This window comes from Bactrocera neohumeralis, unplaced genomic scaffold, assembly GCF_024586455.1.
Source record: "Bactrocera neohumeralis isolate Rockhampton unplaced genomic scaffold, APGP_CSIRO_Bneo_wtdbg2-racon-allhic-juicebox.fasta_v2 ctg370, whole genome shotgun sequence".
NCBI lineage: Eukaryota > Metazoa > Arthropoda > Insecta > Diptera > Tephritidae > Bactrocera > Bactrocera neohumeralis.
Window position 1 is genome coordinate 11,509 of NW_026090925.1, and position 121,896 is coordinate 133,404.

Below are 121,896 nucleotides of genomic sequence, written 5' to 3' on the forward strand. Positions count from 1 at the left end.
CGATTACTTTGGTGGTCGGATAAAAAGCACGAATTTCGGTATAAGTGGAGTTTCTGCTGATAGGGAAGCTTCTCCAGATAATGAATATGCAAAAATAATGTTGCATACATTTACTCTTTTTAAAATATGCTCGATTAAAAATTCAAAAATTTGTATCAATAACAGGCACAATTCCGATTTCTTTGGCGCCGCGATTTGAAGGTCCCGTTGGAAAGAGGAAGACCTGATTAAAAAATATTTAGGGTTATAGCTACCGCAAACGCTTAGTTTACGAGATATTAGACCTTAAAGTTAAAAAATTTCCAAAATTCGAATATCAAGAAGCTATTCCACCACATTGGCACAATTCCGATTTCTTTGGCGCCGCGATTTGAAGGTACCGTTGGAAAGAGGAAAACCTGATTAAAAAATATTTAGGGTTATAGCTACCGCAAACGCTTAGTTCACGAGATATTCGACCTTAAAGTTCAAAAATTCCCAAAATTCGAACATTTCAACAAGCTATTTTACCATATTAAACACACTTTACTCACATGTTTCACTTCAAATTAATTAAATTTAACTATAAACTTTTAAATAAATCCACATTTTACACTTTTAACAGTTTTTTTTACCGAAGAAATCTTTATTTTACATTTTACACTCGTAGTGAACACCATGTGTGCTAAAATTGACGACGAAATGGAGCGCTGCCATGTGATAATAAGGAAATTCGCTGAAATGCCATCTTTCCCAAAAATTCCTCTATCCATTCATGTGGATATGTTCTTTATTTAATTTAATAAACAAATAAGTAATATTATATAGTAATATTATTAATATTATTATTGTCACCTAATACACAAAACAACGTATTATTAAATATAAATGGAAAGCGCTGACAGATATAATAACCAAAATTTAACCATTTTATAACGAAAACTCAAATTTTGTTTCAATATGATAACCAAAAAATATAACCACTTTATAACGAAACTCAAATATATTTTTTTATTTTAACGCAGAAAGGAGTACTTCGCGAAAGTACTTCAGTCACATATTACACATATACATATGTATGTGGAAAGTATTTTTTTTATAGTTAGTAATAGAAAAAAGAATCATGCGATAAAACAAACAAAGAAAAATTGTTAAAAATCCCACATATTTGCTGTTTAAGATGTGGCATGGCTCGTTTTCCTCATAAATGTAAACAATCTAACCTTTTCAACGATGAGTGTGCTAAATGATTTTAAATTAATAAATTTAGGTAAAATATGGTAAACTAAAAGTGAAATGTGAACTTGTTTCAAGGTTTAGAGTGTATATTTAAATATACAGAGTGAAAAAGGTGAAAAAATTTAGTGAAACATAGAGATATACCATGTGTTATTAGTGCAAATTTGTAAACTTTAATCGTGAATATTTTAAAAAATAAAAGTTACTTTTATATTATTTTTGGATATTTCTTCTGTGGAGAAGCTCCCCTATCCGCACATACACAATTTATACGGAAATTCGGTTTTTTTTACCCCTCCGCCAAAGTAATCGGAATCGTGCCATCACATTAAACACGTTTTACTCACATTTTTCACTTAAAATTAATTAAATTAAACTATAAATTTTTAATCCTGGTCGAGACCAACCGTCTGATACACTTAGTCGAGATCAATGGTGCTTGGCTAGGCCAAGTGGTGTTTTTACGCTCAAATATGTACAATATAGATACATTTTTGAAATTTCTTACCTCTCGATTTGGTTGAAATCAAATTGACTGCCTTGTTCACGCTTGGCGTGGCAATAGCGTTCACAAAAAATGTAACATTTTGAGAAAAATTATATTTTTTCTTAACCTTTTAAAACGCTCTAGCGGCTAAAGTATTTGACCTAGGTAGGTCAATTGCACCGGTTAGGTAATTTAAAGAGCCTTCAGGAAATGTATAATTCGCCCCACCGGCCCCATCGCGGGCGTGGCAATAGGCGAAAATGGGTTTTCACCATATCCCCCCTTTTGTTTCACTACAGTTGGGGGGTATGGGGCCGGGGGGATCAAAACCATTTTGCGAGTTAGTTCACCCCTGGGGCTTTCAGGAAAGCCCTCAACCTTTTTTCTATCCCTACCAGGGGCGTGGCAATAGCGTTCACAAAAAATGTAACATTACATTTTTCTTAACCTTTATAACGCTCTAGCGGGTAAAGTATTTGACCTAGATAAACATAGAAACCAATTTGGACATGTAACGAACATGAAAACAGATAAATCAACCGTGCGAAGTGATAGAAACATACCAAAGTTCATATATTTTCATACTAAATATATGGGGTCTAGCCAAGCATCATTGGTGCACTAAGGTGTAATATTATAATATCCTTTTTTCGTCCTTTTCTATACGATATCCTCGAATTTTTTTTTTCTGAATTAGACATAGAATATAGACAATAAAATTCTAGGAAGCTACCTGGAAGCGCAAGTCGTTTGCTACACTCTAAATATATTTAAATAACATTTAAAAACAAAATATGCTTGGCCAGACCCGAGGGTCTCGATGAGGGTTAAATAAATCCACATTTTACACTTTTAGCAGATTTTTTACCTAAGAAAAATTACATTTTACACTCGTAGAGAATATCAATCGTGTGCTAAAAATGACGACGAAATGGAGTGCTGCCATGTGATAATAAGAAAATTTGCTGAAATTCCTTTTATCCCAAAAATTCCTCTATCCATTCATAGGGATATGTTCTTTATTTAATTTAATAAATATTATATAATAATATTATATATACGAGTATTGTCACCTAAAATACAAAACGTATTATCAAAAATAAATGGAAATCGCTGACAGATATAATAACAAAAATTTAACCATTTTATAACGAAAACTCAAATTTTGTTTCAATATGATAACCAAAAAATATAACCACTTTATAATCAAAACTCAACGCACAAAGGAGCACTACGCGAAAGTACTTCAGTCACCCCGGGATTTTTACTTATTTGTGTTTATTACATATATATCACATATTATACATATACATATGTAGATGGAAAAAGTGTTCACAACTCAATTATAACTTGAAAAATGTTGGAAAGTATTTTTTATTATAGTCAATATAGAAAAAGAATCACGCGAAAAAACTTTTTGCCGCCCTAGGCAGTTACAATTTTGCCGCCCCAGACAGCAGCCTAATTTTTGCCATTTCAGTTATTGATGCACTGACCTCGAGTTTTTTGAATGCGTTCATGAATTTGTACATTAGAAAAATATGTACAATTAAAAAAGTTGGGAGTGATGAATTAGGATATGTCAATTCTATCATTTTTCATAATATTTATTGACAGTTGTACATAATGCTTTTGTAGCTCAGTCCGTTTGTCTATTGCCTAAATGGTAGTCGGTTCATGTTCACATATTCTTACGTCGTGCTTTACGAATCGCAAAATCACGAATCTATGTCACGTAAAATTTCCGCTTCTAAAGTCAACAAAGCCAAAGAATTCAAGCGATTTTGTCCGATAGTTGATCTAAAATAATTTTTAACTCGTTTCAAACAAGAAAACGATCTCTCACCGCTGCAGTTTGTGGCAGCTAAGGAAAGGAAAATTCTGTAAGCAATGCCAACATTTGGAAAAACTGCGTTAAGATCTTCACTTCTGAAAAACTTGAAAGTTTCAATAGGCTTGATTGTTTTCAAATTCTGATCACATTCAAGATATGCTTTGAAATGAATCAATTCATCATCTAATGAACTCTCCAAATCTTCATTAAATGCTTTTTGCAAAATTTTTGCTTTTTCCCGGATGTCAGCATTATTCAAGTTCCCCAAACCAATCAAAACAGAGAATTTTTCGTTAATTCCTTCATATTTTCGGCACCTTTCCCGTAATTCAAGTAATATATTAACTGAAGTCATCTTTCCCAAGCAATGTTACCTTCTCTGTTTTCGTTTCATCGTGATAAATTTTCCGACGCTTTACCCTACCCTGAATTGTTTTGTATTCTTGGTTGACTGACAAATCGAATGCTCTACCCTCAAAAAAGTCAAAATCTTCACGTGCATCATCCACAACTTTTATAAGACTTTGATACAATTGAACTACTTCATTCAGGTTAGTCTGCGTTGATTGTAATTTTTTACTTACAGCATTGAATTTGAAAGTAAAAAACTCCACAAAGATTGCATAAAAGCTGTTTCTAGTAATTCAAAACGTTTTCGAATACCTTTGGCTTCACTTTGTGTGACAGCTTTTTGTGAAAGATCGTGTTCTATGCAATACAAAAATTATAGTATTTCAGTGTAATACTGATCAAGAGTGCAAACGGCATCGTTGCGAGCGGACCAGCGTGTTAGTGAAAGGGATTTTACAGTAATTTTCTCAGATTTCTTGCAGTAAGATTGTAGAATATCCCAACGACTCGTAGATGCTGAGAAAAAGTTATACAAACTTTGAAGATCATTAAAAAAAGCAGCAGCTGTCGAACTGCTTTCAACTGCGTGATTTCCTACTAAATTGAGAGAATGAGCTGCACAAGGCACGTATTCAGCGTATTCATTACGATTTTTAATCAACTGTTGCAGTCCTGCATAAATCCCTGACATATTTCGTGCAGTGTCGTACGACTGACCTCGACAATTTTTAATGTCAACTTGTAAATCACCTAAGGTAGAAACTACAACGTTATCCATTTCTACAGCCTTGTGGCCTGCATTTGGTAGAAATTTCACAAAACGCTCTACCGGCATACCGTCTTTCTTCACGTATCGCAGTAAAAAACACAGCTGATCTACATGTGAAATGTCAGGTGTGGAATCAACAATGATAGAATATTTTGTACTTTTGACTTCTTGAATAATAACCTGTAATACTTTATCAGCTAGTATTTGAATAAACTCTTCGCAAATCGTTTTTGACAGATAACTGGTACTACCGATACCTTTATTTCCGAATTTCGAAATATGCTCAGCTAAAAATGGATCAAATTCAGATATCAATTCAAAAAGCATCAAATAGTTTCCGTTGTGAAGAGAACCAACTTTTCATCATGCCTTCTAAAAGGCAGTCCACGTGAAGCTAAACTCTTAATGACAGCGACGACTCGTTTTAAAACATTTTTCCAGTAAACTACTTCTTTGTCATATTCAGCGAGCAAAGTTTTGTCGATTCGACCAAAAGCACTGGCTCTATCTTTTAGAAGTTTCAAGCAACTTTGATGCTTTTCAGAATTTTCATGCTGATTTATTCTTATTGCCGCATTTTTCCAATCACTATAGCCATCTTTTTTAGAAAAAGTAGAATCGCCGCCAAAAAGAAGGCATGGAGCACAACATATCGATCCTTTGCTCAGAGAATATACTAACCAATCACGGGGAGTTTTTTCACCATTTAAAAGTCTTCTTTCGAACGTAGATGAATTCAAATACCGGCTTGAATTTTGGCTGCGAAAAATCAAGATGGTCATTTCTTTTATAATTATGTTTAGCGATATAATCACGTAATGCGTCATTTATGAGCCATTCCGCAGGGTCGTCACTGAATGTGAAATTGAAGTTGTCGGATATGTTTGACTATATTTGTTTCGTAGATTCTGTAAAAAAATTGTATACCTGAATTTCATATTCTTGTAAATATGTGTACAAATTTTCGAAACAAAAAATATAGAAAAATAGAAATAGTAGGTTAGAAAAAAACGAAAATACATGAAATTCAGTCTTTACTTGCGAAGTCTATTGTTTCTCTAGAAATTTCGCTTTTTTCGGTAACTGATGGATTACCCGTGTCACTTTGATTTCCTTGAAGCACAAAATAAGAAGAGAGTTTTTTTGTTTTTGCCATAACCTCGTCATCTTTGATTTTTCTCTTCGCAGCTTGCTTGCGATATTCAGAACCGCTCAATCGATTCCGCCCGTCACTCATTTTATTGAAAAAATGACGCTCCAGTTAATGTATATAAATCTTCCAGTTAGAATACTTTAATACTCAAAATAAATCTTCAGTACATTGTCAACAATTCATCAACTCCAATCGCGGTGGCAGCCATGTATCGAATCAACGTTTCGAGAGTTATCGATTTTATAGTAACTGCGGTTGCCCGATTGTGGTAGCCCTGCATGTATTCGAATTTGAACTGCGCATTTGTGAGAATACAATAAAGAGGCTAAATTTCATTTGACAAGATTGTTAGAAAAGTAAATTCAACAATATGGTAGACTTGTACACTTTTGGGTGAAAAATCTTATGGTTTTCATTTGAAAGTAGCATTTTATCTAGTGTAAACGGTCAGAATTTGCCGCCCCTAAAAATTTGCCGCCCTAGGCAGCTGCCTATGTTGCCTGTTCGGTAAATCCGCCCCTGGTGAAATGTTAACTTATTTCAATGTTTAGAGTACATATTTAAATATACAGAGTGAAAAACGTGAACAAATTTAGTGAAACATAGAGAAATACCATGTGTTATTAGTGCAAATTTTTGAACATTTAAACGTGAATATTTAAAAAAATATAAGTTATTTTTATATTATTTTTGGATATTCCTCCTCTGGATAAGTTCCCCTATACGCACATACCCCATTTATACGGAAATTCGGTTTTTTTACCCCTCCGCCAAAGTAATCGGAATCATGGCCAATAACACATAATATTTCACAATGTTTCACTAAACTTTTTACATTTTTCAATTTGTATTTTTAAATATACACTCTAAAGATAAAAATAAGTTCATATTTAACTTTTATTTTGTTATTTTTTAGCTAACTTCAATAATTTAAAAATCACTTAGCACACTCATCTTTGAAAAAGTAAGATTGCTTACAATTATGAGGAAAACGAGAATTGCCATATCTTAAACACCAATTATGAAGGATTAAACGATAGCGTTTTCTTTTTTTACATTTTCGCGTGATTTTTTTTCTTTATTAACTACAAACAAATTCTTTCCAACATTTTTTCAGCTTCAACTGGGTAGGTAAAGTACTCCTTTCAGCGTTGGCGGCCTTCGGTCTTGCTCTAACAAAATAACCCTTTTCGAGCCAATACCCTGTGTGACTGAAATACTTTCGCGTAGTACTTCTTTCTGTGTTGGCAGCCTTCGGCCGCGCTTTAAAAAAATAACCCTAGTAGAGCCAATAAAGATTGTTTATACTCATTTTAATTTGAAATATAATTGAGCGAATTGCTCATATTTGCTTATTATCATATGGAAGCGCTTCATTTCCTCATAATTGTTAGCACATAAATGATATTCTGTACGAGTGTAAAATTTAATTTTTAATCTATATATTTTTTTACTTATAAGACCTGCAAAAAGTGTAAACTGTGAATTTGTTTAAATGTTTACAGTTTAAGTAAATTCATTTGACGTGAAAAATTTGCATAAAGTGTGTTAAATCAGAGAACATAAAACATAGAGAAGGTGCAAATTGAATTCTGTATGATGTTCGATTGGACGGCTAACAGAGCTTATAAGATTGAAGTAAGGAATTCACCATTCTCGCTGCTATTTAGCAGATATGAGCACGTTCAATGGCGGAAATAATTGTAAAACGACTGAATTCTTGCGAGAATGAGTAAAGAGAAATGCTTTGAAGAAAAATATACAAGCTCACACAAAGAATGTAAAAAAACATTCTCTGAGTAACATATGCATGTATTATATGAACCATTGTCACATAAGTATGCGTGATTATTTTGTGTTATAAGAACCATTGTTTTCCGAAAAATGGTAAAAATTTTATGTTATAAAATTTAACAAAAAATAGTTTTCTATAAATTGTTATTTCAAAAATGATATTAATGTCGACTATTATAAAATGAACTTAAATGTGCTCATATAAACACTTTATTCCTTTCATTACTTCAAAAAGATTAATGACCTTCATGAAATATGTATGCATATTCGCATTAATTCGTTATCATTTCCATGTTTGTACCAAATAGAATTTCTATGAGACATGCATATGTACATATGTATGTATATTATTTCTTTGGCACATTTGTCTGTATGTTTACGAAATCAAATGCGAGCCACATACATACATACATATGTACATATGTACATTCATAATAACAAGTGTCGCACGCATCTTTCGCATCTTCGTTGTCACGGTCAACCAATGGCCGAAACTGGCGTTTTGTCAAAGAGTCAAGTGCTGAACACATTAAGCGCGAATACACACGTTCTTATGGACACAGTTATATAGTTCTTAGGGACACAGTTATTGAGGCAGCTTCACAACTACATAACTGTGTCCCTGAGAACGTGTGTATTCTAATATTTTACAAATGTCGCTCGCAGTCTGTTGCACTCATTGTGTTCAGCACTTGTGTGATGATAGAAAATCCAAGCTGTGCCGAAAAAAATAAACGAATGGCCGCCAATAGTCACCGCTTCCCTTGCCGCTATACAGCTCCGCCTACAAACCAGAGTAAATATGTATGAAGATGTATGAGCGTGCATACATATCGACGCAGATTTTGCGAGTCACGGAAAAATATTTTAGACAAATAATATGAAAATCGATAACGGCTATGTTGCCACTTTTGTCACTTCTTTCTGTGAAGAAGCATCAGAAAGTTGTTCAATTTATGATTTTTAGCTTTTGCCATCGTCGCGAAAAGACGCTTGTAGGCGAAGGCATGCTCGGGGAGATGTTACGGCGTCTGTTTTTATGAATAAAGCGAGGTCGCTGGTGGAATTTGCGCCTGCGTTTATGAATGAAATCGTTTTTGTTGTAAAATTTACTACATTTGAGCTTCGCCAATTTGGCTGCCATATTGACTTGTGGTGCTTATGCTATTTAGGCAATTGTTGTTTTTGTAGAACAATGCTTCAATTTTTTGTTGGTGACATATTCACATGTGTACGCATATGTATGTTTGTATGCTTATGCATTAGTTGTTCGGAAGTGTATACAAATATATGTACATATGAATATATATGAATGCATGAACATGCAAATTAATGCGCGCGCATGTAATATACATATGTATGTATTGATAAGTGATAAAATCATGATTTGAATTTCTGAATGCGCACATGCGTATACATACATACATGCAATCATATGGGTAGATAATAAGATTAATATGATAGACGATATGTTTATATATTGTGATAAATTCAATTTCTATTACTAAGAAACATAATACAAAAATATTTATTAGTATAGTATATTATGTAAAAATCAAATAAAATTATTGAATATACAAGTCTAAATAGTACTATGCATGCATTCATACAAAACTATACTCATATCATAATTATTACATGCCAATATGGAAATGCCGACGGCAAAACGCAAAAGCATACATACATATTTGCATACATTGCGAAAGCAAAAATTGAAGCATGGAAATATCACAACGCTGTTGTAGGGAGTATCATAAGGAGCATGCATACATATGTATATTTATGTCTCTTCATATTCATGAGTATGTGAGAGAGCTGTATTTGTACACATTTTTCGCTGTTAAAAATGGAATATCAAAGAACTTATTTTTCTTCGATATTCCCTGATTGCGCATATGTATATGCTATGGCATCATAAGCCGTACGTATATTATTTCTCTTCATATTCTCTGTTTGAGTACGTGGAAAACTGTTAAAAATGTTAACATTTCACATCGTGAATTCTGAAGTTGTGAGGTGAATTCCTTACTCCAATCTTACTTGCACCTTCTCTATGTTTTATGTTCTCTGGTTAAATGTAGTGAAATAGCTTGTTGAAATGTTCGAATTTTGGGAATTTTTGAACTTTAAAATCGAATATCTCGTACACTAAGCGTTTGCGGTACCTATAACCCTATATAATTTTTAATCAGGAGGACTTCCTCTTTGTAACGGTAGCTTCTGATCACGGCGCCAAAGAAATCGGAATTGTGCCAAATGTTGTATGTATAATACTAACCAATCATAAACCACATTCCTTAAATCGCAATGAAAATATTTATAAACTTACACGTATATTTTCTTTGTTTATTTTCTCTTGCTCTTCTAATGTATATACATCATTCACAATGCGTAACCTGCTGTCAAAATTTCTAGACTACAGCTCAAGAAATAAGGAATTTTTTTTCTTGAGCATGTACTTGAGTGCTGGAAACTAACATTTATATACAAATATCTCGAAAACTATAGGTCTGAGGTGAGTACATGCGCATACATTTTTTAATCCTCATATATTCTTCTTTCTAACCATAGATTGAAATAATTGAAACCGTTTTCAATACGTTTTCGATGCAGCTGAATTTACTTGCCGACTAGATAAAATACATTCCGTGGCTAATAGATGGCGCTACTTTCGAAATCATTGAATCACAAAATCGAAAATATTTTTCGAAATCTATCCGCATCTATCGAGCATTTGTAAGTATTTATGTACAAAAAGAGCTGAGGACGCATTATATTATGTTTAAAATGTGTGATTTAGCGGAAATAAATGCTTTTTGAGAAGACACTTTAGAAAACTTGAGCGCTCAAATGTCAAAGACAAGACTGGATCGAAAAAGGTATAAAAAACATTACGCATTTATAGTACTAGTTAAAAGGAAAATGGTTGAAACTACAAAGCAAATTTCTGGAACAGGAGGTGGGCCCTTCAACCAAGTAAATTTAAGTTCCCTCGAAAAGGAGGTAAGTGCTATACTTTCCTCTAATACATCAGTAGAGGGATTGAAAGGTATACAAAGTCTTGGAACATCAACACACATTTGAAATGACATCCCTGGTACAAGTAAGAAGACACCAATCGACGACATTTCTTCCCAGCCCCAAATGCAAAATGAAATCAAATTTGTCGTCTGACCAGCTGTACACCGCACAAGAAACAGAAAATAAACAAAATAGGTCTACTTGAGGAGAAAATAAATATCCAAAAAAATATGCAGGACAATGTATCAAAAGTTCTAAACACGCTTATGAAGCAACTAGCGAACATGCACAAGAACAGTCTGAAACAAAAAGATGGATTAGAAAACTCTATGAAATTGCAAAAGATAAATTTAAGGAAATGAAGCGACATAATGCTGTGAGGGAAAAAATATCCATTGATAAATTAGAAACCAAAAAAAAATTAGAACTTGAATTATTTTTTTATTGTAACGTAACAAAGATATACAGACATGTAGTAACAATATCATAGTAAAGGTATCATATTATTCTGTATACTGCGTTGGTGACCCACATGACAATGTAGTAAACTCAAATACTAGCTTTGTTTCATAGGCATTAAATATTTCTAAAAAATTTTAAACAATAAATATGTTGTGTGTTATGGAGAAAATAAGTTCAATTATTTAAAATACTCTAAAGTTAATCTATTTTCAAGGCAAAAAAGCGATTTGGTTAAGTTTCTCTAGAATCCTAACATAAAATGAGGCATTTCCTGCTTTTCCGGAAGAAAAATTGTGAAAAATGTTTTGTTTTCCATTTCTTTAATTAAATTTTTAAGCCATTTTGACAGAATATTTCGAAGATCTTTTGTGTAAAAGCTTTTAGCAAAGTTTGTTATCTGTACTAGGGTAAACCTCCTACAACGCGTTTTCGCTCCAACGCAGTTCCCAAATGCGGACATTTTTTTACAACGCGATTTTTACGAAAAAATTTTCAAATATTTACTAATTTAATTTGAAAAAGGTTTTCTTGCCCAAATAAAATTCTTTGCATTTTGTCCATACTTTGATTCCGTTGAAATTGTTGATGCGTCACTTAAAGTTATTCGTCTTTCAACACTAAAAGCTTGCTGAAAAGCACTATAACCGGAAAAAGACGTTCAGGGCACTGTTTCAACACCAATAGAAGATGAATATAGGAACATAGTGAAATTGGCGCATGCAGTAGAAGGTGATGGATTTGATAAAATAACAATGGCTGATATTCAAGAATTAATTGCGGACGACGAAATAAACAACGCAGATTTAGTGACAATGACAAATGAAGAATCAGTTGGAGGTAGCTCTGGCGATCTTTAGGATGTTGAAAATAAAAACTTTTTGCCAAAAAATATCGAGAAAGTTTCAAATATGGCAAAGCAGTTGGAAGAATACATTTTGGAGAACGACCCTTTAAGTGACAGAGCAGAAATATTTAAACGAAATTTTCAAAACAATTTAGCTCCCTATCAAAAAATTTATAAAGATTTGCGAAATAAGAGCAAAAAAACTTTAATGCACGATTTTGTCAAATCAATAATAGTCGAAAATCTAATTGTGGATCAAGCTCAGATTTTGAACTAGTACGAACAAAACGTTCGAAACAAATCATACTAAGTGATGAGAAGGAGTAGAAAGTTATCGTTCTATTTTGGCTCTAATTTATTAAATCTTTTAACTTGAATATTTTACGTAGAATTGAAATTTAATTTTATTTTGTTTTGTTTTTGTTTAAGTAAATGGAATGTTATTAAATTACATAATATGTATGTTCTTATGACTCACCAAATAAATACACAAAATTATATTATATTTGCTATACAAATTCCAATATTTTATTGAAATTTTTTTTCCTTTGGAACCAAACTCTGATTTTTGTATGGAGTTAGAGTCTCCTATAACGCGGAGTTTTTCAGGAACCTATTCACCGCGTTGTAGGAGGTTTACCTGTATTTGGTGACACACACTACTACATGTCTGTCTCGGGTATTAAGGTACACTCAGTCCTTTTTTTACGCGATTTTCGGTTCTGCCACTAATCGCGTAAAAAAAAATCGTGTAAAAATGGTTAGTTTTCCAATATTAAATGATGAATTGGATCCGAATATAAAAAATATTGCCTATAACAAAATATACGCGCAAAAAAATATTCAAAAACAATACAATAAGTTTCAGATTTCAGACTTATGATTTATTCATTCATAACAAAATAAAAAATACAAAACAAAAACCATATATAAAAGAGAAGAAAATAGAAAATAGGTGGATTTATTGAAAAAACCGTTGAATGCTGTTTAATCACTGTCATTATCCGTAGTTTAAATTATTTTTAGCCGCTTATTTTGATGGCCGGCACTGATATCACTAGAATTTGTATCAGAATCAATAGTAAGAACTATGGAATGATGTTCTGATTGACTTAGCGTCTCCGACTGAGTTTGCACCATAAATTCAGTTAATTTTGTTTGAATGCTTCTTTTTGGACCCAATAAATTCTGATGTAGTTCTTAACATGCAGACACTCAATTCTTTTTCAAAAATTCGTGCACGTTCGGCATCAGTATCACTTGCTACAAAATAATTTTCCAAGTCTGCTGCAAGTTTAAGACCAAGCAAAAAACGAAAAAAAGCAATCGCGTTAAAGTGAGAAATTCGCGTAAAAAAAGGAATTTGCGATGCAAAAATAACCGCGTTAAAGTGAAATAGCGTAAAAAGAGGTCGCGTAAAAAAAGGACTGAGTGTACAACAATAAAAGCTCCATTAACAAACTTTTTTCAAAAGCTAAACTTTGTTTTAAGAAATAATACTAAAATAATTTTTATTTGCTTAGAGGGTCATGAAACGTTCTTTTCAATCTGCACCTGCTATTTCTAGTTTCTCCTAGTTGTCGGGCTTCAGCATTTACGTGATTTTGTAACCTTGTCCCATGTTCCGATGCTGTTTCGCGAATGATTTCCTGAACCATTTTTATGTGAAGATCATGATGTAGATCTGAATTTCGTATGTACCACGGGCATTTACAATTTCTCGCAGAATTTTATTTTGGAATCTTTGCACCGCTTCGATGTACAACGGTGCAGCGCATCCCCATAGTTGGATTCCGTGTTTCCAAATTTGCTTTAACGTTTGATTGTAGACTAGGATTTTATTTGAGGTTGTTAGGGATGATTTATTGCCGATTAACCAGTTTATTTTGTTGTATTTTAGTTTTAGTTCTGCAAATTTTCTTTGTATTTGCTTCTTCCACTTTAACTTTGCATCCAACGTCAAACCAAGATATTTCGCCGAGGTGGAGTACGGGATTACTTCATTCCCAATATTTAAGGGTATATACATAGCACTTTTGTTAGTGAAGTTTATATGTATAGATTTCAACTCCTTTAGAGTAATGTTCCATTTTTGTGTCCATTCTATAATTAGGCTGATTGAAGACTGTAGGCATATCGCTAGTAAATAAAATGTATAAGAGTGGTCCCGGGACACTTCCTTGGGGTACACCTGTTTTCATTGGCTGCAACGTAGTATATGATTGTCCCTGCTTGATCCTGAAGTAACGGTTGCTCAGGGAAGAGGCAAGTAGTTCAGTTAGATGCTGTGGAAAGAGAAGTCTTAATTTATGAAGTAAGCCATCCCCTGCATAGGGTTGTGCGCTGGGTTTGGGATCTCCAATGAAAAAGCAACAACAGCCTCGGATGAGAAACCCCCCTTTTGATGATTAGTAACCTATGTGCAGAGCATACTAAAATTATGGAGGGAACACTTCTCCAGCATGCTAAATGCGAAGTGAAAGCTTAACGCCAGGAGAAGGCGTACCCGATTTCCCAATCGATGACGATGGAGCAGACGTTCCATTGCCCGACCATGAAGAAATTCGAATAGCAATAACCCACCTGATTACCGGCCGAGCTATTCAAACACGGCAGCGAAGAACTGATAAGGAGCATGCATTAGCTTCTTTGTAAAATATGGTCGGACGAAATCATGTCCAATGATTGGAATTTAAGTGTGCTATGCCCAATCCATAAAAAAGGAGACCCCCCAATCTGCGCCAACTACCGTGGGATTAGCCTCCTCAACATCGCATATAAGGTTCTATCGAGCGTATTGTGTAAAATATTAAAGCCCACCGTCAACAAACTGATTGGACCTTATCAGTGTGGTTTTAGACCTGGAAAATCAACAACCGACCAGATATTCACCATGCGCCAAATCTTGGAAAAGACCCGTGAAAGAAGAATCGACACACACCACCTCTTTGTCGATTTCAAAGCTGCTTTCGACAGCACGAAAAGGAGCTGCCTTTATGCCGCGATGTCTGAATTTAGTATCCCCGCAAAACTAATTCGGCGAGGTTTCAGACAAGGTGATTCCCTATCGTGCGATTTCTTCAACCTGCTTCTGGAGAAAACAGTTCGAGCTGCAGAACTAAATAGAGAAGGTACCATCTTCTATAAGAGTGTACAGCTGCTGGCATATGCCGATGATATTGATATCATCGGCCTCAACACCCGCGCCGTTAGTTCTGCTTTCGCCAGGCTGGACAAAGAAGCACAGAAAATGGGTCTGGCAGTGAACAAGGGCAAGACGAAATATTTCCTGTCATCAAACAAACTGTCGTCGCACTCGCGACTTGGCTCTCATGTCACTGTTGACAGTCATAACTTTGAAGTTGTAGATAATTTCGTCTATTTAGGAACCAGTATTAACACCACCAACAATGTCAGCCTGAAAATCCAACGCAGGATAACTCTGTCTGCCTACGTCAATTCAGAAGAAGAAGAAGAAGCCATGGTGCCATACTCTATCGAACGCTTGGGATAAGTCAAGAAACAGCTGTGCAATTTTGCTTTTTTCCATCGCATCTTCTATTATATCTGTTGTTCGATGAACTTGATCGATTGTTGAATGATGCAATCTTCCCGGGTTTTTGTGCCATAATGATATTAGATACCTTCCATGGCAATGGGACGTATCTGAAATTTAAGCAAGTGTTTATTATCGATGTATGTTTTTCTAATGCTTTTCGCGATAGTTTTTTTAGCAATCTACTTTTAATGATATTTTCCACTTCTTTAATTGTTGCTGGTTGGATTTCTTCTACGTATTGCGATTCTTCCAGCTGTGGTAAAGTTCCAGGGAACACAAAGTGGCTAAACGGTTTAGTTAGTTCCTCTGAAAAAACTTCCGCTTTTTCTTCGTCGCTTTTGGCTTTCTGAGGGGTGCATTCGACAATATTGGTTTCCTAGCATTTTTTATAGCTTTCCAAAGGGAATAATCCGTATGTTTGTTCGGCGTTAATTTCTCAATAAAATTATAAATATTTTGATTTGTAAATAACTTTATTTTTGTGCTGAGAATCTTAGTTAAATTGTTTAGTTTTGTTTTATATTGAGGAAATTGCGTGATTTGCCTTTTTTACGTAGTTTTCTCTTTTTCTTTATGAAATCTAAAAAGTCTGGAACAGGAGTACTTTCCCAAGCCGATTCTTGAATAGTTTTCGTAAATGTATGAACTTCAAATTCTGACATATCTTGAGTAGTTATATTTACTTTAAAATCTATATTTTTGTCGAACATAACTTTGAAATACTTCCAATCCGTATGTCTATTAGAAAGATAAGGCGATATATCGATTTTTTTTAGATGACCATTTAAGATAAGATATGCTGGCGAGTGGCCGAATTTAATCCCAATCCATTTTCCATGGTAATAAAGGTCTTGGATATTTGTCGAGTGATGAAAAAGTCAATCAAGTCAGGTAATTTCTTGTGTCGGAAGGCCAGTAAGTCGGCTTGCCAGTAGACATGAAGTCGCATTCAGTGACCAAACCAGCTTTAAATAGCTCTCTCCCCTTCGGTGTCGTAACTCTTGAACCCCATTGGGAGTGTTTTGCGTTAAAATCACCACCCATGATGAATTTCCCAAATCTCTGATAATTATGGCATTCCCCCCTTTCGCATTGTTATTTGGGTGGTTCGAGCAATACGTCTTGTAGTTTTTGTAAAATGAGTTTCTGATATAAGACAAATATCAATTTTTTCAACATGGAGTAATGTCTCTAATTCTTTATTAAGTTTGAGCATTTGCATTCCAGGTCATAATTTTTATCGGTTTCATTTTTGCGCCTTTCGTTTTAAGACGTTCGTGGGTAAGTGGTATTTTGCTCTTCTAGCTTATTAAGCTTGTTGAGGATTAACGAAACATTACCGGTAATATCACCAATGTCATTCGTATTTGTTGCCTTTAGTTATGCTGGCAAATGAGGGCTTTCCAGATGATTTACATTAGTGTCTTCCTTCTGAGGATCAGTGGAATGGTTTTGGTTCATACTTATGCTCTTTATTTTTCTCAGTCGCGTTTTTGATTTTTTGAAGTTGCTTTGCCACTTCGCATCCCCTGTAGTTTGCAGGGCGATTTTGACTACATTTTGGCGGTAGTTCGGCAGGTTTTGTGCAGCTTAGAGTTGTATGATTTCCGGCGCACTTCACACACCTCGGCGGTTTACAACAATAGTTGCTAGTGTGTCCGAACGCTTGACAGGATTTACACTGCGGCACAAGATTCGATGGCTTGATGGGCTCGAGTTTAACAACAGAATTTAAAATATGCTTGATTTCGTAGATTTTCTTAATGTTCTGTGTAGATTCGAAGCAAACAATAAACATATTTATCGGATTTTTTATTTTATATTAAAGTTTGCTTAAGACCTTCGTAACTTTAAAACCTTGCTTTTGAAGGTCTGTGACAATACTTTCAGGCTCACATGAGTGATGAAGGTTACGCGTATATCACGCGAATGCTTGTCCTCGAACGAGTACCAAGGAATTTTCGATTCATTTAATTTTCTTGCAAGTACTCTATCTGAAAGATTTATTTTACAAGAACTTGGGCCAGTGAGTTTGAGTGTGTAAGATTTTTTTAAATCTGCGTTTATTAAGGAACGCATCAAGGGTTGGTTAAAATTTTCCGATATTATAATTGGCGGAGGGCGATGACTTGCTTTTGTAGCGTTTCACTTGTAGCGATTTCTTAAAGTTTTCATTTTGAAGTTTAAGTGTCGCATTTTAATTTTTCAATTCACTGTTCAGTGTTTCTATTTTTCTTAATGCGTACATCCGATATTATTATTTGATAAAAATATACGTGCAGATAATTTCCGAAAATGTTTATTTTTGAAAATCAATTGAGTTTTTTTTTAATTTGGTATTATTTTTTGTTATTGTTTAAAATTTCCGAATGTTTATGTGATAAATTATTTATGTTTTTAAAATATTATTGTGGATAATTTCGAATATATTGATATACCTCGTGGTGCCAACGATGTTCAGGTGCTCCGGTAAATCTGCTTACGAATTTCCACAGCCTGAATTTCAAGTACATACATATATTAAAAGAAATTAAGGAGCACACTTGACAGTTGACCAAACACCCGAACATGTCACTATCTTTACTTGAACTGCAACATATAAAAAAGCCATAAGTTTTTATTTTAAATTTCTAATAATTCGTTTAATAAATGTTTATGTTTGTTAAAATAATTTTAATATTAATACATATTATGAACTTATATTAAAATCAAGTCTAAAAAACTATCTTTGATTCTACATATTTGTTTCGTCGGTAGGCATATCATTTATATCATTATCATCTTTGTTGGAATATGCATTTTCAGTTGTAACAAGGTTTAACTCATTTATGTTTTCATTTGAATTAAAATGCAAATAAATATTATGCAATGCCCAGCATAAATTAACAATTATATGGTGCAGTATGTAGGGGTCGTTCACTACACGAAATACCGATTTTAATAAACCTATTGTTTTCTCAATAACAATTCGGCTTTTAGCATGATATGTGTGGAATCTCCTTTTTCAGACGCTTGTTATTGGTTCCCTAAACGGAGTTATGAGCCACGCATTTTTAGAAAATTATTCTAATCTAGTATTAACAGCCCTATTCTCATGCCCTCACAAAAGTCACCAACCTCACTACAGTGGTGTTTCTCACTATAGTGAGGGTTACCTTTTTCTGGCGAAAATTCAAAAGCTCAAATGCTCACTATTATCACAAATATCTGTGACGTGTGAAAGCAGCCATCATAATAGAAAACATCTGTGTTTGTTTTGTTTTACATCAATATTTGACATTTTTTAATAAATAGTTATAACTAGCATGTAGGAACAGTTCTTTGTGTATGCGGCAATTGTTGAGGAGGAGAAATCGGGGAGAAAATTTTAGGTTTAGGAAAATTTTACTATGCAAGACACAACATTTATAAGTACATTTCGATTCCTAAAATCGCTATGTAAAGTACTTATAGGTGAATTGGTGCCGCATGATCTGCAGAAGTCGAGTCTTTTGATCTGCGTTTCCTGGCGTGTTTGTGTTTTCACGGGCATGGCTCTTACAAAAAATGCGTTGGTAATAGTTATATTCTTTGGGATCAAGGGCACAATCGGCGCAATCGATTGTACCCATATTGGGATTGTTTCACCCTCAAGCACAGACGCCACTACTCCTCTCTCACTTTTCATGAACCGGAAAGGATTTTATAAGTTAATGAGAAGTTAATTAGAACAGCGTGTGAAATATAATATCAAACTCTGCCTAATTAAAGCAAAAATATTTAAATTTTAGAAAGCATTTTCAAATCTACTGCATCTGGTAATTGAACAAATATTAAATGAAATATTTCATTAGGCACCAGAGTTCAATTTTATGATTTTCTACTATCGCTTATATTGTTTGCAACAATTATTTCCATCTATTTTTATGAATGCATAAACAAATATTGGATTTATTTTTGATTTATTGGTTATCAGCGATATGCATATGTAGATGATAAGCAATGTACGTAGTAGGTGGATTTTTCTTTGCTTATTTTTATTAAAACAGCTGTTTGACAGCGAAAAGCTTTTAACCTCACGTGGTGACTTTTTTAAGCTTTTTTCTTATGAGGTTTGAGCAAGCACAGCCTCACAAGAAATCTCTCACATTTTTCCTCTCAACTCAGTTGAGAGGTTTTTTCAGAATAGTACTGTAAATATGCTTGTTCTCTTTGATAATTTGATGCGCTAATGATTTTCAAATGACTCACATCCCATATGAGATCAGACTACTACTTGGATACTTAGCACAAACGTGTCGTATTTGCATATTGTGGTCGCACGTCTACTGAGTGAAAAGTTAATTTTGAAAAAAGCCTAACCACCATAACATTCAGACTTGAGAATCCTTTGCGGTTAAAATAAACATGTTTGTCTCTTGACGGCGACATCTTTTGCGTGAGTTCCATCAGCTGCCATTGCCATACAAGGAATTTTTGATTTGCCAAAAAAATAGCTTTTTGCTTCCAATTTCTCGCTGGCAGTCATGTCAACGGAAATCCACCTTGAACTCCTAGTCTGTACTCAAGAATGTTGAGTACTTCATCTAATACAATATATAATGTCGATTGGGCCAAATTTATATTGAAGTCCTTTCCAATACAATGTTGATAACTGCCTGTGGCTAAGAAGCGTAGACATACAGCAAGTTTAATTTTGAAGAAAGATAACCTTGTCTTTTGGCATTTCCAATTTCATTTTCGCATTCCCCTCTAAATGTATATATTATTTTTTGTTGATCCAAAAAATTTTGATGAAACTGCGTATATATGTACATACATACATATGTAAATAATTTTTTTTTTGTTTTTAGCTTAAATAGTTCAACTCACTTACAGTCATCCATTTCCAAAACGTCTTTTGAAATATTCCTCAAATTTCTGCGCTCACGACGAATGTTTACACTATTTTCATCATCACTATCATTTAAATATAATGCAATTGTATCCATTTTAAATATTTGTAAAAACGAACTAAACAGCTAATACTATGTTCGGACCGACATTGAAAACATCTTTTTTTTAGTAGGAGAAAGCATCGAAAGCCGGAGTGTGGGACATTAATCCGCTAAACCTAACCTACTCCCAACTCAAAACTATACAAATGCAGCTGTCACTTGATATTCTAATATTAGGGGCATTCCCCTGCTCTTGCAAAACCTTGCACGGTGCAGAAATTGCAGCATTTTCTTCTTGGTGCAACTGCACAACAACAAACACACGCAGAAAATTATTTGCAATGGCTATAAATATGTCAGACCAAAACCCACGTTTATTTTCGTGCCGTCATATATCACTAGATTCTGCAACGTGTGCACTCTTGGCCTTACATATTTCGGTATAGGATTTTTGCATTTTGTGTCATCGTGCAATCTTGCAAGAGCAAGAGAATGCCGCTATTGATAGTTGTCATTGAAAACTCATCGAAAACACACATTGTCGGTCCGAACGACTTAGATTCCACAACATACAAATTTGTTTTCAAAATGTTTTCAATGTCAGTCCGAACATGGTATAACACAATTTACTTATGGTATGGTAAAGCAGGTTATCGACGGTATCAATGATCGCATGAACATTTTCGATCGAATTCTTTCCGCAACGAAGTCGATATGTGAGAATCATTACTTCTGTCAGGATACTTAGCACAAACGTATAGTTTTTTTGCATCTTGTGGTCGCAAGCCTACAAATGAAAAACATATATGTGTATGTATAGAATACCGAGTGAAAAGTTAATTTCGAAAAAGCCTAACCACCATAACATTCAGGTCACGATTCCGATTACTTTGGCGGAGGGGTAAAAAAAACCGAATTTCCGTATAAATGGGGTATTTACGGATAGGGGAGCTTCTCCAGAGCAGGAATATCCAAAAATAATGTATATATAACTAATATTTTTTAAAATACTCACGTTTCAAAATTCCAAAATTTGCACTAAGAAAACATGTTATTTCTGTATGTTTCACTAAATTTTTTCACATTTTTTACTCTGTATATTTAAAAACACACTCTAAGCTTTGAAATAAGCTCACATTTCACATTTATTTTGCAGTTTTTCAGCTAAATTTAGTAATTTAAAAATCACATGTCAAATTCATGGCTGAAAAGTTTAGAGTGTTTATATTTACGAGGGCATGATTCCGATTACTTTGGCGGAGGGGTAAAAAAAACGAATTTCCGTATAAATGGGGTATCTACGGATAGGGGAGCTCCTCCAGAGGAGGAATATCCAAAAATAATTTAAAAATTACTAATATTTTTTAAAATATTCACGATTAAAAGTTCAAAAATTTGCACTAAGAAAACATAATATTACTCTATGTTTCACTAAATTTTTTCACATTTTTTACTTTGTATATTTAAATACACACTCTAAGCTTTGAAATAAGCTCACATTTCACATTTATTTTTCAATTTTTAAGCTAAATTTTGTTATTTAAAAATCACTTAGCACACTCATCGTTGAAAAGGTCAGATTGTTTACAATTATGAGGAAAACGAGCCTTGCCACATCTTAAACAGTAAATATGTAGGATTTTTAACAATTTTTCTTTGTTTGTTTTATCGCGTGATTCTTTTTTCCATATTAACCATAAAAAAATACTTTCTACCTATGTATATGTGTAATACGTAATTTATGTGACTGAAGTACTTTCGCGAAGTACTCCTTTATGCATTGGCGGCCTTCGGCCGCGCTTTAAAAAAATATCCCTGGTCGAGCGAATACCCGGGGTGACTGAAGTACTTTCACGTAGTACTCCTTTCTGCGTTGGCGGCCTTCGGCCGCGCTCTAAAAAAATAACCCTGGCCGAGCGAATACCCGGGGTGACTGAAGTACTATCGCGTAGTACTCCTTTCTGCGTTGGCGGCCTTCGGCCGCGCTCTTAAAAAATAACCCTGGCCGAGCGAATACCCGGGGTGACTGTAGTACTTCTTTCTGCGTTAAAAATAAAAAACATATTAACTTTTTGCTGACAGATATAATAACCAAAAAATATAACCACTTTATATCCGAAACTCATATTTTAAATATAATATATATATCGTCACCTAAAATACAAACCAATGTATCATAAAAAATAAATGGAAATCGCTAACAGATATAATAACCAAAATATATAACTACTTTATATCCAAAACTCAAATTTTGTTTCAATATGAGTGCATGATAACCGAAAAATATAACCACTTTATATCCAATATTCAAACAAAATTTAAGTTTTCGTTATAAAATTGATACATTTTGGTTATTATATCTGTCAGCGATTTCGATTTATTTTTTATGATACACTGGTTTGTATTTTAAGTGACGATATATATATTATTATATTTAAAATATGAGTTTCGGATATAAAGTGGTTATATTTTTCGGTTATCATGCACTCATATTGAAACAAAATTTGAGTTTTCGTACTATACTGTACACCTTACACTTTATTACGTAATATTATTATATAATATTACTTATACAAATGTATATAATATTATTATATAATATTACTAATACATGTATATAATATTACTTATTTGCTTAATAAATTTAAAAAAGAAAATATCCATATGCATGAATAGAGGAATTTCAGCGAATTGCCTTGTCATCACATGGCAGCGCTCCATTTCTTCGTAATTTTTGGTAAACAAATGAGGTTCAAAAGAGTGTAAAATGTAATTTTTAAAATAAAGATTTTTTATATAAAAAACCTGCTAAAAGTGTAAAATGTAGATTTATTTAAAAGATTATAGTGTAATTTAATTAATTTGAAGAGAAAAATGTGAATAAAGGGTGTTTAACGTGGTGAAATAGCTTCTTGAAATGTTCGAATTTTGCGAATTTTTGAACTTTAAGGTCGAATATCTCCTAAACTAAGCGTTTGCGGTACCTATATTTTTTATCAGGAGGACTTCCTCTTTCCAACGGTACCTTCGGCGCCAAAGAAATCGGAATTGTGCCTTTACGAGGAAAATCAGCTTTTCCACACCTTAAAAACCAAAAGCGAAGGATTTTCAGCATTTTCTTTGTTTGTACTTTCGAGGGATTCTTTTTTCTTTATTAACTATAAAAAACTATAAAGAAGATTTTTCAAGCTAAAATTGAATATGTGAACACTTTTCCATATACATATGTACATACATATACTGAAATAATTGAGTCAAATAAATGTCCCGTCGAAAGACTAAGGACAACGCTAAGATCCGTTTTTTTAATAAATTAAATACAAATGTTTAAAATGTTTTATTATTTATTAAAATTGTACGCGACGAAAGAAAGGTTTCGTGTGTGTCAATTGGATTTCAGCTTAAGACTAATTTACAAAGAGAATGAAAATCTTGGTTTTGGCTATTGGCTATTGTTTACATTAAAATGAGTGTGCAGTTGGTCGCTTGATTCATTGGATGAGAGCTTATAGATTATTTGGTTTGTATAAGCGAAGACGCTTAAGGCGCGATCGCCACTGAATATCGGTCATTTGTTTACATTAAATTCTCTGCACAGCAAAAATGATGCGCAGCTCTTGTTATTTGTTTACTTGACTTTAATGGATGGGTGTGAGAATGAATATGTCACCAAAATACTGATGCTGCAGTAATTGGATATTAGTAGATGGATGTGAGAGTGAATATGTCACTATATACATATGTATAATAAGTAATTTATGATTAATTAGCACAGATAAGTAAAATCGTGTGATAATATTATAATATTATATATGTATATGATAATACAATATAATATAATATAACATTTTTATATACATATTATTATTGGTTTCACATTTTTAAGACTTTTCTATTTCTATTATTAGCAAAATAGGCATATTATAATGTAGTATCATATATTACACTATCACCTAGAACTTATTATGAAATTGGCGGCCTTTGGTCTCTCTCTAAAAAAATAACTCTGGCCGAGCGAATACCCGGGGTGACTGTAGTATTTAATAAGTAATATTATATACATGTATTAGTAATATTATATAATAATATTATATCTACATATGTATAAGTAATTTTATATAATAATATTACGTAATTAAGTGTAAAGTATACAGTACAGGACGAAAATTCAAATTTTGTTTCAATATGAGTGCATGATAACCGAAAAATAACCACTTTATACACAAAACTCATATTTTAAATATAATAATATATATATCGTCACTAAAATACAGTCATATACGTAATATATAAGTATATTAATATAAATAATAAAGTGTAAAGTATACAGTACAGTTTTGTCTTTTTCATTGGTACTGATTTTTACGTGGCGGGTCCCAAACCCAGCGCACAACCCTATGTAAGGGATGTTTCGCCTTCACACTTTAGCTCGCCTTCGAACGGATGTTCTTAGGCTACCCAGAGGATACTTGGTCAAAGACCGGAAGTAGTGAGCTGCTTGAGTCATGTGTAAAAGAATCGTTTCTGGCCATCAGAGAACTTTCCTCACTTGCGGGAACTTCTACCTATGACTCCATCCTCCAGCATGCATCAGCTTCTTTGTAAAATATGGTCAGACGAAAGCATGACCAACGATTGGAATTTAAGTGTGCTATGCCCAATCCATAAAAAAGGTGACCCCACAATCTGCGCCAACTACCGTGGGAATAGCCTCCTCAACATCGCATATAAGGTTCTATTGAGTGTATTGTGTGAAAAATTAAAGCCCACCGTCAACAAACTGATTGGACCTTATCAGTGTGGCTTCCGACCTGGAAAATCAACAACCGACCAGATATTCACCATGCGCCAAATCTTGGAAAAGATCCGTGAAAGAAGAATCGACACACACCACCTCTTTGTCGATTTCAAAGCTGCTTTCGACAGCACGAAAAGGAGCTGCCTTTATGCCGCGATGTCTGAATTTGGTATCCCCGCAAAATGAATACGGCTGTGTAAACTGATGTTGAGTAACACCAAAAGCTCCGTCAGGATCGGGAAGGACCTCTCCGAGCCGTTCGATACCAAACGAGGTTTCAGACAAGGCGACTCCCTATCGTGCGACTTCTTCAACCTGCTTCTGGAGAAAATAGTTCGAGCTGCAGAACTAAATAGAGAAGGTACCATCTTCTATAAGAGTGTACAGTCTGTCGTATGCCGATGATATTGATATCATCGGCCTCAACACCCGCGCCGTTAGTTCTGCTTTCTGGACAAGGAAGCACAGAAAATGGCTCTGGCAGTGAACAAGGGCAAAACGAAATACCTCCTGTCATCAAACAAACAGTCGTCGCACTCGCGACTTGGCTCTCATGTCACTGTTGACAGTCATAACTTTGAAGTTGTAGATAATTTCGTCTATTTAGGAACCAGTATTAACACCATCAACAATGTCAGCATGGAAATCCAACGCAGGATTGCTCTTGCCAACAGGTGCTACTTCGGACTGAGCAGGCAATTGAAAAGTAAAATCCTTTCTCGACGAACAAAAGCTAAACTCTATAAGTCGCTCATAATTCCCGTCCTGCTATATGGTGCAGAGGCTTGGGCGATGACAACAACGGATGAGTCGACGTTACGAGTTTTCGACAGAAAACTTCTGCGAAAGATTTATGGTCCTTTGCTCATTGACCACGGCGAATATCGCATTCGATGGAACGATGAGCTGTACGAGATATACGACGACATTGACATAGTTCAGCGAATTAAAAGACAGCGGCTACACTGGCTAGGTCATGTTGTCCGGATGGATGAAAACACTCCAGTTCTGAAAGTATTCGACGCAGTACCCGCTGGGGGAAGCAGAGGAAGAGGAAGACCTCCACTCCGTTGGAAGGACCAAGTGGAGAAGGACCTGGATTCGCTTGGAATATCCAATTGGCGCCACGTAGCGCCACGTGGCGCGCTGTTGTTAACTCGGCTATAATCGCGTAAGCGGTGTCTACGCCAATTAAGAAGAAGATGCAGTACAGTAAGAAAACTCAAATTTTGTTTCAATATGAGTGCATGATAACCAAATAATATAACCACATTATATCCAATATTGAAACAAAATTTAAGTTTTCGTTACAAAATGGATAAATTTTGGTTGTTATATCTGTCAGCGATTTCCATTTATTTTTTATGATACATTGGTTTGTATTTTAGGTGACGATATATATATTATTATATTTAAAATATGAGTTTTGGATATAAAGGAGTTATATTTTTTGGTTATTATGCACTCAAACTCATACTTTAAATATAATATATGTATATATGTATATTGTCACCTAAAATGCAAACCAATGTTTCATAAAAAATAAATGGAAATCGCTGACAGATATAATGATCAAAATTTATTAATTTTATAACGAAAACTTAAATTTTGTTTGAATATTAGTGCATAATAACCAAAAAATATAACCACTTTAACTACTTTATAGCAAAAAGTCAATATATTTTTTTAGTTTTAACGCAGAAAAGAGTACTACGCGAAAGTACTACAGTCACCCCGGGTATTCGCTTGGCCAGAGTTATTTTTTTAGAGCGCGGCCGAAGACCGCTAACGCAGAAAAGAGTACAACGCGAAAGTACTTCAGTCACCCCGGATATTTGCTCGGCCAGGGTTATTTGTTTAGAGCGCGGTCGAAGGCCGCTAACGCAGAAAGGAGTACTACACGAAAGTACTTCAGTCATCCCGGGTATTTGCTCGGCCAGAGTAATTTGTTTAGAGCGCGGCCGAAGGAGTTTTTTTACTCGACCGCCAAAGTAATCGGAATCATGCCGTACAACTGTATTCATTTTAAATATTTCAAAAACGAACCAAGAAGCTAGGACAAGTTGTTTAACTTTTTAAACTTGTAAAATTTGTTGATCAATGATCGCTTGAACATTTTCGATCGAAAATTCTTTCCGCAACGAATTCGATTTCGATGTGGATTTAATAATTTGATCCACTATTAGGCGATTATTTTGCCTTATCCGAAGGTAATACCATGTTCAGACCGACACTTAATCACACGATTTCGGCTGTTGAGTTGTTTATCCCACTAATCTTATAAATTTATCAAGATTATCAAGATTTTGCCATACTAAATCTCTCTGTGTGACCCTGATTTAGCGCCACCTACTTGGCAGCATTGGAAATCTATTAGATTATCACAGCTGATTTAGACACTACAAAAAGGAAAAAATGTAAACAAACAAATTTTTATTAGAGCAATGAATCTAATTTCTGCTGAAAATCGACTTCCCAAATGAAAAAATTTGTCCATTATTTCCATTTTATGGAATATATTTAAAAGAATACGGCTTTTATTACAAAACACTATATGACAATGTTTTCTTTTGATAAATATTGAGCGATGTAAATTCTTGAATGGCAAAAACAGATGTTTTTAATGTTTTCAACGGTAGTGAGAACACTGTTGGGTTATGAAATGCTTAAATGTAATCTAATCTTTTAAATTTTCGGTCTGAACATGGTAGAAGGTATTCTTTTTGGTTATGTATTAAAAATGATTTTACTACCCTTTAGTTCTGGGCACTAGCTCGATGCTTGTGAAACGACCTTACTGTACCAGGCCCTAGTTCGAAGCTGGTGAAATAAAAGCTTACTAGGGATCACCTCTACTTACTTTACTACCCCAAAGCAATGAATTTTTTCATTCCATTTATGAAATATCCGCAAATAGAGTCAATCGCCTCCACTTCCTTTAGCCGGTAAATGATGAGATAGTATATCATATTAGGGTTTCTAATATAATTTTAGGGTCGCTAAAAAGAGTACTTACATAAGAACCCATGTAAGAGTTGGTAAATGGGATAAGGGCAATTTTGGACGAGAAATCACGAATCATAAATTAAATAATAATAACCGTTCAATCATTTTGTGCTTTAATTTAAATGTTTTATTGTTGTTTCTAATTTATTCCCAAACATTTTTTCGCGATCTATTTCGATTTCCTTGTAGCTGCAATTTTGAAGTAGCACTTCTTCTGGAGCTGCGCTTTTCTTTTCCTCAGAGGGTTCAATTCCAAGGACTAAATTTATAGCATTTGGGAATACGAAAGATTAGAAAAGTTCTATCAGTTTAAAATTAATGATCTTGATGAAAATATGTGCATTTGAATTTCAGTTAAATTCATTACACTTACTACTGACCAATCGATTAAAATAATATATATTTTATGTATTAATGCTGTATAAGGAATTTGAGCAACATGCTAGTACACTCGAGTGGACCAAGAAGGTGCTGAGCGAGGACGATAGGGCAGGACCGGAAGCTAGCAGAACAGAACCGGCGGTCAAGCGGCAGAGGTCGTACGAGGGAGAAACATCTCTTGGTAAGAAACCGGAAACGCGAAGGGCGCCAAGCTTTAGCGAAATCGCTAAAGGCGCTGGTGCTATGGTACTTGGGGTGCTCGATCACATTAGGGAGGACAGTGCCATCTCCTATGATGAATGGAAGAGGGTAGCGGCGGCTATCTCGTCGGTCTTCCTGGGGGTGGTCAAGGAAAACCCTGGGCCACCCCCAAAATGTGTGAATGCCGGTTGGCACCAGGGGCTGCACAAGCTCACAAGTTGTGCTGACGAGAGATCGGCCATCTTATATTAGAAGGCAGTAACTCAGGTGGGGGAGGTTTGGAAGGGAGCCAGACCTGAGGTCGTGGCCAAAGCGGATCTCCTCTTCGACCTCACTTCCAACGCAGGATTGGAGAGTGTTAAGGCTAGAGAGAATCGATGAACCATATCGGCAAGCGCTGATAATGCTAAGCGCAGAATACACCGGTCCTCTCAGCAAAACAAGGGAGCCATAAGCTGTGGTTTTGAAATGGTGGTGCTGAAAGTACTTCCATCAGACGCCAGAGCTGATGGCACCCAAGCTGCGGCTGCGGTGGATGTGACAGAGGGCACTGACGGTAAAACGACCGTGGAAATCGACCCGAATCTCTCGGACGTGGCAAGTACTGGGGGCGGTTCGTCGATCGGCGACTCCGTCTTCAGCCTCGAACAACTGTTTGAGGAGGTGCGGGTCGATCACGACTTGGGCGCTGAACTAGCACTCCTGGAGAAGAGTCTGAAGGTTGAAATCCAGATTAACCTCCAGCATGCGAAGGCGGCCTCCGCCAACCTATTGCTTCGTCTGGAACAAGACGGAGCTGATGTCTTCCTGATCCAGGAACCGTGGCTGACTGGCAACGGGATATCTGGATTGAGGACAAAGAGCCATAGGCTCCTGACGGCCAAGGCTGCAGGTAGGAACAGAGCCTATATGTTGGTAAGGAATGAATTAACGGTATTTCTTTTAACCTTACGTAGTGACGGCGAAACTGGAGTGTGACACCGGAGATTTCTGGCTTATCTCCGCGTACATGCCACACGATGATGTGGTGGAGCCACTTCCCTTACTGCTAAGGAGGACCTTAGCCGAAGCGTCTAAGAATGGTACCGGCGTCATCATCGAGTCCGACGCTAACTCGCGACACCAAATCTGGGGTAGCTCGGATACCAATAATAGAGGTGAGTCGGTTTTTGATTTTATTGTTAGCGAAAATCTTCGCATCTGTAACAGAGGAAACTTTGTGACCGCAGGCAAGGAGGAGGTTCTTGACCTCACCCCAACCTCACAAGTGATTGCCCCGGTGATCTCGAACTGGAGGATCCTCGACGATTACTCCTTTTCAGATCACAGGGTTTAGCGGAGAAGGTCCGCCTAGGAAATCTTTCAGAAACCCTAGGAACATGGATTGGGAAGGTTACCGCAGGAGGCTTCGGCAAACTCTCCCACGCGCAACGGGGGTGGACTCGTTTGCCACTACCGATGCGGTGGAGGAGTGTGTAGAAGTCTTCAGATCGACGTGCAATGCTGCGCTGGAGAGGTCCTGTCCACTGAAAACACCGAAGGGCAAAGGGAAACCTCTATGGTGGAATACGGAGCTCTCAGATATCAGGGCGTCATGTAGACGTTTATTCAACAGCGCCCGCAAAAGTGGGTTATCTGATGACTGGGCTTTATATAAAACAGGACTTTCAATATACAAGTCCGAGTTAAGAAAGGCTGAGAGGATCTCGTGGAAGAGCTTCTGGGAAAAAGTGGAAGGCTGTCACGAGTCCTTTAGATTCAGGCGTATTCTCGCAAAAAATCCAGTGTCCCTTGGGTATCCCAAGGGCGCTAATGGGAAGTGGGCCCTCAGCAGTGAAGAAACACTTCAGATGCTTCTCGACGCTCACTTCCCGAGTAACACGTCCTCTGTAAGGGGAACTCTCGGGGCGCTGCATGACGATTATGCGGCCCTTGTCGGCATTCTGGATGAGTGACACTTGCCGTGGGCGATTAATTCGTTCAAACCGTTCGAGTCCCCGGGACCAAACGACATCATGCCAGCGCAGATGTAACAGGCTGTTAAGGTATCATGCAGCTGGGTGGCGCATATCTATGCGAACTGCATCAGATTATTCTACATCGCGGGGGCCTGGAGACGAGTCAAGGTTACGTTCATGCCGAAGGCTGGCAGGGGCTCCCATGTCACGGCCAAGGATTTCAGGCCAAACAGCCTCTCCTCCTTTCTGCTAAAAACTCTAGAGAGGCTGATGGACTGGTATATAAGGAGGCGCATTCCGAGAGACTATCTGTCAGGAGCAAAACATGCTTATCGTAAAGGCAGGTCAGAGAATACTGCCTTGCATACTATCGTGTCATGGCTTGAGTAAGCCATTGAAGCCAAGGACTTCGCTGTTGGGACCTTCCTTGATATCGAGGGAGCTTTCAAAAATGTCCTGCCTGAGGCAGTAGCAACTGCTCTTGACGGTCTTGGGGTTGAATCGAACCTCACACACCTCATTCTCAATCTTCTGTGCAACAGAGTGATCTGAACAGAATGGGGCAGCGCGCGTGCGAAGCGTTAGTAGGGGAACACCACAAGGTGGGGTTCTCTCTCCTCTTCTATGGATCCTAGTCGTTAACGAATTGCTCAAAAAACTAAAGGATCGCGACTGTCTGGTGATTGCCTATGCAGACGATGTAGCACTTATGGTCAAAGGAAAGTTCCTTAGCACCGTGTACGAGTTTACGCAGGGATATCTCAGCGAGGTAACGAAATGGGCGGTCGGAAGTGGACTCGCCAATAATCCAAATAAAACGGAAATGGTTTTATTCAGCAGAAAATATAAGATCCCGTTGGCACCGTTGCCGCAAATGGGAGGTATTTGCCTGCAACCGGCGGACATAGTGAAATATTTAGAGCTCATCCTGGATAAGAAGCTTTCATGGAAGCCGAATATCGAGGAGACAGCAAAAAAGGCATCTATTGCCTTATGCTGCTGTAGAGGAGCTATTGGCAAAAGATGGGGCCTCTCACCGAAAGTGGTCCTCTGGCTCTATGACTCCATAGTCAAGCCCATCTTGTTCTATGGTGTCTTTATGTGGTGGAAGGCTTTAGGGAAGACCACACTTGCCAAGAAACTCGAAACCGTTCAACGGGCTGCGCTAATTAGCATATGCGGTGCATTAAGATCCACCCCAACCATGGCACTTAATGCAATTTTGAACATAACGGGCAAAGCTTGGAGGGAAGGTCGGTGGAGGGGTCTACTGTCGGGAGCTCTCCATAAATTCCTGTTTCAGGCTTCCCGACTACAGCAGTGTATTCCAGGCTGAGGTCGCAGCCATCAAGGTAGCAGCAGATTTGCTGCTACGGAGTGCATCCACCTTCAGAGAGTGACCATTCACTCTGATAGCACAGCGGCAATACTAGCCTTGAACTTATTCACAGTGCGTTCAGGGTTGGTCGAAGAATGTCTAACGTCTCTATCTCTAGTAGCTACAGTTTTTGTGATTAGACTGGTATGGGTGCCGGGCCACAGCGGAATTGCAGGTAACTGCAAAGCTGATGAGTAAACAAGAAAGGGCACCCTAGAATCATTATCGGTAGAATGGGAATGGATCGGTGCTCCTGTATCCTCTTGTGTTCTACTATTAAATAGCTTGGCCACGAGGATGCTTGTCCAACGCTGGGCTTGTGCGGTTGCAAAAGCCTTTTGGCCCAAGATAGATCGCAGGAGATCTAGTGATCTCTTAGCCCTCAGTAAGGCTAACTTCTCATTAGTGGTGGGACTCTTGACAGGCCACTGTCCTATTGGCATACATGCGGTAAGAATGGGTATCTTACCGGATGCCGACTGTAGAAGCTGTTGGAAGAAGATGCGATAGAAACAACACTTGGGGGCGCATACCTTCGGACATCAACCCGAACTGGCTGGTGTTGAAGTTAAGCGTCTGTGTAATTATGCATTAGCTAAAAGGCGCTTCGCCAATCTGTAAGTCCAAACACGGGAGTTCTTTTCAATGGCATCACAAAGGACTACATTATTAATCTACGTGTGATCTCTGATCAGCCATCTAACCTAACCTATATAATTATTTAAGTATGGAAATTTAAATTCCCTACACTTCAATTAATTGCTTTAGAAATTAATCATTCGATTAAAATAATATATATTTATTTATGTAAGAAGTCCAACAAAAAAACAAAAACATTTTTTTTTTTTTAATTTTTTAAGGCAGCTTTCCCTTGAACCCCATCGATATTATACGTTTATATGATTATATTTTCTATTGCATCGATCTGTGAAGAAAATAAATAAGAATTTTAATTAAAGGAAACATTGCTACATTCGACTGGTAACTGGCGAATGACACGTGTGATGCTTTGCCCCAAAGCCTGAATGGAAGCGGGATTGTCCGTATAGGCTTTAGACTGTACATATTCCCACACGAAAAAGTTTAACGGTGATCTTGGTGGCCAATCGACCGGCCAAAAAGGTAAAATTATCTACAGACCGAAATGGTTTCTCAATAAATCCATTGATTAATGCCATGTGTGGGAACTGGCGCCGTTTCACCGAGATCACGAGCTTCAATTTCAGGCATCAAATAGTTGGTTATCATGGCGATATAACAGTCGTCATTGACGATAACGTTCTTACCTGCATCATTTTTGTAGAAATATGGACCGACGATTCAACAGTTCACAAACCACACCAAACTTTTTTTTTTAGATGAAATGGTAGTCAATGAATCTCCTCAACCTGCTCTTCGTCTAAAATGCGGCAAATTTTGCTTGTTTACGTACACGTTGAGCTAGAAATGTGCCTCATCGCTGACCCAAATTTGGCTCGAAATTGTGGGATCTTCTTGGAACTTTTCAAGAGCCCATAGAGCGAAGCGATGTCGCTTGAAGACGTCAGGCGGCGCTAGTCCTTTCACAAGCTGTATTTTGAACGCTTTCAATTTAATATTTCGACGTAAAATATGCCAAATCGTTCCTTACGTTAGTCCGAGTTGTTGCGAACGGCGCTGAATCGACTCTCAACTGCGTACAAGGTGTGTTCCGAATAGTACGCTTAGTAGGTAGGCTGTGTTGACTATGAGTTGAGCGAAGCGCTCGAAACACATTCTTTACAGAAAGTGAATTTTCGTAATAAACTGAATAATTTGTAAACGTATAAAACTGAACAAAAATAACGTGAGGGCAATAAAAAAACATAAAAAAAGGCTATTAAAAAAATTACCTCTACTTGGATCACCCGTTATGAATTAATAAATTTAAACGAAAGTTATATATTGAATTCAAGTTAGTTTTACACTATTTTATACCACCAAATGAATAAATAAACTTTTTTAATAAGTTGTTTCCCACAAATGTATAGAAAGGTGAAAATTTGTTTGGCTCGTGGACAAAAATGTCGAAATTGGAAGAGGCAAGCTACAACTTGGAAACAGTAAAAAGAAACTATGGAAGTGTTTCGAACAAAAAATACAGTACTCATTGCCTGGTAATGAAATTACATTTAAATTAATTAATTTAATTTAAATTCACTAGACTTACCTGGAATGCCACCACTATAATTCTGCTTCGAAATTTAAATGCCCCTGAAATTTTGTAATGGCACGAGATTAGTTCTAAAAAAATCATGGGCAACATTCTTGAAGCCACTATTTTGAGTGGAAAATTTCAAGGTGAAGTTGGATACCAATGATTCCTTCAGATTCACCTATACCATTCAAACGTTTAACATTCAACTATGCCTATAGTGGGGGCCAAACTATGACAATTTGTGGCTTTGATTTAGAAAATCCGTGTTTCTCTCACGGTCAATTATATCTTGCATGTTTGTTTACACGCCTCAAGGATTAACTAAAAATATTGGACATAAAATGGCATTACGATAAACTAAATTTATGTAAATTATAAAATCTATATGTTATAATATTATATAAAATAGTGTGAGTGTAAGTTTCTTCACCTTTAATAAAAACGACTTCAAAGTTTTACTAAACACAGCTTTTATTATATATTTCATATTTTATTTTATATTTCATTTCACTCATACAGTATACACATGACAGATATATGTACATTATACTACATTGCAATAACTTTTTAATAATAAATTTTATCAAAACGGTCCAGATTGTTACAGCTTATTGAAATTCGGATTAAAGAAGTGTGTACAAGACAACGTCTGTCGGGTCCGCTAGTACATATAGTATGTATATATGTATGTATATATGTATGTGCCCAAAAAAATATATACTTGTTAAAGCTTAGATTTGTCGAAGATATCTAATCGGCTATTGCTTGACGAAAAATTTTTTTGAATAACGGTTTCGTGCATATTAAAACTAACTATTCGATGCAGATTATTTGCCATACATTTTAGTTGATTGCTGGAGTAGTTTAGTGTATTTGATGGACTATTCTGTTCGGAGGGGTACAGATCGTCACCTTATTAAAAAACTATTATTATTAATAATGAATTTTTGAATAAAAAATTTCTCACCGGGCAGGACTCCAATCATAGCATCTGAACATTTATAATAAAACGGTGCAAGTAGTTCTTTTCCTTGTCTGCTACGATAACTAGCGTAATTTGTTAAGTTTTGCAGCTGTGTAAATTTGGAAAGCCGTGAAAGTTCATACATTTGGGGAGGTGGCAACCATATTTTTTGGTATTTGTGAAGATCCAAATATTCTGAAGCAGTTTTCCACTACGAAATGAAAATAACATCATATTAATAGAAATATAATGTGGTATTGTTAAATAAGTGGGATAAATTTTAAAATAAAGTCCCCAGAATTGGGGGTTAAAAGGATATCCATATTAAGAAAATATGTATATATATACAGTGCTTGTCCGAAAAGTAATAAGACTGATTTTCTTTCGGTGCGACTGTACTTCGGAGCGTGCGCGTACCGACTGGATTCGGTAGAGGGAGTTCCTAGCTAACGAACAAGCGACTGGTCAGTTATTTCCGAGCACCTGAAGAGTCAGTCCTCAAGAGACTCAAACGAAGAGTCAATCGAGTCCGACAAGACATCGCAGCCGATTGGAAGTTGCCCCACGACAACGCCCCGGCTCACACCGCCTTTCTTGTGAACAGCTCCCTAACTAAGGCCGGCATCGCAGCGCTTCCGCAGCCGCCCTACAGCCCAGATGTGGCCCCGGACTTTTTTTGTTTCCTTGCCTGAAAAGGCTGATGAAATGCAAGCATTTTGAGACGACAGAAAGGATCCAAGCAGCATGCATCTCGGCTCTCAAGGCCAAGAATGCCTTCCGTGATGCCTTTAATGCTTTTTTTTAAAGATTTGTAACGAATTTTTAAATCGACTCAGTCCTATTACTTTCCAGACAAACCCTGTATATAGTTGAGCTATCTACTCTTAAAGTCCAAATTTTCAACTATTTAAAGAGCGTGTTTCTTTGATTTATAATGAATTTTACACTTATAATGGGTATATTCGTCGAAAAAGTTTTTTCGTATTTCTAATCAAACTTCAACTTATTTTTTTTTTTCGACAGAAGAGCGCATCTATGGTAGCTGCCCCCGCCATGGTGCCAAAATCGCGCTTGGTGACTTTATCCCCAGGGTAGGAAAAGAAGGTATCTTTGGCATAACGGTCGGTAAGTTCAGGCTTCATGATAAAACATCCCCAAAATGGGTTGAGACTGGAGCCTCCAACCTCCAGAAGTGCTCTCGTGACTGATGCCCAGAGGATACTAAAATTGTGAAAAGAACACTTCTCAAAAATGCTAAATGGCAGTATAAACCTAACACCAGAAGATGGTGAACCCGATTCCCCAGTCGATGACGATGGAGCAGACGTTCCATTACCCGACCTTGAAGAAGTTCGAATAGCAATTACCCGTCTGAAAAACTACAAATGAGCAGGTCCGATTGCTTGCCGGCTGTGCTTTTCAAATACGGCAGCGAAGAATTGATAAGGAGCATTCATCAACTTCCTTGTAGAATATGGTCGGACGAGAGCATAGCTGACGATTGGAATTTAAGTGTGCTCTGTGAAAAGGGAATCGAGACACACCACCCCGTCGTCAATTTCGAAGCAGTTTTTGATATCACGAAAAGGAGCTGTCTTTATACCGCGATGTTTGATTTTGCAAAAACTAATTCGGCTGTGTAAACTGACGTTGAGCAATACCAAAAGCTTCATCAGGATCGGGAAGGACCTCTCCGAGCAGTTCGATACCAAATGAGGTTTCAGACAAGGCGACTCTCTATCATGCGACTTCTGTAATCTACTTCTGGAGAAAATAATTCGAGCTACATAACTAAATAGAGAAGATTCCATTTTCTATAAGAGTGTAAATCTGCTGGCGCACGCCCATGATATTGACACCCGCCAGTTCGATGAGATGACTGAAGGTGTGCGTACCCAAGTATTTAAGTCTTGACTTCCACCATGAATTTGTTTCTCCTGGACAAACCGTCAACGCCAAGTTGAAACCCTCAGGAGGCTAAAACAAAGGGTCAATCAGGTCCGACAAGATATCGCAGTCAATTGGAAGTTACACCACGACAACGCACCGGCTCACACAACCTTTCCTGTGAACACATACCTAACCAAGGCCGGCATCCCAAAACTTCCGCAGCCGCCCTACAGCTCAGTTGTGGCCGCCGGACTTTGAAAAGCCGATAAAAGGCAAGCATTTTGAGGCGACAGAGGGGATCCAAGCAAAATAAGCCTTTTTTGAAAGTTTTTAAAGAATTCTAACGATTAGTTTAATAAACTTTTTAAATCGTCTCAGTCCTACTACTTTCCGTACAAACCCTGTAATGGGCTTGACTATAGTGTCATAGAGCTAGAGAACCACTTTCGGAGAGAGACCCCATTTTTTGCCAATGGCTTCTTCGACGAATTTATTAAAATTGACTACCTAAATTCGGAGTCAGTGGCCTCAACTTTAAGAGCGCTACGTCCAAATTATGGTCGTCATAATCGTCCTGTGAGATAAACAATTGAGCGTATAGTAGAAAAATTTGAATTCACAGGCACAGTACAAATAGCGCATAAATTGAGGAAGATCCAAATCGGTCTGTCACACGTCGTTCTCAAACGTTGGGCATATCTATCATGTCGTTGTGGCGCATTTTGCCAATAGATCTTGGACTACATCCTGCAAACTGACGCAAGAACTGACGCCACTTGATCACCAGAATCGTCATATGTTCTTTAATTGGGCTGAGCAACAACTTGAAAATGATTCGGATTTTCATCGGAAAATCATCTTCAGGGATCAGGCTCATTTCTGGCTGAATGGCTTCGTCAATAAGCAAAATATGAGTTATTGGTCAGTCAGCAATCCACATGTACTCCATGAGTCACCATTGCATCCCGAAAAACCTACAGTTTGGTGCGGTTTATGTTCCGCAAACGTGCCCGTAGTGGCCATGCAAAAGAAGTCGAGTTCCATACATAATGTCCATAATAATCCAAACCGTTCTTGTTTTATTAAAACAAATTTTTGTGGCGCTCTTATTAAAAAAATAAAAAAAATATCGCTTACTTCGAGAAGAACAAATAAAAGTCAAATTTTAACACTTTTGACACATTTGCATAGTCCTCAAAAAATCAAAAATTTCTATAAAATATGTATATCAGACCCTTCCTTCACAGTGATATTTTTAGGCAAATATTATGCATAACTTTTATTTTCTGTCCTTGGTAAAAAAGGATGGAGTCATGTGTAGAAGTTCACGAAAGTGAGGAAAGTTCTATCATTGCCACTCACATGGGAGTGCCACAAACGATTCATTTACATATGGCTCAAGCCGCTCACGACTTCCGGTTTCAGACCAAATATCCTCTGAGTAGCCACAAAACATCCGTTTGAAGGCAAGCTAAAGCAAGAAGGCGAAACATTCCCTCCACAGGGTTGTGCGATTCCTTACTTGGGAAGGTGTCGCTACCCAGCTGCTTGATGTCCTCACTAAAGTAAAGGCTGACATCACCTCCGTCCAAGAAATGCGATAGACGGGCCAGGACTGAGGCGAGTAGGCGTTTACTACATTGGCCATATAAAGATGCGCGAATTCGGTGTGACACTCGTGGTGCTCAATCCGCATCAAAGCGAAGTTCTTCTACATAGCGCTGATTTGCGCCCACGCCCCGACGGAAGAGAAGGACCATGGGACTAAAGATGGCTTCTATGAGCGTTTGGAGCCTATCTATGGGAGCTGCCCCCGCCACGATGTCAAAATCGTGCTTGGCGACTTTAACGCCAAGATGGGTAAAGAAACTATCTTTGGCAAAATTCACCAAGCTACCTGGCTGTCTCCGGATTGAAAGACCACAACTAGATCGAACATGTTGTGATAGACGGACAGCTCCAGTGCTTTAGACGTGTATTCGCTTCGAGGTCCTAACATCGACTCGAACCACGTCAACAAACACAAGGAAGGTTCGACGTCGAGAAGCTGCAATCATAACAGACAGCCGAACGATTTTATACTCGACTTGAGCTCCTGTGGGACGGTATTTCAAGCTCCTTACGTACAGCTGCAACCAAAAATTCGGAAAATGCAAAAGAACATCTGGTACCATGAGGAGTGCCGCGTCGCAGTGGAGAGAACCTCAATCAACCAAATGCTCAAAAATTCTGCAAAAAAATGCTGTGACTAACAGTAGGTTTCAAGACCAGAGCATACTAAAATTATGGAGGGCAAACTTCTCCAGCCTGCTGAATGGCAGTGAAAGTATAACGCCAAGAGAATACGAACCGGATTCCTCAATCGATTACGATGGAGCAGACATTCCATTGTCCGACCATTTAGAAATTCGAATAGCAATTACCTGTCTGAAGAACAACAAAGAGACCGGCCGAGCTCTTCAAACACGGCGGTGAAGAACTGATAAAGAGTATGCATCAGCTTCTTTGTTAAATATTTTCAGATGAAAGTATGCCCAACGATTGGAATTTAAGTGTGCTCTGCCTAATCCACAAAAATGAAAACCCCACAATCTGCGCCCACTTCCGTGGGATAAGTCTCCTCAACATCGCATATAAGGTTCTATCGAGCGTATTGTGTAAAAGATTAAAGCCCACCGTCAACAAACTGATTGGACCTTATCAGTGAGGCTTTAGATCTGGAAAATCTACAACCGACTAGATATTCACCATGCGCCAAATCTTGGAAAAGACCCGTGAAAAGAGAGTCTACACTAGGGTGCTTCAAAAAAATTTTTTGAATTTTTTTTTTTTTTCAACTCTTACCCACTTAAATGTTAGTGATTGACAAACAAAAAAAATTGTCCCTCAAGCCGGGCACTGTAGCTTAACTCTAAGGGGACGCTATTTTTTTTTAGGTTCGCATACATTTAACATAGGAATTTTCGTTTTTTCATTCAAACTAAAATTTTACCAACAAATTTTCGTTTCTCAAAAATAACCATCACACACACAAGACACATTCTTCATATTGATTTATACTTCACCGAAAGAAACCTTGTATTAACAGTTATTGATAAATTTTCAAAGTATGTTCAGACTAAAATTTTAAAATCCAGAGCAATAGAAAATGTAAAGGAACCTCTTCGTAACCTTTAATCCAATTTGACGTCCTAGAAGCAATAGTTATCAACAGTAAAACAAGTCTCAATTCCGCATCATTTAGCTTCATACTCGAAGATATTCTTAGTACTCAAAAATTAAAATTAAGCTCCGTTAACGGACCAATCGAACGATTCCATTCCACATTGACATAAATAATACTCTACCTAAAAGCCGAATGTAGCCTATTATCATTCCCTGAAATCCTAGACAGATCAGTTTACGAACATAATTTTACGATACACTTAACAACAGGTAGGGAAACGATAGAAGTATTTTTGGAAAAATGTTAGTACAGACCCCAGTCAATTTGAACAAGCTAGACAAGGAAATATTGACAAATTGAAAGAAAACAAAAATAAAGACATAATCCAATATATGTAATAAAAAACACACAGCTCTGAGGACATATGCAAATACCAGGAGATGTTGTATTTATAAAAATTAGTGAACGTTTAGGTTCAAAGATATCACCAAAATACTCGTATAAAAAAGAAATAGTTCAAGAAAATAGAAACACAACAATTCTGACAGTATTCGGTAAAATAGTTGGTTTTTCAATCATATAATTCAGCAACTCCTTAAAGGATGTTACCCATATCCCATCCTCAGACACGAAACCAACCATAAAAATAATAAAGAATAACAACAAAAATGTCATAAAAGACTTGCAAAGAAAAATAAGTAAAATTAAAAACAAATTTTTAACGCTATATAAAAAGGAAGGTAAAATAGCTTTAGAGAAAAGAAATAAAGTAAAAAAATTATTATTATTTAAATGGTAAAAATTCCACCAACAACTAATGTAACACTTAAGAAAATATTATTGTCACCAATTAGTAAGAAAACACCATTGTAATAAATATTGAATTTAATGAAACTTTTAAAATAAATAATTTAATATAGGAAATCCGAAAATCTGATGAGTCGACGTTGCGAGTTTTCGAGAGAAAAGTTCTGCGAAAGATTTATGGTCCTTTACGCATTGGCCACGGCGAATATCGCATTGACATAGTTCAGCGAATTAAGAGACAGCGGCTACGCTGGCTAGGTCATGTCATCCGAATGGACGAAAACACTCCACCTCTGAAAGTATTCGACGCAGAACCCGCCGGTGGTGAAGAACCTGGCCCAATTGGAATATCCAATTGGCGACACGTAGCGAAAGAGACTGGCGCGCTGTTGTTAACTCGGCTATAATCGCGTAAGCTGTGTCCACGCCAATAAAGAAGAAGAAATTCGAAAATCACATAACAAGTAATAAGGAATCTATATGTAATATAAATAATTTGATAGACCAATGGGAAGATAAATGCACAACCAGATTAATAAATAGTTTAAATCCAAGTCGTCCGATGACGACAGGTCACAACATATCCAACATACAAGGAATAAAACCATGAGTAACCTTCTTTAATAACCAAAAATTTTACGGTGCAATGCAAAGCCATACCTCCAGTTTAGCAGTTAAAGCTTAGTACGCAGCTCTCAAGAAATGTAAAAACTTCATATAAAAAAACGCTTAAGAAACGGTCAAGAAACTTTCCTGCGATAAATTTACTTGTGCTAGTACGCAGCTCTCAAGAAATCTAGTACTAATTTTTGATACTTTTTTTCAGTAAAATGTGAATATGGCAAACCTGGTTTTGCGAAGAAACATCAAATCAACAATTGTTTCTTGAAGGAAATTCGAAGTAATCGTCAAATTCATCCTAAATTAGTTGAAATCATTAGTATGAAGTATATTCCATTTTGAAATGTTGTATAAAACCTACCAATCATCAACAACATTTCTTAAATCTCAATGAAAATATTTATGTTACCATACACATACACACATACATATTACGCACAAAGTTTGTTTTCTTTGTTTATTCTCTCTTGCTCTTCTAATGTAGATCATTCACAATGCGTAACCAGCTGTCAAAATTACTTGAGAAATAATGTATTTTTTTTCTTGAGCAATTACTTGAGAGCTGCGTACCAACCTTAAATTCAGAAGGAGAAACACGGAACTATATGTCGATCAATCAGGGTTATGAGGTTAATACGGATCATTCTCCAATCTATTCAACCTATAGCGAAACAGTCTCCTTTAAAGAAAAACAACGGCCTTGTGCAATAATCTAAATTTTGTCCTACCGTGTTTTTGGATTTTGCAAAATCGTTCGCTTAAGTTTGTTACATACGACTGCTTACGAAATTGAAACTGATTTTACCGAAACAGCATTATGATATCATAAAATCATATTTATCATGTCGCTACTTCCGCGTTAAACAAGGAGACATGTATTCTATTCTTAGGGAAAAATAAGCAGGAGTTCCACAAGGTAGTGTTTTGGGCCCTCTTTTATTCGCGGTCATGCGTTAGTAGACTGCAATTATAAGAAAGCCACATTTGTAGACGATACCGCGTTGCTTGCGGTTGGTATTGGTGAACACGGGTCAACTATTAATTTCTAAAAGGCTGTAGTTAAAGTTCTACAAAAGTTCATGTAGAAAACAAATGGAAACAGCAAGACATTCGATTAAAAAATATTTATTGGTTAATTGGTAACAAATACTCCGACCGATATGGAGCTGTGGTGACCAACTCTAAGGATGTTCTAACGCAAATAACACAGTACAACAGCTAATCTGGGGGGTGAGAAATTCCAAGTCAGGGTGATGGTACTAGGTCAGCATAGTAAAACCCTCAAAGGGTTTGGCGTTCGTATGTGTCAGTTTTTTTTATGACCTTTTAAATTTCACAGTACAACAGCTAATCTGGGGGATGAGAAATTCCAAGTCAGGGTGATGGTACTAGGTCAGTATAGTAAAACCCTCAAAGGGTTTGGCGTTCGTATTTGTCAGTTTTTTTTATGACCATCACCCTGACTAGGAATTTCTCACCCCCCAGACAATAATCCCAAAAATGTTCCACAGGGTAATAAGAAAGTCATTCAACAATTTCAAAACAAAGTACTAAGACAAACTGTTAAAGCGCCTTGGTATTGTAGATCTGCTGATATAGAGCATGTTGTAGGCTTAAGCTCGGTTAACGCTGTATATTATTGTATATAAAGTAATAATAATTATTAAAAATTCCTTTTGCTCAATATCTCAAAATTGTATTTATTCCAAACTACCAAAATGGCGGCTATGTGGAATAAAATAATTAGGCAACCAACACACAAAAAAGAGAACATATCCTGTTCATAAAGATATGAACATGAAAGTTTTGTAACCTTAAGATAGAATTATATATACAAAATTATATTTTTGACACAACTACATTAATAAATAAAAATATACATGTAAACAATAAATTAAATAAAAAGTATATACAGTCCACTAAATGTCAAGTGCAATGGTAAGCAACAAAATTGTAATATGAGACTTGCTCATAAAAATGTGAAAATCATTGCACATAAAAGAAAACTCATAAATTAGAGTATACATAATACTAATATTAAAATACAAAATATACATACTCGAAATATTAATGCACACATGCAACAGATAAGAAAGTATCAAGCGTGTGTACGTATGTGTATAAGTGCGTTAGATGCACTAATCTAAAAAACTATAAAATACCAATGCGTTGGTATCTCAAAAATGCAATAAAAATATAATACATATTTACACATGTGTATGCACACTAAGCATACACACATATACATATATACATAGTTAAGAAATTAGAATTAAGAAATGTATTGAGGGAAGAAATTTTAATAAAGAAAACCAGAGTCAAAAGTGAACTCTCACAGTACAGACTTAAGCAAATACTGTCTTAATCTGTACATTTGGTCCTTCGATCCTCTTTTTGAAAAAGAATCGAGCAAGTGCAAGTACTAGAAGCCTCTTAAAAGAAAAAGAGCATTACTTAGCCAAGTAAAAATAAATGTAAGACGGAATAGCAAAGACTACCCGCATTTATAAAAATTACTTTTAGTAAAAGTTAAAAAAAAAATTTTTTTAAAGCGTCCTTGTGGCTATAACAACAAGAACAGTGCAAAAAAAAAAAAAATATATATATATATATACAAAACCATCTATAAAGAAGCAAATATGAAGAATTTGCTAACACGACAGAAGGAGTTGGGAGATCTAGCTGGGTTGGAGGAGCAGAAAATCCTGAGCGGAAAAATAAGAAAGGCTTCATGTCTGGAATATATGGATCATATTCAGACTGTTATGAAAGAGTTTAATGCAAATCATAATAAAATAATGGCTAAGAAGAGTCAAGAAGCTGAGGAATACATTGCGAAGAACTACTTCGAGCATGTAATGCAAACAATGGAGAATTCTATTCAGAATTTAAGAATTCAAAGTACTGCCGAAGGTGTTTCAGCAGTAAGCAGCATGTGGCAAATAGAATCTACGCCACAAACTATTCAGGTCGCACCACCTGAAGCCGCGTCTGGCGTTGAAAGAAAATATCAACGTCGAGCAAAAATGCTCAAAAGCACGATGGATGAAATACGAAGAAATGCATTGGATTCTCTCGAGCAAATGAGAGAATTCAAAACCAAGCTTCAAATACAATTTGAAAATGTTGAAGAATCATATTTTGAAACTCAAAATATCAAATTAGTTGAAACAACTAAAGAATCTATTGAGGAACAAATAGATGTATTTCGTCAAGAATACAAAATCATCATCGAAAGGATAACGGAGAAATTAAATAATTATAATTCACCAAAAACAATGTATTCCAATATAAAACTGCAGGAAATTAAAATTCCGATGTTTTACGGTGAAATGAAACAATGGTCGTCATTCCACGATCTTTTTAAAAGTTTGGTGCATGATTCGAAGCACTTTACAGAAGTGGAAAAGATGTTCCGATTGAAGACATCATTAGGTAGAGAAGCTGGTAGATTAATTCAACATCTATCAGTAACAGCAACAAATTATGAAGCTGCTTGGCAAATTCTCAAGGAAAGGTATGAGAATAGAAGGCTACAATTTACAGCACAAGTAGACAGACTACTTGATCAACCGACAGCAAATGGAGAAAGTGCACAAAGCATGAAGCAGCTGTTAGATACCACCAAAGAATGCATTTATGCTTTAAAAGGGCTAAATCTAAATTTAAATGACGAACAAGCCATCATAGCTCGGATAGTGGTTCGAAAACTAGACAAAGAAAGTCTACGTTTATACGAGCAAAACGTAAAAAAAAGTAGGGATATACAAAGCCTAGATGACGTCTTCAGTTTTCTGGAACAGCAATATCAAGCTCTAGAAGCAATACGCGACAGAAAACCAACTAAATGGAACAATTAAAAGCAGCCACAGCGAACACCTACATTTTATACAGCGGCACAAAATAATTGTGTATACTGCAAGGTTCCTGGGCATCAAATTGGTGAATGCAGAAAGTTTCAGACATTGACTACGATGAATCGAAGAAGATTCATAACAAACAACAAGTTATGCTACATTTGCCTTGATCACGTATATGAAGGAAAATGTAATAATAAAAAGAAGTGCAATAAGTGTGAAAGAAATCATCATAATTTATTGCACTTCAATGAATTCCAAAAAGGAAAAGGAGGAAGTGAAGAAAATGTCACAAAAACATCTTCCACAATGATGACGAAACATTCGGAAATGGCGATACTCCTAGCAACAGCACAGATAAGGGTGAAGGCAGCAAATGGAGAGTATGTGACATTGCGAGTTCTAATCGATCAAGGATCCCAAAAAACTACTATTTCCGAAGAAGCATCTCAAATACTTCATTTACCAAGAAGAAGAGAAGTAACTGAACTGCAAGGTTTAGGAAATACCACAGTGGGAGTGTCCAAATTTAAAATCAACATTAAAATCAAGCCGAGATTCCTAAGCAACGAGGCGTACAATGTCGAAGCACTAATTTTGCCGAAATTAGCGAGTGCTCAACCAGACAAAACGTTTAAATGGGATATAGAACAATTGAAAAACTACAGTTTAGCTGATCCCAATTTCAACAAATCAGATCGAATCGATATTGTCATTGGAAGTGACATATATGCCGACATACTAGAAGAAGGTATATTTAAAAAGGATCGAATACTAGGTCAAGCTACGAAATTGGGCTGGATATTGTCGGGAGTTTTACAACAACCGAGAAAAAACAATACAATTTTAGCAGCGGTTACTACAACATTGGAGAAGTTTTGGGAAATAGAAGACGCTACAACTCCAGCAGATACAGCAGATGATGATGAATGCCTAAGAATTTTTGAAAAAACAACAGTAAGAAATGGAAATAATCGATTTGTCGTCAATCTACCTTTTAAGCAAAAAAAGAATTAGGCGATTCTCGCAAACAAGCTATGGCGAGGTTTCTTAATCTTGAGAAAAGGTTCGCTACAAATAACGAGTTAAAACAACAATATGTGCAATTTATGAAAGAATATTCAGAAATGGGCCACATGGAAAAAGCAAGTGAAAATAAATGCGGAAAATACTATTTGCCACATCAAGCAGTGATTCGAGAAGACAGTAGAACGACTAAACTACGAGTAGTTTTCGATGCGTCTGCAAAAACTACAAATGGAAGTAGTTTAAATGACATCCTCTTCATAGGACCGAGACTTCAAAGAGATATATTTGACATTATAATCAAATGGAGACTTTGGCAATATGTATTAACTAGTGATATTGAAAAGATGTTTCGACAAATTAAAATAACAGATAGTGATCAAGATTACCAACGTATATTGTGGAGAGAAACAAAAGGAGAGCCGATAGAAGAATACAAACTACAAACAGTTATATATGGGACAGCATCAGCTCCTTTTTTGGCAACGAGAACTTTACAAGAAATTGCCAAACTATGCGAGCCCCACAACTATTTGCTTTCAAACATCATTCAAAACGACTTCTACATGGACGATTTAATGACAGGAGCAGATTCAATAGATGAATGTAAGGCCATTCAGTATGAAATATCGAAACAACTACAAAAATATGGGTTTCACTTAAGGAAGTGGATGTCAAACAACAGTGAAATCATAGCAACAATTCCGGTAAATAACGCGAATGAAGTAATAAAAATAGCAGAAGACGAAACAATAAAGACATTGGGTATTCAATGGGATCCTACCAAATACATGTTTGGATTTAATACGAATCTTTCAACGCAAAAGCTGGTTACAAAAAGACAAGCTTTGTTTGATTTAGCGCGAATTTTCGACCCAATGGGATGGCTTTCACCAACAACCGTTATAGCAAAGTTATTTATACAGAAACTTTGGTTGATGAAACTCAACTGGGACGAGTTACTTGACGAGAATTTAACAAAAGAATGGCAAGAGTTTATGCAGCATATACCAGAGATAAAACGAATAAAAATTCCTAGATGGTTTGAAACTAAAAACAACTTTAAATTTGAACTACATGGATTCGCAGATGCTTCAGAGAAAGCTTATGCAGCAGTTGTATATACTAAAGTTGGATCAGTTATAACAATTGTTGCTGGTAAAACTAAAGTGAATCCAATTAAAAATAAGAAAACGTTACCAAAACTGGAACTATGCGCGGCTCACCTACTTGCTAAATTGCTGCAAAGGATAAAAACAGTCATCAACAGAGAAATGAAAATATTTGCTTGGAGCGATTCAACTATAACGTTAGCATGGATAAATAATTGCCAAAGTAAAGACAGATTTATTAGAACACGAATAGAAGAAATCAAATTACTTGTTTCCAATGCGAAATGGCAACACGTTGGAACAAAGGACAATCCAGCTGATGTAGCAACCAGAGGGGTACTGGCGAACAAACTAATAGAACACGATCTATGGTGGAAGGGACCAAAATGGTTGCGAGAAGAGGAACATCATTGGCCAATAAAGAAGATTATTCAAATCGATGCAACGTATGTGACAACCTCAGAGGAATTACATTTCTTGGATAAGGTAATACTTAAATATTCTAGTTTAAGCAAATTAATAAGGGTAGTAGCTTATATTTTGCGATTTGTAAAAAGAATAAGAGGGAAAAAATGCCCTGAATACTTAGTTAAATCTGAAATGAAGGAAGCTGAAGAAATGTTAATAAGATATCAGCAAAAATTACAATTTAGAGAGGAAATTCAGAGTTTAGAAATAAAAAAAGAAATTAATCATAAAAGTAGCATTGCAAGCTTAAATCCAATTTTGGATAATAAGGGAATCCTTCGTGTAGGAGGTAGATTGGGTAATTCAAATCTTCACTTTAATCAAAAGCACCCAATAATATTAAATAAGTCACATTTGTCATCATTGATAATTGAAAATATTCATAAAATAACTTTACATGGAGGAAACAAGTTAATGGAATCAATGATTAGAAGGAATTACTGGATTGTTGGATTGAAGAATTCTATAAAAAAAGACAATTCGAACTTGTAGTAGATGCGTACGTTACCGCAAAGAAGTAGCAAAACAATTAATGGGAAATCTTCCAGAATTCCGAGTATCTATGTCAATTCCATTAACACACGTTGGTATAGACTATGCAGGACCGATTCATATGAAATGTTCAAAAGGACGAGGACAAAAAACATTTAAAGGATATATAGCTGTATTTGTTTGTATGGCAACAAAAGCTATTCATTTAGAAGCAGTAAGTGATTTAACAACCGAAGCGTTCCTAGCTGCTTTGAAAAGATTTTTTGCTAGAAGAGGTAAAAGTCAACATATATATTCGGACAATGGAACAAATTTTGTCGGAGCTTGTAGAAGATTAGACCGAGATTTTAAAATGGCAATCAAAAATAATTCAGCCGTAGCTCCCATATTAGAAGCAGATAAAATTCAATGGCATTTCCGGCCCCCGGCAGCTCCTCACTTCGGAGGAATTTGGGAGGCAGGAGTGAAGTCGGTGAAATATCATTTAAAAAGAGTGATAGGCGCAACTAAATTGACATTTGAAGAAATGATTACTTTGCTATCACAGATTGAAGCAATACTGAATTCACGACCTTTATGTGCGATAGATAGTGAAAGCGATATAGACGTTTTAACGCCTGGCCATTTTTCAATAGGATGTCCAATAATAGATTGTCCTGAAGCAATTAATGATAACCAAATAGGTTCATTAGATAGATGGAAATTAATACAAAAACTTAAAAAAGACTTTTGGAAACGATGGGAAAGCGAATATGTTGTAATGTTGCAACAACGCATGAATTGGAAAATCAAACAAGCTAATCTAGTACAAGGACAAATAGTTATTATCAAAGATGAAGAAACTCATCCAGCCAAATGGCCATTAGGAAAAATTATTGAAACTCATCCGGGAACGGATGGAAATATAAGAGTTGTAACTCTAAAATTACAAAATGGCATACTTAAACGGCCCGTTCACAAATTATGCCCACTGGAGGTAACAAACAGCAGTAGAGCAGAGGAAGCAAATCATGTGACAAGTTTGCTGACTTCGAGAATAACAAAAAATACTGCGACCTCAGAACGACCGAGTAAATGAAGCAAATTGATGATGTGGTTCTTAACGATACTCATGCTAGCAACACAAACTAAGTCATTATACATTAATGATACATCTAAATCAGGAGCTTCAGTGACTAAACTAAAAAATAATACAGCAATATATTTGGAACCGATTAGTAAAATGGACATAATAAATTCAAAATGGAATTTAATAGTCTATTACGAATTAGGTACTTATTATGATCGGATGCATAAAATACAAGAATTTATTAACAGACTTGAAAATCAATGCAAAATATTGACCTATTACGAAGATGCCTGCATAATGATTACTGCAACTTTAAATGACAAATATAATAGTCTTAAAGCAAATAATGAATTGTTTATGAAAAAACAAAATAGAAAAAAGCGAGCACCATTCGAATTCGTTGGTTCAATTTACCATATATTATTCGGAATTATGGATGCTGATGACCGAGAAAATATGGAATCAAATATTAGAAATATTTTCGACAACCAAAAAGATATAGCAAAATTGTTTAAAAGGCAGACATCGGTAGTTGATTCTACCATAAATATATTAAAAAAGACAACAGATGAAGTTAACCGTAATTTTGAGAAAATGAATCAACAACTTAATAAATTTTATAACGAACTAATAAAAGATCAAAATGCTGAACGAATGACCTTGATGTTTCAAATATTAACCATTTCAATAGGAATAGTTATGGACGAATGTGAAGAAATCCAAACTTCAATAATTAATCTTCTAATTGACATAAATCATGGTCGCATAAATCCAAAACTATTAAAGCCTTCGCAACTTAATAAAGAAATTGAATTTATTAGAAACAAACTACCACACAAATTAATACTACCTGGAAGACAATCGGGTAACGAATTAAAAGAAATTTATAAATCGATGACTGCTAAAGGTTTAATTGTTGATTCACGGCTAGTCATAAACCTAGAAATTCCCTTAATGTCGTATGAACCGTCAAACGTATATAAATTAAATCCACTTCCAATAAATTACAAAGGGAATATGATTATTCCAGAAATAAAGGCAGAATATTTAATATACAAGTTTGATTTGAATCAATATTCACTTATAAACCAAGTAGATCTAGATAAATGTTCTACTAACTCAGAGAATCATTACCAATGTCCTGGAAATTTAGCTTGGAAATCAGCAACGGATAATTCATGTGAAGTAGCAGCTTTAAAACAATTAGAAAATGAAGCATGTGATTTCAAACCTTCTACAAATGAAAACGTTTGGATAAAATTATCTTCTCAAAATCGGTGGCTTTACAAATTATTTAGCAAAGCAATGATATATCTATAATGTGATAATAATCAACAAATGCATATAGAAATCCCTAGTCAAGGCATTATGACAATAAGAGAGGATGCACAGTCCGGCATGAAGGAGTAACTGTAACAGCATCTCATCACATACAATCTGAAATTAAAAAAGAATTGCTATCCTCTTCTTGGGTTAAAGATATTGAAGATATTCCAGAACTACAAATAAAACCTTTTGATTCAACATTAATAAACAATACCAAAGATATCGCACATCTTAAACAACAAATATAACTCCTCAAAACAGAAAATATAAAATTAAAAGGTATAAATTTTCATCACGTAAGTGGTCACGTTTCGCTAACATTAGTTTTGATAATAGCATTAATCATTACTATTTTATATATAAGATCCAAATGTGTAACAAGAACTGTGACTGTTCCATTTGAACTTCCAGTTAGACATAATTAAAAAATATTAATAATAAAACATAATATACAAGTAAAGTTAAGATACAACTTTGGCCCCTGGCAGAATGTTCATAAAGATATGAACATGAAAGTTTTGTAACCTTAAGATAGAATTATATATACAAAATTATATTTTTGACACAACTACATTAATACATAAAAATATACATGTAAACAATAAATTAAATAAAAAGTATATACAGCCCACTAAATGTCAAGTGCAATGGTAAGCAACAAAATTGTAATATGAGACTTGCTCATAAAAATGTGAAAATCATTGCACATAAAAGAAAACTCATAAATTAGAGTATACATAATACTAATATTAAAATACAAAATATACATACTCGAAATATTAATGCACACAAGCAACAGATAAGAAAGTATCAAGCGTGTGTACGTATGTGTATAAGTGCGTTAGATGCACTAATCTAAAAAACTATAAAATATCAATGCGTTGGTATCTCAAAAATGCAATAAAAATATAATACATATTTACACATGTGTATGCACACTAAGCATACACACATATACATATATACATAGTTAAGAAATTAGAATTAAGAAATGTATTGAGGGAAGAAATTTTAATAAAGAAAACCAGAGTCAAAAGTGAACTCCCATAAGTAAGGAAGGGCTAAGTTCGGGTGTAACCAAACCATTTTATACTCTTACGACATGCAAGAATCAAATCAAAAATTCCTTCAGGTGCTTACGAAACTCTTAAAACTTGCAACACTCTTAGAACGTCAACCAGAAGATCGAGATCCAAGCATTTTTATATACACATATGCTTACACTATATACAAATAACTTATACATTAACGGCGTGTTCTACTCTAGAATTTTGAAAAATTCGTTTTTTTTCATATATTTAAAGTTTAGACCCTTAAGAACATAGCATCCAAAAGATTTTTAAAAATTAAAATTACTTTTCAGGAGCTACAGTTACTTTAGTGACGCAGTACCCAGCCGTTTCGGCCGTATCGAATTTTTTTAACGCGTTTTTCTCGAAACTACTTTTTTCCACACGGTACCGGCATTATCTCAAGTTCTATTCAACCGATTTACTTGAAACTTTGTGTAAACCTTCTTTATATAATCCTTTATCGTTCCTACCAGCATCGTGTCAAAATTTTTGTTTTTAACATTTTAAAAAAATTCAGGAATTTCAAAAAAAAAGCGTAAAAATGATTTTTATTTTCAGGCAGTCGCCATTTTTCAAAAAAAAAAAATTCGTGTTCCCTGAAATAGGGACTATAACAGCATCCTTACTGATTAAGAATTTCTTTTGATTTTTTTTTCAGACCACCAGCTGAGTCAGGATCAATGTCACCAGGGTGCGCCAGTTTTTTTACACCTGTCTCTCAGACCACCCCCCCCTCCCTCTAATTTTTTTAATTTTTAATATTATTTTGTAAAATTTTTTTTCTGTGTTCTTAAGATATCAATAAAAACACCATACAAAAATTGATAGTAAAAATATGAATTGCCTTTTTTTACGACACTTCACAAATTACTTAAAAGACACATAAAAGTTTGTTAGAAAAACGAAAATCATTATATGCCGTATATGGGAGTTTGGGTAGAACCGACCCGAATCCATTTATTTTTCCCAATACCACATACTATTAACGTGTCGCATACTAAACAACCAATGAAATACATAGAAAGAAAATAAAGTCAGCCGGAAGTTGGAAAATCCTAATATTAGTTATATAGGGGACAGGTCAAGTTTTCGCTCAAATTTATCTGTTTTAGGGACAAAGATACACTGTTATGAGTTAAATACGATCTTTCATTTTCATTGAGATAACTCACATATTCGCCGATATATGAGGTACAAAGTTACTCGGAAGTTCCAAAATCTTTATATTAGGTGTATGGGGGCCGATTCAACCCATTTTTGACATACAGACATACCATTGTTAAAGGATTATCCCCGAATTAAATTATATACATATATCACACATTAACCGATATTTTCGATCAAAAGTTAGCTAAGTATGTACTAGGGTCCAAATATTCGGTACTTAGGGGCTTGAACATTTTTTTTTTGTATTTGAACAATTTTTGTTCATAAGGTGGCATATACTACACGCATTATTCGTGCAAAGTTTTATCCATATATATTAAGGGGTTACATGGGTTTGTATTGTCCTAAAGTTCGAAGTTGATCTGAGTAATAGTTTTGTAGATACTGCCTTGAGAACTTTACATGAACCGCTCACCTAACGAACTTTGACAGTTGACTAGTTTGGGTAGGTTTTGACGTTTTGCAATTGGAATGACTGGAACGGCCAGATTGAAATTATACCAAAAATATATGTGAACGGAGGAATTTGTTTCCGCCTTTCAAGATCACTAATAAAAAATGTGAAACAATGAATATCATAAAAATGCGAAATTTACATATATTTCACGAAATGTTTTGCAATTTGATGCATAGTAGCATTAATTTTCAGTTGCCAATGATTAAAAATATTTAATAATTGAGAACTAACAGGCTTAATTCACCTTATTAAGTATTGAAAGATCAAAAGTCAGTTGTTTTTATATACTATAAAAGCATAAAACAGGACTTAAGTAGTTTCGCCATATATTAAAAAAACCGCATATAATAATTTCGTTTTTTAGGAAAAAAAATGTAGTTTTTTTTAATGCAAAATTGACAATTTTCAACCAATCAAAAAGATCGTAGACCATTGTATAGCAAATGTATTCAACTATACCCAGTTTTAATTTGAAGTCGATCGGTCAATTTCTCGTTGAGTTATGATGTCAGCAATTTTGAAAAATTTCGTTTCGAGAAAAAGCAAAAAGAAAAAATTTTTTTTTGAAAGTGTCACACTGGTATGTCCCCTTAAACGCGAGTTATAATAATGCTTAAATCAAACACGATTTTATATTTTACCAATATATATGTATATGTAGGTATATTATTACAAAATTGATTGACACTGTTTAAATTTAGGTCTTCCTCCTTTCAAGATCGAAACAAGAATGAGAATATGAGTAATGAATAAGAATGGAAATATATAACCGTAAATAAATTAAAAATGAGAGTACTTAATTCTAAATGACTTGAAAGGAGAGATAAAAGTAAGGAACAAAAAGTAATGTAAAAAATAATAGGGTGAATATTACAATATGTAACTTCTCCATCGCTAGAATTGAAGATATATCTTAAATTCTAATAGAATTTTAAAATTTCAGTTTTCTCTTAATATTAGAATTATGAATATTTTCCAAATTAGAATATTTATATTTCGGTTGTTCTTTGTCTTAAAGATTTATAATTTTTAATGTATCCATTACACCTTTGTTCTTTGTAAAATTCTCTCTTTTCATTTCTTTTATTTATACAATTATTTTTTCTTATTAAAAGGTTTTCATAAATTTTTCTTTTATTAGAATTTCTTGTTCAATATTTATAGGTTTTTCTTTCGCAACTGAATGATAAGAATTGTTATAATATTCTATTGCTTTGTTAATTTTTTCTTTTATACTAAGAGATTTTGGTTCAATTATTAAAACTCAAATTTTTTCAGAAATAGTGTTATGCAATCTCTCAATATCGGCATTGCCAGTGTGGTTGTTAGGCTTCACTAGATGAAGACTTATATTTTCGGTTTTTAAATAATCTTTAATGTTTACACTTTTGAATTCATTATCGCAAATTAATTTATTAAAACGTGCCTTTTGAGATTTATAAAGTCTAAGTTTTTCTATTATAGTTTGATTGGTTATGTCTTCAAGATCATAAGCAACAGCAAATTTTGAAAAGCGATCAATAAATGTAAGAAAATTTTATTTTGTATATGTGTATACATCCATATGTATTATTTGTTTTATGTCTGTTGGAGTTTCAGTTAAATGGAATTTGGCTTTAATTGGATTTCTATCAAATTTAGATTTAGTACAAGTGGAGCAATTATTAATGTATTTTTGGATTAGAAATTTCAAATTAGGAATATAAATTATCTTTTTTAGACCAAAGTAATTTTCGTCAATACCGGTATGACCAGTTTAATTTTTATGGTAATTATTGATTAGTTTAAAAGCTTCTTCTTCTGTTTCAACATCTTTTGCATGATATGAACAACGAACGAATGATATTTCTAAATCCTAAAAATAATTCTATTAATTTATTTTGTAAAATATTATATTGATTGTCATCTAACTCTGTACATATTCCAACTTTTTCTTTTGTTAAATGGTCTTTTAGAATTGGTTCTCGAAAAGGTTAATATCAATCTTTTTATTCTTATGTTTTAATTCCATATCCTTAGTTTTATGTTGTGTTAAAATAATTTGAGTTTTAAACCTATTTACAACGGTTTCCAAAATTAGAATGTGGTCATGAAAATCTTCAGACTGTGAGTGAACGGTATCTAAATCGTCTGATACATTATTATATAAAGAACCAGTAGATGCATTTATCATGTTAATTTCGTTAGTGTCTGCATTAATTCTGCTAAGAAAGTCCGCTACTGAGTTGTCTTTATCTTTAATGTAGGAAATATTTATGTTGAATTCGCTTAACTTGATTAACCAACGATGTAACCTTGGACTCATTTTCCCCTGCGATTTAATGAAAAGCCATTTTAAGAACTGATGATCTGATAGAATATCAAATTTGACATCGTACAAGTATGGTGTAAAATAATTAGTAACCCAAACAATAGCAAGCAGTTCTCGCTCAGTAACCAAATAATTTTTTTCGTGATCGTTTAACGTTCTACCCGCATAACATAGTGGATGATTATCCTGTTGCAAAACAGCGTCGAGAGCATCTGAACTTGCATCTGTGACGAGCTGAAACTGTTTTTCAAAATCTGGGTACTTAAGTACCGGGACTCGGTTATTACTCTCTTAAGCTTTTCAAATGAATTAACATAATTTGTGTCATTTACGTTTAATTTAACACCTCAAGTATCTAATCATTGGGTAAGCTACTTTTGAAAAATCTGTTATAAATTTTCGGTAATAACCAGTAACACTATGAAACGACTTAATCTGTTTCCCAGATTATCTCAATTCCAATTTCAAAATTTTAACGATTTTACTAGTATTTGGCCTAACTCCTTCAGGGGTTAATATATGACCTAAGAACAAAATTTCTTTTGAAAAGAACTTGCATTTATTTATTTGGATCTTTAAATTTGCCTCACGAAGTTACGTTAGAACTCGGTTTATATCATTAAATATCAAAATATCGTCTAAATAGTCTACACATATTTTATTAATAAAATCTTTCAGTAGTTTGTTGATAAATCTTTGAAATGTGGCAGGCGCATTTTTTAGTCCAAATGGCATTCGGTTGAACTCGAAATGTCCATATAGAGTAGAAAAGGCAGTTTTCGACCGGTCTCCTTGTCTAACAAGAATTTGGTGAAACACTTTTGCCAAATCAATTGTAGTGAAATATTGCGCTCGACCTAGTTTATCCCAAATATTTTCAATATTTGGTATGGGGAATTTATCAATGATTGTAATATTGTTTAATGCCCTGTAGTCGACAACAAGCCTTCACCATCTTTTCACCTAAGCTGTCTAATTTCCTAGGAACGACCCATAAGGGACTATTGTATGGTGAATTACTTTCTCGGATTATACCTTGTTTAAGCATGTCGTCAATTTGCCTACATATTTCTTGTTCGTGTATCTGGGGATAACGATATAGTTTCAAATATACCGGCCTGTCTGATACAGTTTTAATTTCATGATTTATTTAGTATTTGTTAGAGTCTGTCCTTCTATGTAAATTAGGTCTCTAAACTTATTTAGAATTTTTTTAAAACTGATTTTTCTTGTTTGTGTAAGCCGCGAAATAAATTGTCAAGAACTTGCTTATCTACATTGATTTCTTCTAAGGTATGAATTTCACTAAAAATTAATGGTTGAAAAAAATTTATTTTATTACCATTCAATGTAATGGTTCGATTGTACGTATCAATAACACTAAGCATTGGAGTCAGTATATTCTGTCCAATAATTGCATTGAAATATTTAACCTTAAAATCGAATAGTTTCCAAGTCATAGTTGCGTTTTCACTAAATGCATAAGGAACATTTGTGATTATTTCCTCTGTAATATAAGTACTATTATTCAATGAATTAAGGCAAATGTTTTGCATAAGTTGTATTCTTTTATATTTGAAAGGGTTTTTTAAGATATTCGGACACTTTAATGTTCACAGGATGGCATTTTATTTAAATGTATATTAAAAATGAGTAATTATAATGACACAGAGTTTAGTTAAACAAATCATATTGTAACGCACGGGAGGCTGCGTTCACTTTGGCGGTTGAAAATCGAGTGTTGCTTTTGATGTGCCGGTGATGCCACACAGATGATAATTAATATCTTGCATAGGGTTACCTTACAGTCGGCTATCCTGGCAATATATAGCGCCCTCGCTATGCTCGTCGCTTTCGTCATCGGCTTCATCGCTGTTTGTCTTCAAAACTGGGAGGAAGTTGACACCATGTCTTCATCTTATCGGATGCGTAAATTGAAGTATAGTGACGTGACGTTCGGTCTGCTCCTGGCAAGTCTTCAAGTAAATAACGATCTTTACCAAGCACTTGCTTAATTATGAAGGGGCCTTTGTAACGTGGCTTCAATTTTCTCGACGTTCCAGTACTAGAAGGTTCATTTTCGACTAGCACTAAGACATTAACGTGAAATTCTGTTGGTTTTGAATGATGATCATCGTATCGTTTCTTAGCTTGTTGTCGTTTCTGGTTTATTGCTTCACAAGTTGCTTCTCGTAGATTTTGTAGATCTTCTTCGCTTGTTATTGTCGTGATTATTGTCGTGTAATGCCGTAGTTTTGTTTTTCATCGTGTTCATTTAAGTTGTTTGCAAAAATATTTCTAGTGTCGTTTATAATTTTCATTAACGTTGTTTTTACAGATTTATCATTTATTTCACATATAATTTCGTTTTCGCTAACGTAACGTTTTATTTCTTCAACTTCTTGTTCGTGTACGCCTTCGCGTTCGCGTTCGCGTTCGCGTTCTATTTTTATTTTTCCGTATTGAATATTTAACCGCACATTGTTTATAAAGTTTTCTTGACCTAATAAAATGTCACTAGGTAATAATTGATCGTCTACCAAATACAAGGTAACTGGTATGGTAATGCCATCGATTGTTAAAATTGCTTTCACTGATTCTTTCGCATGTCGACTACCACCACATAGACCTCTGATTTGTATATCACACTTTATGTATTTGCAATTAAGCTTCTCACATAACGATTTCCGAATCATGCTACACTGAGCACCCGTATCAATAAATGCTTTTAATTTCTGACCGTTTAATAATGCGTCAACTTTAAAAAGTTCATCGTTTACACAAAATGTATTTCGTATTTTAGCTTACAACAAAGTTGCTAAGGAGAGTATTATAGTTTTGTTCACATAACGGTTGTTTGTAAGTCCTAAAACTAAAAGAGTCAGATATAGGGTTATATACACCAAAGTGATCAGGGTGACGAGTAGAGTTGAAATCCGGATGTCTGTCTGTCCGTCCGTCCGTGCAAGCTGTAACTTGAGTAAAAATTGAGATATCATGATGAAACTTGGTACACCTATTTCTTGGCTCCATAAGAAGGTTAAGATGGGCAAAATCGGCCCACTGCCACGCCCACAAAATGGCGGAAACCGAAAACCTATAAAGTGTCATAACTAAGCCATAAATAAAGATATTAAAGTAAAATTTGGCACAAAGAATCGCATTAGGGAGGGGCATATTTGGACGTAATTTTTTTGGAAAAGTGGGAGTGGCCCCGCCTCCTACTAAGTTTTTTGTACATATCTCGGAAACTACTATAGTTATGTCAACCAAACTCTATAGAGTCGTTTCCTTCAGGCATTTCCATATACAATGGAAGAAATCGGATAATAACCACGCCCACCTCCCATTTAAAGGTTATGTTGAAAATCACTAAAAGGGCGTTAACCGACTAACAAAAAACGTCAGAAACATTAAATTTTACGGAAGAAATGGCAGAAGGAAGCTGCACCCAGGCTTTATTTAAAAATTGAAAATGGGCGTGGCGTCGCCCAGTTATGGACCAAAAACCATATCTCAGGAACTACTTTACCGATTTCAATGAAATTCGGTATATAATATTTTCTTAACACCCTGATGACATGTACGAAATATGGGTGAAATCGGTTAACAACCACGCCTTCTTCCAATATAACGCTATTTTGAATTCCATCTGATGCCTTCTCTGTATAATATATAGTACATTAGGAACCAATGATGACAGCGGAATAAAACTTTACACAAATACGGTATTTGAGCTGAGGTATCCCTTGTGGAAAAATTGTCGTGATCGGACTATAGCTTTTCAAGGTCCCTGATATCGAACACGAAGAATTCAGTGCCTAACATAACCTAACCTAATTTTTCACCGAAAATATCGTTAAATCTGTCAGATATTTTCATGTAATTCAGAGGGCATCATTTTTATATTCTCGCAATAAAGTTGCTAATAACGGTATCTCGATTATCACTTTATCATGCGAGAGTATGAAATGTTCGGTGACACCCGAACTTAGCACTTCCTTACTTGTTCATTTTGTCTACGTACGGCACTTTGCATTTCGAAATGTATTTCTGCTTCATCGGGATAGTTACCAAATTCATTTTTTAAGTCTTTCGCGAAATCGTTCCAATTGGAATGCAGTCTTTCTGTCGCATCGAGCTACAACCTTGCTGCTCCTTTCATTTTACTATACACGGCAAGCAATAAACACTTTTCGTCCCATTCATACGCACGGATAACACTATTTACTCGTTCAACGAACTGTTCTGATGACAACGTACTGTCATTTGTTGGATCAAAGTCTGGTATTGTTTCTGCTATTTCACGCACCGAATAATTGTTTCGCGTTACAGTTGCATTCGAATTTGCAAAAGGGGAAATATTTTTGACGTTTCTATTTTCAATGTTGCTTGTATTTTCAATTGGCACACTTCGAGGTTGGGAATTATTTTGCATATATGACAACACATTTTCTAAAATTCCGCGCATTTCGTCCATTTGTCTTTGTAACGATTTTTGTGTTCCGTCATCACACTCTTCACTATCATCACCGGTAACTTGTTCGTTTTCGTCCTTCGATTTCATCCGACCCGATCGTTTCACTCAAACGACTTATGAGTGTTGCCTTCGTACCTGACTTTGAGCAATTTCGATCTGACAACTGCCGTTTTAGTTGCACTACACTCAATGATGCAGTAGCTCTCATTTTTATAAACTCAACAATTATGTACTTCGTTATATATTATATATTTCGTTTTTGCATATACACACGCGCCGTTAAATCGAATGTTCAAGATGATGCACCGTTATGTCGAATGATCGGGATGATGCTCACTTTTACACGTTTAAATTGTAGGTTAAGTTATATCTTAAAATTTGATTTTTTTTTTGTAATACACTTTAGGTTTATGAAATCTGCAGGTTAACGTTTTGCAGTATTCCATACGTATGTAAGTATGCAAATGCGTTTCACTAAGAACCGTGTGTTCTTTTCGTTATACAAGTATGGTAGAAATAATGTCGTTTGAAAATGTACAGTTTAACGTTTAGCACATTTTCCGTTTATTAATTTCCACACATACATATTTGATCACTATATCATCGCGAAACCGTTTTCAAAATTGTGTACAGGTAAACGTATTAGTAAACATTTTGACGTTTTGTACGCGTGAAGTAATCCTACTTCTGATTTGAAAGGGTATTTTAAGATATTCGGACACTTTAATGTTTACAAGATGGTATTTTATTTAAATGTATATTAAAAAAGAGTAATTATAATGACACAGAGTTTAGTTAAAAAAATCATATTGTATCGCACGGGAGGCTGCGTTTACCTTGGCGGTTGAAAATCGAGTGTTGCTTTTGATGTGCCGGTTATGCCACACAGATGATAATTAATGTCTTGCATAGAGTTACCTTACATATTTTACTAATTTATTTGTATCAAGTAGCGATGTTGTTGCACCAGTATCTATCAATGCTAAAATTTTTTCGTTGTCAATAGTTAATTCTACTAACGGTAATGATTTCTTGAGGCTGTTGTAAAAAATTCAAATTGTCATCATTATCGGGAACCCAAGATCCACACTGAGCATCTGCTTGTAAATAATCTACTTCCATAGGTGACATGTTATTCACGTCATTGCTTCTGTTGTGAAATTGAGCGGAGAGAAATTGTGCATTATTATTCCGAAAATTAGCATTATTTCTCGTTTGAGAGGGTTTGTTTAAAAAAGCATTATTGTTGTGAGAGTTAGAAAATCTTCGAAAATTTTTATACCTATTCGAATTTTGATTATTAAATGATTGAGAAGGTTGTTTATAACAAACCTGATTTTGTGTTGGAAAATTGCAAGGAAACATTGAAATAGGATATTGCAAATTTTGATTAGAATTAAACTTATCAGAATTTTTTAATTTAGTTTTACTTTCAGTACGAATTAAATCATTTTCTTCTAATATCTGAAAACCATCCCTATTATTTGTAACTTTAGAATTAATTATAAACGAAGCTAAGTTTATATCAATATTATTTAAGGGGGTATTCTCATGTAATCTTTTCCAAAAATCGATTTTTTTTATGTATATTTTGACAGTAAAACCTATTGAAAACATGCTGTGAAAAATTCAGACCGAAATTCATAGTATTTGAGAAGTTACAGCTCATAGTCGCCGACGTGTCGTAAGAGACTGTCTACCAGGCGCCATGACAAGTCTGCAGCTGCCACGTTTCTAAACGCATTTTTCTCGAATCGTCATTTTGTGAAACTGTTATGGTCCTAAAAAAAAGTATTCAACCGATTGCTTTAAAATTTACATATGTTCTTCTACTCATTTATAGTTATCGTCCCTACCAGAATTGTTTATTTTCGAAAATAATTACATATTTTTTTTAAACGATTTTTAACGAAAAAACAAAATTTTCATGACTTTTTTTTTAAGTTCGACATTTTTTTTAAATGAAATTGATAATATTTAGTAGGGACGATAGCTGCGGAACTACTGAATAATAATCCATTCGATTTTTTTATTTCAGACAACATGAACAGCCGCTATCACCATGACCAGCGAACAACTGTTTTTGTTGTTTTTATTATTATTAAAAACGAAAAAAAAAAAAATTTTTTTCTACATTTCAAACTACAAATAAAAATATATTAAAAAATTAAAATGATTGAATTTTGTTTTCGCATAAAAAAAATGTTCCTAAAAAGTGGTAAAATGTATGCGTTCACATGAGAGTACCCCCTTAAAAAAGTTCGTAAAATAAACTTATCAATACGTTGTGGTTCATACTCCACTGGCTTCTCATCGTCAAATTCAAATTTTTCGTTGATTTTACAACAAATATTACAAAGCTGTGTATAATAACTTACAATATTGTTGTTGATAATTGTATGTGCACATTTAAATGGCTCGTCATATGTCTCCTTCACTCCAAAGTTTTTTATTAGCGCTCGTTTCACACACTCCCACGTAGGCGATTCACCCAGCGTTCGTAAAATGTGAAGAGCCAGGACCTTGTAATTTATTGAGAATTACACGTTCATATATGTACGTTTGGAGAGTAGGTTGCTCTCTCACTAGAGTTTGTATTGACTCCACTTCTCTTATAAATGATAATAGTTTTGTTTGTAAGTCCTAAAACTAAAAGAGTCAGATGTAGAGTTATATATACCAAAGTGATCAGGGTGACGAGTAGAGTTGAAATCCGGAAGTCTGTCTGTCCGCCCGTCCGTGCAAGCTGTAACTTGAGTAAAAATTGAGATATCATGATGAAACTTGGTACACGTATTTCTTGGCTCCATAAGAAGGTTAAGTTCGAAGATGGGCAAAATCGGCCAACTGCCACGCCCACAAAATGCGAAAACCGATTCTTTATCGACTTCGACTACTGAAGATCGATTCCGAAAAATCGATTATTTCACGAGAAAACTCGATTCTCGAGTAGAATCGGAATCGAGTTTACCATCCCTACTGGCAGCCATCGCGTGCACATATAATAACCTCCGCACAATAACCACCACAAAAAAAAATTATTTTTTTTTTCATGTTATTTATACGGAAAACCGAAAATTTGAAACAGGCACCTCTTAATATTAATATTAAGAGCTCATCTTTTGAGTGACTTTCTTTTTCACATTTTCGAAAATTTTTGGCCTGTTTTTCAGTTGAAAAAAAGGTTGACTCAGAATGACACACCCTAATATACATATATATACTTACTTATGCCACAAAACTGTACAATAGTTTTTTATTTCAATTTAACTTTGGTTCAATTATTTACTAATGTCGAATTTTAGTTAGTTGAGTTAATTTACTTTTGAATACACATAGGTTCTTTTTTAAGAGGCTGCGCCAGTTACAATAATGTTTAAATCAAACACGATTTTAGATTTTACCAATATACTATATGTAAATATATACCTACATATTAAGAATTTACAAAATTGATTGACACTGTTCAAATTTAGGTCTTCCTCCTTCCAAGATCGAAACAAGAATGAGAATATGAGTAATGAATAAGAATAGAAATATATAACCGTAAATAAATTAAAAATGAGAGTACTTAATTCTAGAGGTCATTTTAAAGTTAAGCTTAGTACGCAGCTCTCAAGAAGCGTAAAAACTTCATATAAAAAACGTTTAAGAAACGGTCAAGAAACTTTCCTGCGATAAATTTACTTGTGATGGTACGCAGCTCTCAAGAAATCTAGTACTAATTTTTAATACTTTTTTCAGTAAAATGTGAATATGGCAAACCTGATTTTGCGAAGAAACATCAAATCAACAATTGTTTCTTGAAGGAAATTCGAAGTAATCGTCAAATTCATCCTAAATTAGTTGAAATCATTATTATGAAGTATATTCCATTTTGAAATGTTGTATAAAACCTACCAATCATCAACAACATTTCTTAAATCTCAATGAAAATATTTATGTTACCATACACATACACACATACATATTACGCACAAAGTTTGTTTTCTTTGTTTATTCTCTCTTGCTCTTCTAATGTAGATCATTCACAATGCGTAACCAGCTGTCAAAATTACTTGAGAAATAATGTTTTTTTTTTTTCTTGAGCAATTACTTGAGAGCTGCGTACCAACCTTTACATATATTAAAGAAAAGGATGACTTGAAAGGAGAGATAAAAGTAAGGTACAAAAAGAAATGTAAAAAATAATAGGGTGAATATTACAATATGTAACTCGCGTTTTTTTTCGAAAATATGTTTTTGAAGTCGGTTGGCAAGATTTCCCGAGAGCTACTCAACCGATCTTTATGAAATTTTACACAGGTCTTTGAGATACAATTCTCGAAGACTTGGATTGTTGGATTTTTTCTTTGCTTTTCAGTTATTTTTGCGTCGCAATGGGCGAGTTTAAACTATTTTTTTCCAACAATTTCAGAATTTCTTTGCTAATAAATAGTGTATGTTTGTAACAAAAACAAAATTTCTAATAAAATATTTAATTTTTTTATGAGAAAAACATTGCTGAAAATGTAACCCCATAACCTAATGTAGTTTAGCATTTTATATTAATTATAATAACTTGATATGTACATATATATTATATGTAAGCCTCCATATCGCCTATATAATCTATATATTATTCTAAGACAAGGCGCTTATTTCCAGAGATCTACAAAACGTACAGTGACAAATAATACATCAAATTAAAGTGTGCGATCTGAAACTTTGCACAAATTTTACAGATTTTAAATTCATTGAACCACTTTTGATATATTTGCGTTTAAAGTTCTTCAATTTTTACATTAAGCTAATATAAGCAGCGCTTCTACAGAAAAGAGCATATATGTAAGAGAATGAATAATTACAAATGTTTCTGTAATTTGCTTTCGTTACATAGATACCCACATACGCGAAGGCGCAAGTGCTCGGTAGCAAAATGACAATAAGCATAGATAACTTGATACGAGACTCTCTGGTTCGAGAGAGCTGTCAAAACTCGCATTTTTTATAACATTTGCCAATGATGCCACTGCTGAAAAATATTAACTTGGGTATTTAATAAATTATAGAAAACACTAAATTAAACACTTTGAAAATGCATACATACATATATATGTAAATGCTAAAATGCAAAATCATTAATTAATTTACATAAACATTTATTTTGCCAAAATATGTTCGCACAGTTTCATTTCACACTAATTTCGTCAAGTAATTATAGCGCTGCTTTTCTGGCATCCCGCCTTTTTCACTAACTGCTGGTTGACGGCACCCTGATTGTGTTTTGTTGCCAGCTCAGAAAACAGATCAGCTGCAAGCGAGAGAGCAAGAAAAGAGATTCTAATCAAGTTATCTATGACAATAAAAGAATGACGAATATTACACATTACAAATGTTTGCTTTGGCATGTGCACTGGTACATACATACATATGCATGCGCTAAGGCGCTATCTACGATTTGACATGCGCTCTCTTCTATGTTGCACGAATATGTATGTACGAGCTAAGACATGCGCACTCTACTTTGTTTTATATTCACACATACATACTTACAAACATATGTATGTATATACATATGTATGGGCGAAGACGCAAGTGCAAAATCTAACAGAAATATTGTTGTCGGCGTTATTTTGATTAGAAGTGTTATTGCGTTAGGTAAGCTTTGAGTCAGTTCAGTTTTCTTCCAAAAGTCAAGGCGGCTATTACCAGCGAATACATACATACTACATCGAATTTCAGTTCAGATTCACATTAATTATTAAAAATAAAATGCCAACCCAAAGGCGAATTAGACGAAAAAGGAGTTTAACAGGTCGAAGAGAAGAGGTGAATGTTATAGATAAAAAGGAATTTTTAATTGTTAATGTATGTATGTATATGAATTGACCTGTTTTATTAGAGCCGTAGTCATGCAGGATCTATGGCAAGTTATTTCAAAGCTGCCCTAAACTCCGTAGTTCTTCCGGAGTATAGTTCGCTTGGGGGTTTGACTAATATATGTTTACACTGTAAAGCAAAACATTTCGGAAGTGAAAAGGTACCTGTACTTTTAATTGTTTTATAGTCATAATATATGTATATTAGGGTGGTTCAAAAATTTTTTTTTTTTTTTTTCAATTGGTACTCGCAAAAATAGGTTCCTAGACACCTCTAAGAAAGCCTCTCCAAATATGAGTTTTTAATTGTAACGGGAAGGTCCTTCGCCTAACGGTTTTCTATTTTTTCTTATTATCAGATAGAAAAATTTATATCTCGCTTCCAACTACTTGAAAAAATATCTTGTTAATTAGGTTTTGTAGGAAATTGAATGCTCTAAAATATGGTCTCTTATGATTTTTTCGTAAACCCAACCGTTTAAAAGATATTAACAGTTAAAGTTTGATTATTTTTGAGAAAATTTTTTATTTCTTATTAATTTTATAACTCAATAAAAAAAAATTATTATGAATAGATTTTTGGAGAGGTATTCTTAGAGGTGTCTAGGAACCTATTTTTCAGAGTATCAAACGAAAAAAAAAATTTTTTTTTTTTGATCCACCTTAATATGCATTGATGTTTGACGATGAATATCTCGTAAACGCTTAACTTAATCGAAAAATCATAGTAGACCATTTTTATAGAGCAGTAAATTTCCTACAAAACTATGTGTTTTATCATTCATAATAATTTTTTTTCATTGAGTTATAAAATTAATAAGAAATAAAGAATTTTTCCAAAAATAGTCAAATTTCAACCGTTAATATCTTTTAAACGGTTGGGTTTACGAAAAAATTATGAGAGACCATATTTTAGAGCATTCAATTTCCTACAAAACCTAATTAACAAGATATTTTTTCAAGTAGTTGGAAGCGAGATATAAATTTTTCTATCTGATAATAAGAAAAAATAGAAAACCGTTAGGCGGAGAACCTTCCCGTTACAATTAAAAACTCATATTTGGAGAGGCTTTCTTAGAGGTGTCTAGGAACCTATAATCACCCTAATGTATATACATACTTATTGTCTAAATATTTGGTTGAAATTGTTACTAGGTAAGAAATGGCTTTACGACATGTTGTCATGGCGGAAAAGTTAAACTTCAAGAATTACGTGTACCTGAGTTTTTGAAAGCTGTGTTAGAAAATGATTTGAGCTCTTGGCGGGGACACTATTTGGAGAATATTCGGCAGCTAAACAGTTCGTTTGCTTTTGCACCATTCAAAGCGAAAATTGCGGAGCGTACAGGGCGCGAACCATATTGCTTCCGAATACATGGATCAATATATCATAGGGTAGGTCCATTGCATGCAGATCATCCTTCGGAATCCTCCTACGCCCAGCTGTTTATTGTTGACACGGATCAAGCAACTGATACAAGGGCACAACATAATTCAAACTGCGATAGGTATCTGCTGAGAGAAATCCACGAAATGCTTTCAAATATTAACCCCTTGGCAAATGAGTATAAGCATATGGCGCAGGTTGAACGCGAAGAGGAACAGAGGGCCAGAGAAGAAAATCGCAATGCTCGCCGAATTAGCATGCTTCTTTTTAACAGCACTGATCGACGTTATAATTTGCCAAACTGCTCAGAAATTGAGGCCGTTTTCACAACAGAGGATGGTGAACCACCTGGAAATCGAAATTTGCGAATATTTTCACGGAAATCTAATATGCAGAATTTATTATTTGTCTCAATAATACGCTTTCAAACGTTAACGGCTATCCTCAATATCGCCGCCGCAATGATGGAAATAAAATAGTTGTTCGTGCCAATAAACATTTAATTGAAATAGACATCCGATGGATAGCCCCATACAACAAATATCTGACCAAAAAATACAGTGCCCATATTAATGTCGAAATATGTTCATCGATAAAAAGCGTTAAATACCTCCACAAATATATTTACAAAGGATATGATTGCGCAACAGTTCAAATTATTGAACACCCAATTGATCGCGTGGATAATCATGATGAAATATCTACATTTATAGACGCTCGATATGTTAGTGCGCCTGAAGCCTGTTGGAGGCTTTTGGAATTTTCAATGCAAGAAAAATCGCACATGGTAAAAGCTCTAGCCGTTCACCTTCCAGACTCACAAACTATTTATTTTCGTGATGATAATGCTGCGATTTCTGATACCCTTGCTCGATGCCGCGATACCACTTTAACCGCATATTTTAAATTGAATGCGATAGATCCATTTGCGAATACTTTGTTGTATTATCAAATTCCTGAGTACTATACTTGGCAATATGCGTCGCGCTCATGGCAAAGAAGAAAACGACCGAGTAATGCAATTGGTAGAATGTAGACGGTCGATCCAAAAAATCGGGAACTCTTTGCTTTACGTTTATTACTTACTTCGTTAAAAGGACCGAGGTCGTATTCAGATATATTAACCGTGAACAGGGAACATCTCTCTTCTTATTGGGAATCAGCAGTAAAGAGAAAGTTGCTAGCGGATGACACAGAGTGGACCGCTGCACTTGAAGAAGCATCTGTCTTTAAAATGCCTGTGCAACTGAGACGTATGTTTGCAATGATTTGCATATTTGGAGAACCAACCTCACCAATAGAGCTCTGGAGAAAATTTAAATTGCATCTTTGTGAAGATTTTTTAAGAAATTATTCAGAAAACACCAGCGAGCTTTTAGCATTGAGAAATATTTGTCACATTTTCCAATCACATAACACATCTTTAAAAGACTTCGGGTTACCTGCAAATGATCTTACCACTGAAGACACAGGAATTGAGAATTATAATATAGATGATGAAGTATTATACGCGCAAACACTAAAGAACAGCTTAATCATGAGCAAAATATTATATTCGACCAAATAACCCATGCAATTTCCAGCAGCAACGATGTCGTAAAGGCATTCTTTGTTGATGGTCCTGGCGGCTCTAGCAAAACTTTTTTTATAAGAGTATTATTCACCATATTCGTAGCCTCAGACAAAAGGTGATATCCGTGGCTTGGACAGGGATTGCCTCTATTTTGCTTCCTGGCGGAAGAACGGCACATAATATATTCAAATTTCCAATACCTTTGACTGAATCTCTTTTCTCTAATTAAGCCAGATAGCACCCTCGGAAAAGCAATCAAATGTTCTACAGCAATAATATGGGACGAAGCTAGCATGGTTCCTGGGACTGCATTACTATGCTTAGATCGATTATTACGTGATATTCACCAAAATGAAATACCTTTTGGTTGAAAGGTTATTTTATTAGGTGGTGATTTCAGGCAAGTTCTTCCTGTGGTGCCCAATAGCTCACGCGCCGCTATAGTTGGTAATTGTTTGAAACGGTGCTCACTTTGGAAATTTTTAGGTGTCTCAAACTCTCAACGGATATGCGTTCTAAAGAATCCTTATACAACAGTTTTCTTTTGCGTGTTGGAGAAGGTCGAGAGCTCTCTCCAGAGTCGAAAATCAATATACCAGAAGAGATAATTTTGCTAAATGAAAATTTAGTGGATTGGGTATTTCAGCCTCAGTCTGGTGTTATTAGTCAAAACCATTTGAAGGATCGGGCAATTTTGTGTCCAAAAAATGATCACTGTACGATAATAAATAGCGAAATAGTAAATATGTTGCCCGGTGAAGAAAGGGTATCTTATAGCGTGGATACTGTCGTTTCTGAAGATCCTCAAGAGCATGTCAGATTCCCTACAGAATTTCTAAACTCCCTTAATTTCAGTAGAGTAGCGCCTCGTGAGTTAAGGCTTAAGGTTGGAACAGTTGTGATGTTAATCCGCAATCTTAATACATATTGGTCAATGGGACTCGCTTGATAGTAAAAGCACTACATTGTAATTGTTTGGAGGTCGAAATTTTAACCGGTGAATCACAAGGGAAACAAATTTTATTGCCCCGTATAAATTTACAGCCCAGCGAATCAACACTTCCTTTTATTTTAAAGCGTCGCCAATTTCCAATAATTGTAGCATTCGCAATAACAATAAACAAATCTCAAGGGCAGACTCTAGAAAGAGTCAAGATATCAAAGTTAAGACTTACGACCAAAATAAAACTACTACGAATGTAGTTTTCCGTGAAGTACTTGAATAAATTGAGTTTTTATAAAAAACAAATTTTTTACCTTTTTCATTTTAAATAACGGAGTCCCCCGATTATCGGGGGTTATTACTAGTATATAATAATGTAAGAACCCATTTACATATCCATTTACATATTTACATTACCATATTATAACTAATACTACCTTAGTTTTAAGAGAAATTAGCGTAAGAGAAAAAGAAGATATTAGAAGAGTAATTAGTACTAAGCTTTAAAATAAGATAGGATAAGTGTAAATGATACAAAAATAAAAAAGGCAGTTCTTTAACAGACACCAACGAAAGCGTTGTTCAATTCCGAGAACGTGATTGCCGACGAGGAAAAAGTACCACTGAAGAAAATTCTGAAAAAGTACCACGTGGTCGATTTTTTTTTGTAAAAACGCAACATCTTAAAATAATTAAAAACAAAAAATATATGTGAGAAACATTTTTAATTAGCCGCTGAGAAAAAATTTAGTTCTTTAAATCAAACAATCTTTTCGTAAATCGTTCTGAGCAAAACAATTATAGCACTAAATAAGCACAGGAGTAGTATATTATAAAAGAATAGCAATTACAAAATAAAAAACGTATAATAATAAAATAAATATAAAAAAAGCCGAACTAAATAAAGAAAAGTATAAAACGCGCACATTCGAAAATAAGAGGATTAGAGGAACTCATCGAAAACCACAAACAACTAGCTGGCTGCAACGGTCATTGTGTCCTCTACGAAGGTGAAATAGTCGCGGTTAGAAGCGGATGACTATGAATTTGCGACCTCTGTGAAGGTGAAAGGAACTTTAAATCTCTTTGAAATGGTGCCTTTATTATCTAAGACGTTTCAAACGGGACACACAACGACAAAACTTTTCAGTGCAGCAGAGAAAACATAAAACAAAAGAGAAGTCAAAAACAAAAACAATAATTGTGCATTTATATTTGGCGAAACTAAAATAACAACAACTATTCTATATTCCTATAAGCAATTAACTGGAGCTTAATGCAGCAGCAACAAACGGCCAGCCAGGCAGCAAGAGTAACAGCAAGAACACAGGATTTACAAACCTATGCATAAGTATACACACACATACATATATATATATATATGTATATATATATGTAAATATTATTTATTTTATTTATTAGTACCTTCTCTCGTTTCTTCTTTTAACAATATATTAGTTTCCCTTTTACACACACTTAGGTTGAATTAAACATTTTGCTATGGAAGTACAAATAAGTAGATTTAACCTAGTTTTAACTTGCATAAAAATATTGAAAGTTTTGGCGGCAATGACGGCAAATAGTTCGAGCTGCAGAACTTAGTAGAGAAGGTACCATCTTTTATAAGAGTGTACAGCTGCTGGCGTATGCTGATGATATTGATATCATCGGCCTTAACACCCGCGCCGTTAGTTCTGCTTTCTCCAGACTGGACAAGGAAGCACAGAAAATGGGTCTGGCAGTGAACGAGGGCAAGACGAAATATCTCCTGTCATCAAACAAACAGTCGTCGCACTCGCGACTTAGCACTCACGTCACTGTTGACAGTCATAACTTTGAAGTTGTAGATAATTTCGTCTATTTAGGAACCAGTATTAACACCACCAACAATGTCAGCCTGGAAATCCAACGCAGGATTGCTCTTGCCAGCAGGTGCTACTTCGGACTGAGTAGGCAATTGAAAAGTAAAGTCCTCTCTCGACGAACAAAAGCCAAACTCTATAAGTCGCTCATAATTCCCGTCCTGCTATATGGTGCAGAGGCTTGGACGATGTCAACAACTGATGAGTCGACGTTGCGAGTTTTCGAGAGAAAAGTTCTGCGAAAGATTTATGGTCCTTTGCGCGTTGGCCACGGCGCGTTGGCCACGGCGAATATCGCATTCGATGGAACGATGAGCTGTACGAGATATACGACGACATTGACATAGTTCAGCGAATTAAAAGACAGCGGCTACGCTGGCTAGGTCATGTTGTCCGAATGGACAAAAACACTCCAGCTCTGAAAGTATTCGACGCTGTACCCGCCGGGGGAAGCAGAGGAAGAGGAAGACCTCCACTCCGTTGGAAGGACCAAGTGGAGAAGGACCTGGCTACGCTTGGAATATCCAATTGGCGCCACGTAGCGAAAAGGAGAAACGACTGGCGCGCTGTTGTTAACTCGGCTATAATCGCGTAAGCGGTGTCTACGCCAATTAAGAAGAAGAAGAATCAAAATATACTTTTTGGGTATATTAAAAACAAATGTGTTGGCAAAACTAGGGAAGCCATTCACAAGCACTCTAACGTAAATTCGTGGCATATTTTGAAACAAATTTAAACAAAAACTTTTGGCGAAAAAGACAGTAGTATGGATTTAATGGACGAATTAAAAACTTGCAGATTACATGGAACAATTGAAAATTATTATTTTAAAATACATAAACTGGCAAACAGAATACATAATGGAAATTTAACTCATGGCGACACTACTTATACGACTGAAGAAGTAAACAGAATTTCACTTAAAACTTTTAGAGACCATCTTCCTGAACCAACACGTACTATGATAGAAGACGAATTTAAAATAGTTTGGACCTGCAAAAAGAGACTATTTGAATACAAATATAAGAACTAACTTTAGCAATAATTCTAATAACCAAAACAATTCCTTTCAAAGGAAATCGTTTAATTTTACAAATATGAGTAATAAACATAATCAGCATTTTGAGACCCAACAAAATTTGCCATATCAAAATCCAGATTATTCTAATACAAATTATAATCCATGTAATGATAACCTAGGAAATTCAAATTTTACTAGTCAAACGAAGCGGACAAATTACTCACAAAACACAAATAGAAATAAACCAAATTCCAATAATAATAATTATGTTTACCAATTTAGACAGCCGATGTTAGGAAGTCAAAATGCACCTAATATGAGAAACAATAATCAACAAGATGAACCAATGGAAATAGGAAATTCGAACGTAAATTTTCCAATAGCAGGCAAACAAAACTTCCATATATAATAATTAATAATCCAATAAAAAATTTAAAATTTAAAATTAATACTGGTGCTGAATTCAGTATAATTAACCCGGGTATATGTCATCCGAATTTGAAGCAAAATGTAAAAGTAGTAGCAAAAGCATTAGATCGCCGAGACCCCCGCCGATAGGTGCAGTGGGTCGGCCTCGGGCGAGTCGCATCAGGCAGAGCCTGACGGCACAAGAAGGAGGAGGAGAAGGCGCAGAAGAGGTGGGCAACGGCCCCTCCCAGAAGCTGGCCAACCCGGCGGGTGCGATGATCCTCATAGGAAAGGGATGAGTGGTTCCACCATGAAGTGGTACCTACGGCACCTCTGTGATGGGAAAACCCCGGAGGCAGCGGGGCAAAGGCAGCCGGGGGCCAACCATCTGGACCGGTGGAGGAGGGGCGGCGTAGATATGCGGATGCTGTCAAGAGGCATCCGTATGGCTGTTCTGCCTCTCAAATACCCGGCGGAGTCGCTGAAACCGGATGAGCTCACCGTGCTTCAGGACATTCTGATGGACGAGGTGTCTAAAGGAGAGGTCTACACGGCGTCCTTCCTGGGCATCGACTTCATGGGAGGTATGATGCAGGTAGACTGCCTGAACGAGTCGTTCGCCGACTGGCTGAGGGAACACGCTCCAAAGCTGGGAAGCTGGACGGGCCCTGTCCTCTGCGCGAAGAGGGTGGAAGATGTGCCAATCATGCACAGCATGACAATGTTAATCCCTCGGAGCGGGAAGAGGACCTACGAGTATGCCTTGAGCCTGGTGAGGAACCAGAACCGGGGACTCAGTATCTCGGCCTGGTGTGTTGCCGGCAGAAAAAAGGATAAGCTAGGTGACATGGAAGGATGGAGGTTACACTTATACATAGACGACGAGTCGTATAAGTATGTCCGGGCCGCGAGCTTCCGCCTGATCTACAGGTACAGCACGGTCGTCATGCGGCCTTACAAGCCTGCTGACACCGGGAGCAAGGAAGCCAAAACGCCTGCGACTCCACAGGACAAGGGCGTCGATAACCAGGCAGTGCCGGAGTCCGCCCCGGAGGAAACAAGGATGGAGGGGGACGAGTTGTCGGAGCAGCCCTGCGGGAGCAGGTCTGAACAGGCAGTGCCAGCAACGACCACGGACGTCCCCGAAGATGGCCGGAACACGGAGCTACCCTCAACGCAGGAGCTCCTAGACGGACTTGGAGACCCAATGGACAGCAGTGCGGTTGTCGGCGGGGTAGAGGATCTCTCTTTCCTCGAGCCCATTTTATGATGGCCGACAACATGGAAATTGCCCAAGTGAACCTGCATCATGCGGCAGCAGCCTCAGCTGTCATAACAAGCAGGTTCACAGCGGAGAAACTGGGCACACTGCTGATCCAAGAGCTTGGGTCTATAAAGGAGAGGTAAAGGGCCTCAAGACGGAAGCAAACAAGGTAATCTGGGACCTCTCTAGCGAGAGGCCTAGGACGTGTATAGTTGTCAGAAGCAATATTGATTTCTTTTGCAGAGTTTCTGACGCAGGATTTGGTGCCGGTGCAGGCTAGGGATACTGCAGGCAAAGGCTTCGTCCTGGCCTCAGCATACTTTCCGGGAGAGGCAGCAACGGCACCCCCGGAGGCGGTGGAAAGGCTGGTAGAGCATTGCAGACTGCACAAGCTCCCCCTTATCATCGGTTGCGATGCGAACGCTCACCATACGGAGTGGGGCAGCACTGACTGCAACGCGAGAGGTGAGTCCCTGTTAGAATATGTAGTAGGCAGTAATTTAGCGATAGAGAATGTAGGGTGTGAACCCACATTCATAACTATAAGCAGGAGGGAAGTGTTGGACATCACCCTCAGTAATGAACCTGCAACCAGACTGGTCTCGCAGTGGAGAGTCTCAACGGAGCCCTCCCTGTCGGACCATGGAATTGTAAGGTTTGCGCTGAGGGCAGGGGTCAAGCTATTCCCTCCTAGACGCAACCCTCGAAGGACCAATTGGAGTGCCTTCAGGGAGAGGCTATGGGAGGCTACTTCCCGGAGACTATTCCGGTTTACCGGTGTCTGCCCGTAACTGAACACAGGCCATCCCCGCTGATTGGGCTATCGCTAAAGAATTGTTCACTGCAGACTCGATCAGGTGGGCAATGGCCTCGTTTGAAAGGTTCAAATCTCCGGGAGTGGACGGCATCTTCCCAGCGCTTCTACAACAGGGTGAGCAGATCCTGATGCCACACATCTGATTAGGCTGCTGAGGGAGAGCCTAGCCTTGGCCTACATCCCTGAATCATGGAGAACAGCTAAGGTAATCTTCATACTAAAAATAGGATGGAAGGACTACTCTTTGGCTAAATCTTTCAGGCCAATTAGCCTATCCTCCTTCCTACTGAAAACTATGGAGAAGATAATAGATCATCATTTAAGGTCAAAGGAGCTGAAGACTGTACCCCTGCATGCCGCTCAGCATGCATACAGATCTGGCAGATCAACAAACACGGCTCTGTACCAGTTGACCTCCGAGATAGAGAGTTCACTGGAGAAAGGGGAAGTTATGCTATGTGCCTTTTTGGATATCGAGGGAGCTTTTGACAACACATCTCATAGAAGTGTAGCCATGGCACTGGAGGGTAGGAATGTGGCAGCACCGTTGAGCAGATGGATAGAGGCAGTACTGCGCACCAGGGTTGCTGAGACCACAGCAAGGGGTACTAAGATTCGCCTCGGCACAACAAGAGGCTGTCCGCAGGGTGGTGTACTATAGCCCCTGCTATGGAGCCTTGTTGTGGACGACCTGTTAGCACTGCTAACCGACAACGGTATCCGCTGCCAAGGATATGCGGACGATATAGTGATCATAGCGAGAGGCAAGTTCGAGGACACTCTCTGTGACCTAGTGCAACGAGGTCTAAACCTGGAAAAGGAGTGGTGCAGGGGAGTTGAACTGAGTATCAACCCCTCGAAGACTACCATCGTCCCGTTCACGAGGCGAAGATCCCTACCCGGGCTTAGGAACCTCACACTTGGGGGTAGAGAGATCGAGATGACCAGCAAGGTAAAATATCTTGGTCTCACGCTGGATTCCACTTTGCGGTGGAAGCAGCATGTGAACCAAACCTTGGTCAAGGCGACAAAGGCATTAATGGTGTGCAATCGGCTGGCAGGAAAATCCTGGGGTTGCAAGCCAAGGATTGTCAGGTGCAACTTTTTGTTTTGAGATCGGATTGCATCTTCAACCCCAACTCCGGCCTTGAAATTTCGGAAATTCGCCTAAAATCGTGAAATTGTCTACCTAGCACCTGAAATACGCATCTCATGGCAAAATGTATAAAACAAAAGTTATTTGTCACGTCATTTGCTACCGAAATGGTACATGTGATCGTGGCCGCAAGACGAACCGTTCCCGAGATACGAGCGAAAATGCGATGCGCCACAGCGCAAGGTGAAAATTGTTGCAGCTCTCAGCTAACCTGTATTGGTCACCTAGAACCCACCGCGTGGAGGTGGCTACTCTTCGGGTTACTCCCAATCCCAACCCAACCAACCAACCATATGTCAGGCTTGTTTTAGTCTGAATCTGTGTCAAATTTATTGATAAAATCAGATTTTGTACTAAACTTTGGCACTTGTTGCCTAGATTTTAGTGTAGAGCGGATAAAACGATCACGATATTGGGAGCCAATAAGTTTAGAAGATGCCTCTGTCACCAGTTTGACGGTTCTCTCGACTGCCACGGTGTGAGAGGGGAATTCACTAAATTTCCATACCTCTGCAGTGTCTCCCGACAGCCCTTTTATGAGTTCTTCGTTAGAAAGTGAACAAAGATCTGGTGGAACAGTCAAAGTAATAGTCTTCCAGTTAATCATATCGTAATAATTATTAGCTTTGAAATTCAGCTTTGGCACTTTATTACATCTAACCCTTCCATTTACAGTGTCAGACTCTGGTAACAGGATGGAAAACTTTAAAATTTGACAACAGGCAACTTCTCACAATCAGGGAGCAGTTTACCTATGTCGCCAGAGAATGTAATTGGACTCTTTGAGACACCATCTATGTGTTCGGAAAGAGCACGAAATGGAAGTTCGTTGAAATGTAGAAGACAAACAACCCACTGTAATGGCCTACCTATTCCTTCTTCTAGTTTCCGAATGATTCCACCTTTCCAACCTGTGTTCGTTTTGGTGCCATCAGCACCGACAACTTCTAGATGTTCCACATCAACTGAATTGTCTTGTAAATGTTGCCATATAGCTTGCGTCTCATCCTCAGCTGACCCGGAAGGAGAGGTGACGTGGCCAAAGTAATGACAACCAGGTTCCGCTATAAGAGAAATATGTTCCTCTTTGACAGTGTCGAGGTAGTACTTTTCACCTTCGCTGACTTGTGTAAGTGTATTGTCTTTGCGGCCGTCAAAATACAGCCCATATACAGAGTCAATACTTTTTTTTGTACGACTAATCTTGCATTTGTCAGTGACAAAGCTAGCCTGATCCTGTGTTATCAAACCTGCTTTTTTGGCATCCAGAAAAGCAGATGAAACAATCAAGGCCGCTGCTCTATCACTTACTCCAAATCTTTGGGCAGCTAAAGCAGTGTGTTCTAATACTAGTGTGTTTTGCTTGGTTTTAGGGGATGGAAGAGAAAATTCATCATAAGCTTCGTTTTTGGAAGAATCCATGTGCGACGCACCTACATTGTTGTCGTCTGTATGAGAGTCTGGCTGATCTGAATGGTCACGTGTTCTAGCTGATACTTTTCTGGTAAGTATTGATGTTGAATGACGTTTTGAAAGCTTTTCTTTACGTTCATTTTTCTTTGTAATCTTTTTTGTTTCAGGTAGATCAACACTTCCAAAGCGACCATTTCTTCTGGTACTCTGGTCCAAGAGAAATGGTTGTTCATTGATAGGAACTTTCCTTTCCTTTGGACAAGTGCAAGAAGAAAAATAAATGCATTTACAAGCAGCGATGTCAAATAATTTTCCGGCAGAAGAGACAAAGTCGTCTCTTTTAGAGCTCAAACCTATTGGGTTCCTTAAAAATATTTGTTTAAGAGTCAGAAATTTCTTATGGTATGTGGTGAGCATTTGTACAACTCTGGTGAGTGAAACTATCGGAATAGATGACTTGTTGAAAGTATTTTCAACCTTTTTTGCAACTATTTCTGTAACCTCTTTACTCCTAGGTTCATAGTTTTCGCCTCGGAGTCGCCCTATACGAAATCTTTCAAACTGATAACACTAAAGAACATCCTGGTAAGTAGGTAACTGGGACTCAGAGAGATTGTACGGATATATGCTAAACACAGGACATTTCTGTCTAAATTTAAATTTAGATACAGACATTTTGAGTTCTGTGTTCTGTTGAGAGAATATAAGTGATAGCACTCGGCGAAATCAACGTCAAGAAGTGTGGCCGCAAGCCGATTTGCACCTTGCGCTGTGGCGCGCTGCCTTTTCGCTCGTATCTCGGGAACGTATCGTCCTACGGCCATGATCACATATACCATTTCGGTAGCAAATGACGTGACAAATAACTTTTTTTTTATACATTTTGCCATGAGATGCGTATTTCAGGCGCTAGGTTGACAATTTCACGATTTTAGGCGAATTTCCGAAATTTCAAGGCCGGAGTTGGGGTTGAAGATGCAATCCGATCTCTAAACAAAAAGTTGCATTGGAATCAGGAAGTACTAAGGCAACTTTTACGCACTATTAGAAATCCCGAATCGAAAAAAGTCCCGAATCGACCCACCCTAACGCACAAGGCTATCCATACCGATGGGCAGATTCCCCAGTATCTTCCAGGCCGAAGTCTTGGCCATAAGTCGGTGTATAGAGATAAACCTCCATCGCGGCTATCAAAACGAGCGAATAACCATATTCAGCGATAGCCAAGCGGCACTAAAAGCGATCTCCCCTTACGAGATCAAATCGCTGCAAGTGCAGGAGTGTAGAGAACGGCTAAACAGCCTATCTAAATTGAACCAAGTACACCTAATTTGGGTACCTGGTCATAGAGGCATAGCCGGCAATGAACTGGCTGACGAGCTCGCCCGCTCCGCAGCCTCCACAAATATGGTAGGGCCCGAACCGTTCACTGGGGTGGGCCCCCACACTATAAAGGAGCTGCTCCGCAAGGAAGAGAGAGTGGGTAGAGAAGGTCATTGGCAACGGGCACATGGTATGCGGCATGCCAAGTTCCTAATAGGGGGGTACAATCTTAAAAGGTTTAGATCAATAATCAACCTCCCAAGGATTAAACTTAGGCTCTTGGTCGCATTCTATACCGGCCACTGCAAGTTGAAAAGGCACCTATTCAACCTAGGACTTGCCTCTTGCGCTAACTGCCGGTTCTGCGACAAGGAACCTGAAACCCCGGAGCACCTACTAATCGACTGTATCGCAGTCTGCAGACGAAGGTCTAAGGCCCTTGGAACCATGTTTCCGGATAGGGATCACATCAACTCACTTGCTCCCAGCAAAATACTAGAATTTATCGATTTTCTGGGGCTTGGTGAGTCCCTGTGAGTTAGGAGAGGGCACAATAGACCCAAGGTCGCAGTGGATACCTCAATTAAATTCTATTCTATTCTAAAAGCATTAGGTAGAGAGATAATAATTACAAAACTTTGCAAATTTCCCATATTTCGTGAATTTAATATAAAAGATTATAATTGCGAATTTTTAGAATACGCGTTCAATGAAAACTTTGATGGGCTTATAGGTAATAATATCTTACAAAATTTAAACTACATAATAAATATACCTTGTAGACAATTAATTACAAGTAATGCTGCAATAACAATGTGTTTATCTAAAGAGGAAGAAGATTATAATGAATTAGCTTATAAACAGAGCTGCTTTTCTAATTGCGAAATAGAAAAACCTGATATATTATCTCAAATCCAAACAGATCATCTCGAAAAATATGAAAAGGAAAAATTATCTAATAATTAAAAAGTATAAACATGTATTTTACAACAAGAACGATAATTTAACTTTTACCAATGAAATAAAGCATAGAATTCCAACGAAGCATGACATGCCAGTGTATTCCAAATTATATAGGTACTCTGAGGTACATAAAGCAGAAGTTAATGACCAGATTGAAAATATGCTAAAACAAAACATAATTAGGCATTCAAATAGTCCATATAATAGCCCAATATGGATCGTTCCAAAAAAAATTAGATTCTTCCAATGAACAAAAATGGGGTATAGTAATTGACTATCGAAAGTTAAACGATATTACAAACTAAGGAAAGTGTTTATATTTTTCTACTCTTGATGACATTTCAAAACCAGCTTTTTCTACAGCCACTGGGCATTATGAGTTTGTGCGTATGCCATTTGGCCTTCGTAATGCGCCGGCTACTTTCCAACGTCTGATTAACCATGTATTGAAAGAATACATTGGTTCAATCTGCTTAGTTTATTTAGATGACGTTCTGATTTTTTCGACTAGTATAGAAGAACATTTAGAAGCAATAGACAAAATTTTGAAACGTTTGGGTCAAGCCAATTTGAAATTACAAGTTGACAAGTGCAAATTCCTCTCAAAAGAAACTGAGTTTTTGGGCCATTTAGTAACTGCTGAAGGCATTAAACCAAACCCTAAGAAACTTGAAACCATAGGAAAAATACTATTACCTAAAACACAAAAAGAAATAAAATCATTTTTGGGTATAACTGGGTTTTACAGACGTTTTATTAAGGATTACTCCAAAATAGCTCACCATCTCATTAAATACCTCAAACAAGGAATAAAAGTTAATACTTTTGATAAAGATTATATAGCGGCTTTTGAAAAATTAAAAATGTTGCTTAAAAATGATCCTATTCTTATTCATCCTAATTTTAATAAAACTTTTACGCTTGTTACTGATGCGAGGTATTTTGCATTAGGAGCCGCACTTATGCAAGGAAATAAAGCTGTTTCTTTTGCCAGCCGTACTTAAAACGGTCACGAAAAAAATTACAATTAGAAAAGGAGTTATTAGCCATAGTGTGGGTCGTAGGTTTGTAATCAAAACAGACCACCGTCCATTAGTTTGGCTTCACAATATAAAAGAACCAAATACTAAAATCCAAAGATGGAAAATTAAGCTAAATGAGTTCGATTTTTATATTATTTATATAAAAGGAAAAGAAAACGTAATCGCAGACGGCCTAAGCAGGTTAAATTATGAATCATTAAATAGTGAAATAGTAATGAATCTAAATGAATTGCGAAATTTGATAGGACCCCAAAAAAGCATAGCTTTAACATTACATCTACACCAGAAAGGAACAATGATAACGTTCATTTTGATATATGGTATCCACAACGCGGCACGATATATCTTACAGGCATAGATAAACTTACGAAATACGCAACTGCTTACAACCTGGAAGACAGGACCTGGGTATCGATACTGAAGGCACTCAAGCAGAGAATACAATATTTAGGTAAACCAAAGTTAGTAGTTTTCGGCAATGAGCTAGATACTGCTGTAGTTAGGGAATTTTTGAAGGACCAACAGATAAACTCCCACACAACAACAGCTTATTTGAAAACTGGTAAAGCGGACGTAGAAAAATTACATGGTACTCTAAACGAACACATTCGACTTTTCAAAGCAGATCCTAATAATAAAGACTAGTAATAACCCTCGATAATCGGGGGACTCCGTTATTTAAAATGAAAAAAGTAAAAAATTTGTTTTTTATAAAAACTCAATTTATTCAAGTACTTCATGGAAAACTACATTCGTAGTGGTTTTATTTTGGTCGTAAGTCTTAACTTTGATATCTTGAGAAGATCGTACTCGACTCAATGCGACATACAGCTGGCCGTGCGTAAAACAATCCTCCTTGAGGAAAACACCAACTCTTTCTAGAGTCTGCCCTTGAGATTTGTTTATTGTTATTGCGAATGCTACAATTATTGGAAATTGGCGACACTTTAAAATAAAAGGAAGTGGTGATTCGCTGGGCTGTAAATTTATACGGGGCAATAAAATTTGTTTCCCTTGTGATTCACCGGTTAAAATTTCGACCTCCAAACAATTACAATGTAGTGCTTTTACTATCAAGCGAGTCCCATTGACCAATATGTATTAAGATTGCGGATTAACATCACAACTGTTCCAACCTTAAGCCTTAACTCACGAGGCGCTACTCCACTGATATTAAGGGAGTTTAGAAATTCTGTAGGGAATCTGACATGCTTTTGAGGATCTTCAGAAACGACAGTATCCACGCTATAATATACCCTTTCTTCACCGGGCAACATATTTACTATTTCGCTATTTATTATCGTACAGTGATCATTTTTTGGACACAAAATTGCCCGATCCTTCAAATGGTTTTGACTAATAACACCAGACTGAGGCTGAAATACCCAATCCACTAAATTTTCATTTAGCAAAATTATCTCTTCTGGTATATTGATTTTCGACTCTGGAGAGAGCTCTCGACCTTCTCCAACACGCAAAAGAAAACTGTTGTATAAGGATTCTTTAGAACGCATATCCGTTGAGAGTTTGAGACACCTAAAAAATTTCCAAAGTGAGCACCGTTTCAAACAATTACCAACTATAGCGGCGCGTGAGCTATTGGGCACCACAGGAAGAACTTGCCTGAAATCACCACCTAATAAAATAACCTTTCAACCAAAAGGTATTTCATTTTGGTGAATATCACGTAATAATCGATCTAAGCATAGTAATGCAGTCCCAGGAACCATGCTAGCTTCGTCCCATATTATTGCTGTAGAACATTTGATTGCTTTTCCGAGGGTGCTATCTGGCTTAATTAGAGAAACAGAAGATTCATTCAAAGGTATTGGAAATTTAAATATATTATGTGCCGTTCTTCCGCCAGGAAGCAAAATAGAGGCAATCCCTGTCCAAGCCACGGATATCACCTTCTGTCTGAGGCTACGAATATGGTGAATAATACTCTTATAAAAAAAGTTTTGCCAGAGCCGCCAGGACCATCAACAAAGAATGCCTTTACGACATCGTTGCTACTGGAAATTGCATGGGTTATTTGGTCGAATATAATCTTTTGCTCATGATTAAGCTGTTCCTTTAGTGTTTGCGCGTATAATACTTCATCATCTATATTATAATTCTCAATTCCTGTGTCTTCAGTGGTAAGATCATTTGCAGGTAACCCGAAGTCTTTTAAAGATGTGTTATGTGATTGGAAAATGTGACAAATATTTCTCAATGCTAAAAGCTCGCTGGTGTTTTCTGAATAATTTCTTAAAAAATCTTCACAAAGATGCAATTTAAATTTTCTCCAGAGCTCTATTGGTGAGGTTGGTTCTCCAAATACGCAAATCATTGCAAACAACATACGTCTCAGTTGCACAGGCATTTTAAAGACAGATGCTTCTTCAAGTGCAGCGGTCCACTCTGTGTCATCCGCTAGCAACTTTCTCTTTACTGCTGATTCCCAATAAGAAGAGAGATGTTCCCTGTTCACGGTTAATATATCTGAATACGACCTCGGTCCTTTTAACGAAGTAAGTAATAAACGTAAAGCAAAGAGTTCCCGATTTTTTGGATCGACCGTCTACATTCTACCAATTGCATTACTCGGTCGTTTTCTTCTTTGCCATGAGCGCGACGCATATTGCCAAGTATAGTACTCAGGAATTTGATAATACAACAAAGTATTCGCAAATGGATCTATCGCATTCAATTTAAAATATGCGGTTAAAGTGGTATCGCGGCATCGAGCAAGGGTATCAGAAATCGCAGCATTATCATCACGAAAATAAATATTTTGTGAGTCTGGAAGGTGAACGGCTAGAGCTTTTACCATGTGCGACTTTTCTTGCATTGAAAATTCCAAAAGCCTCCAACAGGCTTCAGGCGCACTAACATATCGAGCGTCTATAAATGTAGATATTTCATCATGATTATCCACGCGATCAATTGGGTGTTCAATAATTTGAACTGTTGCGCAATCATATCCTTTGTAAATATATTTGTGGAGGTATTTAACGCTTTTTATTGATGAACATATTTCGACATTAATATGGGCACTGTATTTTTTGGTCAGATATTTGTTGTATGGGACTATCCATCGGATGTCTATTTCAATTAAATGTTTATTGGCACGAACAACTATTTTATTTCCATCATTGTGGCGGCGATATTGAGGATAGCCGTTAACGTTTGAAAGCGTATTAGCATGAAAAGTTTTCGGATAGTTTTTGGAGCAAATTCCCGTATCAGTCATGCAAGGCGATGATGGATTAAGTAATCCACATGGGCCATGAATCATACATTTTGAGACTATTTCATACAACTCAGGCTCTGCCTCCTTATTAGGAATCTCAGCGCAAACAACCAGGTCAATTTCAGAAGGGTCGCGAATAACATCTTCTTCGTGAAGTGCTACTAAGATGTGGGGATGTGGTAGACCCCGTTTTTGAAACTCAATGACATTTAGGTAGTATTTCACCTTTCCAAACACATTCCTCTCGGGAAATATATTTCATAAGCTCATTGAGCTTCTGCTTAAAAACCCGGGCTATCAGTTCTGGACACATTTCCGGTCCCTGGTATCTCTCAATATTCTGAATGACTTCTGGCCATTTTGGGTTGCATGTAAAAGTTATGAAAAGCGACGGTTTTCCATATTTTCTAACCATAGCCATAGCATACTGGTAATGCATGTTCATATTTCGAGGAGAGCCAACAAAACTTGAAGGAAGTACAACTATACGACCAGGACGAACACTTTCCATATTTGCACCACGCATTAAGTAGTCATGCAAACCAGCATATGTTTCAACACGTAGCTCTTTCTGATGAGTTCGCAGAAATGCCAGACGTGCTCCTTCAATTCTGACATATTGGTCAACTAAATACTGTTGCCAAAGTTTACCTGACGCATGAAGCAAGCTGAAACCTTCTCTTATCGCCATAAGGTAAGCAACAAACTGCAGTTGGGTTAATTTAAATCTACATTCCGTACGATGACCCTGTTCATGCAGAAGAGTTTCATCATATCCTGACTCGCCATAAGGAAACAAAAGCGGATATACTAATGGATCACACAACCTATGTAGCGTTGAGACAAATAATAAATTCTGCATATTAGATTTCCATGAAAATATTCGCAAATTTCGATTTCCAGGTGGTTCACCATCCTCTGTTGTGAAAACGGCCTCAATTTCTGAGCAGTTTGGCAAAATATAACGTCGATCAGTGCTGTTAAAAAGAAGCATGCTAATTCGGCGAGCATTGCGATTTTCTTCTCTGGCCCTCTGTTCCTCTTCGCGTTCAACCTGCGCCATATGCTTATACTCATTTGCCAAGGGGTTAATATTTGAAAGCATTTCGTGGATTTCTCTCAGCAAATACCTATCGCAGTTTGAATTATGTTGTGCCCTTATATCAGTTGCTTGATCCGTGTCAACAATAAACAGCTGGGCGTAGGAGAATTCCGAAGGATGATCTGCATGCAATGGACCTACCCTATGATATATTGATCCATGTATTCGGAAGCAATATGGTCCGCGCCCTGTACGCTCCGCAAATTTCGCTTCGAATGGTGCAAAAGCAAACGAACTGTTTAGCTGCCGAATATTCTCCAAATAGTGTCTCCGCCAAGAGCTCAAATCATTTTCTTACACAGCTTTCAAAAACTCAGGTACACGTAATTCTTGAAGTTTAACTTTTCCGCCATGACAACATGTCGTAAAGCCATTTCTTACCTAGTAACAATTTCAACCAAATATTAAGACAATAAGTATGTATATACATATATTACGAATATAAAACAATTAAAAGTACAGGTACCTTTTCACTTCCGAAATGTTTTGCTTTACAGTGTAAACATATATTAGTCAAACCCCCAAGCGAACTATACTCCGAAAGACTACGGAGTTTAGGGCAGCTTTGAAATAACTTGCCATAGATCCTGCATGACCATGGCTCTAATAAAACAGGTCAATTCATATACATACATACATTAACAATTAAAAATTCCTTTTTATCTATAACATTCACCTCTTCTCTTCGACCTGTTAAACTCCTTTTTCGTCTAATTCGCCTTTGGTTTGGCATTTTATTTTTAATAATTAATCTGAATCTGAACTGAAATTCGATGTAGTATGTATGTATTCGTTGGTAATAGCCGCCTTGACTTTTGGAAGAAAACTGAACTGACTCAAAGCTTACCTAAAGCAATAACACTTCTAATCAAAATAACGCCGACAACAATATTTCTGTTAGATTTTGCACTTGCGTCTTCGCCCATACATATGTATATACATACATATGTTTGTAAGTATGTATGTGTGAATATAAAACAAAGTAGAGTGCGCATGTCTTAGCTCGTACATACATATTCGTGCAACATAGAAGAGAGCGCATGTCAAATCGTAGATAGCGCCTTAGCGCATGCATATGTATGTATGTACCAGTGCACATGCCAAAGCAAACATTTGTAATTTGTAATATTCGTCATTCTCTTATTGTCATAGATAACTTGATTAGAATCTCTTTTCTTGCTCTCTCGCTTGCAGCTGATCTGTTTTCTGAGCTGGCAACAAAACACAATCAGGGTGCCGTCAACCAGCAGTTAGTGAAAAAGGCGGGATGCCAGAAAAGCAGCGCTATAATTACTTGACGAAATTAGTGTGAAATGAAACTGTGCGAACATATTTTGGCAAAATAAATGTTTATGTAAATTAATTAATGATTTTGCATTTTAGCATTTACATATATATGTATGTATGCATTTTCAAAGTGTTTAATTTAGTGTTTTGTATAATTTATTAAATACCCAAGTTAATATTTTTCAGCAGTGGCATCATTGGCAAATGTTATAAAAAATGCGAATTTTGACAGCTCTCTCTCGAACCAAAGAGTCTCGTATCAAGTTATCTATGCTTATTGTCATTTTACTACCGAGCAGACAACATTGTTGTCGTTAGATTTCGCACTTGCGCCTTCGCGTATGTGGGTATGTATGTAACGAAAGCAAATTACAGAAACATTTGTAATTATTCATTCTCTTACATATATGCTCTTTTCTGTAGAAGCGCTGCTTATATTAGCTTAATGTAAAAATTGAAGAACTTTAAACGCAAATATGTCAAAAGTGGTTCAATGAATTTAAAATCTGTAAAATTTGTGCAAAGTTTCAGATCGCACACTTTAATTTGATGTATTATTTGTCACTGTACGTTTTGTAGATCTCTGGAAATAAGCGCCTTGTCTTAGAATAATATATAGATTATATAGGCGATATGGAGGCTTACATATAATATATATGTACAAATCAAGTTATTATAATTAATATAAAATGCTAAACTACATTAGGTTATGGGGTTACATTTTCAGCAATGTTTTTCTCATAAAAAAATTAAATATTTTATTAGAATTTTTTTTTTTTGGTCACAAACATACACTATTTATTAGCAAAGAAATACTGAAATTGTTGGAAAAAAATAGTTTAAACTCGGCCATTGCGACGCAATTTCCGGTGATTCCTCGAAAAAAGAGGATACCGAGTTGGCTGTATAGCTCCTTATAGAATTATCTAAAGTGAAAAAATACATATTTTAATTAAATTCTTAACTTAGAACTTGAACGAAGGAAAAAATAACTGAAAAGCAAAGAAAAAATCCAACAATCCAAGTCTTCAAGAATTGTATCTCAAAGACCTGTGTAAAATTTCATAAAGATCTTGCCAACCGACTTCAAAAACATATTTTCGAAAAAAACGCGAGTTACATATTGTAATATTCACCCTATTATTTTTTACATTTCATTTTGTACCTTACTTTTATCTCTCCTTTCAAGTCATCCTTTTCTTTAATATATGTAAAGGTTGGTACGCAGCTCTCAAGTAATTGCTCAAGAAAAGAAAAAAAAAACATTATTTCTCAAGTAATTTTGACAGCTGGTTACGCATTGTGAATGATCTACATTAGAAGAGCAAGAGAGAATAAACAAAGAAAACAAACTTTGTGCGTAATATGTATGTGCGTATGTGTATGGTAACATAAATATTTTCATTGAGATTTAAGAAATGTTGTTGATGATTGGTAGGTTTTATACAACATTTCAAAATGGAATATACTTCATAATAATGATTTCAACTAATTTAGGATGAATTTGACGATTACTTCGAATTTCCTTCAAGAAACAATTGTTGATTTGATTTGATGGCCTCAACACCCGCGCCGTTAGTTTTACTGGATAAGGAAGCAAAGACCTCTCTCAGCGAACCAAAAACCAAACTTTATAAGTCTCTCATTATTCCCGCCCTGCTATATGGTGCAGAGGCATGCACGATAATAAGATATGATGAGTTGACGTTCCGAGTTTTCGCTGCGCTGGCTAGGTCATTTCGTACGTATGGACGAAACCACTCCAGCTCTGAAAGTATTCGACGCAAAACCCGCCGGGGGAAGCACAGGAAGAAGAAGACCTCCACTCCGTTGGAAAGACTAGGTGGGGAAGGACATGGATTCGTTTGGAATCTCTAATAGGCGCCACGTTGCGAAAAGAATCTCGTATGCGGTGACTACGCCAATAAAGAAGAAGAAGGTAAAGTCTGGTAATTGGAAAGTATAGAAAGAAAAATAAAGGAAAGCCTATTCACTTAGTATATAGATACCATAGATTGAACTTCCGGTTATCTTTATAACATACAATTTACAAATTTTACCCGGACTAGCAAAAAAGAACTTCATTTTCATCAGAGGCAAAACAAGCATGACAACTTTTAATCCAATTTTCTATACAACGATTTTATTCCTTTTCCGGCCTTCAGTAATTTTTTTCTTCCGGTTTCGGCTTATTTTTGGAGCACTATTTGCTAGATTGTTGGACAGTTTTGACGTCATATGCATAACTCAACGTCTTGTCGTCAGAGGATAATTTGCTATTTGCTATTTGCTACCTCTAATCTACGACGCTTTTTTAAAAGATTGAAGTCTTGTGGTAAGAGTTTAGAACTAAAACGGTTCATATTCAAAATATTACCAAAATTTAATGAATCGATCCCTAAGGGATGTTGAAATTCTCTGCTATCCTTATAATGCTAACACGAAGATTTTCAAGTTTCTTTTACTTTGTCGATGACGATAAATCATTAACAGTGGTGGGTTCTGAACTTGTATGAGGCAAGTTTTCGACGACTTCATGACTCTCACTGAATGGTTTGTGCCAACACACGTTCAATTATTTTTCTTTTTGTGTCTCATAAATAAATAGCCAAAACAATATAGGAGTCGTTTTCTCAATGTCTCGTTAGCAACCATATGTCGGTAAAATTAACCAGAACCTTCTTTCGGTAAAATTAACCAGAAAAGAACCAAATGGTTGCTAACCAGACCAGTTTGTAGATGTTACAGAGATTCTGGGTATCGATATCGTCTCGGCTTTAGTCCCTCCAGTAAGAATGGTGGCCTGGAAGATGTGCCGCTTTAGCTCTGTTATACGTAACCTAGTCCCGTTGCACAGTTTGGACGCGTTCAAGTAACGCATGAGTATGACAGTCACATTAACTTTGGGTTCCAACTTGTGGGAGGGTATCCCTGACAGGTCGAGGAAATTTAAGAATTCTACAGGGTATATAGATGCGTCGTCAGTTATCGTCACCGTGACTATTGACATGTAGGTTATCACCAATTGATCGAAGAGTGCACAAACAAATTATATCGTGTTTTAATTGAAAAAGTTAAGTTTAGTTCCCCCTTACATTATCGCGAATTCATTTTCATCGATTTTCACATAGAAATAAGATATTTTCTCGCAAAAAAATGTACCCTATGTACTAATTCAGCGTGTCAGCTAATTCCATACCAAATTTAATTAAAATCGCTGCAGCCATTTAGTCGCGAAGAAGTAACAAACATACACACTCACAGACTTTCGCCTTTATAATAGTATGTAATGAACAATTGTGAACATACATAGCATATATTATTCTCAAAAACTAACCATAGCTCTTTTGACTTCACTGTGTTCCAGAAGTAATGCCGGCTTTTTTGTAGAACTTACGAAGTAGAACACGGTGTCATATCTGTAAATATATTTATAAAAAAATTTGTTACATCGACAAACTAATATTCATGGTGAAGCACTACTATATACATATGTATATTTATGGTAGGTAAATAAATTGAATAAATATAACGAGGAAAGAACAAGAAGCTTTCCATAAAAAAGTCTGATGATGTCAAAGTGTCGTTTTGGCAATTTTTAATATGTCATAATCTGTATTTTTTAATGTATGTATTAAGTACTGTTTACTATTTCTTCACAGAAAGATATACGAAAGAAAAACGTTTATAAATAGTTCAATTTTATTATCAAAATCCCCAGTTGCAACTTGCTCTCATTCAAGAATAGAAGCCATTGGACCATCGAGAACGACGTGAATTTGTTGATTTTGCTTCGGAACAACTTGAAAACTATGACGATTTTTTTAAGAAAATCATCTCCTTAACTCACTGTCATCTGAGTAAATAAACAAAACTATCGATTCTGATGCGAAGAAAATCGACAAATTATTCATGAGCAACCATTACATTTGTCCAAATTAAAATTTTGGTATGATTTTTGGCCTCGTGGAATCGCCGGTCCGTACTTCTTTTCATAGGAAGCAATCAGTGGAGAGCGGTATAGATTAATGATATTAAATTTTTTATGGCACAAAACAAGGCTACGTTCCACACGGCACGAGAAAAAAACTAATTATTGCTAAAAACATATGGAGATTCGATTACTTCAAGAACCATTAGACATGTTCTTGTGAACCAGACTCTCTTCAAGCTTTAGAAGTCAATATTTAACGTGTTATTCATGACATACGGCATGATTTAGTGTAAAAAGTACGCGAGAATTGGGTTCATCGAATTCGTTCCTGCAAACGAAGTCGAGTATTTGAATTTCCTTCTTCTTCCTTTACTGACGTAGACACCGCTTACGCCTATAGCCGAGTTAACAACAGCGCGCCAGTCGTATATTCTTTTCGCAGCGTGGCGCCAATTCTCCACCTTGTCTTTCCAACGGAGAGGAGATCTTCCTCTTCCTGTGCTTCACCCGGCGGGTTTTGCGTCGAATACTTTCAGAGCTGGAGTGTTTACGTCCATATGTACAATATGATCAATTCGCTGTCTTTTAATTCGCTGAACTATGTCAATGTCGTCGTATATCTCATACAGCTCATCGTTCTATCGAATGCGTTATTTGCCGTAGCCAACGCGCAAAGGACCATAAATCTTTCGCAGAACATTTCTTTCGAAAAACGAACAACGTTAAAGAAAAATCGTCAAAAGAACTTTATCTTGGAACAATAGAAGTGCACTATCAGTACAACAAACAATAACAACCCAAATAGTTATTTACTATTAAACAACCAGCATCTCAATAGTATAAGCAGCACTAAGATTTATATAAACCACTGGAACAATAGCCTCTAAGTCACTTTATCATTATCGAAATGTATTAATAGAATTATGATAACAGCCTTGAGCAGCGATAAGCATAGCCTATATAAACCACTGGAACAATAGCCTCTAAGTCAATTTATCATTGTCGACTGTTGAGTAACAAGTTCTGTATACCACTTGTAAAGGTAAAGTTTGAGTTTAATATATTCAATACTTAAGTACATGTGTATACTGTGAATTATTATACGAATAAAGGATCAGTCAATACCAATCTCATAGGCTGACTTAAAATTATATTTATTTTATTCCTAACCCGAGTAAATAAATTAACTGGCGCCCAACGTGGGGCACCCACAAAAAAATAATCATCAATAATATCCTTAGTCAGTCTGCCTGAAAGGGAAGAATCTAGTCCCTGGAAACGAATAAAGGATTAATTTAAACCATCCAAGAAGTTTACCAGTGCATCATCCCACACAACGTCAATGAAAAGGGATTCACATAAAAGTCCTAATACGACAATAAATTGCAAGTAAAGGATCAATATACCATCCTTGGAAAACAACACGCTTTCATAGAAAGAATACCATATCAAGCAGAGCTCCAAGAATACAACTGGAGACCGATCTTTGATAAAATAAATCAACAAATAAATCAGCAAGATGACTGAAGCAGCAAATTTAGTTGCATTAACCAACGCAGTCGCCGATCTGCAACGACAGTTATCCGAATTACAATTAGGAAGAAGTGCAACCATTCCACAACGAACAGAGCAAATATGTTGCTACACCAGACCAGAAGAAGTGGATCTGAATATGTTTAAATCAATAACACAATTTAATGGTGATTACAACGAGAATCAGCAACAACCACCACGAAATCCGCAGCCTCAACAGAATTATCAAAATCCATTTAAGAAAGTAGCAGGAGCATTGGGATACAACCGAGAACGAGACAATACAAGTTATGCTTATATACGAGTACAACCGAAAAATCAACGGATCAATCAAATTACACACGATCAGCAATCAAATACAGAATATGAAAATAATATTTTTTATTCTAAGGCATGGGCTACCAACGCTTGTAAGGACCTCAGAAGAAGGTAACTCAGTGTATATTTTAATTGATAGTGGTGCAGAAGAAAGTTAAGTAAATCTAAAAATCCCTCACGCAAAAAGGATAGAAGTAGAAAGTAAAAAACAAGGCGCTACTTTACACGGCAAATCATTAATTAAATATAAAAAGAAGTGAACATAATAGGATTCAGTATGGAATTTTTAGAACTCGATACTTTACAAGATTTTGATTTCTTGATAGGAATTAAAGGTTTTAAGCAAATGAAAGCATTGATAGATACAGAAAGAAATGTATTAATTGTGAAAAAGAATAAATTAACTAGAATAAACTATATGATAGGAGAAGAAATGTATAAAAAAGAAATAAATGAACTACAGTAGAGGCAGAAATCAGAACAGAAACAAATAATCCGATTTGGGTCAGCATTTGTAGAAACTAAAATAAAAAAATTATTAGATAATGAAATAATACAGCCAAGCAAAAGCCCGTACAATTCACCCATATGGACAGCTTCTAAAAAAGGGAATGACGAGCAAGGCAATCCAAAAAGACGCATGGTTATTGACTTCCAGAAGTTAAATGCGCAAACAATCGCTGACAGATATCCCATTCCGGACATCACCACTATGCTCCAAAACTTAGGAGAAGCACAGTACTTCACGACGTTAGATTTGGAATCAGGATTTCATCAAATTAAAATAAAAAAGAAGACAGGGAAAACAGTATTTTCAATAAATAATGCTAAATATGAATTTCTACGACTACCATTTGGACCGCCGATCTTTCAAAGATGCGTTGACGATATTCTTAGACCATTTATAGGAGTATGCGCATACGTAAATATAGATGATGTCCTAATATATTCAGCTAACCCTGAACAACATATGAAAGATATCACCAATATAATACACACTTTACACGCAGCCAACATGAAAATCTCGGGTGAAAAGTCAACATTTTTTCAAAAACAAACAGACTTTTTAGGACATATAATTAAAAATGGTAGAATTACAGTATATCCAGAAAAATTGAAGCTATAGATAGGTACAGAACCCCTACAAATTTGAAAGACTTAAGATCTTTCTTGGGAATGACCTCATATTATAGAAAATTTATAAAAGGATTTGCATCCATAACGAAATCATTAACACTCTACCTACGAGGAGAGAATTGTAATATTTCAAAGAATAAAAAATACCACCGTACATATAAAATTAGATGACGAAGCGCTTAAAGCAGTTGAAACACCAAAAAATAAACTAAACGAACAAACAGAATTATTCGAAGCAAATTTTGGAAAAGGATTTGATTTGACTACAGACGCAAGCAATCATTGGCCATTGGAGCTGTATTGTCACAAGGCAAGAAATCTATAGCATTCATTTCACATCCATTAACGCGAACTAAACAAAATTACTCAACAAACGAAAAAGAAATGTTAGCAATCGTTTGGGCACTCAAGAAACTTAGGAATTATCTGTATGGTCTCACTAGTAATTAGTAACTATTTACACCGATCATCAATCCCTAATTTTCTCAATATCAGAGGACAACCCAAATTCAAAATTAAAACGATGTAAAAATTTTATAGAAGAATACGGAGCAAAAATTAAATATATTAAAGGAGATTTAAATGTAGTAGCCGACGCACTCAGGCGTCAAGTAAACGTAACCACGAACGAGTCAATACTCGGAGGAATCATCCTCACCAATCAGAATTAAGGATGTCAGCGCTCCACTGAACCAATTTAAAACACAAACTGTGATAAAAAAAATGTGAACAAAATGCATTAGAAAGAGCATGTTAATTATGTCACACCACAAGACTTGATAGATACACTAACGAAAATTATCAAACCTAAGATCACGGCCGCATTTTACACTACACTAGAAACCTGGTATGAAATTCATGATATTATAAACTCTTCATTCAATATAGAGAAAAAAGTTTTTTGTCAAAATCTATTAAAGGACATTACAAGTGAAGAGGATAGAGAAAATATACATTAATTAAACGTACGCATGAAAGAGCACATAGAAACGCAAAAAATAATACATTAGAGATACTAGAAACTTGCTATTGGCCAAATACATATAAAAAATGATGCAACCCGACTAACTAGAAATTGTAGCATTTGTAAAGAGAACAAATACGAACGCCACCCGACAAAACAAGTTTATGCAAAAACACCCATATCCGAAGGTATAGGCACACAAATACATATGGATATATTTGAAATCGATGGAACGATGTATCTCTCATGCATAGATAGATACTCAAAATACGCATATATGAGAAAATTAAACGACATATGAGAAAATACTAGAGGAGGTACTCACACAAATATTCCAATTTTGTAATAAACTTCTTACAGATAATGAGACTATATTTAATAGCATAGCAGTAAAAGCTCTATCACAACGGCTATATATTGAACATTCGATGACCGCAGCAAACCATTCAACATCTAACGCTCAAGTCTAACGCTCAAGTTCAACCATTCTGGAAATTACTAGAATTCGAATTAAACAACCTAAAGCAACCGCGACTGAAGAACTAATCAACGCAATCAAGCAATACAATAGGACAATACATTCTGTCACAAAAAGGAAACCTATTGAATTATTTTTTGAAAGGAGCAAGACTGAAGGAATATAAGAGTTGATTGAAAACAAGCAGTAGTATGCCATACCACAATAAAAAACGAACACAAAAGGAATATAAAGCAGGGCAAACAGTTTATGTGAAACAAAACCGACGAAATAAAACAAATCCACGCAATTTGAAGAAAATAGTAGAAGAGAATCGTGAGGACACAATTTTACACAAGACTACCTCAGAAACAATGATGAATATAACGCTAACATTAATCCTAGCAACATTCTTAGCTCAGGAAATAACCGACTTACAAGATCGCAAGTACGTGCTAACCGAGACTTTTGTATCAAGATCATGAATACCTATTCCATATGACGAACTTAAGCAAAATACTGAAACCATACTGCGAGATCGCCGAAAATAAAGGAGAGATGCGTAGTGAAGACGCAACAGAAATAACATTGTTCCACAGAATAGAAATCCTCAGAAAACAACTACTGAATAATAGACGAGCCAGACGCTCAAGACGATCACTTGATTTCTAAGAATTGATTTTGAAATTTATCACAGGAGTCCCAGACCACGACGACCTCATTGAAATTAAAACAATACTCAACGACATAATTGAAAATAATAATAAACAAAGTCAAATTAATTCCAACTTTGAAATAATGATGAAAACATTTGATATTAGGACGATTAAACAAACAGTTATATTGCAAAAATTATACAAGGAGTTATTTGACTTAACTACGACAATTAATTTCGTGAAGAACGGAGATTTTTATTCAGCAGCAATAAATACAGACGAGATTGAAAGGATATTAGAAAAGGAACAAACTAGTATACCGGTTATTAACATACTCGAATATGCAGACACGCATGTAGGTAGATTAGACGACACTTTCATTGTAATTTATAAATATCCAGTCTTTAAAACGAAATGCACAACATATAAAGTTACTCCATTATCATATCGTCAAGGCATTTTGGATATGACAAAAATCGTAAGTAAGTGTGAAGATAAAATAATATTAACATCTAAATGTAAAAATAATTTAAGTAAATACATTTGTAAACAAGAACCTGATGACAATTATACAATACCAATAATCGAAGGTTATGAAGCCCATTGTAATGTTATCCAAGAAAATAATGCGACTACTATAGATTTAGGACATGGTAATGTCGTATTACAAGGAAAACATATTTTAAACGAAAAATCAATTGAAGGATTGAATTTAATCCAATTTAATGAAACAATTATTATTGACTCAGAAGTATTCCACAACCAGGAACAAGAAATTAAAGATTATAATGGGTTGTCAAAAAAGTCTTGCGGTATTTTTATTGAATTTCTTTTTTATTGAAATTGAAATTAATTTTTGATAACTCATGCCCAGCTCTTAACCGATGCTACGGCTGCTACTATGCCGGTCTCTTTCGACCAATTCAGAGATTTTATCGCAATTTTCGACGACAGGCCTTCCGGAGCGTGGCGCATCTTCGACCACCTCTACATCAGAACGAAAACGTTGAAACCATCGTTGTGCGGTGGAAATGGAAACTGTATCGGGTCCATAAACTGCACAAATTTTATTAGCGGCTTGAGATGCATTTTTGCCTTTATCGTAGTAGTACTGTAAAATATGCCGTATTTTCTCTTTATTTTGCTCCATGTTTGCGACGCTATAACTCCGGAACGACTTAAAAGAAACGACAATCAATCAAACACGGATTAGCGCGTAAAATGAGCTTTCCAAAAAGGTATAGCATGACTCGATGCGAAAAAAAAACTAGAACTACGCGCTTTCATCGCCAACTAGCGAAAATACCGCAAGACTTTTTTGACAATTATTAAAGCTAATGGAAACGAAAGAATTCACATACTTGAAATATTGGAATCAGAAATCGAATATCAATTTGACAACATTAAAAAATTAAATAAGTTTTTAATACCATTTGAGGAACACCCAATCAAGAATATGTTCATAACGATAGGAGTACTTGTAGTCCTAGGATTAAGTACATTTGTAATATTCAAACTATATATGTATAATTTATCAAAACACTGTATATCTGAGAAACTACAACCCTCCCATAGAACTTGTAGGAATGACTGATCTACTCAAGACTCCAGTATAGATCAGGAGATCTATTTTTCACAAGAGAGGGGAGAGTTAACACTTTAACATTTAACACGCCTTTGCTCAACTCAGCATAGCAACAGCTAACCACAAGTATAGCATGATATCACTACAACAAACAATCCCAAACAAATAAACATCAAAACAGCCTTATGTTTTAGTAAACGAACAACATTAAAGAAAAATCGTCAAAAGAACTTTATCTTGGAACAATAGGAGTGCACTATCAGTACAACAAACAATAAAAACCCAAATAGTTATTAACTAGTAAACAGTCAGCATCTCAATAGCATAAGTACCACTAAGATTTATATAAACCACTGGACCAATAGCCTCTAGGTCACTTTATCATTATCGAAATGTATTAATAGAATTATGAGAACAGCCTTGAGCAGCGATAAGCATAGCCTATATAAACCACTGGAACAATAGCCTCTAGGTCACTTTATCATTATCGACTGCCGAGTAACAAGTTCTCTATACCACTTGTAAAGGTACAGTTTAAGTTTAATATATTCAATACTTAAGTACATGTGTATACTGTGAATTATTATACGAATAAAGGATCAGTCAGTACCAATCTCATAGGCTGACTTAAAATTATATTTATTTTATTCCTAACCCGAGTAAATAAATTAACTGGCGCGACGACTGTTTGTTTGACGACAGGAGATACATATTTCGTCTTGCCCTTGTTCACTGCCAGACTCATTTGCTTTGCTTCCTTATCCAGTTTGGAGAAGGCAGAACCACTACGCCACTACGCCAGCAGCTGTACACTCTTATAGAAGATTGTACCTGCTCGATAAGTCCTGCAGGTCGAATTATTTTATCCAATAGCAGGTTGAAGAAGTCACACGATAGGCCGCCGATTTTGTTGTTCTTCAGGCGGGTAATTGCTATTCGAACTTCTTTATGGTCGGGCAATGGAACATCTACTCCATCGGCATCGATTGGGGAATCGGATTCGCCTTTTCCTAGCGTTATGCATTCACTGCCATTCAGCAGGTTGGAGAATTGTGCCCTCCATAATTTTAGTATGCTCTGGGCATCAGTCACTACATCACCTCTGGGGGTTCTATAAGAGTATGCTCCGGTCTTGGTCGCCGCATTTTTGCGTAGAAATTTCGAGTAATAACCCTGTCAGCCAGCTTATCAAGCTCTTCATATTCACTGATTTCGGCCTCTCTCTTTTTCTGTCTGCAAATTCGTCCCGCTTCCCTCTTTAACTCTCGGTTTCTATTCCATACCGTTCGTGTTGTGATTGATCGTAACGTTGCGAGGTAGGCAGTCTGTTTTGTCTCCACTGCGACACGGCACTCCTCGTCCTTCCAATTATACAGAGTTGTTGACGAGTGCTTATAAAAACACCTACCGTCAGTGCGAAAATGGTCTAAATGGGGAGATAACTCTCCATATAACCATACTGTAAAAAAGTACTAAATAACTAAATACATACGTCAGAGACACTAAATTTTATGAGAGCAGGTGTTAAAATTGGACTATGGCACCGCCCACATTCGCTAACCGACCGACTGATTTCGACAAAACGTGGCATTCTTCTCCTATTCATATGTCACAGTACGAAAGTGGATGAAATCGGACAAGAACCTACTTTCCATATAGCACAATTTTAAATTCCATTTGATTCTTTCACTTTCCAGTACATAAATCAAGAAGTAATTAATATAATGGGATACTAATAACTCTTTTAAAGTATACCACCTAATCAATACTTCCCTGAGCCCCCATATACCTAACATGAAGATTTTTCGAACTTTCAGGTGACTTAATACTGCATATTTCGGCCAATATTTCAGTTATCTCAATGAAAATGGGAGAGCGTATTTTACTCATAACAATGTACCTTTGTGCCTGAAATAGATAAAATTGGGCGAAAACCTGACCTATGTGAGGTACCTTAATGGAACCCTGAAACATTTGTTTAGAATGTGGCATGATAATAGTTAAAACAATTAATATTAAAAATGGCCGAAACGATAATTAGAAATCATATTACCACCATTAAAATTATAATACAGTGGGCGTCCAATATAACGAAACTTATTTTGCAAACCTTATTTGTATAATTTAAATCGAATGGTTTTTTTACCTGAGCAACATCCCATCAAGCGGACCTCCCATTGTCCATTTCATCACAAAAATTAAGTAAATGTATATTTTTCATAAATACGACTTTTGAAAATTAAGTTTTTAACAATATTTTTTTTAATGAAAATTTTAGTTACTTTTACTTAAAAAATTGTTTTTAAATCAACCGTTAAAGAAATTTTCAGGATTTGTCGGAAAACATTTATTTTTTAATATTGTGGCGCAAACGATCTTAGTTCCCGGAATGTGTGAGTGTCGAAGTTTTGTTACCGATCTAGCACATATGTATGTATGTAAGGGCTGCCGGATTGTGCAGCAGAGACAGTTGTAATTACAGTGTTGCTTAGTAAAGAGCTATAAGTACGAGGTATAAGCATTAAGTTGTTTGAGTAATAAATAAAGATAAGAGCATAGCCATTAAGTTGGGACTTTTATTTTACAATACATTTCAATCCATCCGATTTCATCCATTTTTACAGCGTCATTAGGGGTGCTTCTGGTCTAGAGTCTTTAGCGTATCTAGTTATTGTTGCTTAAGTGGTTGTTTGGAATTTTAGTGCCAATGTCGGTATGTGGGAAGTGTACGCGGTTATCTTTAGATTTCGTCCATATTTACATTAGGGGTTCTTAAGTTCTACATCTTGAGCGAATTTGGTTATTGTAGCTTAAGTCATAGATAACTTGACTCGTTGGTTCGAGATAGAGCTGTCAAAACTCGCAGTTTTTATAACATTTGCCAATGCCACTGCTGAAAAATATTAGCTTGGGTATTTAATAAATTATACAAAACACTAAATTAAACACTTTGAAAATGCATACATATATAAATGCTAAAATGCAAAATCATTAATTAATTTACATAAGCATTTATTTTGCCAAAATATGTATGTTCGCACAGTTCAATGAAATTTCATTTCACACTAATTTCGTCAAGTAATTATAGCGCTGCTCTTCTGGCATCCCGCCTTGCCAGCTCAGAAAACAGATCAGGGTGCCCTGCCAGCTGACAAGCGAGAGAGTAAGAAAAGAGATTCTGATCAAGTTATCTATGGCTTAAGTGGTTAAGCAGATATGTACAATAACCCAATTAGAGGTCGGGCCACGACCGTTAAATTTTAGCCCAAAGGTATCTTTTTTTACTGCGATTACAGTTCTTAGTTATAGCTATTTATATGTTTGGCGTTTGGTGGGCGTAGCAGTAGTCCGATTCATTAATCAGGATATCTCAATTTTTACTCAAGGTGCAGCTTGCACAGATAGAAGGACGGACGGGTAGACAAACACGCGGATTTCAACTCGGTTACGATTTTCAAAGGTTATTATCGTCTACTCGTAAATAACAAAAGAAAATTAACAGTAAATTTAATTTAATCGTTAAATAAGTTTATTTATTAATTTGTTAATATTAATTTTATTTATATAAATAATAATAATTGTGCTTTAAAATGAGCCAAGTAGTAAGTGCTAAAATCCATTAAATAAAAAGAGTCATAAGCCTGTTATTAAAAATTTAGTACTAGTAACATTCAATTGAGCCTAAAGTTTTAAACCTTTTGTCCGCTGAGAATTGCGTAAGTATTATAAAGCGTAAACTTGAGAAAACTTGCTAAAAAATATAAATAGCAAGCTAAATATCGACGCGATTGATTCAAAAGTTGATAAAATCAAAGATTGTTGATCGTAAGTATTGTAGGACAGCAATTTATTTAGGCCTACAAATAATCCGACATGTTAGCAAATTTATACTATCAATTTCGGTTTTAGCAACGAAAAATTAGAACGCTACAGTCTCTAACATCACAGTCGCAAAATAACTGTAAACTAGTGTAATCAATTAAAATTAAAAAACTACTATTGGAGCGGGCGGAACCGCTCCAGACAAGTTACGAGCAGAGATAAAGAGATGTCCAACTCCTCTCTCACTGGAAGTGAGATAGCAATTGCTAAACGTCAAAACCTACTGAACTTTGACAGCTAATCGAGTTCAGTAGGTTTTGACGTTTATCAATTGGAAACGAGCGATGGTCAGATTGAAATCTTACCAAAAATATATGTAAACGGAGGGATTTGTTGCATCGTTCAAGACCACTTATAAAAAATGTAAAATAATGAAAATTAAATAAATTTGTGAAATTTAAATTTTTGATGAAACGTTTTGTAATTTGAAGCATCGTAGTATTATTTTCAATGGAAAATGATTAAAAACATTTAATGATTGAGAGCTAACAAGCTTAAATCCTTTTATTGGGTATTGAAAGCTCAAAAGTCAGTTGTTCTAATATACTTTAAAAAGATTTAAATAGTTTCTCCATATAATATATAACCACTATATAGTAATTTTTATTCGTACTAAATGTTGGGTATTGGGTTGATAAATGCCCAAAAATTGTTATTTTGTTCAATCTGGCAATAATGGAAAATGTTATAAAAAAAAACGCTAATTTTGAGGCGCTCTCACACTGGAATAAGTTTAACATCCCTTTATTCCTGTTACGAGTTTATAAGCGTTAAAAACATTGAGTAACGCTGGTATTAATCATAACAATACAAATGACATTCTTTTGAATAATATTAAGTATTATTTTAAACAAACAGATATTAGATCCGAAAAAATCCTGAGTACTCAAAGTCCCGAAAAGTATTGAATAATCTTCTAAAGATATTGGGATCAGGATTTACTTCACAGTAATAAAAATAATATTAATAGATTAAGAAATAAATTTATTTAAAGAAGAAAGTGAAATTACTATTAATATTCATTTGATATTTACAAGGAGACGATAATAATGATTGAAAATTGTAACAGAGCGATATATTTTTTCTCATAAAATAAACGCTTGGCGTTCGGAACACTGCGAGAAATAAAAGCTATTTGCGAGCAGTGAAATCTTCTTCTGGAATCTTAAACTTTGTTAAATAGCGCATCATACCTTAAAAGTTAGCAAAAAATATTTATAGCTATTTTTATTATATTAAAAAAGTATTTTCCGACAAATCCTGAAAATTTCACTAATTTATCATTAACGGTTAGTTAAAAAAAAAGCCGACAGTGAGTACATATAGGGTAGCAAATTGCTTTTGAAAGGTCTCGGGTTCTAAGATTTTCCACTACTAAGAGTGGTAATTTCTTCTTTCCCGAAGTATTGGCAGACGCTAAAAATGTTAACCTTTCTTTGGTGTTTTTTTCTGGTGCAGATAGTACTTCCAAAGAAGGTATTTTTTCAGGAAGCTATTTCCAACAAAATTAGGCTGGAGGAAAAACAAAGGTCATATTTAATCTTAATCCCCTTAAGTGGACACAACTTTTTATTTTTCAAAATCAAAACTTATATAAAGACATTTTTGGTTTCATGACTCTCTTCCACACCGATATTGAGTTATATATTGTATAGTATTACAGAGTTCATAGACCTTTCATTTGAATTTACTCGTTATATATAGTGTACCATGAATACAAACTGAGTGTATTGCACTAAATCTTCCTCTCTTGCACCGTAGCTCAAATATATAAGGGGTATTCTCTTGCTCTTGCAAAACCCGGTGCACGGTGCAAGAATTGCAGATTTACAACGGAACAACAACAAACACACGCAGAAAAATATTTGCAAGGGCTTTAAAATATGTCAGACCAAAACCTATGTATATTTGCGTGCAATGTCACGCAAAAATATAATTGCAACCCTGTTGTAGTTGCCATTTTACATAAAGACATATTACGTCGTTAAATTGTTGAGGAAGATAAGTTTTAAATGGATTTTATTATTTCTATTTAAATTTTAAAGATTTGTTACAGTTTTTTTTCTTAAAAACGTATGCAGAAGGTGCGCCAATTCACAATAGCCATGCTTAATAGTCATTCACAACAAATTGACCGAATTAGCCATTCATATATCACTAGATTCTGCAATGGGTGCTCTCGTGCTCTTGTATATTTCGGTATAGTATTTTTGCAATCTGCAATCTTGCAAGAGCAAGAGAATACCCCTATAGAAATAACTGCATTTACTCTAGTGAAATATTTAAAGAACTGCTTTAAATTAGTAAATTTGCCAAAGTTGTAAATACGGTACGTAAAAATAGTTAAAAATGTATGCTGCAGCTGGTGGCGGTTTTTTGGCTTCACGCCAGGCTCGTCAACAGAAGAAAATTCAGCAATTGCAAGCAAAACCACATCCACCGAAATTGTCAGCGTTATCAGGTAGTGAACATGGCGCTTCAACACTAACGCGCACCTAATCCCGTCAGTTCCACCAGCTGCCGACCAACTATCTGCGCACGCTACAAATACAGAGTACGAAATTAACTGCGAGCTATACAACACAATCAAAGCTTCTACTGCCTATCGATGAAGGTGATAATCAGCCGGTGCTACAAATGCGCGTACAGTATGTACATACTCAAATGCAGCATTCTCATAGCCATGCTCATCCTATTCAAGCACATCCACATCCTCACTATCAGTTCGCGCATCAGCAGCATCATTCTCATCGAGGCATTTTACCGAAGTTGGTTCATCGGCATTCAGGCAGTGGTGCTAGTAGCTTTCATCAAACAAAGCTCCCAAAGTCGCCTAGAGGGACACTACCACTTGTCTCACAAATGGAAGCTACGCCATCTACGACGCCATTGGCTGCGCCCGAAGGTGCAATTACCACCTCAGAAAAGGTGGGAACTTTATCTGTAGATAAAGCTTCCATTAATGTACCTCACCATGATGCAAAGCACTGTTCAACCCGTTTAGTAAGATTGAGAGTAGTAATATATCAGGAGGAATTATTAACGACGAAGAGCACATGAAAGAACCACCGACTGCTCCATTAGAACGCAAGTGCAGTGTACATATATCGTATGCGACGAAATTACCGCTATGAATATCAGAACACAAACTTAGTTGGCGGTGTGGGCAGCAGGGTTAGGCGGCAGTTGAAGGACCTGCAATTTAATCAACAACTACAACACGAACCATTGCTCAGCAACGAGTCTCATCTTTGTTATAAGGGGCTAACGAATACACGTAAATGGCAAGTGTGTGCCTACTGTGAGGAAGGAATTTGCGTCTGTGAACATATCGAGGTAATACCTAATGCAAGTTATATAGCTGATTATGCTAAACGAGAAATGGATCATGCTTTTGCTTTAATCATTTAATGCTTTTTATTTAAAAATGTTCATATAATTGTACAAATTATTGCACATATACATATATTTATATATGTATCTATATCCTTATTTTATATATTTAGTGCATGAACTATGTATGTATGTATGTTTATTGCTTGGAACACAACGACGACTGCAAGGGAGCGAAATTTTCTTGTCTGCAAATACCAATTTTTTGAACATTTTCAAAACGGAAGCGCATATTAAGCAGCTGATGTACACAACTTCCTTGTAGCCGTACTAACACTGTTCACTCGATTGAGATTTAGATGTTTTATTAAAAAAGAAATTCTTTTGTGCAAAAAAAAAGTCCATTTATTTGTTTTAAATTATCAGTTGTTATTACAAATGATATATCAGATATATGCTTCTGTTGATAAAATAACTTTAGACTTCGAGCTCTGAATAATTTTACATTTCATATATTAAAGTCAACACTACAGCTACCAATCGTCGTCAAAATTAGAAATATTTTCAAATTAGCGACAGCGAAAACTTGACCTAAAATACTATAGGATTGAAACCAGTTTCGGCACCACTAATATTCTTTTTTGCCCATTTCACCCTTACCTATGATTGTACGACGATTAGACAATACTATTTTCTTCAATTTATTAATGTTTTCGTCTTTTCTTGGGCTTGGGCTCTTCTTTGTTCACATCTTCTCGACCCTCTGCGAACCGATAAACGTTACTTTTGTCCAAGGTAGCTTCACCATATGTCACAGTCAACATTCGGAGTTGCCCCCGCCACGATGTCAAAATCGTGCTTGGCGACTTTAACGCCAGGGTGGGTAAGGAAAGTATCTTCGGCACAGCAGTCGGAAAATTCAGCATCCACGAGGTAACATCCTCAAATGGGTTGAGCTTGATCGACTTCGCCCCCGCCCGAAATATGTTTACTAGATTCCAGCATAAGAAAATTCATCAAGCCACCTGGCTGTCTCCGGATCGAAAAACCACCAGCCAGATCGATTATGTTGTGATAGACGGAAGACACGTCTCCAGTGTTCTAAACGTGCGGACGATCCTAGATCCTAACATCGACTCGGACCAATATCTTGTTGCAGCCAGGATTCGCACCCGCCTCGGTGCAGCAAAAAACGCTCGTCAACAAACACAAGAAAGGTTCGACAGCCGAACGATTTTTTACTCGGCTCGCACTCCTGCTCTCTGAGAGCACTCGTCAACAACTCGGTATAAGGGAACTGTGGGACGGCATTTCAAACTCCTTACGTACATCTGCAACCGAAACCATTGGTTTTCAGAAAATGCAAAAGTACAGCTGGTACGACGAGGAGTGCCGTGTCGCAGCGGAGAGAAAACAGACTGCCTACCTCGCAACGTTACGATCGATCACAACACGTGCGGGATAGGATAGCTACGGAGAGTTGAAGAGGGAAGCGAGACGCATTTGTAGACGGAAAAAGAAAGAGGTCGAAATGCGTGAGTATGAAGAGCTTGACAAGCTGGCCGACAAGGGTAATGCTCGAAATTCTTAAACAAGATGCGGAGACTATCAGAAGGGGGATGTTCGAGTCTCAATCACTGCGGCAATATTGCAAAGCATCATGTTCGACGCAAAAATGTAGCGACTTTTGCAAATGTCAAACGTTCGAGCAACTCAAATTTTGATATTTCTTGCGCGCAAAAGTGACAAAATCGGCATCAACAAAATTTATGATGGAAAAAATGAGGCAAGCGAAATCGCTCTTTATTTTTGTCTATAACTAATTATTATCATTAATTGCGTTTCACGAGACATTCGAAAATGTGATAAATATATATCTGGAGGATAAAATTGAATCGACGGTGGGCTTTAATCTTTCACACAATACGCTCGATAGAACCTTATATGCGATGTTGAGGAGGCTTATCACACGGTAGTTGGCGCAGATTGTGGGTTCTTCCTTTTTGTGGATAGGGCAGAGCACACTTAAATTCAAATCGTTGGGCATGCTTTCATCCGACTATATTTTACAAAGCCGCCGCCACTTTGTTGTTCTTAAGACGGGTGATTGCTTTTCGAACTACTTCATGGTCGGGCAATAGAACGTCTGCTCCATCGTCATCGATTGGGGAATCGGGTTCGCCTTCTCCTGACGTTATGCATTCAGTGCCATTCAGCATGCTGGATAAGTGTTCCCTCCATAATTTTAGTATGCTGTGGGCATCGGTTACTTGGCTTGTACAAGAGTGTGCTCCGGTCTTGAAACCTTCTGTTAGCCGCTACGTTTTTGGTAGATTTTTCGAGCATTACCCCTGTCGGCCAGCTTGTCAAGCTCTTCATACTACGTATTTCGGCGTCTCTCTTTTTCTGTCTACAAATGCGTTTCGGTTCTCTCTTCGACTCTTGGTATCTATCCCATCCCGCACATGTTGTGGTCGATCGTAACGTTGCGAGGTAGGCAGTCTGATTTCTCTCCGCTGCGGCACGGCACTCCTCGTCCTCCCAATTATACAGGGTTGTTGACGAGTGCTTTCAGAGAGCAGAAGTGCAAGTCGAGTAGAAAATCGTTCAGCTGTCTGTTGTGATTGCAACTTCTCTACGTCGAACCTTCCTTGTGTTTGTTGACGTTAGTTTTTTTACTGCGCAGAGGCGGGTGCGAGTCTTCGCAGCAACGAGATATTAGTCCGAGTCGATGTTAGGACTTTGGAGCGTACGCACGTCTAGAACACTGGAGACTTGTCTGCAACTCTCATAGGTCCGCTCCAAGCGCTCATAGAAGGCATTGGTATTTGATCAAATCGACCTTCTTTTCCGTCAGGGCGTGGGGGCAAATCAGCGATATGTTGAAGTACCTCGCTTTGATGCGGATTGTGGCTTTATGTTCATCCACCGGAGTGAATGATAGTACTCGGCGACGGAGTCTCTCTCCCACCACGAATCCCACACCAAACTTGTGCTCCTTTATATGGCCACTGTAGTAAATGACACATGGACCTACTCGCCTCAGTCCTTGTCCCGTCCATCGCATTTCTTGGACGGCGGTGATGTCACCCTTCACTCTAACGAGGACATCAACCAGCTGGGCAGCGACACCTTCCAAATTAGGGGAAATTAATAATTAATAGAAATGAACCATATAAAAAATTTGCTTACGAGGTTTGTTCAAAAAGTATTGCGAATTTCTTAAAAAAGTGTTTATTTATTCATGAATATCTATAATTTCTCTTCAGTTTTGGAATCAAAAACGACACAGGGGCATATCTAGGGAATACACAACTAATGTATTGTTTTTGGCCAAATATTCGCGCACAAACAACGCCGCATGAGCAGGGGCGTTATCATGGTGCAATAGCCAATTTTAATTTTTCTACAAATCCGGTCATTTTCTGCAGATTACTTCACGCAAAGTACGCATAACTTGCAGGTAATAATCATTATTGATCGTATGACCGTTTGCCAACACCTCATGCTGCACAACTCCTTTGCAATCGAAGAAAACTGTTAGCAAAACCTTCACATTCGAACTAACTTGGCATGATTTTTCAGTCTTGGCTTTTGCGGAAGCTTCCATTGGGATAATTGAGCTTTGATTTACAACATGCTTCTTGATCAATATTTGCTGAATTATGTCAATGAAACGCTGTTTTTGGTCGGAAGTGAGCAATTTTGGCGCAGAAAGCGAAGACGAATCAAAACGCATTCAAGTAAAACGAAGTCAAATATCCAGGAGTGTTGTTTAATCTAAGACAACATAGATAACATTTATCGAATGACTAAATACGTATTAAGTTAATTACGTTTTGTAAAGAATGCGCAGTTCAAGATAAAAATATAGCACTGTTCGCAATATCGAATAAGCAAAATTCTTTTCGTTCGTAATATGGAAACATCAATAAGATAATTTTGATAGTCGTTAATCAGACGACCACTGTAATTATAAATTCAGCTAAGGAGTCCTCGCATAGCTGCATATTTATGTACATATATATTTAAATCTCGTCATTACTGAGGAATTTCTGGGATAAAGATAAAATAATGAATTTGTTCTATTTAATTACAGATGCTATGGGTAAAATATTGTATTGAGTAATTAAACCGATTTCAACAAACCTCTTTTCCGCAGTGAATGGTGAACGCCATAAAGACCATTCGTACAGGGACCATAGGTCCGGCACTACATGCAGACTCCGGCATAAATTAAGAAATTGTTTCGCGTCTTTATGAACGGCAAACTGCCATCGGACTCGATCAAAATTGACGTCTTCAAAATCTTCCCCAAAAGTAGGTGTTGAACTTAATTTTTTAAGTGTTTTATGGTTCCGAAAGAATAAAATTCCAACTTCCTCAAATGTTTCACGACAAGCAGTTATACGCAAAGAAATTTCACGTGAGAAATTTTTACCAGTGCTTAAAAGTGGATTTCTTCTTTTAGTAGTTGGCTCTTTGACAATAAGTCTATCTAATTGATTCGAGCTTACGCCGTACTCTTCGAAGTAATCCATCCATTCTTGACATTCATCTGATGCCTCCTCGAAAGTTCCTCCAGGAAAGACGCAGTGTCCAGGAGCAAAAGCCGTGTTCGTGGATCGTTCAAAAAGTAGAATCTGGAAATGTATTTATAGAAAAATACCTTTAAGTAGTTCCTTATATTAATTTATAATATTGCGAAATTTGGACTACAAAGAAAATATGTAGACTTAATTATTAATTTATTATGAATAATTTTTTGAAAAAAAATCGTGGTACTTTCTACAGTTAATGAATTTGTAAAATATCTTTAATTAAACACTTTTTGTAATTGTTCAGTGAGCGGCTTTTCTGAAAACATGGTACAATTTTGTTGGGAAATATCTTAAAATTTTGGTTCTTGAATTTACTTCAACAATAAATGATGCAGTTAAAAAAACATTTGTTTTTTAGTTTTAATGAAAAAATGACATTTTTCGCTGGTTAAATATATTCATTCCATTATTCTTCTTATTTTTTAGTGGAGGTCTTCCTCTTCTTCTGATTACCCCGACGAGTAATGAGTTGAATACTTTCAGAGCTGGAGTGTTTTCGTCCATACGTAGAATATGACGCGAATATTTGCCGTGGCCAACGCAAAAAGCACCATAAATCTTTCGCAGAACTTTTCTCTCGAAAACTCGTAACCTCGATTCATCAGATGTTGTCATCGCCCGTGCCTCTACGCCATATAGAAGGACGGGAATAATGAGTGAGTTATACGAGTTTTGTTTTTGTTCGTCGAGAGAGGACTTTACTTCTCAATTGCCTACTCAGTCCAGTCTGTCATTGTTGTTGCTGTTAATTCTGGTTCCAAGATAAATCTACAACTTCGACACTGTCAACAGTGACGTGGGAGCCAAGTCGCGAGTTCGACGACGATAGGGAGTCGCCTTGTCTGAAGCCTCGTTTGGTTCCAAACGACTCGAAGAGGTCCTTTCTGATCCTGGCAGAGTTTTTGGTATCGCTCAACGTCAGTTTACACAGCAGTATTAGTTTTGCGGGAATACCAAATTCAGACATCGAGGCATAAAGGCAATTATTTTTCGAGCTGTTAAAAACAACTTTGAAATCGACGAAGTGGTGTGTGTCTATTTTCTTTTCACGGCTCTTTTCCAAGATTTGGGACAAGGTGAATATCTGGTCGGTTATTGATTTTCCAGGCCTAAAGCCACACTTTCGCACACTACGCTCGATAGAACCTTTTATGCGATGTTGAGGAGACTTATCCCACGGTAGTTGTCGCAGATTCTGGGGTCTCCCTTTTTGTGACATAGCTCACTTAAAATCAAATGGTCCGACCACATTCTACAAAGAAGCTGAGGTATGATCCTTATCAAGTTTTCACCGCAGTAATTGAATAGCTCTGTATGCAAACCATCGCTCCGCTGCCGCTTTCTAGTACTTCAGGCGGGTAATTGCTATTCGAACTTCATCATTGTCTGTATACTCTCACTGTTATTTAGCAGGTTGAAAAGGTGTTTCCTCCATAAAAGCGGTAAACTTTAGGCATCAGTCAGTAGATCAACTGTGGGGGTGCTACAAGAGTATGCACTGGTCTTTAAACCTTCCGTTAGTTGCCGCATTTTTTCGTAGAATTTTCGATATTGACCCTTTCGGCCAGTTTGTTAAACTCTTCGTAATCACGCAATTTGGCCTCTCCCTTTTTATGTCTGCATAATACATCTCGCTTCCCACTTCTACTCTCGGTATCTATCCCATCCCGCACGTGTTGTTTCTGATTGTTCGTTGCCAAGTAGGTAGTTCTCTTTTACCGATTTGCTAATGAATGCGTTTTTTTCTGTACAGGGGTGAGTGCCTATATTTTTTCTCTCAATATTTCTTTATTTGGGTTTGGATGCTGTCGGAGCTTAGATGTATATTTCATTCAGCTGTCTTCTACTTCTTTCCTTACAATAGGAATACCAAGATCTCTATGGATATTTTCAATACGCATGTACCATGGCAAACATTTGGAACCTTAACCTCAATTTTAGTTGCACAGATCGTACCCCACAGTTGAATGCCATACATCCAAATCGGTTTAATGACCGCATTGTATAAAAGCACTTTGTTGCCTACGCAAAGTTTCTTCTCCTTTACTGGCGTGGAAACCGCTTACGCGGTTATAGCCGAGATAACAACAGCGGGCCAGTCGTTTCTTCTTTTCGCAAGATGTCGCCAATTGGAGATTCCAAGCAGAGCCAGGCCTTTCTCCACCTGGTCCTTTCAACGGAGTGGAGGTCCTTCCTCTGCTTCCCCCGGCGGATACTGCGCTGAATACTTCCAGAGCTGAAGTCTTTTCGTCCATTCGGACGATATGCCCTAGCCACCGTAGCCGCTGTCTTTTAATTCGCTGAACTATGTCAACGTCGTCGTATATCTCATACAGCTCAGAACTCGCAGAACTTTTCTCTCGAAAACTCTCAACGTCGACTCATCAGATGTTGTCATAGTCCACGCCTCTTCACCATATAGCAGGACGGGAATAATGAGTGACTTATATAGTTTTGTTTTTGTTCGTCGAGAGAGGACTTTACCTCTCAATTGCCTACTTAGTCCGAAGTAGCACCTGTTGGTAAGAGATATCCTGCGTTGGATTTCGAGGCTGACGTTGATGTTGGTGATGATGTTGGTTCCTGAATAGACGAAATTATCTACAACTTCGATGTTAGGACTGCCAACAGTGGCATGGGAGCCTCGTTCACCACCAGACCCATTTGCTTCGCTGCCTTATCCATTCTGGAGAAAGCAGAACTAAAGGCGCGGTTGTTAAGGCCAATTATGTCAATATCAGCAGCATACGCCAGAAGCTGTATACTCATTTAGAAGATTGTACCTTCTCAGTTTAGTTCCGCAGCTCGAATTATTTTCTGCAGAAGAAGGTTGAAGAAGTCACACCAAAGAGAGTCGCCTTGTCTGAAACCTCGTTTGGCATCGATCCTGACGGAGCTTTTCGTGTTGCTCAACGTCAGTTTATACAGCCTTTTCCAGGCCTAAAGCCACACTGAAAAGGTCCAATCAGTTTGTTGACGGTGGGCTTCAATCTTTCGTACACTACGCTCGATAGAACCTTTTAAGCGATGTTGAGGAGACTTATCCCGCGGTAGTTGCCGCAGATTGTGGGGTCTCCCTTTTTGTGACATAGCTTACTTAAAATCAAATGGTCCAACCATATTCTACAAAGAAGCTGAGGTATGATCCTTATCATGTTTTCACCGCAGTATTTGAATAGATCGGTCGGCAAACCATCGCCCCCCTGCCGCTTTCTAGTACTTCCGGCGGGTAATTGCTATTCGAACTTCTTCATGGTTGGGGCAATGAAACGTCTGCACCAAATTAGGGATCAGGTTCACCATCTCCTGGTGGTATACTTTCACTGTTATTTAGCTGTCTGAAGAGGTGTTTCCTCCATAAAAGTGGTAAACTTTAAGCGTCAGTCATTGTGGAGGTGCTACAAAAGTATGCTCTGGTTTTGAAACCTTCTGTTAGAGGCTACGTTTTTTCGTAGAATTTTCGAGCATTACCCATGTCGGCCAGCTTGTCAAGCTCTTTATACTCACGCATTTCGGCTTCTCTATTTTTCTGATTGCAAATGCATTTCGGTCCTCACTCCGACTCTTGGTATCTATCCCATTCCGCACGTGTTATGGTCGATCGTAACGTTGCGAGGTAGGCAGTCTGTTTTATCTCCGCTGCGACACGGCACTCCTCGTCCCACCATCTGTTCTTTTGAATTTTCCGAAAACCAATGGTTTCGGTTGCAGATGTACGTAAGGAGTTTGAAATGCCGTCCCACAGTTCCCTTATACCGAGTTGTTGACGAGTGCTCTCAGAGAGCAGAAATGCAAGTCGAGTAAAAAATCGTTCGGCTGTCTGTTTTGACTGCAGCTTTGCGACGTTGAACCTTGCTTGTGTTTGTTGACGAGCGTTTTTTGCTGCACAGAGGCGGGTGCGAATCTTGGCTGCAACAAGATATTGGTCCGAGTCGATGTTAGAACCTTGGAGCGTACGCATGTCTAGAAGACTGGAGACGTGTCTTCCGTATATAACAACACGGTCGATCTGGTTTGTGGCTTTTCGATCCTGAGACAGCCAGGAATGGAATCTAAATACAGATAGTCGTATTTCGGGCCCCGGCGAAGTCTATCAGCCTCAACCCATTTGTGGATGTTTTTTTTGCTCGTGGAGTCTGAATGAATTTAAATTTGAGGTCCCTCACCAAACTTGCGCTCCTTTATATGGCCACTGTAGTAAATGCCACAAGGACCTACTCGCCTCACTCGTTGTCCCGTCCATCGCATTTCTTGGACGGCGGTGATGTCAGCCATAGTCCTTAATTCGTTCCCATGGTCGTCATCAATAGGGGAGTCTCTCATCCGAAGCAGTTGTTTAGTTTTCATTGGTATTGTTTTTTACGTGGCGAGTCCCAAACACAGCGCACAACCCTGAGAAAGGGATGTTTCGCCTTTTCACTTTAGCTCGCCTTCGAACGGATATTCTAAGGCTACCCAGAGGATACTAAAACCGGAAGTCGTGAGCTGCTTGAGCCATATGTAAAAGAATCGTTTCTGGCCACTCCTAAGTGAATGGCGATCAGAGAACTTTCCTCACTTGCGTGAACTTCTACACATGACTCCATCTTCCAAGTCGTTAAGTTTAGAGTATTTATTTAAAAGCCCATTTAAATTTCGGTTCTTATCTTCATGCAAGTTATTTTACTAGAGATATGTTTTCTTTACATGAGCCGTCTATCTAGGTGAATACCAAGATAAGTTGTTTCGTTTGCTTGGGGTACTAAAATATTGTTCACTTTTACTTCCGGCCACATTGCTCGTCTTACCGAAAATGTAGCTTTTGTTACACTTTTGTTCATTCACATTTATATGTCATGTGGCTAGCCATTCTTCGACAGAACTTAAGTGCTTCGCTAATATACTTGATGCTATTGTGTGTCATTTCTTACGGCTCACTAAAGCTGTGTCATCCACAAAAGTTAAAGTCAATACATTATTAGCTGTTGGAAGATATTATGTATAGAGTTGGGCCTAAAACACTACCCTGTACACCAGCCTTTATTTGTGGTTTATTAGATATAAAATAACATACTATTACCATAAATTGTCTGTTATTCAAATAAGGCTCTAATGTTTTATACAATACTAGAGGTAGAGCCTGAGCTACGTCTAGAAATATTGCTGAACAGTACTCTCTGCTTACTTGTTCTATAGTGCCATATTTCGTACGAACCCCGAATTGGTGGGTTGGTATTATATTATTTTCGTGGAGGAAAGGAGACATCTTTAATAGTAACACTTTTTAAAGTATTTTAGAAAGACGGGGTAGAAAACTGATTGGTCTGTATGAGAACGGCTGTATTTTCCCAGGTTTATCTATTAAGATAATTTCCGACTTTTTCTATAAAATTTAATAGTATCTGAAACTAGGAAATGCATTGAAGAGCAAAGAGCGCATCTCCACATCAATATTAGCATTTTTGGGGTAATGTTATCCTGTCCAGGCGACTTTTTTGGATTAAGTTCTTTTACGAATCTAATAATTTAGCTACGTCGTGTAAGATTGACAGCTTAAAATTGTTCTTTTAACAAATAGGTTGAAATAACTTTTCCTTTTATTCGTAAGATGAGTTTTGGACAATAGCATACCATTTATATTATTTTCATTGAGAAATCTAATAAGCTCCAATTTATGCTGGCTAACACCGTTAGCATTCCGTATATAAATGTTCAATACCCTCATTGTTTTGCTTTAAAAAGTTTGTAACATTTGGTCTTGCGATTTGATTATCTCTTGAATCATATTTTGCATTGTAGAGATAAATTGTGTCATACATTGTATAGGGTTGAAAATCATAGTTTCAATGCTTCCAATTAGTTGGTTTTGAGGCAATTGCCTTAATGCAGTGTTACCTTTCACCACATTTGCAAAGCTCCCTTGGGTAGCTTTGGTTTTAATATTACCCGGTTTTGACACATAGAGAAATATTTATTACTAGCTGACCCGAACTTCGCACCGCCTAATTATTGGAGGCATATTTAGTAAGTCACAAACACACGACACAATACTTTTTTAATTTTATTGAAATTTGCTGCTTTTAGATTTTTAGGAATATTAAAGAATTATAGTATAGATGCACAGCAAAGAGACGTTAACATTTTAAGTGACATTTTACCATAGACAATTTTTTTTGAGTGAATACTGACAAATATTTACACCATTACTATCAAACTACATCTGTCGTTTTTTTTTGACGATGGCCATGGTTAGGAAAAGAAGAAGAACTACATCTGTCATCGAGAAAATAAAGAATTCAAACAACTATAATATAGTTACAGTGAAGCTATATATCCCTCAACTCCTTAAAATCCATTGTCCGTTTTGTAAAAAGCGGATGGAACGGCAGAAAAAAATAATAATTGTCCAGATTGTATTAAATTATTATTAAGATGCGACGAATGCTACAACATAATCGCTGTTACCTTCAGATTTTGTACCAAGTGTGGTAAGAATGTAGAACGAATAATACGCGTGAACAGGGCAAAAGTACAAAAAAATATGTTAAAGCAAAAGCTGCTATCTTAACCAAAACACGTTTCTACAATGCCATCTTCATCATCTGAGGAGACATTCTGTGAATTAAATTTATCGGCCGAAGACATACAGGACATTCAAGTTATTGAAGACAGCCAAAAGCCCAACATCAAGAATGTTCTGGTAGATATTGATGTTATTGAAGACAGCCAGCAGCTCAACATTGATAATGTTCTGATCGAATCAGATTTGTCCGAGTCGCCTAGTACTTCCACCATATTATCATGTCCTGGCGAGCCAAGTGGTTCCCAAGGAGATGGAGCCAAGTTGATGGAAATAAAGAGTTACTAATACACGTTGACATTAAGGATCCAAATGCACATATTATATACATATTAAGTCATTTATTTATATTTATACACTTCATATACAAAAATTTAAAACTTTCTTGAATGTGCTCGTTTCTGGACTGTGAACATGATAAACAAATCTTTGCTTAAATTAAATACAACACAGTTATGATCATATACAGTTAATTAATATAGTGCTTTCTGGTAGACAATATTTTTAGTTTTTTTTTGCGGTGCGTAAATAAATAAGGATGTTGGTTTTCCGACACACGAACACGCAACGTATAATTGTCCATGTGCGAAACAGGGAAACTCTAAGTTTATTCCGCAAACTTGCAACGATTGACCTTGCGATTTATTTATGGTCATCGCAAACGCCAGACGCACGGGAAATTGCAACCTCTTAAAATCAAATGGCAAATCCGTTGGAATCATAGGTATTCGTGGGATTAAGACATACTCTCCTTTGTATTTTCCTTTGATTATTTTAGCTTCGATGATGTTATTCATGAGTTTCTTCACAACCAATCTCGTTCCATTGCAAAGTCGAGGTTGATTAATATTACGCAGCATGATGACAACTGACCCTACTTTTAATTTCAAATTATATGGTGGTAGTCCAGGCAAGTCCAATGAATTTAAAAATTCTGTACGTGTCAACTGATTTGTACGTAAACAACTCTCCTGGAAGGAAATTCTGAATGGTAGCATTGAGATCATCGACATCTTTGTTTTTTGCTGCCAATATTGCTCGTTCACTTAGCCAATCGTGGTTATTATATTGTTGTTTAATGTCCGGAAAACACGCTGAATAAGCTCCTTTTTCGATTCTGTGAAGTGACAGAAATCTGTGGGAAAAGTCTTTAATCCGGTCGAGCTGTCAACTGCGACCTTACCATTGCCAATGTCCAGCAACTGCTTCGAAAACACAGTCTCATTTTGATCTTGTTGCAAAAACACTCGCATGTTAGTAGTTAATTGTAGTGTCTTTACGTGCCGCCACAAATTTTGATGATTTTAGACATGCGTTTATTTCGTCAGCAACAGTCGATCGAGGAATTACTGGAAGAGTCTGACGAAAATCACCTGAAAACAGTATCATAGCTCCACCAAAAATGTTTTGGTTATCACGTAAATCTTTTAACGTCCTATCTAGTGCCTCCAGCGACCTCTTGTGGGCCATTGTGCATTCGTCCCAAATTATTAATTTGCATACTTGGAGAGTCTTCGCCATAGCGCTATTTTTGGCAATGTTGCAAACTGGCGTTTCGTTGATATGCATGTTTAATGGTAATTTTAAGGCTGAATGTGCAGTTCGTCCGTCTTCTAATAAAGTTGCTGCTATTCCAGATGAAGCCAACGCTAGGGCTACCTCATTTTGCGATCGGATCTTTGCTAATAGCAATGAAATTAGGAACGTTTTCCCAGTACCCCCAGTACCCCCAGAATCAAGAAAGTAAATCCCCCTAGACCCACTGTTTACAGCTTGTGTTAAACGATCGTACGCAATCCTTTGTTCTTCGTTCAATTGCGGAACAGTTGTGCTAACTGCTTCGGTCATAGCTTGAGTATCGTACTGGAGTTCTCTTTGCAACTCATGGTTTAATGCATCTTGTATAGCACGATTGGGTGCTGTCAGGCCCAAACACGACAATACTTTATTTGCCATCAACAAACACATATCTTCTATTATGATCAATGTGTCATTGTAAATCTCTGCCGTAATTTCCAATGTAGGATTCAAAGTTTCACAACGCACGCGATGCAACACATCCTCAGACATGTCATCCCTATATTTCATCCACAAATCATTCGGATTTGAGGGGAAACATGTCGATATTATAATCGCAAACAGTGTGCGAATTTGATGCGGCGATGAAGATACCACGGAAACCTTGAGCGTATCATCCCAATGCGAATCGTTTTCAAGCAACCGTAATAATTGACACGACTCACGGTAAGTCGCACACAGATGTCCATCAACTATTCGCAATTGTTGAAAAGATGTCGGACCAGGAACATTCACCAATAACAATCTAAGATAATAACATTCATCGTTATTAGGATGTACTGTATATATACGGCCTATAGCATCTGTGGCAAATACATTTTCATATCCTTCAAGTGGTGTTACTTGTTTACGACGCTGAAAAGACTTTGATGATGCGTTCCATGTGTAGTAGCACGGCATATCAGCATACAGCAAAGTGCGAGCGAATTGATCAGTTGCACAAATTGAGAAGAAACCTGTCAATGTGGTCACAGGTGGACGTGCCGCTCTATCCACAGCGTTGTTTGGCTTGAAATACACTCGTTGTCCATTTTCTAAATGAACTGCCAAATGCAATACAGTGGGATGTCTTTCATGAATTGCAAACGAAAATATGCGCCAAATAGCCTCATTGCTGCTTACATAGCGACCCATCTGATAGTGAGACACTTCATCATTTGTGTTTGTTACTGCGAACATGGCCATGTCGCTACCTTTGTTAACATATTTACATATGTACTTTATGGATTTCACAGAGTTACAAAATTCCACGTTGATGTGAGCTTCAAAAGTTTTGGACAATATGGGCGAGAACGGCACAATCCAACGATTGTCTACATGAAAATCTTGTCCTTTTATCTTGACATCTACAGATCGTCCACCGTCCTCAACTGATCGCCGACGATACAATGGGTAACCATCGATTCCCGAGATGGTTTCAGCAAGCAAGTTTCTCGGGTACCGTTTGGAGCACTTGCCGTCGATCATACAGGGTAAGCTGTTGTTGCAAACTCCGCAAGGTCCATGTATCATGTGTTTAGTTACTATTGTATGCAATTTTGGGTCAACCGTTTCATCAGGAATTTCGGCTGAAATAATGGAATCAATTTCTTCTGGCCTTATTTTGTCAACCAACCAGACTAATATATGAGCATTTGGCAAACCACGCTTTTGCCACTCAACAGAGTACATCCAACAACGTACTTGGCCATACACACGATGCTTTGTAATGAAATTCATTAAAGATTTTAATTTTTGCTTGTAAACTCTGGCTGTGATGTCATGCCTATCAAGTGGTGTTTGGTTGTGTAGCAGTTCTTTTTTTATTTCAATCCATTGTGGGTTACAGGTGAATGTAATAAATAGGTCTGGACGGCCATACTTTCGAACATAAGACATCGCATCTTGAGCGTACTCGTGCATGTGGCGCGGGCTTTCGATGTAAGTGGCCGGTAAAATTGTCATTCTTCCTACATTATTTACATTGCCGTCAGCATTGATTGCATCGCGAAGATAATTGTACTCTTCAGATCGAAGCTGCTGTTGGTTAAGACGGATGTATGTCAATCTTTCAGTCTCAATTTTGACGTACATGTCCACTGCATACTGATGAAAGAGCCGTTGATATATCAAAATGTGATTTACTTCACCTTCACGGATCATGAGTCTGTATGCATAATAATTCATGGCACTGACTTTTTTGTGTGTATCAGCACCTGGAAGTACATATGATAAAAAAAATACATTTATATATTGAACATATAAAATATTTTATTTTGTATAATCTAATTACCTGTTGTTGGATTAACCATTTTGATATTAAAATGGTACCCATCTTTTCCCTGCCAGAAAATTAATGGGTATTGTTAAGCATCATAAGCTCTATGCGTTTCATATACACGTTTCAATTCATTGTTCCGGCGATGAAGTACAATATCTCTTAATTGCAAATTCTCTCCAACAACGACAATAGCCACTTCATCTATTGTCGGTGAATTAAACCTCCTTGCATGCTCTCCAGCAGGTGTTTTGTTGGCTCTTATTACAATATTATGGCTGTCTGATGGCATCCGATCCAGTGCCATTTTGAACATCTTCACTAATTCATTATTCTCGTGAAGAAATGTTTGCAGTTGTTGGACAATGATTCGCTTGACGGTTGGATTATGACCACAACGTGTATCAACTTCCACATCTTGATTGCCCATAAAATAAATTTGTAAAAATTTATGATCTGGGCACTGGCAGCATTGCCCCCAGTAGGTGATGAATTTGTCCTTGTATCTGTAATTGTTTAAGAACTGGTTAAATTAATTGTGATACAAATACAAATTAGAATTTCACTAAAACAATTATGGTATACTACCTTGAAATTAGGCATGAACCCGTCTTGTACTATATGCGTTGCACCAAACGATGTCATTTGGAAGGAACCAATTGAGGCAATTGTACATTGCCACCAGCACAACATATCCTGCAGGTTCACTACTGTACTTTAATGCTTTACAATGTTGACAAGTGATTGACATTTCTCCAATCGTCACAGATTTGTCGGCACTATAATCAAATTCCGGATCGTAGGAAAATGCTCCTCGTTCGAGGTTTACAGGAGCACTGCGTCTGCGGAATCGATTAAATTCGTTATCCCGTGCTCGCTGCTGTTGTGATCGATGTGCACGAACTCGTTCCATTCTCCCCCTATCCACTTGATAGATATTTACTCTTGAACGTAATTCTCCCATACTTGTACGACTGTTATCATTATCAGCATCTCGCTGGTCATTAGTGCGGTTGGAGCGTAAAGTAGCTCGTTGCACATTTACACGACTTCGACGACCTATGTCAGGTCGTTTTCTTTTCCTCGGCATTGTAAGCAGCGAGAAGAAAATCACTTTTAGCAGTATTTCAATATTTCTCCAATTAAATGTTTCTTTTTTTTAACATGAGATGACAAAACCAAGGATGTTAAAGTAGGAGCGCAGCAAAAAGTCTCTAAATGTATGTACAAAACAATGGAACGTTCGGATACACTTATTACAGAGCATCTCGACAGGATAGAATTTATAGAATACTAACTGTTATTGCCATTGCCAAATCTGTATGTGAGCATTTGCTATTATGATATAATCATTTGCGCAAAAGCGTAGGGTTGGTAGGTTCGAGATGATGTAGCGTATGCTTTGAGCTCTTGAAAAATTTATTTTATCATTTGCGAAATGTCGTCGGGTAGGTAGCTGATGTAGGGCACGTTTTGAGCTCTTGAACTCCTTAAATATTTTGTGTGGAACATAAAAAAAGGATAAATATCCTTTTGTTTACAAATGTATTTCTGGGAAAAATAAGAATTTATATTTTTGGACTACTATATAATAATTGTGGCATAACTTTTATATACCAATTAAAATAATAAATTTAAAATGAGAAATGATATTTTGATTTATGCTTGTATAAGTTTATTAAATTTAAGACTTCCCAACCCAATTTGCATAATATTTCTATGAATTAACAATATTATACTAAATATTAAATGTTATTTTGAAAATGTAGTTTATTTTTATAATATAACACAACCGTCTTAACTCGCTCTTCTAATTTTCATATTACCGAAATTAAAATGCCGTCGGCAT

General features: G+C 36.4%; 2 protein-coding genes and 2 long non-coding RNA genes across 12 annotated transcripts; 1 reads left to right on the top strand and 3 right to left on the bottom strand.

Moving 5' to 3' along the window:
* Nucleotides 1-4,883: 4,883 nt before the first annotated feature.
* Nucleotides 4,884-6,028, bottom strand: LOC126767047 (uncharacterized). Of its 2 annotated transcripts, none has more exons than XR_007668992.1 (2): nucleotides 5,698-6,028; nucleotides 4,884-5,567 (listed from the first exon to the last, which is right to left on the bottom strand). It is a non-coding gene; the product is annotated as an uncharacterized LOC126767047 (long non-coding RNA). The 2 variants fall into 2 exon arrangements; XR_007668993.1 differs by having other exon boundaries at nucleotides 5,755-6,020.
* A 113-nt stretch (nucleotides 6,029-6,141) lies between these two features.
* On the top strand, nucleotides 6,142-11,261 carry LOC126767048 (uncharacterized). 7 transcript variants are annotated; one of them, XR_007668995.1, is made up of 6 exons: nucleotides 6,142-6,776; nucleotides 9,799-9,867; nucleotides 10,022-10,121; nucleotides 10,178-10,342; nucleotides 10,407-10,485; nucleotides 10,563-11,261. It is a non-coding gene; the product is annotated as an uncharacterized LOC126767048 (long non-coding RNA). The 7 variants fall into 7 exon arrangements; XR_007668997.1 differs by having other exon boundaries at nucleotides 6,142-6,462; nucleotides 6,729-6,776; nucleotides 10,407-11,261; XR_007668994.1 differs by having other exon boundaries at nucleotides 10,407-11,261.
* A 23,498-nt stretch (nucleotides 11,262-34,759) lies between these two features.
* Nucleotides 34,760-121,466, bottom strand: LOC126767052 (acyl-coenzyme A diphosphatase NUDT19-like). Of its 2 annotated transcripts, none has more exons than XM_050484664.1 (5): nucleotides 121,346-121,456; nucleotides 109,202-109,695; nucleotides 90,591-90,672; nucleotides 35,274-35,481; nucleotides 34,760-35,218 (listed from the first exon to the last, which is right to left on the bottom strand). In XM_050484664.1, exons 1-5 carry the CDS (start codon nucleotides 121,355-121,357, stop codon nucleotides 35,031-35,033), a joined length of 984 nt encoding a protein of 327 aa, XP_050340621.1. In that variant the 5' UTR covers nucleotides 121,358-121,456; the 3' UTR covers nucleotides 34,760-35,030. The 2 variants fall into 2 exon arrangements, with proteins under 2 accessions (XP_050340621.1, XP_050340622.1); XM_050484665.1 differs by having other exon boundaries at nucleotides 35,129-35,230; nucleotides 121,346-121,466.
* Nucleotides 83,982-87,636, bottom strand: LOC126767054 (uncharacterized). Its single transcript, XM_050484666.1, has 2 exons — nucleotides 86,433-87,636; nucleotides 83,982-86,347 (listed from the first exon to the last, which is right to left on the bottom strand). The coding sequence occupies exon 2, from the start codon at nucleotides 85,967-85,969 to the stop codon at nucleotides 85,064-85,066; it is 906 nt and encodes a 301-aa protein (XP_050340623.1). The 5' UTR covers nucleotides 85,970-86,347; nucleotides 86,433-87,636; the 3' UTR covers nucleotides 83,982-85,063.
* Nucleotides 121,467-121,896: the final 430 nt, after the last annotated feature.

Coding starts and splice junctions, on each gene's coding strand:
- LOC126767054 (XM_050484666.1), bottom strand. CDS start 85,969: ATGCTTTCAAATATTAACCCCTTGGCAAATGAGTATAAGCATATGGCG.
- LOC126767052 (XM_050484664.1), bottom strand. Junction 90,673..109,201: donor CCATTCACTGCGGAAAAGAG/GTTTGTTGAAAT, acceptor ATATATTTACAG/ATATGACACCGTGTTCTACT. Junction 35,482..90,590: donor GTGAAGTCAAAAGAGCTATG/GTTAGTTTTTGA, acceptor TTCATTTCGTAG/TGGAAAACTGCTTCAGAATA.